General features: G+C 39.2%; 1 protein-coding gene and 1 pseudogene across 2 annotated transcripts; one reads left to right on the top strand and one right to left on the bottom strand.

The window, feature by feature from the left end:
• Positions 1 to 57456: 57456 nt before the first annotated feature.
• On the top strand, positions 57457 to 132512 carry YES1 (YES proto-oncogene 1, Src family tyrosine kinase). The gene is made up of 12 exons (XM_082852936.1): positions 57457 to 57671; positions 106331 to 106603; positions 110933 to 111032; positions 114677 to 114775; positions 116809 to 116912; positions 117000 to 117149; positions 118119 to 118274; positions 118443 to 118622; positions 124473 to 124549; positions 125935 to 126088; positions 129235 to 129366; positions 130207 to 132512. The coding sequence occupies exons 2-12, from the start codon at positions 106339 to 106341 to the stop codon at positions 130413 to 130415; spliced, it is 1626 nt and encodes a 541-aa protein (XP_082709062.1). The 5' UTR covers positions 57457 to 57671; positions 106331 to 106338; the 3' UTR covers positions 130416 to 132512.
• Positions 119806 to 120235, bottom strand: LOC309970504 (small ribosomal subunit protein eS26-like; annotated as a pseudogene). The gene has a single exon. The product of its transcript is annotated as a small ribosomal subunit protein eS26-like (transcript).
• Positions 132513 to 144179: the final 11667 nt, after the last annotated feature.

The following is a 144179-nucleotide window of genomic DNA, read 5'->3' as shown; positions in this document are numbered from 1 at the left end:
ACCCACACTTCCTCCCCCTTCTTCTTCTTCATGACCAACCCTGGTGCTTCCTCATGTGACCCCAGGTGGTATAGCATGCCCACTTCTCTCCGGAACTGTGAGCAATAAACTATCTTTTCAGTGACAGTCGTTTGCTGATCTGTTGACCTTACTACATCTCAAATTTTGTGTGAATATACTCTATTCTAGAACAGATCACAACAGGGTTCAGAACAGGAATCAACTTATAATTTATTAATAAATATCACTGTTCTTTACAAGGAACAATCCCCTTACAAGGAATTTTTTAGCAGTTCTATTTTCGTGGTACTCCTCCCCCCACTGAGGTCATTACTCCTCATAGTTTCTTCTATTCTCATCCTTGGGGTTCCCCATACGCCCGCCTCTTCAGATGGCAGAGGGATTTAGGAATGTTCCTGTTATTTTACTAAACAGAACAGCTTCCTTTTTCTTTTTTTTTTTTTTTGGCCTTGCCTCAGGGCTTGTGGGATCTTAGTTCCCCAAGCAGGGATTGAACCCATGCCCCCTGCAGTGGAAGTGCAGAGCCCTAACCACTGGAACGCGAGGGAAGTCACCTTCATTTTCCTTTCTTCACCCTCCGCCAATCTAAGACTTCCATGACCAAAAACTCACTAAGATTATTCCTAAAGAAAAAAGCTGTCTGTCTGCCTTTAAAATAAATGTTGCTATTCCTTATGAGATGGATGTTCAGCAACAATTTCATCTTTCAAAGCAAACTTTCTTCCTATTAAATATGTATCTAGTAAATCCAAAAAAAAAATCCATTCATAAAAGATTCCAGTGTGCTTCAATTTAAAATATTAGCTAACAGTTTAAAATTTATCATATACACATTATTCGAGTTTGCACTTGGTAACACAAATTAATGTGTATACAAGAATTAATAGCCTTCCTATGTCCCAACAATAAGCGGTAGAAAATAAAATGGAAACTATCGCACTAAAAGTAACTAATAACTAATAATAAAAATTATAAAATACCTAAGAATAGTCTTAGCAAGAAATGCAGAGGAGCTATACTAATAAGCTCAAAACTTTAGTGAGGGCATAATTATTTAAGCCTGAATAAAAGAGAGGTAAGCCACAATACGTGAATTGGAAATCTATGTATATGATAAAGATGAAATTTCAAGTCAGAGGAAATAATAAAATAGTCCATTAATGGTTCTTTAACAACCTACTAACTATTTTAGAATGAAAGATTATATTCCTAATACACACCATATTCCAAAATAGGTTCCAGTCATATAAAAATATTTTTAAATAAATTATTAGAACAAAATGTAGAATAACTAGGGAGTTCCCTGGTGGTCCAGTGGTTAGGATTCGGGGCTTTCACTGCCGTGGCCTGGGTTCAATCCCTGGTTGGGGAACTGAGATCCCACAAGCCATGCGATGCAGCAAAAAAAAAAAAAAAAAAAAAAAAAAATGTAAAATAACTATATAAACTGGGAAGTCTTTCCTCAATATGACAGCAGATGCAATAACCACAAAGGAAAAAGTAAATAAATTTGACTATCTCAAATGATTTTGTAACTCAAAAACATCATTGTCAAAATATAAATAATAAACTGGGAAAATGTCATTTCTATATAAAGAGACCTTACCAAAAACTAAACAGCTCAGGACAAAATTGGCCAAAGGATATACAACAGACAGTTCGCAAAACAAGAAAAGCAACTAGTCAATAATACATGGAAAAGTTTTCAATAGTTAAAAATGCTCACTGCCATTGCTTAGCGTTACTATGGCGGGGAATCATTGGAGAGACAGACATCTCATGCTTTGTTAGAGGGGGATTATAAATTGAGAGAAACTCATGAAAAATGAGAATTTGGCAGCATGTATCAAAAGCCCTTAATACAGCAATTCTATCAGAATTTAATACAGAAATCTATCAGAAAGAAATTTGTTGACAACAGCCCAAAGTTAAACATGCAAGAATGTTCATTGCAGCAATGTTTATGAGAATGGAGAAATTCCAAACTGTCCCTAACAACAGGAGATTAAATAAATAAATTATGGCACATTCTGACAATGGGATGCCGTGCAGCCATTGAAATTATTATGAAGAGCTTTATTAATTTGAACTTAAAATGTTCATGGTATATTGCTAAGAGGGAAAAGGGCCACAAAAATGTTTATAGGATGTGATTTCATTTTCATGAAATGAGTAAGCATATGCACATATTTGCAAGGAAATATATCTAGAACGATATCACCAAAAGAGAAAAAAATTGTGTTGCACAGACTTTATGATGACAGCAGTGAAAATAAAAATGACAACACTCATTCAGGATTCCACCATTTTGTCAAAACAAAGTCATTTCATTCTCCATATTCTCTTTGGTTTGTCTTATAAGCAAACAAAATTTGATGGAGTTATCGTACTCAATGACAAAAATTCCTTAGGATGCAATTGTGCCAGAAAGAGGGAAAAACCACTAAAAAAAAATGGGTAAAAGAATGGAAAGATGGAAAAATGAATGGATGGAAAGATGGATGGATGAATGGACAGATGGATAGACGGACATTCACCCATAGATAAGCAGGCCAACTTAACCTTTTAGAATCGTACTTCATAGTAAGGAGAAGTCACTGTCAATGTCACAATTTCCATGGAGTGTTACCAAGACTCAGAAGTGTGACTGGGAGAGAGCAAAGCAAGCTGTCACCCTCCTGAGCACAATTTCACAGAGCAAAGTCTTGTCTACCATGTTTTCAAGAAAAATACATTGACAGGGTTATTGTTCAAACTATGACAGAAAAATCAGTAGAGGAAGCCATGTGAAAGCAAGACCAGGAGACCCCAGAGAAATTAGTCAAAGAGCAGCACGTTGTCCCTCTGTTCTCCTCCCACCAACCCGTCCAGCCTCTCCCCCAAGCTGGCTCTCCAAGAGGCTGGCATCAGGCTGGGCAAGCCTCTGCAAGGACCACCTTCATGGGAAACTGCTGCTTTCACATCAGGATGTGGCACAAACGACCCGTCGTGTCCTTCACAGCCCTCGTCAGTGTAATCTTACATCTTTTTTGTGTGATTGTTTAATTAGTGTCTGTCTCTGCAGCCAAACCATAAACGACTAAAGACCAGAATCCACCTCTGTTTGCACACCTTTGTGTCCCCAGCCTGGCGCCTGGCACAGACCACCTCTCAATATTTTTTAAGTGGATGAGTGAGTGAGTGAAAAGCCAGCAAACTTGGATTTGGACTAGTATCCCTTACTTTTCTAGCCTTAACCTCTTTGTCTAAAAATAAGGATTCACTGGGAGTTCTCTGGTGGTCCAGGGGTAAGGATTCTGTGCTTTCACTGCTCTGGCCTGGGTTCAATCTCTGGTTGGGGAACTGAGATCCCACAAACTGAGTGGCACGGCCAAAAGAAAAAAGAAAAAAAAGGATTTGCCCGTGACGTAAGATTATGGTAAGGATTAAAGTTAAATAAGATGGGTCCACAGCCACCACAGTAGATTCTTCATACATACAAATTCTCACCTGGTTTCTCCTCTCTGAGTTCTAGTTGGAGCTCCACAACCTATCAAATATGTAACTAAACTCCTCAAGATTTAATTTTTCATCTGTAAGATAAGGGATTAGATAGACAATCTTTAAAACCATGTCCACCCCTAACATTTTCTGATTCAGGAGGATCACCCTGAAAATTTTCCCTGAGAGAAGGGCTCACAAAACATTCTGGTTGTAAGAACTGGATGTAGCACTTAGAAGGAGCCCAAGTTGTGGAAATAATACTGAAAATATTAATAAAGGACAATGTCAAACTTCAAACATTCTATTTTGGGGGTGGAAAGAGGAGTCAATTGCCAGAATATATGTATCTCAAGCAAAGGGTCATCACTGAAATCAGATTACTCATCAACAAGGAGTAGGGTATTATAAATGTAATATTCCAATTGCATCAAAACTGTCCTTGTAAAAAAACTTTTGTCCTCCTCCATTCAGCTACGAGCATTGTCTGTGTCATCTAATGCACCATGGCATTTGTTCATTGAACCGTTGTCCTTCTCAAGAGATGGTTTTTCACCCCAACAAAAATAACTATGAATCACTGGTTCTATGAATATTTTCTCCCTTGTTTTGTTCACAGTATGAATGAGCAATTTCAGTGTATTTCTTGCATTAGCAAAAGTTGCCATTAACCTGAAATGATCTGTATTGCAAATGCAAATGGTTGCCTTTTAATTTCAAATTTAGGGTAACTATGCAGTTCTAATTAGGAATTCATCATTCTCTTAGAGGAAGGATATGAATAATAACAAGAGGAAAAAAGAAGTTTCACAGAGAATAGAAAGCCTATTGATATTTAAAATTTCTTTTTTCAGATTCAACTGTCTATGTGACTTGAAAATTAAGAGAAAAATATTCCCTTAGTATTTCCCTTCGTATTTAATATTATTTAGTGTTTAGTATTAGCTTTTCTATGGCATCTATGATCAAAGTGGTCAAAGAATTTTACATGTTTCCAGGTTTCCATAAAGAAAAGCAGCATTTAACACAGACACACAATGTCTTTTTCTGTTTGCTCTGTTAAAGGATTATTTTTTTGAATAAATATCCCTATACAATCTAATCTAACATTCAGTTTTTATGTCTTTTTCTGTTTCCTCTGTTAAAGGATTATTTTTTTTCTATAAAAATCTCCATACAATCTAATCTAACAATCAGTTTTTCCTGTGAAGTGTCTACAGATAGTAATTTTCATATCTACTGCTATGTTCTCTCAGAGAATCTTCTATTTCTCCACTTAGCTCAGTTACCACACATTATTGGAATTGCTTGCCCAACTCACTGTCTGACCAGAAAAATGTAGTCTCCTTGAAGGCAGAGCCCATTACTGGTTCCCTCAATAAATAAACAAATTATTTAAAAGAAAATTAGTAAGTTAATTTAAACAGAATATATATGTGTAAAATATATCATGTCCCTAGAAGAAAAACTTGTATAATTCTGTAATGTCAGACTTATGATTCAAAAATTCTAATGTGATTTGGGGTATTTTTTCAGCTTTTTTGAGATACTATTGACATATATGTAAGTTTAAGGTGTACAGTGTGATGATCTGATACAAGTACATATTGTAAAATAATTACCACAATAAAGTTAATTAACATCTCCATCCCCTCACATAACTACCTGTGTGTGTGGTGATAAGTTTTAAGATCTACTCTCTTAACAACTTTCAAGTATATGATACAATATTGTAATTATAGTCACCATGCTGTACATCATATCCCCAGAACGTCTTCATCTTACAGCTGGAAGTTTGTACCCTTTGACCAACATCTTCCTGTTCCCCACACCCCGCCCCGACCCCCAACCCCTGGCAACCACCATTCCAACTCCCTATTTCTTTGAGTTCAGCTTTTTTAGATTCCACATATGGGTGAAAACATACAGTCCTTGTCTTTCTCTGTCTGACTTCCTAATGTAATTTTACATGTAGCAAATAGAAGGCCAGCAGTTTCCAAAACATTTAGAGCAAAGATAAAGCACTGAGCTAATATCATTATAGACAATTCCATTACCTCCTCAACCAAAACTTCAAAGTTTTCCTTCTATATCTTGGAATTCCAGGAATGCACATCCCTTCTGACATTCAACAAGAGTAGTATTCACATATATACCATATTATAAACATTCACATGCCTTTACAGTAAACTGGAATCAAATTAAATGGCTTTCAGGAGCTCATACTTTGCAACTGCTTAAAATCAGATAATCATAGACCGTTAGAATCTGAAGGGAGCTTTGTGGTCTCCAGTCCTGATTTCTTCTGTTGCAGCTGAGAACAGGCCGGACAAGTAGATGCCTCACCAGATACCTTCTCGCTCCTCCTTCAGAGCCCACAGTGCCACTCCCACCACCAGCTCTTTATTTTTCCAGTAAGCCATCAAAAGCCTTCAGCCTCAGGAAAATTTTAATCATCCAATGGAAAACATAAATTAATGTAAAATGTAGGGGTGGGGAGAGATAAATTAGGAGTTTAGGATTAACATATACACACTACTATATATAAAATAGGTAAACAACAAGGACCTACTGTATAGCACAGGGAACTATACTAAATATCTTATAATAACCTATAGTGGAAAAAAATATATATATATATGAGTCACTTTGCTGTACACTTGAAACTAACACAACATTGTAAATTAACTGTACTTCAATTTTTAAAATAAATAAAGAAAAAAGAAAAAATGTAAAATTGTACTTATAATCTTGACAGACTCTGAATTTTGCCCTTATATTTCCTTTCCAATTTTTCAAAACAAAACACCCCAGCCTTTAGACTGTGAAACAATGTTTTTTTAATAAAGTTTTTTTTTTTTTCAATGTGGACCGTCTTTAAAGTCTTTATTGACTCATTGTTACAGTATTGTTTCTGTTTTATGTTTGGGTTTTTTGGCCGGGAGCCATGCAGGATCTTAGCTCTCCGACCAGGGATCAAACCTGTACCCCCTGCATTGGAAGGCAAAGTCTCAATCACTGGACCACCAGGGAAGTCCCATGGTTTGTTGATATAACAAATCACAGCCTTAAAGAAAACTTAACAGAAAATTCCTTTTCCAGATATATATCCTGTAAGGACCACCTCTGCTTGAGTTAATCTGATCGCTCTGGGGCACAAACATCAGTGATCAAGGTTCTTTCTCTCCACAGAAATCCTAGCAGCCCTGAAGTGCAGCGGGCCTCGGCCTTCTAGCACTTACGACGCAGCACCGCCACCTAGTGCTTCTTCTGAGGAACTTGCTCTCTGCCAAAATCACTGCCCTTGGCCTTTCTGGGTCGGCGAACTATTTTTACGAACATAGCGACCAAGATAGGGTCCTGAAACGACTTCTACATCATTACAGGAAATCCTCTGGTTCACAGAGCACAATCCAGCAAGCAAATAGGAACCATCTATCATAAAGGCGACGGAGACCACAAGCAATTTAGAGCAGGATCCTCAAGTCTTCATTATCTTTCACTTTATTTATTTATTTTTTTAATATTTATTTGTTTATTTGGCTGCACCAGGTCTTAGTTGCAGCATGTGGGATCTTCGTTGCGGCATGGGGAATCTAGTTCCCTGACCAGGGATAGAACCCGCGACCCCTGCATTGGGAGCGTGGCATCTTAACCACTGGACCACCAGGGAAGTCCCTCTATCTTTCACTTTAAATAAATATCTCAGTTATTTAAATTGCACTTTTTTTTCCCCAACTGCTGAGTAAAAGAAGGCAAAACTGGAATTGACAGGAGCAATTTGAATTGCACTATTTCACAGAAACCCTCAATGAGACAGAAAGAGGAATGCAAAAATGAAACAGAAAAATATAACATGTATGTGTTTACCGAAGTTAGTGTCTTGAGCCAAGGGAGCACTTGATTATCTCTGACCATAGTTAGGAAACAGAGAAAATCAGATTTTTTCCCCCCCAGGTTTACTTAGCTGTTAATGGAATCCTAACTTTGAACCTGAACGCCTTTGTTCTTGTGCTTTGTGTTTACTTGGGCTCATGTTCTTTTGATGTAAGGCACAATAACATATTTTAAAAGTAAATACCCTCCCTCTTAAGGACTGATTGATTATTGAGGGATCAAGCCTGAGGGAGACTGGTCCCAAGTCCACAGCCAACCATTTTTGCTTTTACACGCCTTATCTTCTGGGTAGTATATGCATTCTATTCCACATAAAAGAAGTTTATGCTTCTCTAAGGGGTGATTTCCCCCGAGAAAGACTGTAAAGATAACTTACTTGATTAAGGTAAGAGCAAATTTGGTCATTTCAGACAGAAAGATAATAGAACTGCTTGAGTTAGTACCTTAAGGGGGACTCATTAATAAGAAGGATATCCAATGAGTCATGTCTGGGTTTAAATAACAAAAACCACAGGTGTAAGCAACACTGCTGCAATCAGAAGGTCTCCCGTTTTCCCTGTGTGTATGACTCTGCAAATAATTGCCAACAATTATTTAATTACACCCAGATGCCTTGTGTTGAAAGTCACCTTGGGTTTTCAGAAACTGGAAGATTATGAAACAGATCTGAATCCCACAAGAGGAGACAGTCTGAGAAACTCCTTTGCACAGCCTGGGCTAATTCATTATTTCTGCATTTCGTGAAGGAACACAGAGTTCCCTGTGGGCCTGGGTAGCCTTGTTCAGAGTGAGATTCCCCAAGCTGCTCGCCCTTATTCCACCTGGAAAGGAGTAGGGCAGAAACACAAAGCATTGCCTGAACTATAAATGTCACTTAATGGTCAGGCAGCCAAGAAAAGGTGAAAAAAATTCAATTTTGGGTGGGGGGCAGTGCAGAGGTTTCTCCTATAAGTGTGAACAGCTAATTCTAGGAAAATTTTCTGCAGTTAGGTGCCAACCCAGAGACCAAAAAGGGCTACCAAAACAGGAGTGCCAAGAAAGGAAGGGTTTTGTTTTTATCGCAATCTTCTTCTCCCACTTTTCTCATTCACAAAATTAGCAGGTAGCTCTGACCTGTAGGAAATTAACTAGTGTCAAAGCAGCCTCTAGGCAGGAAGACCCTGCTTCTTTTCACCGCCTCAAATCAGGACATTTGCTGCTGTTTCTTTCAGGAGAAAGGGGGAAGGACATTTAATGTCTCAAAGGAATTTCAAAGGTAATACCCTCTTTCTGAACATTTTCCCCTACTTAATTAGAACCACCGTAGAAGCAGGGAACTCTCTTTGATTAGAGAAATCACCAATTTCAGAATAAAAATTAGAAAACAGCCTCCATGTTATTACTTCTCAAATGCACCCAAATATCATCTTGGGGGCTCATCATTCCTTTTTCTCATTATTATTCTTTTTTTCAATAATGACAATATTGTCATTATTGAAAATGTTGACAAATATACATTTGCTTTCAGGTGGAACTCAACTATTTCCATTATGAAGTTTTTTAAATGCTTCATGAGCCTTTTTATTTTCCCTTTGATTTCCCTGGTGCCATAATGAAATGCCAGACTGCCTTTGTTGGGCAGCTTTGCTAGAAGAGGCTCTGATGAAAGACAAGAAGAGAGGGCTGAGAAGGGGAGGCCCTCAGGCACATGGGCACATGGCCTAAAGCACATCCTACTTTTTATTCAAATGCTGTGGCCCATGTGCTTTTGCTGTCAGGTCTCCAGTCTTGCCATCTGGGTGCTTATTATCATTGGGAAGGAAAAGCAAATCCAGTGGCAAGCAGTTGAATCTTTATAAGAACAGTCTGGGGTCTCTTTTGTATAACAAGCCAATGATCTTTGTTGCTAAGGATACCTTTTCACAACAAATATGTAAAGCAGAGAGACTGACAAAAGGTTAGAGACGCTGAATAGGATTTTACATCAGGCTGCCTGTTTCTCATTGTTTTTCTTACACCTGAGTGTGGTTGTTTTAAATGGTATAATGCTTTTTAACACAACATTGTAAATCAAGTATACTCTAATAAAATTTAAAAATAATAATAATAAATGGTATAATGCTTTTAGATGGCATAACAAGCCCAGGTGGCACAGAAATAATTCCAGCAATCTAAGAAATCAGTCTTAATAAAAATCATATTTTGTGGCCTAACCTGCAAAACTGTAATTACTACAACTAGTTCTAGAATATTTTGAATTTGTACACTGTTAAAGGTGAAGTAGAAACTGGAACTGAATCAACCAGAATGACTGCCTGAAAAGCTAAAATTCACTAAATATCTACTAACTTTAGCTTCATTTCTGCTACCTATTATGGCCCGAGACATAATGCCACACAAAATGAAAAGGAGGGGAGGAGAGAGAAAAGAATTATTATGCTAATTCTCTTTATAGATATGTTAGTTTCTTGAACTACACCTGAAGAAACTAATCCTTGAAAAGCCTAAAATGTCAAAACAAAAGAGTAATAAGCTACAGATGGTCCAGAGCATGCTCCTGCTCTGAGAACATCTATGTGAAAGATAATGGGCATGAGAAAAATAAATGAAAAAACAAGTAACTCATGAATTTCATGTATTAGGTAGAAGATTCATCAAGAAACATGCTGACTGAACAGCATGTCGCCGGTACAAAACAGAAAAAGCAATTCTTCAAGAGTTTTAGAGGAGGGTTCTTTAGAGAACATGGCATCTGATCCCCTCTCTTTTTTTTTTTCAGTTTTATTGAGATATATTTGACATACAGCACTGTATTAAGGGGTACAACATAATGATTTGACTTACATATATTGTGAAATGATTACCACAGTAAGTTTAATTAACTTTCATCATTTCATATAGATACAATAGAAAAAGAAAAAATTGTTTTTTATTTTTTTCTTGTGATGAGAACTCTTAGGATCTATTAACAACTTTCAAATATACCATAACTACAGTCATCATGTTGCACATTACATCCCTGGTACTTATTTATCTTATAACTGAAAGTTTGTACCTTTTGACCACCTTTATCCAATTCCCCCTCCCTCCACCCCTACCCCCATCTCTGGGAACCACACGTCTGCAGATCCCCTCTTGTATAAATGGAAGCTGGGGTTCAGAAGATGAAGAGGCTTCCCTAAGAGGCCAGGTAGTTGAGCACAGCAGCCCTGAATCCATTCTCTTTCTATTTCACATCAATATCAATGCCCCACACAGCTCTCTCTCCCCAGTGGGCAACACACAGGGTTTTTGTGGGGTTTTTGGAGGCAAAAGGTACTTTTTATAAAAATTGAGCCAACATTTAAAAATTAGAAGATCTCATGCAAAACAAAACACAGATTTCTACTTCTATTAAAAATGAGGAGATCTGAGAAGACATACAGATGGCCAACAGGCACATGAAAAGATGCTCAACATCACTAATCATCAGAGAAATGCAATCAAACCACAAAGAGATATCATCTCACACCTGTTAGAAGATGACAAGAGATAAGTGCTGGGGACAATGTGGGGAAAAGAAAACCCTTATATACTGTTGGTAGGAATGTAAATTAGAAAACAGTATGGAGATTCCTTAAAAAATTAAAAATAGACCTACCATATGATCCAGTAAATCCACTTCCGGTATTTATCCAAAGGAAACAAAATCACTATCTCAAAAAAATATCTGCACCCCCAAGTTCATCACAATGTTATTTATAATAGGCAAGAAATAGAAGAAATATGTATATTATTCAGCTATTTAAAACAAAAAAGAGGTAAATCCTGCCATTTGTGACAACATGGATGAAACTTAAGGGCATTATACTAAGTGAAATAAGTCAGACAGAGAGAGACAAGCACTATATGATCTCAGGTGTATGTAGAATCTTAAAAAAAAAAAAAAAGATACAGAGAACAGACATGGTGGTTGCCAGAGACAGGAGGTGGGCAGTGGGCAAAATGCGTGAAGGAGGTCAAAAGGTACATATTTCCAGTTATAAGACAAATAAGTTCTGGGTGTGTAATGTACAGCACGGTGACTATAATAAACAATATTGTACATTTGAAAGTTGCAGGTGGGAGGTTGAGTGAAATAAGAAGGTCAAGAGGTAGAAACTTTTAGTTATAAAATAAATAAGTCATAGGGATGTAATGCACAGAATAGAGAATATAGTCAATAATATTGTGATAACTTTGTGTGGTGACAGATGGTTACTGGACTTATCGTGATCAACTCATAATGTACATGAATATCAAATCACAATGTTACACAGCTGAAACGAATATAATGTGTGTCAACTATACTTCAATTAAAAAAAGACAATTGCTAAGGGTGTAAAAATTAAAAGTTCTCATCACAAGAAAAAGATTTGTAACTATGTGAGGTGATTTATGTTAACTAAATTATTGTGGCAATCATTTCTCAATAAACACATAAATCAAATCCTTTTTAAAAATGAGAAGATCTGGGGGATTCCCTGGTGGTGCAGTGGTTAAGAATCCACCTGCTAATGCAGCGGACACGGGTTCAAGCCCTGGTCCAGGAAGATCCCACGTGCCACGGAGCAACAACTACTGAGCCCGCATGCCACAACTACTGAAGCCCACACGCCTAGAGAAGCCACAGCAATGAGAAGCCCACACACCGCAAGGAAGAGTAGCCCCTGCTCGCTGCAACTAGAGAAAGCCTGTGCACAGCAACAAAGACCCAATGCAGCCAAAACTAAATAAATTTATTTTAAAAAATAATCTTTTAAAATAAAAAAAAAGAGAGAAGATCTGGTAGCAGTGAGCAGAAAGCTGACAGAGCTGTGACTACCAATAACTAGAACTAAACTAAACTAATCTAAACTAACTAGAACTAAACTATAACTTAGTTTTTAAATTTTTTCAGCAAAATCATTCCACCTGAAGGTATCCCACCTGATTGATGTGTTGAGGTGAAATCTATTCAAATTATGTTTAATCCCCCCAAAAATGAATCCTCTATGATTTGTTTTTAAGATGGAATGTTAGTAAATTGCATTTTCAACATGCGCATTGGGTAATATTATCATATCATAGGGCCCAAGGTTGAGTATGTTTTCTTTCTTCTAAAGCTTATTGACGAATTTTGTTTTTCATAAAAACCAGCGACTCATGGCTTCACTATGAGCTAGGCATGGTATCTGCAGTTGGTTCTATACTTACAGCTACTTAGAATAAAAGATAGAACAGAATTTTATTATTTATTATATACCATATGTATCACCCAAACTGGCTTTTAAGTTCTTGATGACACTGGTTCATATTCTTTCAAGTTGAGAAATAATCTTTACAACCATTTCTTTTCATTTCCACAGTTAGTTCATTTATAAATTCTTAAAGGCATGGAACCAGTTCAGTCCCTAAAAGTTTCCTGAGTTTTTTTTCTAAATTGCTACTTTCAGCCAAACACAAGATGTTTCCTCTTTAACAAACCATCCTGATAAGCTCTCTGGGCAAATACAGGAAGCTTGACATTTAGTTCAATCTCTCTATATGAGGGATAATGCTCTAAGTTATGCAAATGTTCTCACTTAACACAGGATGAATTGTTCTATCTGATCCTTACTACCACTGTACTACTCACAATATTAAATCTCACTTTGAAAAATTGTGTTCATTAAATTAATAAATGAGAAAGTGAATCACTAAAAAATGTTAATCTAATGCATAAGTTATGGTATAAATTGAACACTCCCTGGACCTCGGGTACATGAATCTCAAACACAAAAATCAGCAAATCTTTCTTCTTTTAACTCAGGTTCATAGTTGAAGTAATAATAATGGGGATTCTGTGACTAGCTTTTGCCCAAAAGTGCTCACCCGAAAGAATACAGAAATTACTTTTCCCATTAAAAGTTCTATAAATGATGATTTCTCTTCCTTCTTCCAGGCATCATTAAAAATAACGAACTTAAATTTTTATAAAATGACCCAGAAATCTAATTTGCCAAAGACTCTAAAGAGAATGAAGACATATTCAACTTTGAAGGGGGAAACCTAATGAAAAGTTATTCATCTGTGTAATTAATAGGGCAACCAACTGTCAGACACAAGATGTGTCATTGGCTTCAGCTGTCAGTCCCACCCGGAAAAGAAGGCGCAGGGCTCCTTGGCTTTGTCCCGATCCTCCATGACTTCTTGAGGGCAGCAGGGGGGTTCTTCCCAATTACTCTTACTATTACTTTCCATTCTGTTCAAGACAACCCTTTCCCAAAGGGCCCAGAGGGTAACAAATAGGAAAGTCCAATATGAAATTCCTCAAGTTCTAAATACAAATGTGTTTATGGAATAGACAGAAAACCTAAGGTGGGTTAACCAGTGAGAAGAAATGTTATGACGAGTAGAATTGTAAGATGGTCCCCAAGATTCCTGCTCCCCATCGTACACATCCCCCTTGGGTGTGGATGTGACTTGTGACTATGGTGGGGTAGTTACTCCCATGATTATATTACATCACATGGCAGAAGGGATTTTGCAGTTGTAATTAAGTTCCCTCGTCAGTTGATGTTGAGTTAATCAAAAGGGGGATCTTCCTGGGTGGGCCTGACCTAATCAGATGGGCACTTCCTTTGGGAAGAGATTCAGAGGATGAGAGAGATTCTTCTACTGATCTCACAGGAGCAAACTTCCATGCTGGGGAGAGGACCACGTGGCAGGGAAGGCAGGTTGCCTCTAGGATATGAGAAGGTTGCCCAGTTGGCCAACAGCAAGTAGCAAATTAATCAAACCCAGAGAGGGGGTCGTGAGAACCCTCGATGTACAGCCTTTAGGTCAGAAGCACAGGTGACAACCTGGACTTGCCACTGGCATCTAAAAGGTGGTGGGGGAGGGAATTCCCCAGTGGTCCAGTGGTTAGGACTTTGCACTTTCATTGCCAAGGACCTGGGTTCAATCCTTCATGGGGGAAACAAGATCCCCCAAGCCATGTGGTGTGGCCAAAAACAAAGGGGAAGGGGAGCAGTCTTGTAGGACTGAGCCCTTAACCTGTGGGGTCTGACTCTATCCCCAGGTAGATAGTGTCAGAATGAAGTTAAATTGTAGGATACCCAGCTAGTGTCACATGGAGTTGCTTGGTGGGAAGAAACCCACACATCGGGTGTCAGAACTGTTGTGAGTTTGCTAGTAAAGTGAGAGTAAAAGAGACACAGGAGGAAGAACTGAGTTTCCTAACTCAGCTCCTGACCCACAGAAAGTGTAAGATAATAAATTTGTGTTGTTTAAGCTGCTAAATTTGTGGTAATTTGTTATGCAGCAATAGAAAACTAATACACTCTAATCCTTATAATAATCCATGTACTATTAATATTCCCACTTTACATACAAGAAAAATGAGGCACAGAAAGATTAATAACCTGCCCAAGGTTACACAAGTGGTAGTGGGATTTAAATTTCAGCAGTCTGGAATGAGAGACTACCCACATCCACCCATATCACTCATCACCCTGATCAAAATCTCTGGGTCTTTATCTACCGAGACCCCCTCCAGTGGATGCCTCGAGGCTCAAATGCTACAAAACAAACTCCCAAAAAAAACAAACTCCCAAAAAGTTATAAATAAAATCAAAAGACACACCATAGAGTGGTAGGAGAAGGAAATACCTGTAATTCATATAACTTACCAATGATTAGTATCTAGAACATATTAAGAAATTCTACAAATCAAAAGCAAAAAAAAAAAACAAAAAAAAGAGAGAGAGACAAATAACCCAATAGAAAAATGAACAGAGGGAATTCCCTGGTGGTCCAGTGGTTAGGACTCAGCGCTTTCACTGCTGTGACCCAGGTTCAATCCCTGGTCAGGGAACTAAGATCCCACAAGCTGCGGGGCATGACCACAAAAAAAGAAAAAAAAAAAAAAAAAAGAAAGAAAAAGAAAAAAAAAACAAACAGGAGATATGAACAGGCAGTTGGCAGAAAGGGAAAGTCAAATAGACAATGAACATATGACATGGTGCTGGGCCTTGCTACTACTCACGCAAATTTCAACAATGATAAAGACCTAAGTATTGGTAAGAATGTGAAACAAGGGCTCTCATGTTCTACCTGAGGGAGTAAAATTCCTACAACCACTTTGGAGAGTGATTTAGGAACATCTCGTAAAACTGAATATAAGAGTGTCTTCTGGGCTTCCCTGGTGGCGCAGTGGTTGAGAGTCCGCCTGCCGATGCAGGGGACACGGATTCGTGCCCCGGTCCTGGAAGATCCCGCATGCCGCGGAGCGGCTGGGCCCGTGAGCCATGGCCGCTAAGCCTGCGCGTCTAGAGCCTGTGCTCCGCAACGGGAGAGGCCACAACAGTGAGAGGCCCGCGTATCGCAAAAAAAAAAAAAAAAAAAAATGTCTTCTGAACCAGAAATTCCACTTTAACGTATATAGAGAAACTCTAGCCTATGTGCCTAAGAAGAAATATGAAAGAACATTCACTTCAGTCTGATTTGTATTAAGAAAGAAAATTAAGTGTCCACCAACAGAATGGTCAGTAATTAAGCAGTAAAAACATAGTTTTTCCATCTCTAAATATGCTCTATCTCTCCATTTATTTAGGTCTTCTTCAGTTTTTTCAATAAAGTTTGCATTTGGTCCTGTAATCTAAGTTTAACTGATACCAGTCTTTTATGCCATGATATCTTTCTTTTAAATTGAAGTATAGCTGATTTACAATGTTGTGTTAATTTCTGCTGTACAGCAAAGTGACTCAGTTATACATATATATACATTCTTTTTTATATTCTTTTCCATTATGGTTTATCCCAGGACATTGAATACAGTTCCCTGTGCTATACAGTTGGACCTCGTCCACCCATTCTATATGTAATAGTTTGCATCTACTAACCCCAAACTCCAGTCCATCCCTCCCCTCCCCTTGGCAATCACAAGTCTGTTCTCTATATGCCAAGATATCTTTTTCCTTTTTCTTTTTTTTTTGGAGTAAAATTGCTTTACAATGTTGTGCTACTTTCCACTGTACAATGAAGTGAATCAGCTACATGTATAACTATATCCCCTCTCTCTTGGATCTTCCACCCCACCCCCTCATCCCACCCATCTAGGTCATCACAGAGCACTGAGCTGAGCTCCCTGTGCTATAACAGCAGGTTCCCACTAGCTATTTTACACATGGTAGTGTATTTTTGTCAAACCTAATCTCCCAATTCATCCCACCCTCCCCTCCCCACCCTGTGTCCACATGTCCGTTCTCTATGTCTACGTCTCTATTCTTGCCCTACAAATACGTTCAACTGTACCATCTTTCTAGATTCCACATATATGCATTAATGTATGATATTTGTTTTTCTCTTTCTGGCTTACTTCACTCTGTATGACAGACTCTAGGTCCATCCACATCTCTACAAATGACCCAGTTTCATTCCTTTTTATGGCTGAGTAATATTCCATTGTACATGGTATCTTAATTCTTAAATTTTAAATGTTGGTTTATCTCCTGATGAACTGAGTTATATGTCCAAGTAATTTCTTTCTAATACAAGTGTTTTACCAGGATTTTTGCATGTATAATAACATCTTCCTTTAATCTTCCCAAACAAACAGCAATCTGGCCAAGCATAAAATTCTCTAACTGCACACTTTTCTCTACAAGGAGTTTCAGCAATGATCTGTTTTCTTCTGGTACTCGTAGAGGTCTAAGCCTATGTTTTGCTCCCTTTAAACAACCTGTTTTTATCTGCCTGTGCATATTGCTTCTCGATCCATGTTGAAAGGGTAAAATTGCTCTGAAGCACTGGCCGTGAAGAGGTGCTGTGGCTCTGTTAGGAGATCACACAGGTCCTGGAACCAAAGAGCGGAAGTAGTTCCTGTCGCTGCAATGTTAGGCTCTCCTGGACCACAGGAACACTTCTCCTAGGAAACCAAGCAACAGTTCCACTGAACCTAAAGCTTTGACTGCATTTGGGGCTTTTCTGCTAGTGGATCAGAAAGCAGAGTGGAGTTACTCTGCTGGTGGGGGTAATTGACCTTAGAGAGCATGAGGAAATAAGATTGCTGCTACATAATCAAGGCAGGGAAGAATATGTCTGGAACTCAGGGATTCACCAGGCTCCCACTTGTTTCCATATACAACAACCATGCCTGACAAGAACACAGGAGCTAAGGGCTCAGACCTCTCCAGGTAAAGGTCTGGATTTCCCACTAGGCAAACAGCCTAGACCAGCAGAAAGATGAGCCACAGGTGAGGGGAATCTAGAATGGGTGGCAGGTGAGAAAGGTGGTGAATGTTTATTGCAGTTTGGAGACTAACTACAGCAGAGGGAGCTACAGTATGAGTTCCAACCATCCCGTATAAGTCTATCTTTTAGAAATTTTGACTGGCCTGCCTAGAGCAAGCTTGAACCCATGACTGACAGGAGATGGTGCACAGATATACTCCAGGCTCCTTGCCCTTCATTCTATACCATCTCCCAGTTCCCCAGGCTGGAGTAACCACATTTATCAACTTAATTTTCTTCTCTTTCACGGCCCCACCCACTACCAGTATTTCCTGGAATTATTTTCCACATCCACCACTTATCTGTCCCGGTTCTTCTTCTGGAGAAATTCACACAAAGATACTTGAGCAGATTTACTATGAAGCTCATGAAGCATCGGCATCAGAACTCCCTATGTTCATGGATGATGTTGGGGTTTTTCTGGAGTAATGAATACTCCAACTTCGTATAACTTCACAAAACCTGGATCCACTCCTGATTATTTGATACTCCACATATACTATTCGTTTGTTTGTTTATTATTATTTGTCTTCCTTCACTACAGTTTAAGCACCGATTAGGCAGGAATTTTAGCTCATTTGTTCACTGTTGAATCCCTAGTACCTTTATTAGTGCCGAGCACATAGTAGATGCTAATAATTTTTGTGGAATAGATAAGCGATAAGCCCCAAATGAACCAAACCCTTTCCTGTTTCTATCTCACTGCATCTGCTCTTTCCTCTAATTAGAATCCCTTCTGCTCCCCCAGCAGCTACTCACTCAAGACCCATCTCATATGTTCAAGAATTGTGTGGGTGGAAATGCAGACATGAATTTAGGGAAGGATTTGTATCTACCCCAAATGCCTAGTTCCCTCTCCAGGTATGATTTCCCCTATGTGTCTATTTTAACTTTTCATTTAAAATTTTTCAAACAGACAGAAAATAGAAACAGCACAATAACCATATATCCACCATTTAAATACAGCTGTTAATCTTTTGCCATATCACTTCACCGGTATATATTTTTATTTAAATGTATATATTTAAATATAGAATTAATGTAAAACAACTTACTACATCTCATGATCTGTGGATCCGCCGAGTGTTTCCTCCTGTGGTCTCACCTGAGCTCACTCCTGAAGAACTCACTCACCTAGAAGGTTGGCCAGGCTCCCAAAAGTTCAAGGTGGACTCGTTCCCAGGTGCAGTGGTTGGTGCTGGCTATTGGCTGAGCCCCTCAGTTCTCCTCCAGGACAGTCTCAGGGTTAGTATCAGTAGGAGAAAGGGGAAAGCTGCAAGGCTCACAGAACATCACATCTGCCATAGTCCTTTTTTTTTGCTGTACGCGGGCCTCTCACTGCTGTGGCCTCTCCCGTTGCGGAGCACAGGCTCCGGATGCGCAGGCTCAGTGGCCATGGCTCACGGACCTAGCCGCTCCGTGGCATGTGGGATCCTCCCGGACCGGGGCACGAACCCGTGTCCCCTGCATCGGCAGGCGGACTCTCAACCACTGCGCCACCAGGGAAGCCCTGCCATAGTCCTTTCTTAATCCGTTTATTGAGGTAGAATTTATGTACTGTAAAATCCACTCATTATAAGTGGACGTTTCAATGATTTTTAGTAAATGTACAGAGTTGCACAAACCATCACCACAATCCAGTTTTAGAACACTTTTTCCACCCCCAAAAGCTCCGTTATGACCGTATGCAGTAAGTCTTCATTTCCATCCTCGGCCCATGACAACAACTAATCTACCCAACGTCTCTCTAGATTTGCCTTTTCTGGACATTTCATATCAATAGAATCATACAATATGTGGTCTTATGCATCTAGACATTTTTCCTTAGCATAAGGTTTTTGATGCTCACCCATGTTATAACATGTATCAATAGTTTGTTTCTTTTATGGCTGAGTAATATTCCATTGTATGGATAGATCACATTTTGTTTATCCACTTATCAGTTGATGGACATTTAGATTGTTTCCAGTTTTTGGCTTTTGTTAATGCTTCTATGAACATTGACATACAAGTCCTTGTGTGGATATATATTTTCTCTCCGGTAGAAGACACCCAGGAGAGGAATTGCTGGATCACAGAGCAAATTTACATTTAACTTGTTAACTATTTCCAAAGTGGCTGCACTTTACATGCCTAAAAACAATCACCGTTGATCTAGTTTCGGTACCTTCTCCCATCTCTTTTAATTATTTATTTATTTATTTGGGCCACGCTGCGCAGCTTGCTGGATCTTAGTTCCCTGACCAGGAATTGAACCAAGGCCCTCAGCAGTGAAAGTGCGGAATCCTAACCACTGGACCTCCAGGGAATTCCCTCTCCCATCTCTTTTAATCTAGAACTGACTCTATCTCCCCAATTATTTTCATTGTACAATCTCCCACATTCTATTTTTAACTTCGTTTCTTCAAGATGTTTTTTAATTTCTCTATCCCTTCTATTTCTAGGACCTGGAAGTAAGACCTACAGACTTGCTTACATTCAAGTTAACATATTTGGCAAGTGGTAACATGTACATCATATTGCATCTCATCAGGAGGCACATAATGCCTGATTGTCCTACTATTACTGATTGTAAAATTGATCACTGGGTTGTGGTGGTGAAAGCCAGATCTCTCCATTTTAGGTATTTTTGCCCTTGGCAGTTAGCAAGTAATCCATAGGGTAATTCTATGCCTATTGCCAAAAAAATTAAGTGGGAGAGGGTGTTTTAGATAACTTACGAATATTAAGACACAAGCTGACAATTAAAATTTTTAATGTAATTTTTAAGGAACAATATGTATACTTAGCATCTGGAATTAATTAAGCAATATAGTCAAGTACTCATTTGGCAATGAGTTTTCTGGGAACCAAAACAATAAAGCAAAGATATTTAGTATGAAGTCTCACTTCCGAATAGAATAAGGCACATGAATTCTTCCATAAAGGTGAACTAGACTCCAGCAGGAATGTCTCAAAGGGATCCTTATATAAATACATTGAATAATATAATAGATAATTATTCATATACTGTAAAAGCCTGGACATTGGACCTTGACTGAAGAACCAGCCTTCTGTATCTGAAAAGGAAGTTTTCCTCCATTGGGACTTCCCCGGTGGTCCAGTGGTCAGGACTCCGTGCTTTCACTGCCAAGGGTACAGGTTCGATCCCTGGTTGGGGAATTAAGATCTCACAAGCCATGGGGAGAGGCCAAAAAAAAAAGTCTTACCCCCTCAAACATCCAATTTTGTGAAACAGACCCTAAACAGTGAGAAAAGAAAGGGACACCTGTCATTTCTGCAAGAGCAATTAAAGCAGCCCTAGAAATTAGTAAAATGACAGATTAGCCTAACAGCATTGTTTTGTTACTCCTATAAGGATATTTTTAAAGGAACTGTGATTACACACACACACTCACACAAACACACACACACACAGATTCAAGAACATTATCCTCTGATTACCTAAGATAATACAGTCCAATAACTTGGAGACCCTGGAAGAACAGATAATCACAATTCCCACAAATCTTTTTTCATATTCTTCCTTTCTCTTTCTCTCTCTTATCAGATGTCACAAGCAAACTCTGGCAAGGGCTGAATTGCAATCAATTCGTAGTGACAAATAACTAAAATGCCAGTCTTCTGTGTTGTTGAATGGAGGAAAATACATATGCTTTAGATCCCAGACGTGCAGATGGCACAGTTGAAAGTGTTGGGAAAATTTAGGAACCTGATCCACATTCTTGCCAGAGACAGAGCAGCCTACATTCCTAGGGAAGCTACCAGAAACCATGTATTTTTTTTCTCAAAATACAGCTTTGGATTGTAAAGAAAAAAATGTTGCTTGCCATTCCAGTTCTACAGGGATCAAGCCATTAGTCACTGTAGTCAGCCACCGACAGTGCATCCTGAGGGGAATTCAGGATGGAGAAAAACAGAAAGCATTCTGTGCTTTGAATATACCAGTCCCTAGATAAGATACTTATCTAAGGAAAAATTTCAATGACCCCAGATTCTTGCATCTTCCCATACTTAGAAAAACACTAAAATCATTAATTTGAGATGTCTGTTCTTTGGGATCAGCAGTAATCTTTTTGTGCTTGACTATATGTTTTTCCCAGCAAAAAAATTCATCTATAACCTGGCTCCTCCCTCACCTCTTCAGAGAAGTTCTTCAGAGCTTACTTGAGAGCCTGTGTCCCGAGCTACAGTCCTCAGTAAGGTCCCTGAATAAAACTTAATTCACAACTTTTGCATCATGTGTTCTTATTTCAGTCAACAGGATCTACTCATAAACTCAAAAATAAAGTGCTTTATTGATAAATCTGCATCATAAAACATGGAAGAGATTCCTTTGTCTTTTTATTTTTTTATTTCATTTCTTTATTATTTCTTTTATTTTTGGCTGCGTTGGGTGCTGCAAGCAGGCTTTTCTCTAGTTGCAAGCAGGCTTTTCTCTAGTTGCGGGAGAGCGGAGGTTACTCTTGGTTGTGGTGCATAGGCTTTTCATTGCCACGGCTTCTCTTGTTGTGGAGCATGGGCTCTAGATTGCAGGTTCAGTAGCTGTGGCAACCGGGCTCAGTAGTTGTGGCACACGGGTTTAGTTGATCCGGGGCATGTGGGATCTTCCTGGACCAGGGCTCAAACCCGTGTCCCCTGCATTGGCAGGCGGATTCTTAACCACTGCACCACCAGGGAAGCCGAGCTTTGTCTTTTAATTTCAAAATGTTTAATGTCTTTGGACTACAGAAAACTATTTGAATTCCAATTCTTGTATCTAATAATTAAGTAGCCTTGGACAAGTTACTAATGTCTCAAAGTTTCTCCTTCCACATCAGGAACAAGACCTATCAGAGTTGTTTTGAGGAAAGAAAATAATGTAAATAAAAGTGCTGAGAACAGCGTAGGCACTTCATGGACATGGCAGCTACTACTGCGACTGAACGTGTTCAAGGTTCAGCTGCCCCTCTGTGCAGCCCTCCTCCACCTCCCCCCAGCTCCTTTCCCAGGCTCACTGACGAGCATGCGCAGTGGGAAGGAACACAGAAGGAAAGACTGTGGCACTTTTTTAATAGCTAAGCAAACCGTTAACATAAATTCTCTTAAAAGCAGGTCTGGAGAAAGGCTTAGGCCTGAGGGTAGAGTGCAGCTTCCGACCGCTTTCCTCATACATAGCTGCCCGTTTCACCTCCAAATCCAAGGGTAGATGAAACTACTGTGGAGCCAGGAAAGGCCAGTTGGAAACGCCTGCATTCCAGGTGCCAGAGCAACCTGCAAAACAGCACGAGATCCATCACTTTCAGCTGCCCCTGGCCCGGCTCCTGACCTTCACCTTTTAGCCTGGGGCTCGGGCAGGAACTCCTACAGTAGGAAGTGAAGCAGGAAGGGTGAGCTCAAGCACGTAGCCCCACCCGCTAGGAAAACCTGCCTCAGAGGGATCCGAGGCTCACGCTCAAACTGGTCCCGCCTCTACCCAGGAATGGGTGGGACCTGGCTGTGCTTTATTCTCAAACACCAGCCAGGGTGGCGAGGAAGCGGAGGTTTCCTGTCTGAGAGAGGCGGTGGAAGTCTAGGTAGGTGGAGAAGAGATTTATCCAAGTGGTCCCTCTGACCATTAAATCATTTCTGATGGCCTCACAGCCCGCGGGTTCTCAGTATATCTGTGTCCTAGTGGGTTTATCACAATGATTTGGTAGCGGAACGTGTTAAGTCTTTGGGAACGGAAATAATTAGTACAGTTCTCTCCAAGGTTGAGTCTTGTTTTATAAACACAAAAACTGTGGTAAAGGTCTCCATTCCTCAAGGAGAGTACCAGTGGCATTTGGGGTGGGATGATATTTGGTTGTGCTGGAATCCATACTTGACAGAGCATTTAGCATCCCTCATCCCAAGACACTAAATGCCTGTTGTACCTCCCATGCATTGTGACAACCTTAAAGGGCCGCCGTATGGTTCCAAATGTCCCTTGGAGGGAACCCCACACCTGACTTGAGTCGCTGGCGGATGGTCAGATGGTCTTGCTGATAACAGTTAATCAACAGTTATCATTCCTTCTTTTAACCCATTAGTTTGTGATAAACAAGTCAAATGCTTCCATGATATTTGTCTACTTGTCAGAGAGAATAAATTCCATTTATATAATAGTTTTACATATTTAGATAAGGTAAGGCACTTAGTGTAGTGCTTAGTAAATTATGAGTACGCAACAAATAGCTCCAATTTTCAGCCTTTTTATTATTAAACATTAGTTAAAAGGAAAATCAAAAGAAGCAGTATTTTATACCATTTTGAACCTTAATTTCACCTGAGAGGAATTATATTACCTTTTCCGGTTCCTACATTAGCACTCTGTTCTCCCCAAGACTCAATTTCCTTACCTGTAAGTGAGGATGATAGTATTGACACTGTGGAGTTGTTATGAGGCTTAAATGAGACCATGTTTATGAAGTATTGGTGAGTGATAGCGACTAAACAGATTTTTTTGGGGGTTATTTTTACAGATTAAGGAGAATAAATGGGGCAGGGGGAGGCAGAGGAGGGACACCTCAAGTAGCTTCCGAAATCTCTATGTAATCTAATTCCAAACATTAACGGGCACACTAATCACCTGGGAATCTTGTTAAAATGCAGATTCTTTTTTTTTTTCACACTCCAATTTTTTTTTTTTTTTTCTCGGTACGCGGGCCTCTCACTGTTGTGGCCTCTCCCGATGCGGAGCACAGGCTCCGGACGCACAGGCTTAGCGGCCATGGCTCACGGGCCCAGCCGCTCCACGGCATGTGGGATCTTCCCGGACCGGGGCACGAACCCGTGTCCCCTGCATCGGCAGGCGGACTCTCAACCACTGCACCACCAGGGAAGCCCCCAATTTTTTTAATTACTAGATTCAAGACATAAAATTTCCTTAATAGAGTCAGAAAAATAACAGGAAAAAGAACTTCAATATTCTTTTAGCTCTTCTAGTTCCTTTGCCTTTCCATGTGAATTTTAGAATAAACTTATCTACCAAAGAAAAAGTCTTGCTGGAATTTTGATAGGAACTGTATTAATTTGGAAGAATTGACATCCTTGTTGAGTCTTTCAGCCCATGAGAATTGTACATCTCTTACTTATTTAGATCTTTGATTTCTTTCATCAGGATTTTCATCATATTAGTCCCATTTCTGTTTTATTAGATTTATATACATTTTTTGAGCAATTGTAAATTGTGTTGTTTTAATTTCAGCTTCTACATGATCATTGTTAGTATATTTGGGTTTTTATGTTAATCTTATATTCTGTGACCTTGCTGAATTCACTTATTAGTCTTAGGAATTATTTTTTGGATTTACGTAAGCTTTTCTGTGTAAAGAATCATGTCATGTAAATAAGGATAGTTTACTTCTTCCTTTTTTTTAATTTTTAAATTTTATTTTTTTTTATATAGCAGGTTTTTATTAGTCATCCATTTTATACACATCAGTGTATACATGTCAATCCCAATCTCCCAATTCATCCCACCACCACCCCCACCACTTTCCCCCCTTGGTGTCTATACATTTGTTCTCTACATCTGTCTCTTTATTTCTGCCCTGAAAACCGGTTCATCTGTACCATTTTTCTAGGTTCCACATATATGCGTTAATATACGATATTGTTTTTCTCTTTCTGACTCACCTCACTCTGTATGACAGTCTCTAGGTCCATCCACATCTCTACAAATGACCCAATTTCATTCCTTTTTATGGCTGAGTAATATTCCATTGTATATATGTACCACATCTTCTTTATCCATTTGTCTGTTGGTGGGCATTTAGGTTGCTTCCATGATCTGGCTATTGTAAATAGTGCTGCAGTGAACTCTGGGGTGCATGTGTCTTTTTGAATTATGGTTTTCTCTGGGTATATGCCCAGTAGTGGGATTGCTGGGTCATATGATAATTCTATTTTTAGTTTTTTAAGGAACCTCCATACTGTTCTCCATAGTGGCTGTATCAATTTACATTTCCACCAACAGTGCAAGAGGGTTCCCTTTTCTCCACACCCTCTCCAGCATTTGTTGTTTGTAGGTTTCCTGATGATGCCCATTCTAACTGGTATGAGGTGATACTCATTGTAGTTTTGATTTGCACTTCTCTAATAATTAGTGATGTTGAGCAGCTTTTCATGTGCTTCTTAGCCATTTGTATGTCCTCTTTGGAGAAATGTCTATTTAAGTCTTCTGCCCATTTTTTGATTGGGTTGTTTGTTTTTTTAATATTGAGCTGCATGAGCTGTTTATATATTTTGGAGATTAATCCTTTGTCCGTTGATTCGTTTGCAAATATTTTCTCCCATTCTGAGGGTTGTCTTTTCGTCTTGTTTGTAGTTTCCTTTGCTTTGCAAAAGCTTTTGAGTTTCATTAGGTCCCATTTGTTTATTTTTGTTTTTATTTCCATTACTCTAGGAGGTAGATCAAAAAGATCTAGCTGTGATTTATGTCAAAGAGTGTTCTTCCTATGTTTTCCTCTAAGAGTTTTATAGTGTCCAGTCTTACATTTAGGTCTGTAATCCATTTTGAGTTTATTTTTGTGTATGGTGTTAGGGAGTGTTCTAATTTCATTCTTTTACATGTAGCTGTCCAGTTTTCCCAGCACCACTTACTGAAGAGGCTGTCTTTTCTCCATTGTATATCCTTGCCTCCTTTGTCATAGTTGACCATAGGTGCATGGCTTTATCTCTGGGCTTCCTATCCTGTTCCATTTATCTATATTTCTGTTTTTGTGCCAGTACCATATTGTCTTGATTACTGTAGCTTTGTAGTATAGTCTGAAGTCAGGGAGTCTGATTCCTCCAGATCTGTTTTTTTCCCTCAAGACTGCTTTGGCTATTCAGGGTCTTTTTTGTCTCCATACAAATTTTAAGATTTTTTGTTCTAGTTCTGTAAAAAATGCCATTGGTAATTTGATGGGGATTGCATTGAATCTGTAGATCACTTTGGGGGGCATAGTCATTTTCACAATATTGATTCTTCCAGTCCAAGAACATGGTATATCTCTCCACCTGTTTGTTTTGTCTTTAATTTCTTTCATCAGTGTCAGTTTTCTGCATACAGGTCTTTTATCTTCCTAGGTAGGTTTATTCCTAGGTATTTTATTCTTTTTGTTGCAGTGGTAAATGGGAGTGTTTCCTTAATTTCTCTTTCATATTTTTCATCATTAGTGTATAGGAATGCAAGAGATTTTTGTGCATTAATTTTGTATCCTGCAACTTTACCAAATTCATAAAATGCAGATTCTGATTCAACAGGTGAGGGAGGGGGTGGGCCCCTGAGATTCTGCATCTAACAAGCTCCCAGGAGGCGATTTGTGAGCCAGGACCGATCTGGGTTTGCATGTGATTCAATCAATAATTGTGTGATAAATTATCTCTGAGATTCAGTTCCATATCTGTGAAATGGTCACAATAATACATACCTTACATAAGCATGATAATTGCACAATATAATATATCTGCAAAGCAACTGTCATTATTTCACAAGTTTAGGATTTATTTTAATGCCCTGGCCGCTCTGAGCCAAGAAAAAATAAACATAATTATATCGCTCTTGCACTTGGCAGGCAGAGTTTAGAGTCAGACAGACCTTGGTTCAGGTCCCACTTTCCTGCTTTTCACCCATCTTGCCTGACGCAATTTACTCTGTTCCTCCAAACTTCAGTTTCTTTATCTGTAAAATAAAACTGGTAACTACCCTGTATTCACAGTATACGGATTAAATGAGCTATAGCTCATGTAAAAGACTTAGCACATATATTTAGCAGAGCATGCATTCTATGCTTAATAACTGATCGTTATTATTACACCAGGTAATCTAGGCTGTTTCCAGGCTGTCTAAAATGTTGTTACTATATAAAATGGAATCCTCTGCCAGAAACACTTTGGGTAGAAAATTTACTCATGGGATTAGAAAGATGCCTACTTCTTCTTAGCATTTTTTTCATCATCTTACTATTTGTGTTGAGAATTGTCAGACACACTTTCGAAAAGCAGCAATACTGAGGGGCCAAATATACTTAAAAAGGAAAATGATCACTTTTAATTTGATCTACAATATCTACCTCAGGAATTCCCTGGCGGTCCAGCGGTTAGAGCTTGGTGATTTCACTGTCAAGGGCCCGGGTTCAATCCCTGGTCGGGGAACTGAGATCTCACAAGCCCCGCAGCACGGCCAAAAATATAAAATAAAATATCTACCGCAAACTGAAATAAGTAACAAATGGCTTAAGTGGATTAAAGTGCCAATTTTTTAAATTTTTTCAGAAACCTAGCCCTTTAAATCTACATGAAAATATACAGTGTTGTTAGCTCATGACAATAAATCCACTTGGCCAGATGGTTTCCATTTGGTTCAAGCAAGTATTCTGAGTAACGGGCCGTAGGAAAGCGGTCTCTCCACCCCACGCTTCCTGTGGTTGAGGCTTAGAGGGGGCCAGTGCCCAAATTTCCTAAAGTTAGTAGGCAAGCTAATGAGGGCCTCGGAGGTCATCACATTTGTTCCAGATCTGAAGTTCTAAATGCATAGCATTTAAGAGGCGTGTGTATGTTCAAGCAGGACTAACCGGAAATACGGACTAGGAGAAATCACATGTTCTTGATGTTAACTAAGGCCATCCTGGCCACGCCAAACACCACGGCTGCCACTTACTTTTCCAGATGAATGAACAAGGAAAAAATCGAAAACTTTGGCCCTGGGATTTTGTTTGGCTTGGTTTGGTGTTCTAAAATTGTTCCTTTGTAAACACATCTTATTAAAGCCTCACAGGGAGTTTAGAGGTTGAGATTTTTGCCTTGCTTTCCCTCCTATCACATTACAAAAGAGGAAGTTAGTCATCAGGCAATGAATTCCCAGTCACCTTCAGAATCAGAAAAAAACCTCATCTGCCCAGGGAGCTTGAAGGGAGGTGATTCCACAGTTGCTGAATTACTATTACCACTGGGATCAGAGTCTCCCCTGCACTGGTGGGCAACCCTTGTAAAAATGGATAAGGGCAAGAACACAGTAAAAAGTCAGACAGAAGCAGATGGTTATGTGACTGCTGGAATGGAATTAGATGAGGATGAATCTAGTAAAAGAGCTGGGTCATCCGCAAAGAGAAAGCTAAAGTGGACATCTAAGGAGGAATTACATACCGTGAGGGTCCAAGTGGTTCGAGATAGCTATCAAAGAAAGGGTCAAAGAAATTCCAGAATTGGTACAGAAGTCCCACGTAAGTGGCTATTCTAATAAAAATGGACAAGGAAGCATTCCCAGGGAAATTTGATTGGAATCACAAGACCTGAGTGAACTAATGTTACTACATAGTTTTTTGGTGAAGAGTCCCATCAAAAGCCATCCTATAATAGGGAGAAAATGCAAGTGTTCAAGGCATCTTCAACTGACTTCTTCAACTAAGATACAGAATATTGGGACTTCCTGGTAGTCCACTGGTTAAAACTCTGTGCTCTCACTGCAGGGGGCACAGGTTCCATCCCTGGTCAGGGAACTAAAAACCCACATGCCTCGCGGTGTGGCCAAAAATAAAAAAAGAAATAAAGAAAAAGAAATACAGACTATCCCTTCATGCAAGTTGAAATATAGCAGGAAACAGCATTCCTTGTGTTATGTGTGGGCTCTGGACTTACCATGAATTTGATTACCAAAAGATACCTGGAAGGTTGTCTTTTGTGAAGTAGGTTAGAACTACTGCAATTTTTCATCACAATCAGGAGAAGGGTGCTATGCAATGGGCCATGCAAAGAATTTTGATTTGGGGACTTCCCTGGCGATCCAGTGGTTAAGACTCCAAACTTCCACTGCAGGGGGCAAGTGTTCAATCCCTGGTCGGGCAGCTAATATCCCACATGCCTCGCGGCACAGCCAAAAAAAAAAAAAAAAAAGAATTTTGATTTTACTCTACGTATAATGAAACTCATTGGAAGACTTTTTATTTATTAAGGACTCCTTGGTTGTTTTCTGGTATAAACCAGTCCTGCAGCTACATTACTCCCTTCCACTCACTAAATATTTTATGAAAGTCCAATACACACCAGTCACTGTTCTAGGCTCTGGATATAAACTATTGAACAAGATAGGCAAAATCGCATCCACTGCCAGCCTGGATGATATCTTTGGACAATTTTTTTTTTAAGACAACCCTTCTGGTGGGTAAGTAAAGGCAGATTTTAGCCCATTCACTTACCTCAACTAGGCATCCTTATACAGTGCACAACCTGTGCAAATGTTCATGGTGACCCTGGACAAGTGACTTGACTTCAATGACCTTATTTCTTAGGGGGGCAGTCAGACAATAACCAAACCCAAAGTAATTATAGAGGATGGTGTGATGGAGAAAAACTAAAGAGAGAAAGACTTCTACAGATCAGATGATCAAGAAAGTTCCTCTGAAGAGATGGCAATTAGGCTGAGGCATGAAGTATGTGAAGGAGCCAAATGCGGTAAGAACATTGCAGTAAAAGAGAATAGCACGTGTGATGGCCTTCAGGTGTGTTAAAGTTGAAGTGGCGCTATAACATCAGAGGGTAAGAACTTAACCTCAAGACAGGTGACCCTGGGTTTGATTATGTTACTCAGAGTTATTTAACCTCTCTGAGTCTTGGCTTCCTCACATAAAATGGAGATTAAAAACACCTACCTTATAAGGTTGTTTGAGGATTAAATGAGATAATGTGTGCATTTAGTAGGGGATAAATCATAAGCATCGCGTGCACACACACACACACACACACACACACACACACACACACACACATACACACACACACACCCATAAGCCTAAAAGAGAAACTGAGAAGGAATTTCTAAAGAGGAAAAAGAAGAGTCTGGTGTCACTGAAGCCAGGAGGAGAGAGTTAAAAGATGAAGGTGGTCAGCGGTGTGAAATGGGTTTTTTTAAATAAGTGCTTTAACTTTTATTGTCCTTGTATCCTTATGAAAGATGACAGACATTTTGATATTAAGTGGGCACATGATGTACAGAATTTACTGTAAACCAGAGAGTGGAAACCAGTGCTGAATTCTATATTTTGACATCTAGCCCAGTAACCAACATGTGACCCTCTGACCTTCATGAATGAAATGTCATTAGAAATATCAGATCACCCCTTTGAGACATGTAATTAGTAGAGAAAATGATCTCAGGTTGTTCCGGAAAGGAAATCACAGTGTGAGGATCTGGTTGTTCGGCCATCATTACATGTGAGTATGTAAGAGGGCTCAGAAAAGCAACCACTGAATCTGGCCATGGTCATTTTAGCAGAGTAGCTTCACTATCATGGCTGAGTTGGAAGCCTTATGACTGTCTGAGGAATTATTCTCATATGTGGAAATGCAGAAAGATAACATACCTGCCCTGTTAAGAAGGTCGGCTCAGACCAGGAGCAGAGACCCAAGACAGTAACTGAAGTGGAGAATAGGATCAAGTTTGCATATTTGTTTAAAGATGCGAATCACTTACACATGATTATATGCTGAGGAGAAGCTGAAAATACAGAAGACGATGATAATTGATGTATAGGTAGGAGGTAAGAGGTCATAGGACCCAGAACACGAGTGGAGGGTGCACACCTTTTGTTGTGAAATGAGAAGGAAATATGAATGAGTATAAATATCCTAACCTTTTACAGATGGGAGTAGAGAGTTTAAATTTCTCAGGGTGTACTACATTTGCCTGGGAAGTTAGATCTGAGACTGAGGGACAAGGAATTAAAGGGTAGGTTGACAGGATTGATGTATGGAACTACAAAAGTGGGTGATGGATTTGATATCGTCCTGTAACAATTTTTGGATACTATCCGGTTTGGTGGGGGATGAGGGGTTTTGTTTGTTTGTTTTGGCCATACCGCACCACTTGCAGGATCTCAGTTCCACGACCAGGGATTGAACACAGGCCACAGCAGTGAAAGCTTAGAATCCTAACCACTTGGCCACCAGGGAACTCCCAGGATGCTATAGTTTTCAATCCACAAATTTCTTTATAGAGGGAATAAAATGATCCAAATATTGGGTTGGCCAAAATGTTCGTTTCCTCACGATGTTATGGAAAACCCCAAACGAACTTTTTGGCCAACCCAATATAAAGGAACAGGAGATATTCTGAGCAATTAAAAAATATATATTTATTTATTTATTTGGTTGCACTAGGTCTTAGTTGTGGCAGGCGGGCTCCTTAGTTGTGGATCCAGGGCTCCTTAGCTGCAGCACATGGGCTCATTAGTTGTGGCACGCAAGCTCCTTAGTTGCATCATGCATGTGGAATCTAGTTCCCTGTCCAGGGATAGAACCCAGGCCCCCTGCATTGGGAGCGCAGAGTCTTATCCACTGCGCCACCAGGGAAGTCCCCTGAGCAACTTTTGAAGCTAGCTCTTTGGATGGTAAAATATCAGTCTGAAGTTTTGCTGGGGGAAAAAAAAAGTGGGATTAAACCTAGGGAGCAGATATATGCAGTCCCAAGCCAGAGGCATGGCTCTTGTGCTTCCAGGATTCAAAAATTTGCAAAATGGGGCTTCCCTGGTGGCGCAGTGGTTGAGAGTCCGCCTGCCGGTGCAGGGGACACAGGTTCGTGCCCCGGTCTGGGAGGATCCCACATGCCACGGAGTGGCTGGGCCCGTGAGCCATGGCCGCTGAGCCTGTGTGTCCGGAGCCTGTGCTCCACAACAGGGAGAGGTCCCAACAGTGAGAGGCCCGCGTACCGCAAAAAAAAATAAAATAAATAAAATAAAATTTGCAAAATGACAGAGAACCTCCCTCCGGTCTATTATCGTTTTATTATATTTGTTTCCTGACAGCCTTTGTTGCAGATACTCTCTGCCCATGGCAGGGAATTCGTAAGCCAAGGCCATTCCCAGAAGCTTTTGTCTCAGTAACCTTTCTGAATCATACAACTGGTTCTCCAATATTACTAATCAGTCATTTAAAAATCCTTTAGAGACAGAAGAGGCTGCTGGGGCTCATGGCAGAGTGACCTTGACTTCTCTCAGCTCAACAAATGCCGGCGGGACAGAATGCTGGGACACACAGAGAGCAGATTTACAACTCTACTGGGAAACTCGTGAGATAGGCCTAACTATGGAGATGGGGTCATTTTCAAGGTCACTGTTTCAACAACGAAAAAATGCACTGAAGTAAACAGATTCCAAGTTTTAGCTAGTGTTATTGGCCCTCTTGCTCCAATGGGCTGAGCACGCTATAAATTATTCACGTGTGTTAAGTTATTCATCATGGCCATAATGAAATTCTGGCTACTGTGCCATGTCCAACTCATGCTCCATTTATGCTAATAAGAGAGCACTCTCACCCTGGATAGGGTCCCTTGTCCCTGGAGAGATTTTTCTGTACATAATAAAAACCCATCTAGAAAGCTGGGTCGCTGGGTCTTCAGCCTTGCGGAGCCTGTTGACAACACTATCCGTTTCTACCACAGGGTGGCACCCGCGAACCTCGAAAGGCGCTGCGCGGCTGTGCTGGGAATCCCACACTCCGCGAGCCTGAACCAGGGGTGCCAGGGAGCAGCCCACGCGTTTCACCAAGGAGAAAACTGCCACCCAAAGAAGGTAAGGGACCCGACCCAAACCACAGCGATATTGTGCCAAAGGCAGGATAAAAGTCCTTGTGTCAACACTGTCAATCCCAAATTCATTCCACCAAAGGGCAGTGGTTTTCAAACCAAAACAACCTCTCTCCTCTGGATGTTTCTTTTTCTAATCCCCTCCGAGGACACCCAGCCACCAGCCCCTGCCTCCACAGCACAGAACACACCTGAGTCCTCCAGGTGCTGTCTTAAGAGTATTACATGTACTAACTCATCATAACCTTCACAGCGGTCCTATAGGGCAGAAAAGAGTATTTAGAATCCCCATTTTAAAATAAACAAATTAAATTAAATCCCCATTTTACAGATGAGAAGCCTGAGGCACAGAGATCTCAGAGTGGGGAAATGGCAGAGCTGCAGTTTGAGCCTCAAGCCTGTGTTATCCCCGTGGCTTAACACACCCAGCAGTGGCCTCCAGTGAATGTGCCTGCAGCTTCTCTTAGAAAACACAAGCTACCAGGCATCCAGTCCCTCCATTTCCATCCCTTCTACCTCAACATTATCTGCATCTCCCCCCAGCCTTGAATCCTTCTCTTTCTACTGGTAATTCTGATCCCGGTGTCTCTCAGTGTCCCAGAGGACAATTATTCTCCCCTCATCCCTCTACGGAAACTGCCCCACTGAAGCTCCTGATAAGCCTGGTTTGTCAGGCCCAGTGGGTGCCCCGTTCCTCTCCCTTCTTTGTCACCGTTGTCCCCTCCCTGCAGCCTCACCTCCTTGAGCTTACAGGACACTGTCCTCCTCTGGTCTTCTTCCACAACAATGTTCTCACTTGGTTTTTTTGAAGCCTATCTCAGACCCTGTGACTCAGAATCTCTGGCTCTGGAGTAGTTTTGCAAAGCTCCTTGGGTGATTTGGCTGCGACCACTGCTCCCTGCTCCCGTGGTAAATATGCACGATTCCACTTATATGAAGTACCCAAGTAGTCACATTCATGGAGACGGAAAGTAGAACAGAGCCACCAGGGGCCATGCAGGCTCCAGACCATCACCCTTCCTGTCTGGCTAATTCCTGCTCATCAATCCAGCTCAGCTCCTGGCTGCTGCTGGGCTAAGTGGGCCCTCTGCATTCTCTCTCTCCCTTAGAAATCTCATTTGTTCCACAGCTGCAGCTCTTCCCTACATATTATTCGTTCCTAAATCCCCCTCCAGCCCCAGCAGTGCTCCTGAGTCCTGATACAAATTCACATCTCCCGCCTGCTCTCTTACACAATACACCGACTTTCCTCCAGCATCTCAAAGCCAACACGTCCAAAACTTGAGTTATCATTTTCCCTCTTTCCACCCTGCTTTTCCTCCTGTATTTTCTATTTCAGAAGCCAGTATCATCATGTCCTGTGTGTATCAGGTACTTAGAACAGTGCCTAGTAGCTATTATTATTCTATGAGGGTTAATAATATTATTAACAATAAAATTATAAAACTAGAATTATGACAAAAACTTTTAGAAATATGATGAAGCCAGAGATGAAGTATCTGTCACTCTACAGCATCTCCATATTTAAGATAACTTTAAAAACTTGTCTCTTAAATACTGAAGTGGAAAAAGGAAAAGCTTAATGATGGAACATGCTCATACTGGAAGCCAAACACTACGGTTGATTATCCCCAGAAGAAAACTTCCTTTGAAAAGTGGAGCCTTGCCAGAAGACCTAACAAAAGGTAGAAATAGCAAGATATTTCAGATATACAGTCTAAGAGGACACAGATGACCAAGGGTTGAACAGTTTTACGTCTCTCTAATCAAGATGTGTTAGAGATTATAGAAGACTCTCAAAAGATGTATTAATGATTTACTGACTAAACAAAATTAATGTGATATTGTCAAAGATGAGCCATTATGAATGGATAAACAAAATGTATAAACATACAATGAGATACTATTCAGCCTGAAAAAGGAATGAAGTACTAATACATGGTACAACATGGCTGAATCTTGAAAACATGATAAGTGAAATAAGCCAGACACAAAATGACAAATATTGTATGATTCCACTTATATGAGGTACCCAAAGTAGTCAGATTCATAGAAACAGAAAGTAGAATGCTGGTTGCCAGGGGCTGGGGGTTGGAGGGAATGGGGAGCTAGTTTTTGATGGGTACAGTGTGAGTTCAGAATGATGAAGAAGTTCCAGAGATAAATAGTGGTGATGATTGCACAACAAAGTGAATGTACTTAGTGCCTCTGAACTAGACACTTACAAATGGTTAAAGTGGTAAATTTTGGTTATATATATTTTACCACAATAAAAAAAATCAAAAGAAGAGCCATCAAGCTCAATACTTAGTAAATAACTATAAAGTTTCCTTAAATATATTTTTCCTAGTAATAGATAAAATTTGTAAAATTTCATAAATAAATGCAATATACGTCTCCAAGATGGGATGTCAGTAAGGACAACAGTTTGGGGAACAGCTTTCCAGTATATCCAATTAAAGTTGCAAAGAGGTAATTACAATAAAAATCATAACTTAAACATCCAAGGAAGAGATGCAGGAGAAGGAAGATAGTTCTCTCAAAGAATAAAGGAGCAAAGGACATTTTATTTTATACAAAAGTCAATCAGAACAGAAATTGTAATATAAAAGTCTGTCGCTACACTTCTGCCATTATACAAAAGGGGATATTTAATTTTGAGTGTCAAAAATGAAGAATTGTGAACATCAAAATTGCTCGTTATTCTCTTTTTGATAGAATAATTTCCTAATGGAAAACTTCAAATCAAAAAATTTTTTTTTTTTTTTTTTGGCTGTGCCACGTGGCATGTGAGATCTTAGTTCCCTGAGCAGGGATCAAATCTGCGCCCCCTGCCGTGGAAGTGCAGAGTCTTAACCACTGGACCTCCAGGGAAGTCCCCCAGCTGCTCTTGTAGAAGCTTTATCAGAGGCCATTGGTGCTCCCAGAACCTCCATTTGCCTCTCCCACCCTCCAGGCCACCTTGCCATTGGGCTGGGGACTAGTTCTGGCCAGTGGAAAGTAGCAGGGTGACATGTGTCCCTTCCAAGATGGAGCAGGTGAAAGCCAGTGGGCCCCCTCCATCTGTTTCCCTGTCCTGTTGAGTCTGGCAGTTGACACGGTGGCAGAGTTCACAAGATCAGGAAGCCTGGATTCTCAAGATGCTGCTTGTAGACAGGCCTGGCCAGCCTGCATTGGACCTTCCGTGAGGAAAAAAAATTGTGTTTTTAGCCACTGAAATTCGGGGGTTTATTTGTTACCATAACATAGCCACACTTCTACTGACTGATACAAATGATAAGGTGGAAATCCTTACTATTTTCCCTACTCATCAAGTCAGTTCTACCTCTGACCACTTTCTAAAACTCCAAAGTAGCCATCGTTAAATACTAAGAAACGCTAGAGGGCACAATTGCGTTGTGGAAAACTGGCCAATACTGTAAATGAAGCAAGGTATGGAATCTCGCAAAAATTAAACAGTGCGACAGAAAAATGGGTCATGAAAATCATTAGCTTTGGAAACAACTGTTTTCTTTGCAAATTTCTTAGCTACATTTTGCCATTTGAGATCATTGAATTAAGAGAAAATTTCAACACTTTAATTTTAATACAAAACTAATAAATTCCCAAAACACGTAAAGCATATACTTTTCCAAATATGAATACTTACCTTGGAAAACTAGTGGGAGTGTTCTCAGTGTAAGAGACACAATTGTCTTCCGTCTATATTTTTTTCTTTCTTCGGATGTGCCTGTCTGCCAGCACTGTTAACGGCCGTGGAATCCGTACATATTCTAACCTGGTTGCTTGAGAAGGCTCCAGTTTCTAAAGTTTCCTTGTTATAAGAGGTGACCAGATGTTGCAAACATCAAGCTGTGACAGGAAGCTCTCCTCCCACCACAATGTCATCCTGCGTGCTGAGCAGACTTCCTTTTCCCGTTTCCTTTTTCCCCTCTCTCTCATTTTTTTTCTTCAACGTCTATTCAAAAGCTGCTGCCAAAACTATCTTCCTCTGTTGTTGTTCTGATGACATCATCCCCTTCCCTGACTTGCCCCTATCTTTAGTTTCCGGGTCCCAGTTTGCCTTCATTTCCTTGGGCTTCATTTCTGTGCTGCCTCTACTGCATTTTCCCGTGCTGTCTGCTGCTTCTTTCCACTTCTGCACGGTACTGTCATTCTTGACGTCCCAGCGTTGAGGTATCTATTCATCTTTACTTCTAACAAAAGAAGTATTCCCAGGTCTCTTCCAAAAGAACTTCATTTATGTATTCATTGCTCAAGCACATATTAAGCACCTTCTGCATGCAGGGCATGATTCTGGGTACTGTAGGAGGGCATATAACGTGAAAGACATGGTCCTCGAGCTCAAAACTACCAGGTAGCTGTTTATGTTGGGGTTTTGGAAAAGCAATTTGGGGGATGAACTAGCAGGAGAAAATTATGCAATGATAACCAAATAACTACACCATCAGAGTGGCAGACTTGGGGTCATTCTAATTATTTTATCATCTTGTCAAAATTATAATTTCAACAAAAAAAAAGTTGACTCTTAAATTGGTGTTAAGGATATGACCCTTACACCAAATTACAAAAACTATTATTTCCAGTGCATACCACGCTCCTATTAAAAAAGAATTTATTTTAATTTTATTTTATTTTTATTTATTTATTTTTTTGGCTGCATTGGGTCTTCGTTGCTGTGCGCGGGCTTTCTCTAGTTGTAGCGAGCCGGGGCTACTCTTCGTTGTGGTGCGCAGGCTTCTCGTTGCGGTGGCTTCTCTTGTTGCGGAGCACGGCCTCTAGGTGTGTGGGCTTCAGTAGTTGCAGCACGTGGGCTCAGTAGTTGTGGCGTGGGCTCTAGGGCATGCGGGCTTCAGTAGTTGTGGCGCGCAGGCTCTAGAGCACAGGCTCAGTAATTGTGGTGCACGGGCTTAGTTGCTTCGTGGCATGTGGGATCTTCCCGGACCAGGGATCAAATCCATGTCCCCTGCAGTGGCAGGCGGATTCTTAACCACTGTGCCACCCAGGGAAGTCCGATTTTTTTTTTTTTTTTGAGTGAGTTTAAGACAACACAGTAAACAGTATCACATCAAAAGGGAAAATGTTATAGTAACATAGAAAAAGACAGTTGTGTCAAACCCAAGACTCTAATATGAGAAAAACTATCATCTAAATTATATGATGTTATTTAGTGACCCAAACTACCTTAAATAGTACTCAAGAGTATAAAATTCATCACTGTGATTATAGTTTTTTGGTATTGATGTGATATGTAGAAAAACTACTTTGCATTCTTATTAAAATAAAATTTTGAGATTTTAGCATGGGATAAACACTGCCTAATAATCACATGTATTGAAGAAAAATCCCTTCTTAACTGATGCTGATATTTTTTACTTAGGAGAGTGGAATTTAGTCTAATGAGGTTTGGTGTATTAGAAAGCATACTAAGTTAAAAGCTTCTAGCTTAGTCATTAATTTGCTGCTTGTTGTTAGGTATACTAATTTGAATCTCTCATTTCTAGTTTACTGACCCTGAAATGAGGATAATAACATCTACTTACCTACTCTTCGAGGTTGTTTTAAGAATCAAATGTGATAGTGTATTTGAATAATTTGAAAAGTATAAAGTATTATTCAATGTAAGGTATTATTTTCATTATATTTATGCCACTGTGATTTTAAAATGTGATAAAAATTATTTATTGATTCAGTCAATGAAAAGTTCATGTCATCTTTAGTTGTTTATGGAAACTGTTTATAGGCTCACGGGTTTATAGGGCAACATAATTAACAAATATTAAATAAATGAAAATACCTGCCTTCTACTATTATAACCTCTCCAAATGTTTCGTTTCAAATCAAATTAGCATTTGTGCATAAAAATTATTCTCAAATTTTCTCTATTTTTAGGGTGACAGAATTCAAACACCCTAAATTATATTTTTTGATACAATATTAAGTATTCTTAAAATTGTTATCATGTGCTTACTATGTATCAGGTGTTGCACTAGGAATTAAAGATAGAAATATAAATGAATGGTACCTGCCAAGAATTACTATTTCGCTTGAGTGTTTAAAATTAAAAACATAACTTGACATTTTAAAAGAATATTTATGGGATCAAATCAAACAAGTGGTAATGGTATGCCACATTCATTAAATTTGTATTAGTATTTCTCTTTTTTTTTTTTTTGACTGCACTGGGTCTAAGTTGCAGCACGTGGGATCTTCCCTGCAGCACGCGGGACCTTTAGTTGCAACATGCGGACTGTTAGTTGCAACATGCATGCAGGATCTAGTTCCCCAACCAGGGATCGAACCCAGGCCCTCTGCATTGGGAGCTCGGAGTCTTACCCACTGGACCACCAGGGAAGTCCCTGCATTAGTATTTTTTATTAAACAGTAGCCATCATTTATTGAGTGAATATTATGAGCCATGCACTGTACTCAGTATTTTATGCTCTTATTTTATTTAATTCTCATAACAACAACTCTAAGATGGAGGAACAATTATTACTCCCAATTAATGGATAAAGAAACTGACACTAAGAGAAGTAACTTGTCAAGGTCACACATCTGATAACTTGAATTTGAACCAGAGGTGCTCCTCACCATCATGTTGTACTATCTCAACAAAAGGAACTTGTATAAATACACATTGAGAACTAAATATGTAGCCCATGATGTTTTAGTGGAAAAGATTTGGGATATTCAACTGACTACATGACTTGTGAGTGGTAAAGATCTGTGATGGTTAATTTTATGTGTCAACTTGCCTGAGCCATGTGATGCCAAGATACTTGGTCAAACATTATTCTGGACCATGTCTGTGAGGGTATTTCTGGATGAGATTAACATTACATGGGGACTTCCCTGGTGGCACAGTGGTTAAGAATCCGCCTGCCAATGCAGGGGACGTGGTTTTGAGCCCTGGTCCAGGAAGATCCCACATGCCTCAGAGCAACTAAGCCTGTGCACCACAACTACTGAGCCTGCGCTCTAGAGCCCATGATCCACAACTACTGAAGGCTGCACCCCTAGAGCCCGTGCTCTGCAACAAAGAGAAGCCACCGCAATGAGAAGCTCACGCACTGCAAGGAAGAGTAGCCCCCACTCGCCGCAACTAGAGAAAGCCCACGCACAGCAACGAAGACCCAACGCAGCCAAAAATAAGTAAATAATTTTTTTTTAAATTAAAAACATTACATGAATTGCCCTCCCTAATGTGGGTGGGCCTCATCCAATCAGGTGAAAGCCTAAGTAGAACAAAAAAAACTGACCCTCCCCCAAGTAAGGGAGAATTCCTCCTGCTGGACTGACTTCAAACTGGGACACTGACTTTTTCCTGTCTTCAAACTAGAGCTGAAACATCAGCTCTTCCTGTTCTCAGGTCTTTGGACTAGAACTGGAACTACACCATTGGCTCTTCTGGGTCCCAGTTTGCTGAGTCACCCTGCAGACCTTGGGACTTGTCTGCCTCCATAGTTGCATGAGCCAATTCCTTATCATCAATCTCTCTCTCTCTCTCTCTCTCTCTCTCTCTCTCTCTCTCTCTCTCTCTCTCTCTCTGTGTGTGTGTGTCTCTCTCTCTCAATACACACATACACATACAACTACACACATATATCCCATTGGCTCTGTTTCTGTGCAGAACCTTAACTAATACAAGCTTCTTAAGGTCCATCCAAGAAAATTTCCAAAAAGACAAGGAGAATGGAAAAATAATGATTCTGTAACACTGTATAGTTCACATCTGAATAGAGTAAAAAGCAACAGTTTGTGCCAGCTGTAACTCACTTTCTAGTTGTTTGACCTTGAGTAATTCACTGAATCTATCTGAGACTCATTCATTCATTCATTCATCCATCCATCCATTCAACAAATACTTGCAGAATGTCTTTTCTGAGTCAGGCACTCAAAGTACTGTGTTAGCACTGAAAACATCAGGGTAGATAAGATAAATGCCCACCCTCGAAAAGTTCCATAGTGTGAGAGCTGGAGTCATTTGATAGGAAAATTCATGTTTGAAGTCAAAAGTTGTAAATGCTGGATCATCAGGAACCTTTATCTCCTATGCTATTCCTGCACAAACCCTCGACTTTTGGCCCTGGTAGCATTCTATCTGAACACACATCTGGGGCTCTGAAACTCTGCCTAAGCCATCACCTTCCCTTTGAGGAATGCCTTTATGGAATTGTCTTTCCCAATTATGTCCCACTACCTTTTCAGAGCTCTTTTTTTTTTGTGGTACGCGGGCCTCTCACTGTTGTGGCCTCTCCCGTTGCGGAGCACAGGCTCCGGACGCGCAGGCTCAGCGGCCATGGCTCATGGGCCCAGCCGCTCTGCGGCATGTGGGATCTTCCCGGACCGGGGCACGAACCTGTGTCACCTGCATCGGCAGGCAGACTCTCAACCACTGAGCCACCAGGGAAGCCCCAGAGCTCTTTTTAACTGCCTCACCGTACTCAGATCTTCCTCTAACTGAGAATTCCCAAAGATTTTCTTCTTTATGCTGTTCGTTAGCATGTATCAAATATGAGCTATTATTCATCTTTGTATATAATATTCTAGTTGTTAAGCTTCTACAAGCAGCATGTAATTTGATATTTCTTTCTTTCATTCTGTACACTAAGCATTTCTTGAGTAACAATGATTTGCTACTGTTGACTCAGTAAAAGAAACTGGAAAATCACTTCATTTCAATGTCCTGATTTTTCATAAGTTACACAATGAAGAAAACAATTAAAATGGAAATTTTGTGTACAATATTATTGATTTCCAAGTGGGAAAAAAAGACCAAATAAATTTAAAATATCATAATTTGTTTACAGTCATTATGGCAATAAGGAAATTAATCAACATCTATTACTGAAATTAAATATCTCCTGTTCATGACAAATATCCAAAAGTAGTCCCTTATATAAAGATTCTAATCTTACTTATTCTAATCTTATTTAATCAATAAGTAAATTCTAAGTTTTGAAAAAGGCCTAAGCCATATATAATTTGCAGTTAAATGTTATTGATATGAGGTTAAGGACCTGAGTTCTCTAAGGAAAAGGGCAGGACTGGGAGCACCTTTCTCATTTGTGGGGGAGAACAGTGATCATGACTCAGACTCAGAGTAAAATAGTGATGCAATTTGTTATAACTGCACACACTTGGACACATTAGCTTTCCTAAGGCTTAGTTTCTTTAAAATTCATCAATTAAAATTTTATTCTTGGGAATTCCGTGGCAGTCCAGTGGTTAAGACTCGGTGCTCTCACTGCCACGGTCCCGGGTTTGACACCTGGTTGGGGGGGAGTAAGATCCCATAGGCCACGGCCAAAAAAATGAACAAGAATTTTATTCTCTGTCTTCTTACTTGGTATAAAATGAAAAGGATATTCATCACAAAAGAATAGTTCTAACTCTCTGGAGATTTTAGCTTCATTTATACCTAAATTTATAGGATTGTTGTGAGGGGTTAAATGGGTTAAGATGATTTAAAGTACAGGAAATTTGCCTGGCACTTAGTAACTGTGAAATGAATGATATCTGCCTTAGAAAATAAATGGCCAGAAAGCTTGTATGTGGCTAGACCCATTACATTTCTCACACTGGTTCTGCGTTATTCCTACTTGGCTAAAATCTCTGTTAAATGTGTTCTTCCTGTGTCTTGAAGTTTATAATCTGATTTTTCCAAAATAGTTTTTATAATTTTTTAAAATTTATTTATTATTTATTTATTTTGGCTGCGGCGGGTCTTAGTTGCGGCACGCTGACTCTTACTTGCAGCATGTGGGCTTCTTAGTTGCGGCATGCGAACTCTTAGTTGCAGCAGTCACGTGGGTTCTAGTTCCCTGACCAGGGATTGAACCTGGGCCCCTTTGCGTTGGGAGTGTGGAGTCTTACCCACTGGACCACAAGGGAAATCTAGGTTTTATAAGTTTGAAGTTCATTTCTTATTTTATGCTTTATACAAATGCTTTTTCTTTACGTCACTTACCTTCTTTGTGGGGATCATTATCTCAAGCCTTGCTCCAAGAATAGGATTATAGTTGTTGGTTTGGTTTTTTTTTAACTCAACATGGGGTCTCCATTCCTCTTTAAGTTTCACGATTAATTTGCAAAATTCTGTCTAAATAGCTACATTGTTCCTGGCCCATTAGGCATTAGCTGCAGGATTTAAGTTTAACAATTCATAGCAAAGCATTAAAAAGGAAATGTGAAAAATGTGTATGTGACTGCAAATATAAAGGAAATAGTCAAGATTTGAGCTGAACCAAAGATAAAAGTCCCTGTGTTTAAACTAAATCTTCTAAATATTCTGTATTAGCAAAACATAAATCCTATAGCAGATGGAAGCTAAAAAATGGAAATGTCTGGGTAAACATGTTATGTTTATTTCAAATAATCACAACAACAGAAACCATACTAAATACATGTATGCTGTGTACAGAGGTGCATTGAGTGAGGGGCAACACTTCAGAGCCGGACAGTGGGAAAAACTACCAGGCTTGGCCCAAAGAATGTGGGATTCAACTCAAGCCAGATCATTTAATACCAAATTATCTTAACTGAGTTTCAGTTTTTAAAAAGTACAGGACTTCCCTGGTGGCACAGTGGTTAAGAATCCACCTGCCAATGCAGGGGACATGGATCCGAGCCCTGATCCAGGAAGATCCCACATGCTGCAGAGCAGCTAAGCCTGTGTGCCACAACTACTGACCCTGCTCTCTAGAACCCGTGAGCCACAACTCCTGAGCCCATGAGCCACAACTACTGAGCCCGTGTGCCACAACTACTGAAGCCCATATGCCTAGAGCCTGTGCACTGCAACGAGAGAAGCCACCGCAATGAGAAGCCCGTGCACTGCAACCAAGAGTAGCCCCTGCTCGCCACAACTTAGAGAAAGCACACATGCAGTAAGGAAGACCCAACGCAGCCAAAAATAAATAAATAAATATTTTAAAAAAAGGATCCACCTGCCACTGCAGGGAACACGGGTTCGCTCCCTTGTCCAGGAAGATCCCACATGCCACGGAGCAACTAAGCCCATGCACCACAACTACAGAGCCCACACACCATAACTACTGAGCCCATGCACTGCAACTACTGAAGCCCGCATGCCTAGAGCCCGTGCTCCGCTACAAGAGAAGCCACTGCAAAGAGAAAGAAACCCATGCACCACAATGAAGAATAGCCCCCTGGGCTTCCCTGGTGGCGCAGTGGTTGAGAGTCCGCCTGCCAATGCAGGGGACACGGGTTCGTGCCCTTGTCCAGGAAATCCCACATGCCATGGAGCGGCTAGGCCCATGAGCCATGGCCACTGAGAAAGCCCAACTCATTTATGATAAAAACTCTCCAGAAAGTAGGCATAGAGGGAACTTACCTCAACATAATAAAGGCCATATATGACAAACCCACAGCCAGCATCGTTCTCAATGGTGAAAAACTGAAACAATTTCCTCTAAGATCAGGAACAAGACAAGGCTGCCCACTCTCACCACTATTATTCAACATAGTTTTGGAAGTTTTAGCCACAGCAATCAGAGAAGAAAAAGAAATAAAAGGAATCCAAATCGGAAAAGAAGAAATAAAGCTGTCACTGTTTGCAGATGACATGACACTATACATAGAGAATCCTAAAAATGCTACCAGAAAACTACTAGAGCTAATCAGTGAATTTGGTAAAGTAGCGGGATACAAAATTAATGCACAGAAACCTCTTGCATTCCTATACACTAATGATGAAAAATATGAAAGAGAAATTAAGGAAACACTCCCATTTACCACTGCAACAAAAAGAATAAAATACCTAGGAATAAACCTACCTAAGGAGACAAAAGACCTGTATACAGAAAACTATAAGACACTGATGAAAGAATTTAAAGATGTTACAAACAGATGGAGAGATATACGACGTTCTTGGATTGGAAGACTCAACATTGTGAAAAGGACTATACTACCCAAAGCAATCTACAGATTCAATGCAATCCCTGTCAAACTACCAATGACATTTTTCACAGAACTAGAACAAAAAATTTCACAATTTGCATTGACACACAAAAGACCCCGAATAGCCAAAGCAATCTTGAGAAAGAAAAACAGAGCTGAAGGAATCAGGCTCCCTGACTTTAGACTATACTCCAAAGCTACAGTAATCAAGACAGTATGGTACTGGCATAAAAACAGAAATATAGATCAATGGAACAGGATAGAAAGCCCAGAGATAAACCCACACACATATGGTCAGAGATAAACCCACGCACATATGGTCACCTTATCTTTGATAAAGGAGGCAAGAATATACAAAGGAGAAAAGACAGCCTCTTCAGTAAGTGGTGCTGGGAAAACTGGACAGCTACATGTAAAAGAATGAAATTAGAACACTCCCTAACACCATACACAAAAATAAACTCAAAATAGATTAAAGACCTAAATGTAAGGACAGACACTATAAAACTCTTAGAGGAAAACATAGGCAGAACACTCTATCACAGCAAAATCCTTTTTGACCCACCTCCTAGAGAAATGGAAATAAAAACAAAAATAAACAAATGGGACCTAATGACACTTAAAAGCTTTGGCACAACAAAGGAAACCATAAACAAGACAAAAAGACAACCCTCAGAATGGGAGAAAATATTTGCAAACTAAGCAACTGCAAAGGATTAATCTCCAAAATATACAAGCAGCTCATGCAGCTCAATATCAAAAAAACAAACAACCCTATCCAAAAATGGGCAGAAGATCTAAATAGACATTTCTCCAAAGAAGATATACAGATTGCCAACAAACACATGAAAGGATGCTCAACATCATTAACCATTAGAGAAATACAAATCAAAACTACAATGAGGTATCACCTCACACCGGTCAGAATGGCCATCATCAAAAAATCCACAAACAATAAATGCTGGAGAGGGTGTGGAGAAAAAGGAACCCTCTTGCATTGTTGGTGGGAATGTAAATTGATACAGCCACTATGGAGAACAGTATGGAGGTTCCTTAAAAAACTAAAACTAGAACTACCATACGAGCCAGCAATCCCACTACTGGGCATATACCCTGAGAAAACCATAATTCAAAAAGAGTCATGTACCACAATGTTCATTGCAGCACTATTTACAATAGCCAGGACATGGAAGCAACCTAAGTGTCCATCGACAGATGAATGGATAAAGAAAATGTGGCACATATATACAATGGAATATTACACAGCCGTAAAAAGAGACAAAACTGAGTTATTTGCAGTGAGGTGGATAGACCTAGAGTCTCATACAGAGTGAAGTAAATCAGAAAGAGAAAAACAAATACTGTATGCTAACACATATATATGGAATCTTAAAATAAAAAAAAAAGGTTCTGAAGAACCTAGGGACAGGACAGGAATTAAGACACAGATGTAGAGAAGGGACTTGAGGACACGGGGAGGGGGGAAGGGTAAGCTGGGATGAAGTGAGAGAGTAGCAATGACATATATACACTGCCAAATGTAAAATAGATAGCTAGTGGGAAGCAGCTGCAGTGCATGGGGAGATCAGCTCGGTGCTTTGTGACCACCTAGAGGGGTGGGATAGGGAGGGTGGGAGGGAGATGCATGAGGGAGGGGGTATGGGAACATATGTATACATATAGCTGATTCACTTTGTTATACGGCAGAAACGAACACAACATTGTAAAGCAATTATACTTCAATAAAGATGTTTAAAAAAAAAAGAGAGAAAGCCCATGTGCAGCAACAAAGACCCAACGCAGCCAAAAATAAATAAATAAATAATTTAAAATAAAATAAGATAAAAAGTAGAGTAGGGACTTCCCTGGTGGTCCAGTGGTTAAGACTCTGGGCTCCCAATGCAGGGGTTGGGGCATCTGGGTTCGATCCCTGGTGAGGGAACTAGATCCTGCATGCAGCAATGAAGACACAGCGTGCTGAAACTAAGACACAGTGCAGCCAAATAAATGAATAAATACATTTTAAAAAAGAAAATAAAAAGTGGAGTAATCTCACAAACTGTGGTGAAGACCATTTAAATCAGTATATAAATCAGGGCAAAAGTCTAGTAAAAACAAGCACTTAACAAATGATGGTTTCCAATTTTTATTGCCAAGAGATTGGAGTCATCTTGAGAAGCTGGGACTGTGTCAAAATAACGTTGTGTTTGTTGCATTAGTAGAAGAGTGAGTATGTGTATGTGTCACAGGATACAGCTATCATCAAGAAGAAATAAGATAGGAAGACAGAACTTGACCTTTGCTGTTACTGTTTTCATTGCATTGACTTCAGTGCATCATCTAAATTCTGCTTCTTATTTCTCAGGCTTCTTATGATCTTTTTCCTTCCTGGGGAGCTAATTAGAACAATTATGATCTAAGGAAGAATACTAGATATTTTTGTGGCCAAATTCAACTGAGCTAAAGTTGAACAACTCGTTATTTCAATAGAATGTAGCAAAGGAATTATAGGAGCTTTATTCTTAGGGGAAGATTCTTTATTGCAGAAACACCTTTGTTTGTTTGTTTTGTTTTGTTTTTAATTAATTTATTTAGTTTTGGCTGTGTTGGGTCTTTGTTGCTGCATGCGGGCTTTCTCTAGTTGTGGTGAGTGGGGGCCGCTCTTCATTGTGGTGCACGTGCCTCCCATCGCAATGGCTTCTCTTGTTGTGGAGCATGGGCTCTAGGCGCACAGGCTCCAGTAGTTGTGGCGCACAGGCTCAGTAGTTGTGGCACATGGGCCCAGCTGCTCCACAGCACGTGGGATCCTCCCGGACCAGGGATCGAACCTGTGTCCCCTGCACCGGCAGGTGGATTCCCAACCACTGCGCCACCAGGGAAGTCCCTGTTTTGTTTGTTTTAAAGTGAAAAGTTTCTACTACTCAGCCAAAATCTTGGGATCTACAAAGGGCATTAAGAAGTGAGTTGATGGTCTGAACTGATGTGTTGATACTCCCTCCCCCACTCTTTTTAATGATTTCTCAGATGAGGTTAATTTAATATCAAGGAAACTCTTATTTTTTTTAAACCAATATTCACCAAAAATACAAAACCAATACTCACCAAAAATACAAAATTCTATAATATTAAGTGGAGAAGGGCTATGGGATTGTAGGTCAATTTAAAACTTTAAAAATTTATTGCCAGAATTCTAGATAGAATGATATAGTGGTTAAAAGTGGCAGCTTTAAAATTAAGCTACTTGGGTTCAATTACCAGCTCTATCACTTCTAGCTGTATGTTTTTGTCTTATTAACTTCTCTTTCCCGCATTTTCTTTGCCTATAAAATGGGCATGATCATAATGATTATACTGCTTCATTGTTTGCAGTAAGGATTGGAGATTTTGCTGCTACCAAATTGAACAGTGTAAATTGACAGAATTTTATAAGAGGGAGATTACAAATCAGCTAACTTTTTATTGTAACCAACAGTGAAAAAAAACATATTTTACATCATGACTCCTTATGTATTCGCATATAAGGGAAATAAGAGTTTGGCAAAATAATACTTCTTATATGCAATACACTCAGATATTTGTTTCTTTTTTTTTTTTTTAAGATGCTGGTTGCCCTCCACTAAATTGATTTTGCCACTCACTAAGGATTGCAAACCACGGTGTAAAAAGCATTGCTCTAATAAAACCCCTTCACTTTACAGTGGAAAAACTGAAGTCTTAAGAACCTGGGAAACTTACTTAAGATTATATAGCTAAGAAACGTGATACATCACATTAATAGAATGAAGGATAAAAATTATATAATCTTCTCAATAGATGCAGAAAAAACATTTGACAAAATTCAACACCCCTTCATGATCAAAGCTCTCAAGAAACTGAGTGTAGAAGGAACATAGCTCACATAATATAAACTATATCTAAGAAAATCATAGCTAACATCACACTCAATAGTGAAAAGCAAAAAGCTTTTCCTATAAAATCAGGAATGAGACAAAAGTGCCCATTCTCACAATTCCTATTCAACCTAGCCCTGGAACTCCTGGTCAGAACAATCAGGCAAGAAAAAGAGATAAATGTAATCCTAGTGGAAAGAAGAGAATAGTGGGACAACTGACTATCCATTTAGAAAAAAAAAGAAAAATAAGATTGCTACTTCATGTCCTACAACATCAAACATATTCAAACGGACTAAATTTTTTAATGCAAAAAAAATCACAAAAATACTAGGAAAAAATATATAAATAATTTTAGGTTGGAAAGGAAATTTTAAGACTGGGATTCAAAAGAAACCAAAAAGGAAGAGATTGATAAATGGAATAAAATATTTCTCAAGTTCTCTGTATTAAAAGAAAACCTACAAATAAAGTTAAATGGCACATGAAAACTTGGGGGAAATGTTGCCGTCGTTTATGAAAAATGAAGAATTCAAAATCTCAAAATAGGACACTTACAAATTCATAAAGACAATCACACCTAAATGCAAAGTTGGTAAAGGACAATTCACAAAATTAGAAATATGAATGGCCAATAAATTTACACAAAATCTTCAAGAGAAATTTTTCTTTCTCCAAATGGATAGTCAGTTGTCCCAGTATCCTACTCTTTCCATTGCAAATTACATAATGGCATTGATTTCCCTACATTTATGTACTTTATACTTATTTCTTTGATCTACGTAGCATAAATGGTGTTTGATGTGCTAACTAACCTTATTGTGGTAATCACTTCACAATATATACGGGTATCAAAATCATCACCTTGCAAGCCTTAAACTTACACAGTGTTATGTGTCAATTATACCTCAATAAAGCTGGGGAAAAAAGATTACATAGTTACAGAAGGGAATAAAATTCTGGAACCAGAATTTTCTTTTAATCAAGATACAATTTACATGACACAGAATTCACCCTTTAAAGTGTACAATTCAGTGGTTTTTAGTTTATTCACAAAGTTGTGCAACCATTACCACTATCCGATTCCAGGATACTTTCTTCACCCCTAAAGAAACCCCATGTCCAGGACTTCCCTGGTGGCACAGTGGTTAGGAATCCACCTGTCAATGCAGGGGACGCAGGTTCAATCCCTGGTCCAGGAAGATCCCACATGCCGTGGAGCAACTAAGCCCATGTACCACAACTGCTGAAGCCCGCGCACCTAGAGCCTGTGCTCCGCAACAAGAGAAGCCACCGAAATGAGAAGCCCGCCCACCGCAAAGAAGAATAGGCCCCACTCTCCACAACTAGAGAGAGCCCGCGTGCAGCAACGAAGACCCAACACAGTCATAAATAAATAAATAATTGATTTTTAAAAAGTGAAAAGACAATCTACAGAATGGGAGAACATTCCTGCAAATCATTATGTCTCATAAGGCACTTGTATCCAGAATGTACAAAGAATAATTACAGCTCAATAATAAAAATAAATGACAAACAAATTAAAAAAAAAAAAAAGAAACCCCATATCCACTAGCAGTTGGACCAGAATTAGTATTTATTCCCAGTCCAAACATCTTTCCACTGTCATAGCTTTCTATCTTAAGGAACGTAAAGCTTAATAAGTGTTTATATGTGTAAATGACCAAACTTATCAAATACTTCCTGGGACTTTACGTAATTCTGTGCTATTTACCATCTCAAGATTTTATATAAATTTCTGTATTCTTTGGGAGGTTTCTGGCTTTCTTGTTTTGTTTTTTGCTTTCTACCAGGTTCTTGAGGGTACATGACAAAACACTTAGGAACTAATCCTATGTACTCTAAACAGACTCAGGAAATGCTTTGTTCTTTGGATGTATAGCTCATCATCTCAAAGGAAATGAGACTGGTGATTTTTAAAGAGAATATGTGAGGCTTGGAGACTTTGACAAAAGGAGGAATTTTTTTTTTCTGTTTCAAGGTTTTCAAATAAAATCCACAACTAGACAATAGGTCCTTAAGAGGGCTAAGGAAAATCTAAATATTTTCCTGAGCAGAAGTTCAAATAAATTTTAAAAGGGCCTTACTATAATATAAACAATTTCCAGTCTGGTTTTCAAAACAAAACATCCATTCCTTGGTCTCCAGCTCTGCTTCTATTTTAACTTGTTGGAATTAATTTTACGTGAAATGAGCATGAGTGCCAATTTTCTATTTTATGCCAAAATTACCAGGTGTCCAAAAAAAAAAATCTCTACTTTGAAGTTAGTCACATTTGGGTTATTTAAATAGCATCCTCTTTAGTGTGAGTCATTGTACACTCTTTGATTCTTCAGTGCATGGCTGTTGATTCTTTAGTAAACATGCTTTCAAATATTCAGAAGGACATAGGCCCACAGGAATTAATGACCAGAACTCAGGGCTCAAAAATTTGAAATGGTTGTAGAGTAGTCCACTATAAAGAAATGAAAATGATGATAATAACAATAAAGCTAAAAGATAATTTAAAAAAGTGGCTAGCTCTTTTATGCAAAACAAAAAAATTTTTAAAATTAAATTAGGTATAAAGTGTAAAAACTGATTGTATTAGTCTCCAATGAATATCCTAAAGAAAACTATGTATTTTTTTTGAAAACTATGTATTTTAACATTAAATGTGGTAGGATATTAATTCCTTTTTCCCTGAAAAAAAAGTCCACATAAAATCTTTGAAAATCTATTAATATTTAATTTGTTGAATTTCAATACAAAGAAAGTATACTGCCATTAATTTTCCAATCCTTCAAGTTAATAAAGGGATAAGATCTTTTTTTTTTTTTTTTTTTTTTTTTTTTTGCGGTACGCAGGCCTCTCACTTTTGCGGCCTCTCCTGTTGCAGAGCACAGGCTCTGGATGCTCAGGCTCAGTGGCCATGGCTCACGGGCCCAGCCGTTCCGCGGCATGTGGGATCTTCCCGGACCGAGGCACGAACCCGTGTCCCCTGCATTGGCAGGCGGACTCTCAACAACTGTGCCACCAGGGAAGCCCTCTCATGCATCTTTTAAGTTTGTCCCCAACCCTTTCTTAGAGTTACAAGATTATACATTAAAGAATTTCCTATGAAATTTGTAGAATCCCACATTTCTTATTTATGTTTCCTAATTATAAAGGCAGTTTACCAATTTTAATTATTTTAGAATTTGGAGAAACAAATGCTGTTTTACATAGTCATTGAAATACATTTAAGAAATAATTTCTTTTCTGCAATGGGATCCAATCTGCAAATGGGAATAATACTACTAACCTCCAGAGTGATTATGAGGATTCAGTGAATGACTCAGGTAAAGCACCTGGCATATGGTAAGGGCTCAATAAGAGACAGCCATGGTTTTTACAACCCTGGTATCGGTGTTGCAGTCACATTAATTCATTCACATGACCTAAGACATTTCATCAAAGCATAGATCTTATGTTAGATATTTGTTATGTAAGATATTCCCCTAGAAAGAAGAGCAATTAAGTAGCTATTTCAAGTACTCAAAAGCCTTCTTCATATACAAGTAAAAGAAGTGTAAATACACTTTGCTAAAGAATTAAAAGTGCGTTATGGTGTACATCATATAATACGATCTTGTCAGATTTTAATTGCTCAGACACTATGCAAAAAATAATGATCTATACCACTGAAAGTACAAAAAGAAAGCATAGCTTTAAAACAATGTTAAAAGAGTTTTTCAAAGACATAGATTCATTCCAAACATATTTTTAAACCCCAACCAGTGTTAGCTTGCAAAATATCTAATAAAAAAGAGTTCCCTGATTCCAGTCCTTTATGTTTCATGATCTGATGTTAGTTAATTTAAGAGATAAGAGCATGACTGATGTATAGTTTCTTTTCTAAACCTTTGATGTAGGTAAACATTCTAACTTCTTGCCTTTAAGCAAAGTTATGTTCTACTTTTTATAACCCATTTGTAAAGATTTCCAGGAAGTAGCAATCTGGTAGCAATTTCGGTCGTGTTTATACTCACTGTCAGAGACACTGACCACACATCAGCTTAATGTATCAGGTCAAACACTTGGGAATGGCTACAGGACTTGCACATATAGATTTTGGGAGGAAATTATAAGCCTATAGGGCAGAGGTATCAAATGGGTTGCAATATCTAACATCAATTTCAGGTGTTTGCTGCCTGAATCGTTGTGTTGAGAAGGATTTTGAGGATGGAGGTAGTGCTCTGGGAGAAAGGGTAGATGCCTGCTGTGATGTAAAAGCAATGACTGGACTTCCCTGGTGGCATAGTGGTTAAGAATCCACCTGCCAATGCAGGGGACACAGGTTCGATCCCTGGTCTGGGAAGATCCCACATGCCTCGGAGCAACTAAGCCCATGCGCCACAACTACTGAGCCTGCGCTCTAGAGCCCGTGAGGCACAACTATTGAGCCCGCGTGCTGCAACTACTGAAGCCTGCACACCTAGAGCCCGTGCTCCGTAACAAGAGAAGCCACTGCAATGAGAAGCCCGCACACTGCAACGAAGACCCAACACAGCCAAAAATAAATAAAAAATTTTTTAAAAAAATGACTGCCCCTGGCAGCTGGAGGAGGGACTGATTTGCCAGCTATGTTCTACTCTTGGGGTCTTACATGTGGCTCAAGGCAACTAGAGTTGGCATTGGGGTCCTACAAGCTCTTATCCCCGGAAAAACTTCTCACTATGCATCTGCTTCATCCTCTCCCTGAAAACGAGCTCCCCCCAGCCCTCACCCACCCCCACTGTGTGCAGGGGGCAGGAGGTGCTGCCCTCACAGCACTTGAGTTTACTGTCAGCAGTATGAGTACATGGCAGAAACTAACAGTGGCTCTTATTTGCAAAGAACAGAAGGTCTCTACTTAATTTAAGCAGAAAGAGAATTTAATTTTGGAAGTTTAGAGAACGAACAGGAGGATTGGTGGAGCAGGCTCAGGCAAGAACCAGGGGAGGTGGGGCAGAGTCCAGGTCCTGCCATAGGGATGGTCTGCTTAGGATGCAGGCACCAGCAGCACTGGACACTTGCTGCTCCTGGGCCCTCCCTACCCCTGGACACTCACCTTATGCCACTGGACCCTGAACTCCACCACACCATCATGAATAACCTCTGAGTCACCTTTGTGTCACTCCCTCAAAATTCCAAGCTGGAGCCTGAAAGTAGGGGGTACTCAGATCAAAGGGCTACACTTTGGCTATTGGGAGGGGACTGGTTCTCAGAGTAGAGGACCTTGGGTTAAACAGACACCCTCAAAAGGTGTCCACTGCATGCTATATTCTGCAAGGTGGACAGCATGTGAGAAGACGCCAAGTGCCATCCAGCTTAGAAACTGGTGTCACAGAACAGAGTGATGAACCAAGTTGAGAGCAAGAAAGTCTGAAGTGATGGCAAAGGCTATCTAGGAACAGGCAGAGTGGTACCCGGGGAGCTAGAGCTGCTGACACTTGTAGGGACTTCGCTAGGTATAACAGGCCTGGGACAAAACTACAGGAGAACTAGGAAGAACTGAAGTCAGAAAAATAAACCTAGATGACGCCCAAGTAGATTCCAACAGCAAAGACTAGATTTCCAACAAATAGTCCCGGAGCTGGGGAGGCACACCAGGCACAGGGTGGAAATCTAAGATTGTAGACCAGGCAGGCAATAAGTTAGACACTGGAGAGAGCAACAAAACACGGCAAAACGATGGGCTGGATTTGCTGCAGCTCACATAAGATCGCCGTTTCTTGTATCTATTCATTGTAGGAGGTGTCCTTACATATCCAGTGGAGTGCTTCTCTTAGGCAGACCTTGCCCAGGTGAGCACCAGTCCTGGAGGTGATGAAAGCATCAGAAATTGTACGGCATCTCGCCACAGAGCTTGGCACAACAAGCCTAACATTCAAGGATGGATACTTGCCTTTTGCTCGATTTTCCCTATCTTTGCTTCGAGGGCTCCTCATATTTGCCCTAATTGGCCAGGTGGAGGAGGCAAGGCTGAGGTGGTGTAGATAACCCGAGGCACCGTGACTTAAGGAGATCCAAGCTTTGAATGGTTATGGTGGAAGGCATTTGGGGGGAGGGGTGGTAGTGAGGATAGTCATTAAAGAGCAGAGACCAGTGCCTGCACCCTGTGTAGGACTGCAGGCTCTCTAGTTACCAGGAAGAGAAAATCATCATCACAGCCTCAGTGATGCAAGCAGCAACAGCAGCAGATGACTGACACAGGCGGGAGAGGTTTATTCCACACACAACCACTTCCTGGCAAAATCACATCCAGGGTGAGAGGGAGTGGGCCCCAAGGAAACTCCAAATCCTTCACTTTCCACCAGTCAGATAATTGTAAGCATTAATAAACTTAAATAAACAATGTGTTTCACTCTTGTAGGGACTTAACCTATTTCATTAATTTATTTCAAGCTTTCCCCTAGCTTTTTCACCCAGCAGACTCGCCCAGGGATTCCATGATTTAGGTTCCTTATCACTCCTTAACCCGTACATACCAGACCTCCCTCCTGTGTGGGAGGGACACAGGGGTGTGCTTCTTCATTTGTCCTTTTCACAAATGAACAGATTTCACTTGAAAGCAATTTCTATTATACCAAACTCAGTGAGGCTTTAGAGATTCTCTTTGTCCCGTTTGTTTTAAATACGCCTGGAAATAAGTGAGACTCCAGATTGAAAAATCTCCAGAATATTTACAGACTGAAGCTTGATGTTGTTAGACAAATATTCCAAAAGAGAAAACAGGGAATGAAGTAATAAAAAGAATTAAAATGAGGGTTAAGGGAAGAAAAGTGAAGATAAGTGAGTATAACAAAACATGTAGGATTTTGACACCCTCTCCCATCTTGAAAACTCCATACAGAACATCTTCAAAGCCACTTCATCCCTTGAACTGGAGTAAACTAGTATTTTTGAGTTGATTTTTTTGAGGCTGAGAGTTTAGGACAAAAAATACTATCTCTATTTTACACAGAAGTTTAGAAAAGTAGCAGCTCAAGGAATTTATTTTCTAGTTTAAAAAAAAAAGCTAAATATAAATTTACATGAAAAATTTAATAACCAAGACAGTCAAGGGCAAATGAAGTTTTAGCAGCTAAATCATATAAAGCACGATGTTACCTTTTAGTTAATGTGAATGCCTATGCCTATCTTTGGCTCATTCAGTGAGCTGAAAAAAAATTTTTTTCAAACCCTTATATGCATTTCCTAAGTTTCTAGAATACCCGAATACTGGCACATATGATTGTACCATTTCGTATTTGTCGAAGATGATTCTGAATTTCGCTAAAAACCACAAAGGAAACCAACAGTCCCAACATTAATAGTTCTGATAACCCCACCAAAGAGGAAATACGAAGAGGAAGTTAATCTGAGAGTCTGTCAGGGCAGAAGTGATTTCAGCAGAAGACACTCAATATTCAGCCCTTCTGGACACTGGCTGATCCTCATTTTTTCCCAGGTCCTTCTGGACCTCCTGGACCCTCTTCCTTCTGCTTCAGCGGCTGGCTGCAAGGCCAGTAGGAAAGGTGCTTGGATTCAGATGAGCAGGATTCTAGCTGTGGCTGCTCCACGTTCATTGGGGTGGCAGCCTCAGTTTCCACAGCTGTCAAACGGGACAATAATACCTGCCCCAGTTCCTCCTCTGGGACGTTGCCAGCATCGCCTAAGAACACGCTGTCCCAAGACAAGCCAAGGCCACCATTACTGGGAGAGTCGCCAACAAAACTCGGCTTCGGTTCCCTCTCCCGGCAAGGCTGGTTCGACCTACAGTCAACAGGAAGCTCCTGGGGCTGGGACAGGATCCCTGGATCGGAAGGAGGCCAGACGCGAGCGTTTCTGGACGGTGATCAGGCTGGTGATGAGGATGTTAGTAACACCCCCCTGGCTGGGCTGAGATTTTACTATCCACGACAAAGGGTGCGGAAGCACAGTACTGAAGAGCAAACAGCCAACCCCCCAAAATCCTATACTCCCCCACGAAAACAAAGCCCTCGGCACTACAGAGAGCGGGGCGAGGGGAAAGGAGAAAGGCCGAGGCACCCCACCCTATCTTCCGCGGCAGCGGAGCCGCAGGTTCCGCGCGTGGGGAGGGGGCGCTGTGGGCCTGCTTTCCGTGTGGAGAAGCGCCTCCTCCTCACGCCCCCTCAGCCTGCGCCGCCTCGGGAATCCGCCCCAGACCCCGCCGCCATGTTGGGTCGGGATTAGTGACTCGATCTCGCCGCCGACCGGGACAGCTGGAGTGCGGCCCGTAACCCGAGGGGGCGCGCGCCGGCGTCGGAAGGCGAGGTCGCGGGAGCCCGGTCGGGCGCGGCGCGAGTTCCGGTGAGCGGGCGGCCGCGCGCGCAGGTAGCCCGCCCCCGCCCCTACACGGGGGGGCGGGGCCGGGAGTGAGGGCGGGCACCGCGCGGGGAGGAGGTGGAGCGTGAGGCCGCGGTGTTGGGGAGCCCGGGAATTCCCTCCTGAAGTAGCGAGTCCCCGGCTGGCTGTGCCGTCGTCGCTGCCCCTCGGCGCCCGGGACGAGGAGGTGGAGGACGGAGAGGGCCCCACGGGCCTCTCCTCCGCCCGCCGCCCCCTCCCCGCCACCCTTCCCCGCCGCTGCGGTGGCTCATGCGAGCGCCGCTGGAGCGCAGGTAAGGACGCTTCGGGGCCCCGCGGGCGGAGCAGGAGGCGGCCGACCCTGGCCCCGCAGCGCTAGGCCCGGCGCCTGCCTGCGCCCGGAGGCGCCGCCGCTCCCCGCCGGCTCCGAGTCGGGAAGTTGGGAGAAACTTCTCCCCTCCCCCGGCCCGGCTCGCCCGACGGGCGTGTGTCCTTCCCGGCGCTACCTGTTCGCCCTCTGCCTCGGTCTCCGCCCAGTCCATTCCTTCCCGGTCCCGCCCAAGTCCGACCCAAGGTCCTGGGAGCGCCGGGACACCCGCACCCGCGTCTCTAAGGTCGTGCTGGCCGCCCGGCGAGGGGTCGGCGAGGTTTCTTTTGGCCGAAGTAAGGGGCGGGAGCAGCGGCCCCTTCCCGTCCCCGGGGTCGGGGGTCTGCCTGTCGGCGGACACGGGGTGGCAACTGTGCCGGGAGAGCGGGCGGGGGAGGGGGGGCGAGCGGGTGAGCCTCTCGTTGCGCTAGGTTTGATTGAAAACCGCAACATGTTAAAGTTTTCCTTTGTTTTGGGTTGGGGGTTGGGAAATACGCTGTTCAGCGTGCACTTTTAGTGTTATGACGCTCCGCCTCCCATTTGGTTCGGTTCTCTGTCCACATGTGTTACAGAAAATTTTGTTTTAATGTGTGTTTTTCTTCTTGATAATTGCTTCCAGCTTTTGCTTTATTGGGCATGGGGCAACGTTGTTTTAAGAAGCTCTTAGAAAATCAAATCCGATGTAGGGTAGGGACTGCTTTAATTTTTGTTCTGTAGTGGGTGGGACCCAACATGGTTTGGATTTGGTAGAATTATTTTCTGCTTCATTAATTAAAACAGGCACGGCATAACACACGGTCTGACGCTTTATAAATTGTTAGAGAAATGAAAAGCTGAGTCTCCACTGGAATCAAACTTTATGTTCAAGCCATTTATTATGTGTATATATGTTCCCACCGGAATGTGTGTTCACATAGATGATCTCACATATACATGTGTATGATGGTGGTATACTCGTGCATTGCAACTGCAGGATTGCAGTGGCAAAGTTAACTTGATAATTCTAAGTGTGTTTAAACCATCCTGTTAAATTATCTGTGGTTAAATTACACACTAAGGAAAATATTACTAAATAGGTACATGTGACTATAGGCATTTAAGGCAAAGTGTGGTAAATTTAATGTATTAACTAGCACAATGGTTGGCACACAGTGGACAGGAAACATTTTGAATGGACAGGTAATGAAGGAGTGTCTTGTATTAGAAGCCAAGGACCTTGTATGTGTCACATACAAGATTTTCATCTGTAGTTCTGTAAGAAAGTTATATTTCATTATTTATGTTTTGTTCTGTCTTTACTAATATATTAGACCCCTGCCATAGTTGACGTTTTAAGAAAAGGAAGTGTAATTGTATTTTAACTTTTGGACATTAGCTAAACCTCAGTGGAGATTTTGAATGCTGCTTGACAATTCATTGGGTCCTAAATTTGAAAAAAAAGACTTTGATATGAATCTAAGTACAGGACAGTTCACATTCATGTTTCCAGGATAAAGTATAAAAGGGCTCTTAAAATATGTACTCTGCCGTAACCACCATAATGTTATAATAGCTTTAATTTTGCAGTACATTTTTGCTGACTTCATAAACCACAAAATTGACTCCATTCTGTTCAACCGAAAGTGAAATTACAGCTTTGACCTATCTTCTGGGATAGGTGGAATTTGTCTTATGGCTGAAGTATAATATTAACACATGGTTCAAGTTTTTTTTTTTTAAATCAGTGAATTCTCAAGCTGAAAAATCAACGTCTATGCAAATAAATCTCTTTCATGGTATGTAATGTTAAAAGAATAAATATTCTAAAAGATAGCAAGGACCCAGTGTAAATGAAATATTACTGACACATGCTTTAAGAGTTGTTTATGTAGAGTTCAAATTTGCATCCTTTTAGGCAGTAAATAATTTATTAATGTGATTTTTCTTTATAAATATGTTTAGCTCTTTAGTGAGTCTGTTTAGCGTAGACGTTATTTATTATTAGTTTCTACTAGCATATTAAAAAAAGCCTAATGTCAAAAATTTTTAAAGAGCAGTATTAAGGTCTGGTATCTAGGAATGCAAACTCGGGGGGTAAAACTATGTATTTTTTAAAAACCTGCAAGGAAGTGATTTCTGTAAAAGTAAAGATAAAAGAGGAGGGAGGAGGCTGTGATTGGGACCTGGCTCCTGAAGTGGTGGCAAAGTTCTTTAACCTGATGGTGGTATAGTTCAAGCGTATAGTTCATTACGCCATGATTGCTTTTCTGTGTCTGTGTTTTAGTTTATGTGAAACTTTTAAAATTTTCTTTTTAAAGAAGCCTGTGTGTAATGTACTTTACACTGTATAAGGTGTTTCGCTAAAGGACTTAATATTTGGTGACTGACTTTAGAATACTGCTGGGCTGCCCTTTGCAAACAGGATTAGACCTATTAAACCATAACTGGGAAATACCAGCTGGCGTATGTAACTACTTTCACAGGTGAATAACGTATGTTAATTATGTTAATATTTTGAGGAAAGACACCAGGCTTAACTAACTTTAAATCCTCTTCAGTTTTGTATGTTGTACATGACAAATAGTAGGTAATCAAAATATGTTTATTAAACTAGGGAACACTGTTCTATCATCAAATATAAAATATGCCCTATTTTTCAGAAGATTATGGTAGCATGACAGTTAAGACGCAAAATTTAACTATGGCATCAAGGTAATAAGTCTTTCATCCATTTTCAGTTTTCTGGAACAATAATTCTTTAGATTGGTAATTTCAGCCTGCGATTTGATATTCTTAAGGATGTCTTAAAATTCTCAGCATAAAATAAGTTGTCATTTACTCAGACTTTATGAAGATGTGCCGTATAGCACCTAAAGAAATGGTGTTTTGTTTCAAATGACATTATGGTGTTGGAGTTTCCAAAATGCTGTGAATCGCTGCCTTATGCTACTTTACTTGCTTTGTGTAATGGCTTGCTGTGTTAGTTGTTGGTGTGGTTGCTTTGCATTGTGGTAATGTAGAGCTGAAGAGGAGAGATCATGGCTGTACCAAGTTCTTATATCACAGGAACTTTCAGTTATGTTACAAAGGTGATGTTTGTGGTGCTGGCTTTGTTGTGTGAATATTTACAGGAAGTTTTAGTTAAGATCTTCCATTGTTCAGAACGCTACATGGCTTAGGTCACCTTCAGTTCACGTTTAAACAGGTCTGTAATACAAATACAAGTTCCTCTAGTGAGGTACAACTGCTTTTCTTTAAAGGAAATCATCTGTTCCTGTTAAAGTACCCTGGTATCTGATTGGTAGTGTGTGTGGCGGTTTGTGTGGCTATGGTAGGGTATGCAGTCTCTCTTTTCTTCCTCTCAGCTGCTCCGGCGCCACAATTAGGCTGCCTATTGCTCAGCTACAGCTGCTGGGTGATTATGAACCATCCAGCTCCTGTCTATACTCAGAGGCAGATTTAGCAAAAGGAGCTAGAGTAACAACAGAGGGTGAAAGAGAAGAGCCAGTGCCTCTGCCAGGATCATTTTAACGTGTCTGTGTGCCAAGGAATCGTTGGCTGCAGCAGCGCCACTGTTGTCTTGGAACTAGCAGACTTGATAGCAACACATCCTGGTCTGGGTTAGGTTTACCTGGTGTTATTCTTTAAGATCTTGAAGCTCACTCCAGGAAAGAAAGGGAATCCTGTAATTTCAGAGTACAGGATAATGTACAATGAGGTTACTGATGGGCTGAGCTATGCCTCTGTTCCCCCGCACCGCCCCCCAACCCAGGACAGCAGTGCCCTTCAGTTTCCCTAATTTGAATATATATGTGATTTCAGGTTCTCTGAAGCGTATACCATATACTCTGTGCTGTTTTAACCCGTGTCTCTTTGAAGTGCTGCTGCTGTTACTGTTGCTTGGCGGGTGGCAGAGCTGATATGTTCTTTGGACTCCCTGCTTTTTTTCCAGTAAGTGGAAGACCTTCAAAAGGGATTATTTCTAGAACTAGCTGCACATGGCATATCCCCTGTGACTGCTGGAGTTTTGCAAGTAGGAACCCTAGATTATTTTTCCTGTTGTTCTTTATTCCTGGGGTGTGAGAAGATGGACATCAACAAACGCAGATACAGCATCAGCTCTATATGGCAAGCCCCAGACTGGAAGAGGCCGCAGGCAAATTTTGCTGCTTCTGAAATGTTGCTCAGTGTGCCAAGCAAAGAGCAGCAGCATCTTGTCCTCTCGTTTACCACTACCGTTGGAAAATCTAGACAATTCCTTTTGATAGTTCTGGCTTTGGAATTTAGTGGTTCAGGATTGGCTGATTTGGGATGGGGAATAGAGAGTATTGGGAGAAGTAGCTCTCAAACTGGTGTAACCAGAAGGAAGGAAGGAAGAAGTACGGAAGACTGTGTACACTTGAACATTAACAAGTACACATTGTTATCGTGGCACATACTTAACAAGACATTGGTGTGTTGACCCCCTTCTTTGTGCTCCCACAGAACGCTGGTATCAAAGCACATTTCTCCTTGCATTCTAATTATTTCTTTCCATGACTGTGATATACTTGACCTAGTACTCGCTGTGGCAAGGAACTGTTTTATATGAATCTTTGAGAACAGTCCCTAATAGAATAAATCCTTTTGAGCTGTATTCAGGGATGTGGTTCTGTATATATTTATATGAGTTTATATATACAGACTTTCCCCACACACAACATGTTTTTAAGGTATACCTGTAGTAAAATTTTACAAAAGTAGCCTAGTACTTTTTCAGAAGCTGATGTTAAAACAAGTTCTTTAAATCTTTAACCCTCATAAGTTTTGGTCTAGAAAATGATTTTATAAAACTGTTTAAAAAGTTTAAACTTTAAATGTGAACTTAAAGTTCATTTTGATATTTCTAACATAAACTGGAAACTCTTTGTAGTTGAAGTTATACTAGTTTCTAGTAAGGTTTATTTTAAATAAGTGTTTTTTTTTACTATTTTAGTGAATGTTGAAAGCCCAAGATCCTAGATTGTAAAAAAAGTACATCTGGGGGACTTCCCTGGTGGTCTAATGGTTAAGACTCCATGCTTCCATTGCAGGGGGTGCAGGTTCGATCTCTAGTCGAAGAACGGGGATCCTGGTGCCACGCAGTGCAGCCAAAAATTTAAAAAAAAAATTTTTGGGGGGGGTATCTTATCATGGTATTAGTGACAGTATTATAATTGTGATAATATTCGTATATTCCAAGGACAAAAAGAAAAAGAAATCCTTGTTTTCTTGATGTAATCTGTGAAAGAATGCATAGGTCATAGGGTATGTCTGCTGAATTATTGGTGGGGGTGGAGGCAGGAAGTACTGGGAGGAAAAGACTGACCACTGAAACCTAAAGATCGTCTGGTTTCAGCCTCTGTTCCGAACAATATATGTAGACCTTAGGTTTTCTTAAACTGATTACAGAGGCTAGTCACTTCTCTAATTTTTTAATGTAACTTTTAGTTTCTTAGCGTTAAGTAGAAATTGGGGTGGGGTGGAGAAAATTGGTGGCTTTTGCTTCATAAGTTAATACTTAAAACTGTTTCATGGCAAGTTTATTGATTTGTTTTTTGTTTTTTTTGTCTGTATTGGGTCTTCATTGATGCGCGGGCTTTCTCCAGTTGTGGAGAGTGGGGGCTACTCTTCGTTGTGGTGCGCTGGCTTCTCTTGTTGCGGAGCATGGGCTCCAGGCACGTGGGCTTCAGTAGTTGCAGCGCGAGGGCACAGGAGTTGTGGCTCGTGGGCTCTAGAGCGCAGGCTCGGTAGTTACTGCGCACGGGCTTAGTTGCTCCGCGGTATGTGGGAACTTCCTGGACCAGGGCTCGAACCCGTGTCCCCTGCATTGGCAGGTGGATTCTCAACCACTGTGCCACCAGGGAAGTCCCAAGTTTATTGATTTCTTACATTTGTTCTGATGTAATTAGTATTTTCACATTATAGGTACTTTTTAATTAGCAGCAGTCAGGCATTTGAAAAGGAGCAGAGAAGGTAACATGATGTAATAAGGACAAGACTAAAAGGTAGAAGACCATCTGCATTTTAATTCCACTTGTGACAGTGAAGAGCTATGTGGCCTTGGTCAATTCACTGAACTTCATTAGGCCTCAGTTTCACCATTTGAAACGGGGGTACAGTTGGGCCAGATGTTTTCTAATATTCTTTCAGCCTTATTTAAATATGTGGCTCTACTGCAGTTGAAGTTTTTATATTGATAAAATTTTAAGGAAATGTTTTAGAGTCTAGAATTTGAAATACAATTAGATATCAGGTAAGTAAAAGTTAGGGTAAAAAACTGACCCACAGACTTGACCCTGGACTTTCTCAGGCAAATAAAGTGTATTCCATTCATTAAGTGGACATTTATTAAACCTGTGGTGCAACAAATACTATGCCAGTTTTGATGTTATAAAAATGATTGCAGCATGACTGCTACCTTCTAGGAATTCACAGTTGGGTGGAACTGGCTATAATTATGAGGCTGTTATAAATTTTTTGGATTGATCTTTTTAGTGTGATAATCCATTAGAATACTTCTCTGATTTTTGATGGTGTTAGGGTGTGATACATCTGAAGCTTTAATAAATCCCTTTGTACTACATAGATTTAGCCTCAAGTAAACCGATTCAGTTCTCTAGGTAGGAAGACTTGATGTTTTTCTAGATGTTAGTTCATTACAGATACGTGTGACTCACATACACAAGCTCCACAACACCTGTACAGAGGTTTTACTATAAGAAAACACATTTGAAAGCAAGGCTTTTAAAAAAACATTTCAGATTTATTTTGCAGTAAAGTTAGAAAAGGACTGAATGATTCATTGAAGCACATAGTTGTGATGTCAGTTAACAGGTAGTCATGACTGGATGACAGCTTTGCTGCATTGTATCGGGAAAAGAGCCTCTGACATTAATTAAAACATCTTTTTTAATTGAGAGAACCGGAGACTAATTATTTAGGATATTTTTCTTTAACACATGTAGTTAACATTTAGAACAAAATAAGCATGGGCATTTGAAGATGGTTAGCTTTTTAAGGTTTGCATAATAGATTTTGTAGAAAGAAAGAGAAGGAAGGAAAAGAAAAGAAACTAAAACTATAAGGTGGAAAATCAGTATATTTTTCCCAGAAAAAGTTCTTTTTGTAAGGTTAGCCTTTTTGGTTAGATTTCTGGGCAGCCCATTAGAGTTTACCTGTAAAAACCTAACATAAAGATATAACAGTGTTTCTGTGGTAAATATGTTCTGATTGATTTTAAGTTTTGTGTGTTTTTTTAAATTTGCTGAGCTCTTTGAGCAAATGAAATACTTGGCCTACTAAATGCTCTGATTATACAGTGGATAACCTGTAGCTTTGCCAGTCCTCACCTTCCCAGCTTTTCACTATTTAAAAATCACTGTTATGAGCTCCATATTAGGATGCTAGGACTCTGAGCTTAATTTAAGGACAGAAGCTTCCCTAGTTCCTCCCACCTGCTTGCTAGGCACTGTGAAACTTGCTTCCTACCCTGACCCGGTGTGAGAAATGGAAACAGGTCAAAAGATTGGGAATGAGAAACAAAAATGAGGGGAGTAGAAGAGGAGAAATGAGAAGTGGATGTAGTATGAAGTTTATAATTTTCTTTTTGGTGTCCTTTTTTCTTTTTCCCACTTCTTCTGTTAGGTATTGGGTAAAGATGGAAGAAAACCTGTTTTATTTTTTATTTTTAGATTTTATTTATTTTCTTTTAAACAATTTTTTGGCTGCATCGGGTCTTAGTTGCGGCATGCAGGATCTTTCATTGTGGCGCGGGCTCTTCGTTTTGGCACGTGGGCTTCGCTCTAGTTGTGGCGTGTGGGCTTTAGAGCACGTGGGCTCTGTGGTTTGCGGCACATGGGCTCTTTCGTTGAGGCGCGCGAGCTCAGTAGTTGTGGTGTGGGGACTTAGTTGCCCTGCAGCTTGTGGGATCTTAGTTCCCCGACCAGGGATCGAACCCCGTCCCCTGCATTGGAAGGCGGATTCTTTACCACTGGACCACCAGGGAAGTCCCAAGAAAGCCTGTTTTATGTCAGATGCTTTGCTATACGTTCATATACATTTTCACGTTTAACTTAAATCTTTGAAAAGGCATTCCCGAAACACAGAGGAATCATGCATAAGATAGGCTTTTACTACCCACAAAGAAGCTGAGGACCAGTAAGTATATGTAATTTGCTAAGGTCACATGACTCGTTGATGTGACTGAATAATTGACAGCAAGACTGTTTCCTATAAGACACCTTCCTTAGGGATAAGGAGCAATGATGGAAAGGGAGATTTTTTATCTTTTTCCTTCTTCCTTAAACTGTACATTTGTATCGGGCTGAGAATTTTCAACACTTACACTTTTCTTTTTAATGGAATTAGCTTTGTGGTGCATCTTTCATAATGGGTGTTGAGGTCAACTATTGTATGAGCTAAAAAATTGGGTTATTGCACTAACTAAACTGTAGCTACAGCCCACATTACAGAGACAGTGTTTGCATGTTTTTCCAATCAAGTTTTTTTCCTATCTAAATTTAATTCATCAGGGAATTCCCTGGCAGTCCAGTGGTTAGGAGTCTACGCTTTCACTGTGGAGGGCCTGGGTTCAATCCCTGGTCGGGGAACCAAGATCCCACAAGGCTCCCACAAGCTGTGTGGCGTGGCCAAAAAGAAAAAAATTCATCAAAGGAGCAAAGGAGCATGCAGAAGTGGGTTATTACTCTAACTCAACTGGAGTAAATGTGGTTCATTTGTAAGTTTGGGTTTGTAAAGTATATATATAGTCTGTATGTATATAGTCAGCCTCCCCCCATATATATTTATATATATATATATATAGTTTATGGTCAAATCAGTTTTCCTTCTACTGTGCAATATTGCCTTCTTTTCTACTAAGTATATGATTTATTCCTAGATGAGTTAGTAGAAATAGATGGAAGCTCTGTATTGTCTAAATTGTCCTCCATCATGTTTCAGGCACATGCTGCAGAAAGCACACTTTCTGATTTGTTCTGTCAGTAGGATGGTGGTTTCCTGCACCTTGGTACAGACTTACCAACATTCAAAGCTGCACTTCCTTCTTAAGGAAATCCAGTAGAATTCTTCCAAATTGGCTTGTTCTTTTATTTATTTAAAATTTTTATTATTTTATTTTTTTGGCTGCGTTGGGTCTTCGTTGCTGCGCGCGGGCTTTTCTCTGGTTGCGGCCAGCGGGGGACTCCTCTTCGTTGCGGTGCGCAGGCTTCTCATTGTGGTGGCTTCTCTTGTTGCAGAGCACGGGCTCTAGGCGTGTGGGCTTCAGTAGTTGTGGCGCGCAGGCTCAGTAGTTGTGGCGCACGGGCCTAGTTGCTCCGTGGCATGTGGGATCTTCCCGGACCAGGGCTCAAACCCTTGTTCCCTGCATTGGCAGGTGGATTCTTAACCACTGCACCACCAGGGAAGCCCTGGCTTGTTCCTTTAAATCTTATTGTTCCATGAATTCCTCACTGTCTGCATGAAGAGTCTCATCTAAAGCTCTAAATGGAAATTTTGTTTGCTACTCTTTTGCCACTGTGTCAAGTTCCATTGACAGTGATTTCCTTCACCACCTTAGAAGCCTTTTCTTCTTTGGCTTCCTTTTATTTCTTCTGTTGTATCTAAGAATGTACCCTTTGTCCTCTCTTATAAGCTGGAGCATTGTTTTCTTTGGGAATACAGCTTGATTTTGTTGCATTATTATCCCACATAGAATATCCGCAGTACAACTCCACACATCACTGCCAACAGTTCCATCACTGCCTGTGTTTATTGAGTCTACATAAGGATTAGCAGATAGGTTTAAACTGTTGTGCTAGGGACTCCCCAGTGGTCCAGTGGTGAAGAGTCCACGCTCCCACTGCAGGGAGCATGGGTTCCATCCCTGGTTGGGGGAACTAGAATCTCACATGCCACGCAGCGCAGCCAAAAAATAAATATATAAAATACCCTGTTGTGCCAACTCTATGAGCTTAGAATGGCTTCCACTAGGTAAGCTCCACGAGGGTAGGATCTTTATTTTGTTTACTGAAGTTATCCCAAGTATCTAGAACAACAGCACATAGTAGGCACGTATTAAATAGTTTTAAAATATAGGCAAGTACAGCAGTTCGCTGGCCATATTTGCTTGCCATGGGCATAGGAGAAAGGAGTGTCAGCAGCCAGCTTCTCACTGAAAACTCATGCAGTAAGTAACCTCAAGACTCCTTGGAGTGGCAGGCCCAGTGCTAAACAATGGCATTAATGCTCAGGATGAATTCAGATAAACACTCTACTTGAGTCTGATGAAGAAACTGAGATTTGATTTAGCAGTGACTTGTAAATGTTAAGGAGAAGTAAGAATAAGTGGGTTTCTTTTCTTTATATCATAGTCTCTAACTATATCTCTAGCAGCCATGCTTCTTAAAAACTCTAGCACACATCCGTTCCCCATACACTGATTGAGTCATATGCTTGTATCTGGTTGTAGGTAGAACTGAGACAAATAGTCCTTGGCAGGGCAGCTACCTTCCAGTGACAACTTTACACCATAGAAGGGGAGAAGGCATTTTTAGTGGAAACGTAGCTGTCTCTACCACAGAAGGGAACAGGAAGTAACCTAGTAGTTGAATGAGTTAGGTATATGGAAATACACTATCTAGTTGTATAAACATGATTAGAATATTTATTTGAAAGGTGTGGGCACAGATGGTATTTTCTTAATTCGGGCAACAATATTAGTACAGGAGCGAACTAACGGTGATGGTTTAAGATTGTAGTGGGCAATATACCACCTAAAGGAATGAATTTCCCAGGCTTTTTTATATGAAAAGTTTGAGAAGCACCCTGGTAGGGAAGGGGGTCAGAGTAGAATGGGGCTTTTATCTAAATACATTTAGGTAGCACTTTTAGGGATTGAGAAAAGACAGTAATTAGCCATATCAAAGAATTTGGTGAGGAATAGTGGCAGGTGGAAATTATGATGGAGCTAAACCTCCCTTTCCCCAGTCTCACCTCACACTTCCCCTTCCCCCCACCCCCTTAAGCCACTCCTACTGGGGCTTAGCTTTTGATTTTTTTTTTTAATGAATAGAACTTAAGTCATAATAAAGGTCAAGTAGAAGAGAGAGTCAAGAACCTCTTAGGTTGTCAGAGGATGAATAGGATTTTTAGGATGATTGATGCTTAGAAGAGGGAAAAACTAATGACAACGTAGACGATTCTTCGAGATAATCACAGCCAGCAGTAAGAAGCCACAGATCCACAACTTCAGAAAGTCGAAATGATAGATCATAAGAAACAACTAGCACGTCTTCTTTTTAATCTCCTAACTTTTGTAACAAGAGGATGCTCTTTAATGGAAAAGCTAGAAAAAAAGTATAAGAAACTAGATAGCAGACAGTAAGAGGGTATCTAGCTTTGACTGATTTCAGGCTTCTAGGTCCAGAAGAATTCCATCTGAAGGTTCTAAAAGACATTTCTGATATTCCCAGGACCCCACTGATAATAGAAAGAAATCATGGTGGACTTCCCTGGTGACACAGTGGTTAAGAATCTGCCTGCCAGTGCAGGGAACACAGGTTTGATCCCTGGTCTGGGAAGATCCCACATGCCACGGAGCAGCTAAGCCTGTGCGCCACAACTACTGAGCTGCGCTCTAGAGCCTGCGAGCCACAGCTATTGACCCCATGTACTGCAACTACTGAAGCCCGCACGCCTAGAGCCCGTGCTCTGCAACAAAGAGAAGCCACCGCAGTGAGAAGCACGTGCACCGCAACGAAGAGTAGTCCCTGCTTGCCGCAACCAGAGAAAGCCCGCGTGCAGCAACGAAGACCCAATGCAGCCAAAAATAAAAACAAAATTAAAAAAAAAAAAAAGAAAGAAATCATAGAGACAGACATCTCAAAAAGAAAGAAAAATGATTAAATGGGGGGCTTCCCTGGTGGCGCAGTGGTTGAGAGTCTGCCTGCCGATGCAGGGGACACGGGTTTGTGGCCTGGTCCGGGAAGACCCCACATGCCATGGAGCAGCTGGGCCCGTGAGCCATGGCCGCTGGGCCTGCGCGTCTGGAGCCTGTGCTCCGCAACGGGAGAGGCCACAACAGTGAGAGGCCCGCGTACCGCAAAAAAAAAAAAAAAAAAAGATTAAATGATGCCTTAAAAGGTGAATTTTAATAAATGCAGACACTGAAAGTTGCCTTTAAATCTGGACAAGATTCTGTAACAGTCTATTAAACAGTTACCACTTATAAACAATTGGAATGTTACAGAGAAGTAATTCTTAACAGTTAGTTGTCCAGCAGTGCTTTCTTGAATTGTTGAACCACCTCTTTGTAGTCTGAGTAAATACTGGCTCTAGATCATCTGTCAGTGGTACTTTCCTGTGTTGGTGAGTGGTCGGACCTGATAAAGCTTAGTTTCCTTCTAACAGCAAGGGTCAGTGATTCCTTTTCCAATTTATTTATTTTTTGGTCTGTTTTATTTTCCCCGTTCTGTAATTAAGTCTTCTAATGGCACTATAGACTTTGCTTTATCTTTTTGACATTCAGAGTCAGGAATATTAACAGGTTTAAAGCTCTTTTTATGTATTTCTGGATTTTTCTTTTTTAAGGAAAATTAAACTGGAGTATGGGATAAGCATGTGTGTTTATCCCGTAGTATCTGTGAACATCGTTTTATTTTTATTATATATATGAACAAAGATACCTCAGAGTTATTTTTATTTGCTTTTTCAGTTGAAGTCTCCTGTGCATTTTTCTGTGCTTGCTCATAACCATTGCCAATCTTGCTCTTGGGTTGTCTTTTTCTTATAGATTTTTACAGATTCTTCGTGTACAATGGATATTAATCCTTTATGTTGCAAACACGTCATATCTCTGCTTGTCTTTGTTTAATGTTTTTCTTTTATCTTAAAGTATTACAAGTAATTTTCCTTTTGTAACTTCTGAATTTTGTGTTCTAAGAATACTTTCCACAGTTGACAATAATTTAAAAAATTCTATTTATAGGTTTTTGTTTTGTTTTATGTTACAAATAATTTAGCTGTTTACTCTGAAACTTATATATGTTGTAAGATAAGGATCCAATTCCTTTTTTCTTTCCTCAGATGATAGAGCTCACCAATGCTGTTTATTAAATCTAAATCTCTCCTTTTACCACAGATTCAAAATGCCACATTTAGCATTTACAAATTCTTTTACTCTCAGGCTTGTTTTGGGGCACTCTTTGTTTTCCCGATATTTACTTGTTTATTCCTATGCCAGTACCACATAGCTTGATGATGAGGATGATCATGACCCTGATAACAACAGCAGAAGCAGCAGCTAATGCGTATTGAGTATTACCTGTGTACCAGTCACAGTGGTAAATACTTTAACATATTTTACCTGATTCATTTCTCACAAAACCCAGAGTTAGGTATTCTTTTTTCTTTTGAAAATCTGGCTTAAATGTTCTGACTGGTAGCCATCTTATTTAATGAAAGGATTTTCTTTCTTTAAATATGGAACACTTCACAAATGTGCCTGTCCTTGCACAGGGGCCATGCTAATCTCTGTATCGTTCAAATTTTAGTTTATGTGCTGCCAAAGCAAGCAATTGAGTTAAGTATTTTCAATATCTTTATTTTTACAGGTGAAGAAGTAGGTTTTGAGAAGTTATATTTATTTAGGTTACAAGCTAGGACTGTCACCAACTCTGACTCTAGAGCCTATACTCTTAACCATGAGGTTGTGATCACTAGTGGGACAAATTTCCTCATTTTTCTTTTTTAAAAAATTTCTCGGGCTTCCCTGGTGGCGCAGTGGTTGAGAGTCCGCCTGCCGATGGAGGGGACCCAGGTTCGTGTCCTGGTCCGGGAAGATCCGACATGCCGCCGGAGCGGCTAGGCCCGTGAGCCATGGCCACTGAGCCTGCGCGTCTGGAGCCTGTGCTCCGTAACGGGAGAGGCCACAACAGTGAGAGGCCCGCGTAATGCAAAAAAAAAAAAAAAAAAAAAATTTTTTTCAGCTATTCTTATGCATTTACTTTTCCATATGAACATTGTGCTTTTGATCTAGATAATGTTAATTATTTAGATTTATTTAGGGAAGAATGGACACCTTTATAATAATGGATCTTATTATCTAAAAATAAATGGTTTGTTTCATTTATTAAGGTTCTTTATATCCCACAGTTTTATTTTTTTAATATAGACGCTGAACATTTGTTGTTAAGCTTATTCATAGGTATTATTTCATGTGTGGTTTTAGAAAAACTTGTTATTTGGAAATAATTTCAAAGTTACAGAAGAGTTGCTAACATTTTGCCACATTTGATTTTGTCATTCCTTTCTTGTATATGTGTGTGGGTATCCTCCCCACATCCCCACCTTGAAAGTTAGTTGCAGACATCATTCTCATCACGCTTAATTACTTCGGTGTACATTTTCTAAATCAGGGACATTTTCTCATACACCGACAGTACAGTCAATCGAATTCAGGAATTTTAACATCACTATGACACAGTTATCTAATAGACAATTGTTGTAGGTTGAATTGTGTTTCCCCCAAAAGTTCTAATCCCCAGTATCTGTGAATGTGACCTTATTTGGAAATAGGGTCTTTGCAGATGTAATCAAGTTAAAATGAAGTCATACTGAATTAGGATGGGCCCTAATCCAGTATGACTGGTGTACTGATAAGAAGAGGAAAATGCCATGTGATGATAGAGGCAGAGATGGGAGCGACACAGCTGCAAGCCAAGGAGTCCAAGGATTGCCAGCCACAACCAGAAGTTAGCAGGAGGCAAGAAAGATTCTATCCAGAGTTTCAGAGGGAGCGTGGTCCCGCTGGCACCTTGATTTTGGACTTGTGGCCTCCATTACTGTGAGAGAATACATTTCTGTTGTTTTAAGCCTTTTTAAAAAAATTTATTTATTTATTTTTAATATATTTATTTATTTATTTTGGCTGTGTTGGGTCTTCGTTGCTGCGTGCGGGCTTTCTCTAGTTGCGGCGAGCGGGGGCTACTCTTCCTTGCGGTGCGCTGGCTTCTCTTGTTGCAGAGCACGGGCTCTAGGCGTGCGGGGTTCAGTAGTTGTGGCACGTGGGCTTAGTAGTTGTGGCTCGCGAGCTCTAGAGCGCAGGCTCAGTAGTTGTGGCGCACGGGCTTAGTTGCTCTGCGGCATGTGGGATCTTCCCGGGCCAGGGCTCGAACCCGTGTCCCCTGCATTGGCAGGCGGATTCTTAACCACTGTGCCACCAGGGAAGCCCATATTTACTTATTTTTAAACAGCAGCCCTAAGGAGTTAATGTCGCAGTCCATAATCAAAATTTTTCTAGTTGTCCTAATAGTGTCCTTTATAACAAAAATCCAGAATGTAACCCACTGCATCTAGTTATGGCTCTTTAGTATCCTTTAATTTGAATAGTTCTTTAGCCTTTATCTTTCATGATGTTGATATTTTTGAAAAGTCAGAATGCTTGTTTTGTACAGGGTACCTTATTGAGGATTTGTCTGTGCTTTCTCGTGATTAGATTTAGATTATGAATTAGGACAGGAATACTACTGATATATCAGGGGTATTGTGTCGTTCCTGGTATAGCCCATCAGGAGGCACACCTTGTTAGTCCCATTATTAGCAGTATTAATTCTGCTTAGGTAAGGTGATATCTGTCAGGTTTCTCCACTGTAAAGTTAGCATTTTTCTCTTTTTCATTAATAAGTGATTTGTAGGAAAATAGTTTTAGATTCCATGAATGAGTCTTGCCTGAATTGATTATTGAAATGATGGCTGCAAAGTAATACTTTTCTAACTGTGTAATTCCTTCTATGTTTATTAGTTGGGATTCTGAAAGAAAATCTTCCCTTCTCACTCATTTATATCAGAGTGATTTTTGGATTTTCTTTTTAGTCAACAGGTTATAATCTATTAGTGTCATTCATTTTGATGCTCAAATTCATCCTGTATTTAGCCAGCAAGAGCCTCTTCAAGATGGTTCCTGTACACTTTCGATATATCCACATCATGTTTTGAGTAGTACTTAATTTTCTTGGTGTAAGATGTCCCAGGCTCTGAAACTGAGCAGAGGGCTTGTGTGTCTGCAGTGCAGAAAGCCAAACTCTGACAGCAGGAGTTTGTAGCAAAGTAAGGATTTGTTACAGGGTGCCATGCAGGGGAGTGGGAGACAAGCCTCAGGCCCACTCCAACTTGGTCTTTGAGTTAGGGATATTCTTAAAGGGGAAGAACAAAGAGGCTGGGATTAACAAAAGAGGCATGGTCTTGTGACATTTTTCAGTCATAGTTTTGGGAGTCAGGATGTTTCTGGTTTATGATTCTCCCAGCCAGGTGGTCCATGGCTCCGGGGTCTGTTAGCTCATCTTGCCCTGGAGAAATGACCTGAGTTTGTATATTACTGATGACATCTACATCAGCAGCTTTAGGCATCTGACTCTGGTTGATTAGTGTTCAGTTAGCGCAGCACTGAGGTCAGAGGGGACAAGAAAGGGGATAAAGTTTTGGATAGACATATTAACCATAAACTTTGTAATGGAACTTGGTTTCAGTCCCCACTCCTGTTTTAACTTTCCCCAAATCTTTCAGGGAATGGGGCGACAGCTGCTCTGGCTACTTCTTGTTGAAACAGGGTGTATTCTTGCCTCAATTTGGGGAATGGAAATGTTGCATACCAGCTTTCAAAACACTTGGTCAAATAGATCATAGGTCACCATGAAACAATACTTATTCACTTAACAAAGTGACAATAAAAGATTTCAAAAGCAAATATATAGAGTTAGAACAAATTACTTAAAAGGTAAAGAAAGTTAGCCGCTCAGTATTCCCCACAAAAAAAATTTGTTTTCTTAACAAAGAAAGCATATTCAAGTTTTGTACCATATTGCCTTTAATCTTAAAATTCATTGACTCAATTAAATTCATCCTGATCTTAATCCTGACCACACATAGAATTCCTTTTTTTTTTTGATTTTAATTTTTGTCTGCGTTGGGTCTTCGTTGCTGTATGCAGGCTTTCTCTTGTTGTGGCGAGTGGGAGCTACTCTTCGTTGTGGTGTGCGGGCTTCTCATTGTGGTGGCTTCTCTTGTGGCACGTGGGCTTCAGTAGTTGCAGCACACAGGCTCAGTAGTTGCAGCACATGGGCCCTAGAGCATGTGGGCTTCAGTAGTTGCAGCGCGTGGGCTCAGTAGTTGTGGCACACGGCTTAGTTGCTCCACGGCATGTGGGATCTTCCCGGACCAGGGATCAAACCCATGTCCCCTGCATTGGCAGGTGGGTTCTTAACCACTTTGCCACCAGGGAAGTCTCATAGAATTCCTTTCTGTGGATTCTTTATTTTCTCTTGCAAATCTTTTGCAACTTTCTGTATCCATATTAATTTGTCCCCTACTTTCTTTCCCTTAACAAAATGCATTTCCATTCCTTATACCTTCTTTTTCCTTGCATACAAAGATGTTTTCCATATTAATTTTTAGTTTTAATTACATTAATTAAAATTCTCAACTCTTAAAAACCTTAATTTCTGATGAAAACTAAGAAGTAAGTAATTGTGGACTGTTTGTCATACCACCATTTCCCCATTGGCAAATTTTATGAACATATTCTATAACCTCTAGAAACATACATTTCCTCAGAGCATAATTTTTTAAATTGAAGTATAGTTGATTTACAATATTATGTTAGTTTCTCATAACATAGTTTCTTTCCTCAACGTGGTACAGGATGTGTCTAATAAACCCAAACGTCTTTAGTTTTTCTCTCGTAAGAAGACAAAAGTAGATAGACTTGTTTAGCAGTTAATGTTTCAGTATTTTATCTTATTTGAAATGACCTGGATATTCAATGAATTCCCATCATTTAACTTAATTTAGCAAAACTTTAAAGTTTCAAGTTACCAAAAGTCTGGAGAAACTATTTTTACTTGAAATTTTAATTTATTTTTTTCATTTTTGGCCACGCCACGTGGCATGTGGGATCTTAGTTCCCTGACCAGGGATGGAACCCGGGCCCCCTGCGTTGGAAGCGTGGAGTCTTAACCACGGGGCCACCAGGGAAGTCCTTGGAGAATCTAGTTTTAAATAGACATACCTAAAACATAATTATGCCTTAGGAGTTCACCTAAAATTTCCTATCTCATTTATCTCTATTTCATTACTTATGAAAATACCAAGGTTGCAAATAGTGAGTCTACACATTACCCACAACTTCTGTCCAACTGCTGTAAATTGGGATTTCCCATGACACCTCCTTGGGTTTGATAATTTGCTGTAATGGCTAATAACTCAGGAAAAGTTTATTTACTTGGTTACTGGTTTATTATAAAAGGATACAACTCGGAAACAGGCAATGGAAGAGATGCACAGGGTAATGTATGTGGGAAGGGGTGTGGGGCTTCCAGGTAAGCCACCCTCCCAGAACCTCCAGGTCTCTTCAGCACCTGGAAGGTCTCTGAACCCCTTCAGTTAAGATTTTTATGGAGGCCTCTTTACAGAGGCTTCACTGATTAAACCATTGACTGTTGGTGTTTAGTTCAAGCTCCAGCTCCTCTTCCCTCCCCTGAGGTGGGAATGTGTGGTGGGGCTGAAAGTTCCAGCCACTCAATCCACAGGTGGGTTCACCCTAGGGGCTTTCTACTAGTTACCACTAACACAAACTCAGGGACTTGCGAATAACAAAAGGTGTTCCTTCACCTTTATTGCTCTTATCTGTCAGGAAATTCCAAGGGTTTTAGGAGCTCTGGGCTAGGGATAGGGAGGAAAACCAAATACATATTTCTTATTGTTAATCACAATGTGTCAAGTAGCTCCTGGCCACATGGGACAGTTGAGCAGTTGAAATGTGCTGTAAGTGTGAAATACATCCAGATTTTGAAGACTTAATATGATAAAAAGAATGTAAAATAATACAACTTTTTTGGTTGATACATGTTGAAATTTATAATATTTTGGATATATTAGGTTAAGTAAGATATTATTAAAGTTAATCTCACCTGTTTATTTTTCACCTTTTTTTTTTTTCCTGCTACGCAGCTTGTGGGATCCTTGTTCCCCCACCAGGGATCGAACCCTGGTCCTCTGCAGTGAAAGCGTGGAGTCCCAACCGCTGGACCTCCAGGAAATTCCCCTATTTTTAATGCGGCTACTAGAAAATTTAAAGTTACATATGTGACTCACATCATATTTTTGTTGGATAGCATTGCTCTAGATCCAGGCTGCCTGGGAGTTATCTTTGATTTGGAGCAAGTTACATAATCTCTATGCCTCAGTTTTCTCACCTTTAAAGGAAAAGTAAAAAGAAAAAGCCTTTAACTCACAGGGTTGTTTTAAAGATTGAGTAGGTTAATGTGTGCAAGAGTACTTAGAACAGTGCTTGGCACATAGTAAGTGCCTAATGTTGTCTGTTACTATTCCCAATATGAGTGCAAACTGCATGAGGGCTGGGACTTTGTTTTGTTCACTACTATATCTCCACTTCTTAGGTTCTCAGTAATTTTTGAATGAATAAATGAATATGGAGAGTTTTTGAGTAACGTAGGTAGTGATTGGGAAGGTTTCTCGATTATCCAGAATGTCTGTTGAAAAAATATTACAACCAAGAAAATTGCATCCCTAAAAGACAGGTGGCGTGGACTTCTCTCTTAGGAAAAATCTATATCAAAAGGTTAGAAAAATCAAAAGACAAATTAGATATATTTTGAGATTAAAAAGTAGAAAATATATATTATTTGCACTGCATTTTCCAGGCTGTCCGAGACTCTCAATAAAAATTCTCTAAGCCTGCAAAAAAAACCCTAAAAAACTAAAAAACAATACTAAGTCAGTGATCAAATATCTGGTGGTGGGCTAGAAGAGCATGCTGCTGCTGGTCCTTGGTGTCTGTGGTATTTTAAGGGCTTTTCAGTGCTGTTGTTTCCTCAGAAAAAATCTTAATTTGCTAGGGACTGATATTTGCTAGCAGTCCAAGAGAGTGCGAAGATTCCCCTGACTTAGGAACTCTTCACTAGATCTTTCCCTTGTTTCCCCACTTCTTGGCTCTGTAGAGACCCCAAACCAACTGTCAGGATTCGGCTGTCAGTAAAAAAATAAGGAAACTTTTTTCTGTATGTTTTGGAAGAGATGAAAGAGCATAGAACTAGTTTATTCTTGACAGGTGTCAGATAATTTACCCATAAAATATTTAACAATTTTTGATGGAATTTTTGACAAGGTTTAAACCCTTTTCATGCTTATTGATTTATTTAGGTCTCCTATCTTTTAACTGAGTTAATTTTATTAACTTCCATTTGCTTAGATAGTCATCCTTTTCATCTGATTGTTAAAACTTTTAAAGTTCCCGTTTATAGTTTTTTCAAATCTTCTGTTGCTCTAGCATTCTTTTCACACCTGAAACTATGTACTCGCCCTTTTCATTTCTTGATTAAGATTAAATCTAGTGATTTATCTATTTCATTGATTTTTATTTGTAAATCACATTGGAAGTTTTTCCATTATAATAATGAAATAAAAGAAAATTAAAAGAAGAATTAATTAGAAACAACAGGAAAAGAAATCTCAGTATGATTTACAAGTAAAAATCCTCTTTTTGAGTTTTTGTTTTTTTTCCCTAAATTTTATTTGTATTAATTTCTTTTTAGTAATAGGTGTGTAAGACTATGAATTTTGCTCTGAATACAACCTTTGCTATAGCTCATTGATGTGGTAGGAAGTTGTTATTCTTTTTATTTTATAATTTCAGTTTGCATTTCCTCCTTGACACAAGAGTATTGGATCATGAAAAATCTTATGTATTCATGTTATTTAGGAAAACTTGAAAAAACACTCGTGTGCCATTTCTTTAGGTTTTATAGCATATAGTATTCTGTTGTCAATACTCAAAAATGATAAATAGGAGAAAATTGTTTCCAGTCAGAAATAGTTTATGCATGTATAGGTAACTTGTCTCATGGAATTTTAAATACCCATTCCTCAAATAAATAATACTATAAAATGTGGGCCTAATAATACAACCCACCTTTTTTATATACTTGCTGTAAGCAAGCAAATACTGCTAATACTACTGTAATATTCTGGTAAGAGCACAAAATACTATCAGTATTGCAAAAAATCTTAACCAATTCTAATACAGTTTTTGTGGCTCTTGTTGGAAACTTGTACTCCTTTATATGATAAACCGTAAAAATCAAATGCAGTCTTTTAACTTTTTAATAAGATGTTTTAAATGTTGACATATTCACATAGTTATTACATACATGTTTTTAAAAAATGACTTCAGGATTGAAATTGTATAGCACAGAAGTAAGGAACAGTTCAGAAATATTGTACCAAGGTTCTGGCTTTGATTCTTAGGTCATGCTAAGGAACTAAAGACTGTGATCGTTTATAGCCTAGGGTAAAAGGCTTCTCATGTAATATGAAAGTAGAAAGAAAGAAAACATCAACTCTTCTTTGATTAAAAATTTCATGTCTCCCCTTTTTTTTTTTTAAATGAAAGAAGGTTTAATCAGGGAGATACACACTCCATAGACAGTGTGTGGGCCATCTCGGAAGGTGAGAGGCCAAAAACTTCATGTCTCCTTTTAATGTGACAGCTCCATTGGACTATGATAAAACCATTCACACTACTTCCACATTAATTTTTTACTCCCAAGAGCCAAAGCAGGCAAATTGATATTCTTTGGAAATTCAAATGTAAATGGAATGAAGTCCTTCAGAAAATATGTCATGTAGATCTGTTTGATTTTATGATATAGATATGGTCCTTGGAGCTTGACTATATAAAAATTTGATAAGTACCAAATCTTATTTTCCTATAAGTTTTCATTTACTCGTGTCTATAACATTCCTACCTATTTCTAAGTGGAGTAATAGCAGTTGCTAAATAATAATGCAGAAAACTGATATTATCAATTGTTGTTGCCACCTTCAATTGATAAGATGATGTCAGAAATGTCTGGAAATGGTCAACATGCATTTTACCTTTCTCATATAGCTGCTGTTTTCTTGTCACCTACCTTATACTGACATTTTGAGGCTAGAGCAGTTGTTGAGGTCATAAGCATTATCAGTCTTCACAGATTAAAGGAGATGTAGATAACTAGTAAATTAATCTTGTTAATTATTATGGATTAAGTTTATTTTTATTTATTCTTGGCTGCGGTGGGTCTTTGTTGCTGAGCACGGGCTTTCTCTAGTTGTGGTGAGCGGGGGCTACTCCTCGTTGTAGTGCCTGGGCTTCTCATTGCGGTGGCTTCTCTTGTTGCAGAGCACAGGCTCTAGGCGTGCGGGCTTCAGTAGTTGTGGCTCGTGGGCTCTAGAGTACAGGCTTAGTAGTTGTAGCGCATGGACTTAGTTGCTTCACGACATGTGGGATCTTCCCAGACCAGGGCTCGAACCCGTGTCCCCTGCATTGGCAGGTGGATTCTTAACCACTGCGCCACCAGGGAAGCCCTAAATTTATTTTTACTTAGGGTGATTTTTTTTTTTTGTACTACAGTCTTTTTATCTCCATTCCCTTTGGTTAAAGAAGCCAGATTCAAACATTAATTTGTTGACTAATATTTATCTTTTGGGTCAAGTCCTAAACATTGCTGGGGAAAAGAATCTGTAATTCAATTCAACAAACTTAAAAAAAATTTACATCTACTCCAGGCGAGGCACCATATTAATAAGGCTTTTTAGGAGGTAAAAAGGAAACTCTCCTTTCTGTTTATCAATTAAGTATTCCACTTCTTTAGATAACCTGAGAGAAATATTGTATTGGAGTCTTAAAGTTCAATGGCAGATCAAGAGAAAGGCCCATTCAGGAGACACCAGGTGAAGGTAAGATTTGAGAAGGTTTTGAAGGATAAGTAAAATGGACATTCCATAGGAAGCTGGTAATAGGAACAAAGACACAGAGAAGATGGACAAAGCAAGGTGCTTTCTGGTTATAGTAAATAGGTATGCTTGGAGCATAGGAATAAGGGGTCAATCATATACTTAAAAATGGTGGCTCTCATCATTACTTAAAAATGAGTGCCTGCTCATCACCTGGGATGTCTGTTAATGTGTAGCCTCCTGAGTTCTACTTCCAGAAATTCGAATTCAGTAAACCTGGACGGAGAGCCAGGAATCTTCATTTGTAATAAGTACCTCAGACCCTTATCACGCAGGTGGTATGGAAAAATTGAAAATAGAGACCCATTTATACAACTTGAAGCTTTAAAGATGTTCAGTTTGACAGTGGTAGACCACTGGAGGTCTGGAGTCTTACTGTCTCACTTGCCGTGTGACCTTGGACAAGTTACTTAATCCTCTGTGTATCAGGTTCTGCATCTGTAAATGAGGAAAGTAACAGTAATTGTTTTTCAGAGTGTTTTGAGAATTAAATGAGATAATTCACTTTAAGTGGTAAGCACAGTGGCTATAACACACTAACTGTTCAGTAAGTGTTAGCTCTTTTTGAAATCATTGTCATCTAATTAAGAGAAATATATTTATTACTAGGTTATGATTAAATTCATTAGTTATTTTACCCTACATGCTTAATCAGACTACTTTTTGGTATATTACCTTGTGTATATTACTTTTGCTCATTCATTCATTCAGAAAAACATTTTGAAATGTAGTGGGTGTGCACAATATTAGATATACCAAAAAAAGAATGTCTTAACTACTTGTTTTTGATTTGCTAAATTATTGATTTTTGTTTTAGTAATTGATGACTAAATACATGCCTAGCAAATTCAATACTTTTCTGTTTGGAGCAAAACAATATAATGTAACAAGTCATTTGAATGAATTTTAATTCACTTAAAAATGCAAAAGTGGCAAAGAAATTGTTGGAGGGCTTTAGTACATTTAAAGATATAATTTTAAAGCAGAACAAAAAGCTATACATTTTAAAAGTACAGCATTTTAGATTTTTCCTTTAAAAAATTTATTAGAGGGAAATTTAGCAGTATGTAATCAGTTTTCAAAAAGCACAACTTTTGACTCGCTTATGGAAGTCTTTTCTATCAAAGTATTTATATACAGTCAGTTTACATTATTTGCAGTAGTTATGTTCTAGAAAGTCACCTTGAACACTGATTTAGTGAATACTGAACCATTGCTCCTAGAGGAAATACAAGGTTAGGTCCCTGTGAGCCTCTGATTACAACGTTTTGTCAGCTGATAAATGGATTATCTGTTTTATGTGTGCTTCTATTTAAAAACACACCTTATTTTTTCTTTTGGAGGAGGCAAATAGTTTATCTAGCGGAACAGTGAAATACAATTAGATTTCACCAAGTTTACAGTTATCTAGCCTTCTTTTTGAGCTCTCCTGAAAGAACTAAGATTCCTTCCAGTAATACATCTTAAGTCTTCCCTAGAAGGCTCAACAAGTAGGGAGAAGACTACTAAAAACACACCTTATTTAATGTGTATTGTTGATTCAATAACACTGAACTAACAAATAGCACTATAACTCATGTCTGAATGAAGCTTATCCAGCACACGTTTTCTCTGTAAGGTGCACCACAGCCTTCTTGTGTTTAGAGAGAGGACAGCGCTTCAGCAGCAACACCTGGGATACTATTTTAAACAGTAACATCACCAACAAAAACACAAAAAGAAAAAAGAAAAGAAAGTGGCACTAGATAGACCGTGGAAAGGACACTAGTTTACAGTATGAGAGCCTTGCTTGCCCTGAGCTGGGTACGTGTGGATCTCGCAACTCATTTTTCATGGCTCTGCTCATGTCTGCAAGTGTCTGCTAAAACACCATAAATTATCATTGGTTTGGGAGTTACAAATAAATCTTAACAAGCAGGCTATTTTGCAAATATGGAATCCATGATAATGAGGATTTATTAATGATGACATTTTTATTGTAGTGTATGTTGCAGAATATCTTCTGGGCTAACCACGAGAGACAAAGGTCCTATTTCAGATTTCCTTAGCTCTCCTGCATGTGTCACCCAAATTCAGTACTCCTATATTAAGCACCCCTCCCTCTCACTCCATAGAGGGGAAAAAAGGAAAACGCCTCTGTGTTTGGTGTTGTGCTGTCAAGGAAGTCACCCACCCACTTAGTCTCCCGTCTTTGAGTCCTTGTGATTTGGGTAATTGCTATGCTGAGACCAGCTTCCTAACGAATTCCCATGCAGGGGACACTGAAAGAACAGTTGGGTCCAGAGTGTCATCCAGACAGGCTGCTCGTAATGCCAACCACAGCCCTGTTACCAGGACTCGGACCTTTTACAGTGCTTCTCTCTCCTCCAGCCACTTAGAGCCAGGCCAGCTCTGCCCGTTCTTATTTCTTCCTCCAAGGCTAGTACTTACTTCCCTTTGTAAGGGAAGAGGAAGGTGGTACTCTTACTGGCTTATTTCCCTTTAAAACCTAGTTAAATGAATGAGTTGTTCATTTGATTGATTCAACTACTTTGTTCTACTTGGTTAAATTAAACCATTCTCCTAATTTAGCAAAGTTATGTTGCTTAGTACAGAATTAGCTTTAAATCATAATAAACTCTGAACCCTAACAGACCAGTGTGATTTTTTTTTTTTTTTTGGCTGTGTTGGGTCTTCGTTGCTGTGCGTGGGCTTTCTCTGGTTACGGCGAGTGGGGGCTACTCTTCGTTGCAGTGCGCAGGCTTCTCATTGCAGTGGCTTCTCTTGTTGCAGAGCACGGGCTCTAGCTGTGCAGGCTTCAGTAGTTGTGGCACACGGGCTCAGTAGTTGTGGCACGGTCTCTAGAGCGCAGGCACAGTAGTTTTAGCGCACGGGCTTAGTTGCTCCGCGGCACATGAGATCTTCCCAGACCAGGGCTCGAACCCTTTTCCCCTGCATTGTCAGGTGGATTCTTTTTTTTTTTAATAATATTGATGTATTTATTAGTCAAGTACTAATAGTGATTATACAGTTTTTACTCTTCTTTGTACGCGGGCCTCTCACTGTTGTGGCCTCTCCCGTTGCGGAGCACAGGCTCCGGACGTGCAGGCTCAGCGGCCATGGCTCACGGGCCCAGCCGCTCCGTGGCATGTGGGATCTTCCCAGACCGGGGCACGAACCCGTGTCCCCTGTATCGGCAGGCGGACTCTCAACCACTGCGCCACCAGGGAAGCCCTATAATCCTTTTTATATATGCTGTTATCAAGTTTTCCATTCATATAAAATTTAAAATCAAAGAAGTATAACTTAAAACATGACTAATTACTAATATATTCTTATTGTAGCTAATTCACTCGAGTAAAATAATTCTCTCTAAATGTTAATAGCTTTCACTTGGTGGAACAGTAAATGCCAAGTGTTTTGATTGCTCAGACTCCCTTATTTTCTAGGACCTTCTCCACCATCTCATGGTTAAAGTGGGATCTGCCATTTCCGGTGGTGATCCCACCTCTTGGCTTAGAGAGACAGACCCAGAAGCAGGTAGCTGACCCAATATGGGCCAGAGTCCTTTAGGAATTTGGAATTGATACTTAGAATCCTCTGTCTGGCTCTAAAATGAAGATCATAACTCTGGAACTGTTGATAGCCATAACTCTGGAACTGTTCTACCATGTGAAGTCAAGAGCCAAAAAGCCATTCTCCCACAGGAGAAAAGAATAAGACAGATGAACAGAGTAGCAGAGGTGAAAGATGGAGAGGGACTGAGACAAATATAGAAAGGGAATGGAGAAGAGAGGGGGATTAAATAGGCAGGGAGATGAGGAGGAAAGAAGAGGGGGTTGGGGAGGGAGTGAGCAGAGAGAGGAGGACTCAGGAGGAAGAGAGAAAAATGAACAAACTAACTTTTTATGGCTTGGGCTCCTGATTCTGGTTTTTTCTTATGACCTTGGATTGGATTCCATGAGACACTGCTGTAACCTTTATTTAAAATGCTCTTTTTGCTTAATCTACCTCTAGTTAGTTCTGTCCTTGTAGCCAGAATAGTCTTAACTAAAGCAAACACTTGTTTTTGTTACGGCACTGCTAGCTGCTCTACATACAATATTAGTTAATTCTCACAACCTTTCATGATAGATATCATTCCTCCAGAAAAATGAGGGAACCTGGGTTTAGGAGAGGTTAACTAATTTGATCAAGAATCCCAGTAGCTATTAAGAAACAAAACCAGAATTGAAATGTGGTCTAATTTCAAGTCAGTTCTTATTCATTCACTCTAAAGACATTTATTGACCATCTTCTGTGGGCTAGCACCGGGCCAAGGTACAACAGAGACCAACAGGCAGTGACAATTTAGTAAATGCTGTGGGGAAGGAATAAAATGGGCTATAAGAGCACGTGAGAGGTCAGGGAAGATGCCTTGAACATTTAAGCTAAGAGCTGAAGGTTGAGTAGTCATAAGCCAAGCATAAGGAAAGAGGTAGGTTGTGGTGAGCATTTATGAAAAGAAAATGGTGCAATTGAGAATCTAAAAAAAATTCATATGCGGGGAGCAAGGAGATGGATGGAAAGAGGTGAGCCAGGAGAGGTAAATAAAGCAAATCATGCAGGGACTCCTATTTCATATTAAGGAATTTAGACCTTATATTGGGAGCAGTATATAGACAGGGCCATTGAAGCCTCCTAATCAGATTTTCTCTTTAGAAAACACAAACATCCTTCACACTACACCCAGAAAAGACTGGAGAAATTCTTGACACTAGAGACAGTGAAGGTCAGCGAAGGAAGCTTTTGCAGTAATCCAGACAGTAAATGGTTAGTACCGAGGGAAGTAGTAATTAGTTGAGGGAAAAGTGGAAGAATGTTGGAGATTACAGGGTAGTATTGTCAGTTCCTGTTGATGGACTGGATGTGTGGGAGCGTGGGAGGAGTATGAGTTAAGAATGACTCTCAGGTTTCTGACTAAGGCAGCGGGGTGGACTGGAACAGTGTACTCACCATTCACTGACATCTGGGTGACAGAGAAGGAAGAGTGGATTTTGGTGGGAAAGATGGCAGATTCTATTTCGGACGTGATGAATTTGAGTTCTTGGAAGATAGCTGTCCCAGCTAACAAAGCCTCCTGCAGAGAGTGGATATGTTGACAAAATGAGAACTAGTCTTTCATCTTCACCCTTCATGTTTCTGGAGGGCAGTGCCTATAGGTATCTAATGAATTTTGATATTTTAGAGGATCTGAAAGACTTTTTCCATTAATTTTAAAAAAGTAAAATCACGGTCTCTTCCAGCAAATCACTAGAATGTCTTTGCCATTCTACTGTGTAATTACCATTATTCTGTAGACTTTTATGTTTAGAAGAAAAAAAAAACCTATTTAAAGGCAAAATTGGTACTCCACGTATCCTTTTACCTAGTAGATATCCAGAGAATTATATTAGCTTTTATTTCCTTCAAAATCAGTGCCAGGAAAGAGAAAAATAAACATTTATTGAGTACATATTGTATGACAAAACCACAGTTTTAAAAAAAAATTATTGCTGACAGGACAGAACTTTCTTCGTGGAAGTTAAAAATTAAAATATCTTTTAACATACTTGGTAATTCAAATTTTGAAGCAAGCATTTTAAAACACTGTATTAACCTCTGACAAAACCAAAGTAAACTGTTTACTTCATGTAGTAATGTAATATCTTGTTTGATAAGTTGGCAAAGTAAGCTAAAAATGACAGTGTTTTAAAAAGAAGGTTATAATTCTTCCATACATCTAAAATTATTTCACAATAGTTTTTAAATAAATGATGGTTTTAAACCTATATAATATGCACAAGTTACAATTAAATTCCTGGATACCAATCAAAATGTATTATTGATTGATTGGCTGCGTTGGGTCTTGGTTGCAGTGCACGGGCTTTCTCTAGTTGCGGCAGGCGGGGGCTACTCATCACGGTGGCTTCTCTTGTCGCGAAGCACGGGTTGTAGGCACGTGGGCTTAGTTCCCCCACAGCATGTGGGATCTTCCCGGACCAGGGATTGAACCTGTGTCCCGTGCATTAACAGGTGGCGTCTAAAGCACTGCGCCACCAGGGAACTCCCCAAAATGTGTTTTTAAAAACTTCTTTCGTACTAGTAGAAATACTAGCCTGAGTTCGAGAGGCGAGGATACAGTTTCTGCTTATTCCGGATAAAAGGCTAGTGATTTTACAGAATATAAGACCTGCACCAAATGGTATCAAAGGTCCGAAAGGTTCCTGGTCTCTGAGAGTGGTAACAGATTAAACTGATTCGCTTCTTGCCTTGCTTCCCTAAACTCATCTCCAGCCGTGCCCCTCGTCATGTGATTTATTTTGATTTTTGAAATACATCTGACTATTCCTTGCTGTTGCTTCTGTTGCTAAACTCCCTTTCCTCAGATCTGCATTAATTTCATGTTTACAGTTGTATATTTTATTTACCAAATAGATGTCTCAGTTTTAAATCTATTGACTAAAACATGCATTGAAACTCAAAATATTGTTACAGCAAAAGCACAGTGGAAAAAAAATATTACAGGAATTTGGAGAAAGCTAAAGAGTTCTGGGTCAGTTTTATAAAATGATGTTTCTAAAATCGTGTGTGTATCTAATTTCTTCTCTTTAGTCTTAAAAAGATAAACAGAAGGGATATATACATTATTATAGAAATAGTTGAATGATATATATATATTTTTTTGCAGTACGCGGGCCTCTCACTGTTGTGGCCTCTCCCGTTGCGGAGCACAGGCTCCGGACGTGCAGGCTCAGCGGCCATGGCTCACGGGCCTAGCCGCTCCGCGGCATGTGGGATCTTCCCAGACCGGGGCACGAACCCATGTCCCCTGCATCGGCAGGCGGACTCTCAACCATTGCGCCACCAGGGAAGCCCTGAACGATATATTTTTAAGGCTTAAAACTACGACTGAAGAAGAATCCATACAGTTTCTGAGGAGCATTTAATTTCCATAAGGACTTGAAAGTATTAACTAATTGTTTACTATAATTTCTAGGTCAAAAATCTTGACAAAGAACGATAAAAAAATCTTAAGTATAAAATCAGCTTATTTTTTCAAGAGTTGACTGAATTTGTAGAGAGAATGATGCTTATAAATACTTACAAGTAATAAATATCTTGGGGCTTTACATTAATTTGTAATTTGTTACTATATTTCCTAACACAATAAATTTTAAGTGTTCTTCACAGTTCTTTACATCAGGTCCTTATGGCTGATCCTGTGCCAGACTTCGTTAAAGAAACCATGCGGAACAACCCAGAATTTAGAATGAGTTGGCTTTTTCTTTAAGTTCACTTGTTTGCACATCTAAAGTGCAAAAAAAGAAAAAATTGGTGGTAGAAAATTGCTGTCAGTGAGACTGCAAGCTCAGTTTTCCATTGCTCACATTTTCTATTCTCCTTTGACTCTTGGGAAATTAAGTTCTTTGTTTGCTTTTACTAGACAAAGTGCACGCCCTTTAGTCGTGTGATGTTTCCTCCTCTCCGTCTGTTTTCTATTCTTTCATGGTCCTGCTTATCTTTTGTGCTTTATGCTAAAGGGAAGGGATTTAAAAATGAAAGTAAGAGAAAAAATCGTTGACTATGTTTATGATCCATAGAGCACTGTGTCAAACTAGGGCTTTTTACCCCCTTACTGGATACAGCATATAATGTCACAGCTGGTTAGCTTGCTAGAGTTAGTTTATAGAAATAATGTACATTTAAATATTTTTAAGAGTTCAAAAATGTGTTAAGTCATCTGAGAATTTTTAATCACTATTACTAATAATAAAACAACATGGTTATGGTGGAGAGGGGCGGGATGCTGTTTTCAGAGTTAGTAGATTTGTGTTGTGGGTAGAGCAGTGAGGCTGACTGCCAATAGTATTATCATGTTTGTAACATTTTCTAAAGGGCTGATGTTCAGTAACTTTTCAAAGAACAGAAAATGTTATATACAAGCTTCCCCAGAGGCTGTATGGGTAGTGGAAAGAGGGCAGCCTAGAACTCAGACCCAGTTCCCCAGTTGTGCTTACTTTTAGCTTCATCTCCTTGAGCAAATGACTTCACCCACCCAGATGTCAGGTTCTTCAAATAAAAGATGTAGAGGTTATACCTACTTTTTTTTCCACTGGTAATATTAGGATTATTATGGGGTCAAATTAAATAATAAAAAAATACTTTGGAGACATAAAACACTGTTAAAGTGTAAAATATTATTAAGACAGAATACCTTAACATAGAGTACAATGTGAAGTGTTACTTGCTAATGATTGAGCCAGGTGCATTTTAAAAATTATTTCAAATCTGTTCCAGCTCTACTAAACATACTGTTACAAAGCAGGTTCTGTTATAGTATAGGCAGTTCTGATATATGACTGCCTGATGGAAATTTGAAAAACTTTTATCTGACTTATGGAATTGATAAGTTAAGGAAATAGTTGAAGAACCTACAAGTATTTCTAGAATGCTTGCTATGCTTGGCCTTTTGGGGAGAAACAAATGTTAGGCAGGTTGTTGGAAAGAATAAGTCAGAATCAAGTTACAATTCAGTGATTTATTCTTTCTTTTTCTAACTATTTATTTATTTGTTTGGCTGCGCCAGGGCTTAGTTGCAGCATGTGGGATCTTTAGTTGCAACATGCAGCCTTTTTTAGTTGCGGTATGTAGGATCTAGTTCCCTGACCAGGGATCAAACCCAGGCCCCCTGCATTGGGAGCACAGAGTCTTAACCACTGGACCACCAGGGAAGTCCCTGATTTATTCTTTCAACAAAAATTAAATGAATACCCATGCATCTAAAGCAATTTGTATTAAGCAGAAGAAGATCCTTGTAGTATAGGCTCTGTTCCCTGTTGCTGTCTCTTCTGGCCTCATCGTTCCCCTTATTACTCTTCCACATTGTACTTCAGCACCAAACTACTTACGGTTTCAAAATCCCACTTTGTTCTGTCTTGGCTGTGGGCTTTTGTACATCCTGCTAGCTCTGCCTCTAAAAGACAGTCTCTGCTCCCTGATTTACATACTTAAAGTCTAATTGGCTTTTTTGTCTCCCCCAACCCCAGGTCTGTGTTTGGGAAGATTAGCAGGTGGTAGGGAAAGCAGGTTGGGAAGGTAAATTGGGGAAGTTAACGTGGAATACCAGGTTAAGGAGTTGGGTTCTTCTTATGTAGGTACTAGGAAGCCATTGAAAGATTTAATCCTGGATGGTGTTCTAGACAAGGTCTCCTTTATAAAAATTATTAAGCAGTTCACAAGTTAGAACCTCCTTGGATTGGATTAGAGGTTGAGAATCACTATAAATTATCCAATTATGTAGCATAGTTGCAGAAACAGAGATGATTAGGATCTGAAGAAAAACAGAGCAGGCATTCGTTCATTTTAAAAATATTATTGATGCTTATTATGTTCCAGGCTCTGTTCTAGGTTCTGGGAATACTACAGAGAATGCCTTATAGATCAATAAGAAAAAGAGACAACCCTATAAGAAACTGAGTAAGTGTTTTGAATAGACATTTCACAAAAGAGAATGGCCAATAAACATGAAAAGGTGCTCACTTCATCAGTAATTATGAACACAAAATTTAAAGCACAGTGAGAGACCACTACATACCCACCAGAACAGATAAATTTTAAAAGATTGAAAATGCCAAGTATTGATGAACATGTGAAGCAATGGCAACTCTCATAATCTGCTGATGGGATTATATACTGGTGCAGCCACCCTGGAAAACTGTTCGGCACTGTGTACTCTGTGACCCAGCAATCTCCTGCAAGGTATATTTCCAGTAGGATGGTTGCTGGCAGTTAAGTATGTTTCTTAATCTGGGTGGTGAGTACATTGGTGTTTGGTTTGTGCTAATTCGTCTAGCTGTACATTTGTTATATTTACTTTTCTGAATATATGTTATACTTCAATAAAATTTAAAAACAAAATTTGCCATTAGATTCTGGAGAGGAGAGCCATCATTGTCCTCAAAGTCATTACCATTATAGCAAACATTAGTGGTTATTATATGCTAGGCACTGTTGTAGGCGCATTACATGTATTAACTCATTTAATCCTCACAATAACTCTTGAGTCTTAACTTTTATTATTCCCATTTTACAGATGAGGAAACAGGCACAGAAAGGTTGAGTAACTTGCCAAAGCTCACGAAGCTGCTGAGCGGTGGACTCAGACTTTTTTTATTTTTTTATTTTTTGCGGTACGCGGGCCTCTCACTGTTGTGGCCTCTCCCGTTGCGGAGCACAGGCTCCGGATGCACAGGCCCAGCGGCCATGGCTCACGGGCCCAGCCCCTCCGCGGCATGTGGGATCTTCCCAGACCGGGGCATGAACCCGTGTCCCCTGCATCGGCAGGCGGACTCTCAACCTCTGCGCCACCAGGGAAGCCCTGGACTCAGACTTTGAACCCAGACATTCTGTTTCTAAAATCTGTTCTTAAGCACCGTGCTGTACATCCAATAAGCAAATAACAGAACAGTCTGTGCTGTCAACGCTTATGTTTTATATAGTGGTAAGTGCTATCAAGAAAAATAAAGCAGGTTAAAGGGGAATAGGCAGTACTCTAGGGAATGTTGTACTGCTGCTTTATATAGGGTGGTCAGAGAAGTTCTTATTGAGAAGGTGGTAATAGTGCAAAGACCCAAAGAAGCTGAGGGTATGAGCCATGCCAGTATGTAGCAGAAGAGCTTTCCAGGCAGAGAAAAGAAGGGGCAGTGGCCTGAGATGGGAGTTACTTGGCCTGTCTGAAGGACAGCAAGAAGGCCATGGGGCAAATAAGGACACAGTAGTAGGAGATGAGGTAAGAGAAGTAATGGGGGCTCCGTAGTAGGATCTCGAAGGCGATTGTAAGAACTTTGGCTTTTACTCTGAGTGCAGTGAAAGTCTTGGACGGATTGTGGCACAGAGTGATGTGAAATGACTCGTGATTTATTTATTTATTTAATAAATTTATTTATTTATTTATGGCTGCGTTGGGTCTTTGTGGCTGCGCATGGGCTTTTCTCTAGTTGTGGCGAGCGGGTGCTACTCTTTGTTGCGGTGCGTGGACTTCTCATTGCAGTGGCTTCTCTTGTTGCAGAGCACAGGCTCTAGGTGCACGGGCTTCAATAGTTGTGGCATGTGGCCTCAGTAGTTGTGGCACTCGGGCTGTAGAGCGCAGGCTTAGTAGTTGTGGCACAAGGGCTTAGTTGCTCCGTGGCATGTGGGTTCTTTCCAGACCAGGAATCGAACCCATGTCCCCTGCTTTGGCAGGCGGATTCTTAACCACTGCGCCACCAGGGAAGTCCCTGATTCATGTTTTAAAAGGATACCTCTGTTACTTTGAGAAAAGCCCGTGACGGGGTGCAAAAGCAGGAACAGGGAGACCATCTAGGCTGTTGGGAGTAATTCCATGTTGTTGAATTAGTGAGAGATGGTGTGACTTGGACCAGATTAGCAGTGGAGGTGGAGAAAAGTTTTCAGATTCTGGATATATTTGTAAAATAAAGCCTAGGAATTTGCTGTAGAGTTGGATATAGGATGTGAAATAAAGAGATTAAAGGATACTTCAGAGTTTTTGTCCTGAACAACTGGAGGAACAGCATTAACATTTACTGATATGGGGAAGATTTCAGGAGCTGGTTTGGGGAAAAAGATTAGGAGTCTTGGAAATGTTAAATTTGAGGTGCTTTTAGACATGCAAGTTGGGGATATTGAGTAGATATTTAGAAAACTAATCTGGAGTTCAAGTGAGGAGACTTTGGTAACCGTTGATGTATACTGTTGTACAGGTATTTAAAGATATGAGACTGGGTGTACCAGCAAAGGAGTGAGTGTAGATGGAGAAGGCCTGTGTTTAGATGTCAGGAGGTGAGGAGGGTGTGTCCTAGAAACTAGGTGGAAAAGGGAGGGATCCCTTGTATGGACTGTGGCTGACTGGTTAGGTGAGATGAGGACTGAATTGATTTAGCAATGTGCAGTTAATTGGGGACCTTAGTGAGCAGTTTTAATGTAGTGGAAGCAGCAAGCATGGGCAGAAATCAAGAAAATTCAGATTATATTTTAAGTGAGTATGAGAAACATAAGAAAGTTAGAAAAAAATTTTGCCAAAATAAGTGGGATGTGTAGAGAGAAGAGGGAAAGTTGAAATGGACAGGATTATGAAGGCCAGAGGTTTGAAAAGAGAATGCCTGACCATCTTAAATATCTGGTAGCATTTCTTCTTGTTGTCACTACCTTATCAATGCTTTATTTCCTATAGCATTTTGAAACAAAAGGTTTTCGAGTACTATAATTTATGTTCTTTTGGGGGATGACAAGACAGCCATATGAGAAATAGAAAGGGGCCATTTTACTTCTCTGCTTTTGAGAATTTGCCCCATCAGCAAAGCTCTGTTGATGTTTTTAGTTCCACTCTACCTTCTCTTGCCCTTTATCCAGGGAAGATGAAAAAGTACAATAGTTTAAGCGTGATGAGGGATCAAAGTAAAACTTTGCATTTGTTAACCTGCCTGACTCTACCCTCTGGTAATGGCTGGTGACTTAGTGGGGCTAGATCAGCATTACACATTAATCTTCCATATCTCTGACTTCCTTTCCACTAAAGAAAAAAAATCTAACACAGAAATTTGTTTCAGTTGGAAAAGTTTTTACTTTTAGTACATTTCGCTAAAATATATGTATTTTTAATAGGTACTAAAGCAAGAGCTTATGCTGAACAGACTAATCATCATGGTAACTTCTAGGCCCACAATCTCGTAAGGAGACCATGGGGTGAGCACCTGACGGACAAATCTGGTCAGCAGGTTAGGGCAATGAGATAGCAACTTACATTCTTTTGCTTTTACTCTTCTTCATGCTAGTGCAAACTCAGAAATAAGTGAATTAGGCAGTGGCTGGGGGAGTTTGAGGAAACCTGGAATAGACCATAAATGAATCAAAATTATGAGTAAATAGGGGTTAGAAGTAGGGAACTGTTATCCCAGTAGAGAGTGAAATAGTTGGTTGAAGCATCGGGGGTATGGAAATAGAGATGCTGAATCCACGTTATAGAAGGGAAGCAATAAGCTCCTAACAATAAAGCAATGATTACCCAGTATCAAGACCTGCATTCAAACTTGAACACTATCAGCTTTTGGGGATTAATCTATATGATTAGATTGTTCTGTAGTTCATGGTTTTTATGAGACTCTTGCCTCTTCCCTATTACCGTTTTTATGTTTAGAATAAAAACTTTCTGGAGTCCAAAAGAGCCTAACTCATTAAGCTGAGTATAAATTTTAGACTTAGCAAGTGGGTACATAAATGCTACCTTAAAAATTATTTCTTGAAATTAAAAATACTACAGAGCACTTCAATTATAGTAAAAGACTTAAAATGTTAATTTGTTTGAAAGTGATGATGATGATGATGATGATTTTTTTGGCCATGTGGAGTGACATGCGGGATCTTAGTTTCCCTACCAGGGATCGAACCCACACCCCCTGCAGTGGAAGCGCAGAGTCTCAACCACTGGACCGCCAGGGAAGTCCTTGAAAGTGGTTATTGTTAAGGAATAAGTCCATTATCTGTTATATAAACTGACTTAATTTTATTTAGAAATAATACTCTCTGCATGTTAATGATATTAAAACCAAGGAATGAAATGTTTTTTTAGGGATTAAATTTAAGAACTTTTTTTTTTTTTTTGGCCGTGCCTTGCAGCATGTGGGACCCTAGTTTCCCAACCAGGGATCGAACCCATGCTCCCTGCATTGGAAGCGTGGAGTCTTAACCACTGGACTGCCAGGGAAGTCCCCTTTAAGAACATTTAAAGTGGCCATGATGGATTTACCACTCCGCCCAAAACCAAAAACCGAAAATCTGGACAAAGTATATGAAACAATTGTTTTCAGACATTGAACAACAGCAATACAGGACTGTGATCCCTGAAAGACAGGAAACAAATGAGGTAAGCTGGACAGTCACCTAATCACCCCAGCTTTCTCTAGAGGCATGGTCTGAATTGCAGAGCAGGGATAGGGATCTTGGGCAAAGGAGGGTGGTTCTTTTTTTTTTCTTTTCTTTTTTAAAAAATTAACTTTATTTATTTATTTTTGGCTGCATTGGGTCTTCATTGCTGTGCGTGGGCTTTCTCTAGTTGTGGCGAGCGGGGCGGGGGCTGCTCTTTGTTGCGGTGTGCAGGCTTCTCATTGCAGTGGCTTGTCTTGTTTCGGAGCACGGGCTCTAGGCGTGTGGGCTTCAGTAGTTGTGGCACGTGGGCTCAGTAGTTGTGGCTCACAGGCTCTAGAGCGCAGGCTCAGTAGCTGTGGCGCACAGGCTTAGTTGCTCCACAGCACGTGGGATCTTCCCGGACCAGGGCTTGAACCCGTGTCCCCTGCATTGGCAGGCGGATACTTAACTACTGCGCCACCAGGGAAGCCTGAGAGTGGTCTTAATCAGTCGAGGAGATCAGAATTCATGGAGGCCAAGGCAGCTGGAAATTGCAGGGGAGAATTCCAGCAGAAAGACCACTATTTAGAAAAATAACGCTAACAGTCTGCAAAGGAGTCTCTCTGATTTTTTGCTGAATTCTGGAAGGTACCTGCAGAGTGTGAAACTGTAAAGCCAGGCAAAGAGCAGTTTGTTGTGAGCTGGTGGCCCTTTGAGATCACGGAGGGTTGGGAGGCATTTGAGGTTTTACCAACTGGAGGGGAAAAAGTCCTTGTTGATTACTCTGGACTTCTAATAGAAACCTTGAAAGGGCTGTGGTGCTAGACTAGATTAACAAAGGAATATTATGAACAACTTTATGCTAATATAAATTTAATAACTTGGGTGAATTGGACAAATCTTGAAAAAGTTACCAAAGTAACACAAGAAAAATCAAATATGAGTAGCCCTGTATGTTAAATTTGTAATTGAAAACTCAAGGCCCAGATGGCTTCACTGGTGAATTCTTTTGAACATTTTAGAAGTAATACTAATTTTAACTCTTTAAAATAATAGAGGAGGAAGGGAACATTTCTCAACTTATTTCACGAGGCCAAAATTATCCTGATACCAAACACAGACAAATTACAAGACAACAAAAGAGCAATATCTCTTTGATTATAGACATAAAAATATTGAACAAAATATTAGCCCTTAGGAATATATTAAAAGGGTAATATATCATAACCAAATGGGTTTTATTCCGAGAATGCAGAGGTGCCAAGGTGGGGTTAACACTCAAAAATCAATTAGTTTAATCCACCATATCAGTTGAGTAAAGGAGAAAACCCATGTGATCATCTGAGTAGATATATAAAAATATCTGACAAAATTTAACACCCATTCATGACAAAAACTCTAGACAAACACAGAATTAGAAGAGAATGTCCCTTAGCCTAATGAAGGTCAGCTACAGTCTTACAGCTAATATACTTAATGGTGATAGACTAAATGCTTTTCCCTTAAGATCAGGAGCGAGGCAAAGATGTTCTCTGTCCTCACTTCTATTCAGCATTGTACTAGAGGTGCTAAAGGAGAGTAAAAGTGTTTATTTGTACACATGACCTTTAATATAGAAAATCCTATGGAACTAAAAAAAAGCTATTAGAATTAAGATGTGAACTTATTATTAGGGTCACAGGATATGAGGTCAATATATAAGTATCAAGTATATATATTATTAATATATTAATATATGTTTATATAAGTGATGAACAATTAGAAATAGAAATAAAGTAATACCATTTATAGTAATAACCAAAAACCATGAAATGCTTAGAGATAAGTTTAACAAAAATTGAACAAGACCTATCTATCTATACACTGAAAATTGCAAAACATTGCTGAGAGAAATTTTTAAAGTTCTAAATAAATGGAGTACTGTATTCTTGGATCAGGAGATCAATATTTTCAAGATGCCGGTTCTCCCCAAATTGATCTGTAGGTTCAATATCATCCCAGTCAACATTCCAGCAGGCATTTTTCTAGAGATTGACAAGGTGACTCTACAGTTTGTATGGAAATGAAAGACCCTAGTGCACAGGCAAACTGCAACTTCCAGGCCAAATCTGACCCGGTGCTTGTTTTTGGAAATAGTTTTACTACAACATTGCCACACTTAGCACTTATGTATTGTCTATGCACTAACATGCTTTTGCACTAACATGGTGGAGTCAGGTAGTTGTGACAGACCATTTGGTTTGCAAAGTTTAAAATGTCTATTCTTTGACCCCTTCCAGAAAAAGTTTGTTGACCCCCTTCTATAGAGTATCCAAAATAATTTTGGAGAAGATAAAAAAAACCCTGGAGGACTTATTTTATCTAATTTCAAGACTTACTGTAAAGCTATAGTGATGAAGACAGTGTGATAATTGACACTAGCATAGACATATAATATAAAACAATGGAACTAATAGTATAGAAACAGGCCCTTGCATTTATGATTAATTGTTGTTTTTTTTTTGTGGTATGCGGGCCTCTCACTGCCGCGGCCTCTCCCACTGCGGAGCACAGGCTCCGGATGTGCAGGCCCAGCGGCCATGGCCCACGGGCCCAGCTGCTTCGCGGCATGCGGGATCCTCCTGGACCGGGGCACGAACCTGTGTCCCCTGCATCGGCAGGCGGACTCTCAACCACTGTGCCACCAGGGAAGCCGTATATGATTAATTGATTTTTGACAAAGGTATCAAGATAATTCAATGGGAAATGGATAGTCTTTTCAACAAATGGCAGTTGAAGAACTGTATATCCAATTTAAAAATATGGGATCGCCGACTTCACAACATATACAAAAATCCACTTAAAATGGCTCAGTAGGCCTGATATAAAGAGCTAAAACTTCTGGTGAAAACAGGAGAAATTCTTCTGGTGAAGAATCCTCAATTAGGACACAGCACAAACCATAAAATTAAAACTTCTTAATTGAGCATCAAAATTAAAAATCATGTTCAAGGATACTGCTATAAAAATGCAAAGGCAACCTATAGGCTGGGAAAAAATATTTGACAAAGAACTTGATTCTGGAATATTAAATAATATAATAAATAGTATTATATTAGTAAATATTCTTGTTTCCAGAATATACTAGAAAGAAGACAACCCAATTAAAAAATTGAGTTGAACAGATACTTCACCAAAGTAGATATGAGTAGCAAATAAGCACGTGAAAAGATGCTTAATATCAGGTGCTTAGTCATTAGGAAAATATAAATTAAAACCTTAACAATAGCACTACACACCTAAAAAAATCAACTGACCAATAACAAGTGTTGATGAGGATGTAGAGCAACTGGAATTCTCATTTTGATCGGGAGAATGCAGAATGTTAAAGCTGCTTTGGAAAAGTGTTTGCAGTTTTTTATAAAGTTATACTTCCAATACAGCCCAGCAGTTTCCCTCCTAAGTATTTACTCAAATGAAATGAAAACTTGTGTTCACAGAAAAACCTATGTGTATATGGTCATAGTGGCTCTATTTGTGATTTTCAAAAACTGGAAACAACCCAGATCAACTGGGGAATGAATAAACAAACTGTGGTATATGCATACCACTCAGCGATAAAAAGGAATGAACTAAAAAAAGGGGGGTGGGGGAGGGGAATGAACTGATACCTGCAAAAACATGGGTGGATCTCAGATGGATTATGCTAACTGAAAAAAGCCAGACTCAAAAAGCTACATGCTGTATGGTATCTGGAAAAAAAAAAAGGTGAAACTGTAAGAACAGAAAACAGATTAATGGTTGCCTGGGGTTGGAGGGGGAGGTTGACTACAAAAAGTGCATGGAGGTGTCATGGGATGGGGGTGGTGATGGAACTGTTCTTTATTTTCATTGAGGTGGCAGTTGCACGACTGTATGCATGTGTCAAAACTTGCAGACCTGTATACTAATATGAGTGGATTTTACACATTTATGCCTTAATTTTTAAAGATAGGGTTTTAAAAGTGAGAAACTGACCTATTGATGTAGTAAGGTATGAAGGAATCATCATTGCATCTTAGTAACCATGCAGTCTTAGATTGCCATTGGATCTAATCTGAGTGTAGAAATAATACTGGATTTTAGAGGGCAGGCTTGAGATTGAAATGCTCTTGATAGCATTGGCAAATTAAATGGTGGTAAAGGTGTTTGGCAGTTACCTAAGTCCTGACCATTGTTTATATCAGTGAACTAAAATCAGTGGTTAATCAACAGTTCTAATGATTTTGGTAATGCTCATGTTGTAAATGTGTGTAACATCAATTCAGCCATATGCATTTTATATTGTCAGCTACCTTTGGTATCAGTAGATTTCAATTGTCAAAGCTTTTTAGATAGAATAAGAAGTCAAAGAGCTGTGTAGACTATTTGGATCATATCCAAACCCAAGTAAACATGTGCTGGGTTTCTGAGAGGGGAAAGAAAGACTTAGAAGTGTTGTTGAGAATGTGGAGAATGGATTCACATTCACTGCTGGTGGGGATGCAAAATGGTACAGTCACTATGGAAACCAGTTTAGCAGCTTATTACAGTAACTTAACTTTATATGACCAAGCAGTTCCATTCCTTAGGTATTTATGGGGAGAGGGGGGAGAGGCACATATCTACCCACCCGAATACTTGTATGGGGATGTTTGTGGCTGTTTTATTTATAATAGCCCCAAACTGGAACAACCCAAATACCCATCAACAAGTGAATGGGTAAATAATTATGGTATATGATGGGGTTCTACTTAGCAATACAAATTAATGAACTACCTATATATGCAGCAATATGGAAGTATCTCAGGTACACAATGGCTAATTTAAAAAAATGGCAGACACGAAAAAGACTATAGTATTATTCTATTTATATGAAACTCTAGAAAAGATAAATGTATAGTTAGAGAAAACAAATCAGTGATTGCTTAGGGCTGGGGTTGGGGATTTTCCCTATTGGGAAAAGGGTACAACAGAATCTTCTGGGGGTGATTGGAATCTTCTATATTGTAATTATAGTATTGGTTGCACAGTTACAGACATTTGCCGAAACTCATTGAACTGTACACTTTAAATGGGTGCATTTTATTGTATGTAAATTACACCTCAAAGTTGTGTTTTTGTTTTTTTTTTTTTTGCGGTACATGAGCCTCTCACTGTTGTGGCCTCTCCCGTTGTGGAGCACAGGCTCCGGACGCGCAGGCCCAGCGGCCATGGCTCTCGGGCCCAGCCGCTCTGCGGCATGTGGGATCCTCCCGGACCAGGGCACGAACCCATGTCCCCTGCATCGGCAGGTGGACTCTCAACCACTGCGCCACCAGGGAAGCCCAAAGTTGATTTTTCTTTTTCTTTTTTTGGCTGCGTTGGGTCTTCGTTGCTGCATGCAGGCTTTCTCTAGATACAACACACGTGCTTCTCATTGCGGTGGCTTCTCTTGTTGCCGAGCCTGGGCTCCAGGTGTGCGGGCTTCAGTAGTCGTGGCTCGTGGGCTCTAGAGCGCAGGCTCGGTAGTTGTGGCGCACGAGCTTAGTTGCCTCACGGCATGCAGGATCTTCCTGGGCCAGGGATCGAACCTGTGTCCTCTGCATTGGCAGGCGGATTCTTAACCACTGCGCCACCAGGGAAGTCCCGAAGCTAATTTTTTTAAAAAAGAACATTTTAGGAAAGAATATCTGATAGTGTCTAAGGGAAGAAGTTTCTGTAATCTAAATTTTAAATTCATATTTCTCAGAAAATCTTAAAGTAACAGTAATATTCAAATTGAGGTAAAGCCTGTTTTTCAGCAAATATTCATGTACCTTATACTCAAGCAAATATCTATATGAAATCATTTGCTTAAAAATTGAATTTTACTTTTATATACTATAAATTTTATAGTCTTAAGGATAGCTCAGATTTATGTAAATACTTTGAGAGAAGATCTATTTTTGTTAAGCTATTGATTCTTGATATGTTGAAAGAGATTTAATATATTAACCATTGTCATGTGATTTGAGTAGTTTATTATTTAAGATCCTTTCAGCTGCAAGTAACTGAAAACCAAACAAGAAAATTGACTTCTACAGTAGATATTTATCTCACATAGTAAGATTTCTGGAGCTAAATTGTGTTCTCAGGTTATTATAGGGTTATATAGTTCAGTAACTGAGCAGCAGCATCAGGGAACCAAGTTCCTTTCATCTTTCTGCCCTCCCCTTTTCAGTATGTTTGTGTCCTCCTTTCACATGGGTGCTTTGTGGTCTCAGATTTAGGCATCAACAACAATAACATCTAGGGAGTGAAATGGAATATTTCTGTCTTGTATTCCTTTTTACAAGTGAGGAGAAACTTCCTAGAAGCCCATGCTCATGACTTACACCGTTAATGGCAAAGGGATAGGACCAAGAGTGGCTTAAATCAGTCATTATTTATTACCTGGGGCTGGACAAATGAAGGAAGGTGAACAAAATCAGGGTTCTTTTATCAAAGCAGGATGGCTGTTGAGTAACCCAAGTGTCTGCCGAATTAGATTACGCCAAGACTGCGAAGGAAAGGATCTGTGAAGTAGACAAAGAAATCATATAAAACGTTTTGATACAAAGTGTATGTTCCCAGCTTATGAAGATGTTGCATTCCAGATTTCACCGTATTTTCATGGCCTAGTCATTAATTTATTATTCAACTTAACTGTGCTCTAACTTTTACCTTCATGATGCTAAGAAATGCTCTTGTGAAAGTCATCAGTGAGCTCCTAATTACTAATCAGCTGGCCTTTTAAAATCAGTTTAAATGCCACTTGATTTCATGTTGGTCTTTACCATTATTAGTCATTTTCTTCTTGAAAGTCTATTTCTCTATTCCCACTGTATTATTCTGCTTGTTAAAAATGTATTAAATACTCCAAACTAACAAAAAGAATTATATCTATTACCTACGTTTAACACATTAACATTTTTCTCTATTTGCTTCATTTATCTTTTAAGAAAAAAAAAAAAGTGCCACAGATACAGTTGAAACTCTTCCCCAACCCTTTCCACTACCTTGAAGTTAATGATTATCCTTTCCAATTGTGTTTTTGTATTTATGAAAGCACTCCCAACTCTTAATTGCTGCTTCCTAATTTCCTTGCCCGTCTGTCCCTTATCTGTAGGTGTCTTGCAACACTGTATTAATTTTTCACACCTCTCCAAGTCTGTGCCTTGGGTGAGTTTTATTATCTCCAAAAGGTGTGGTAACACTGAAAAAAAATTTAACTTTTCTCTGGTTTCTACCTCTTTCTGAGTTTTACACTTACTGTCATTCCCTACTAGACTTCTTAACATCATGCCCCACAGACCCCTAAAACTAACATCTGAAACTGAACTGGTTGGTCCAGAAAAACCTGTTTCTCTTTTCTCTACCTCATGGTGTTACTTTCCACTCAGTTCAAACTAGAAACTCTTGTGTCATCCAGCCCCTAGCATGCACATAGTAACTACTTTTAAAGTTTGGTAAATTGTAGGGACTGAGTAAATGACTCCTTTTTCATGTCTCCTCCACCCATACTCAGCCGATCACCTAGAGTTGATTATTTTACTTATTTTCATTTCCCCTCATCTTTGGCCCCAGTAATCCTGCTTTTGTCCTGCCTCACATGGGTCATGGCAGTAGTTTTGTAACTTGATTAACTGCCGCCATTCTTTCTTTCCACTCTATAATTTGTCCTTTTACCACAGTTATTCTAAAACATATTTTCTGCGATTCACCTTTTTTTTTTTTTTTGCGGTACGCGGGCCTCTCACTCTTGTGGCCTCCCCCGTTGTGGAGCATAGGCTCCGGACACTCAGGCTCAGCGGCCATGGCTCATGGGCCCAGCCGCTCCGTGGCATGTGGGATCTTCCCAGACCAGGGCACCAACCCGTGTCCCCTGCATCGGCAGGCGGACTCTCAGCCACTGCACCACCAGGGAAGCCCTATTCATCTTTTTAAGAATCTTAACTTTCCAGTGCTCCCTAGATAAATCTAAAAGTTATTGCTTAGCAAATAATCCTCTTTGTGTGTAAATTCTCCTCGAACACTAGCCATCTGTCCCACCATTCTCAAAAACACCCCCTTATACTCCTGCCACAGGGTTTTCTGTTCCCCAAATACACCATGCTGTTCCAAACATCTGAACCATTCTTCCCACTTCATTCTTCCTGGAATATCCTAGTTCTTCTTCCCTAAATCTCCAACTCTTCAAGACCTAGCTCAGATGCCATTGTCTGCAAAATTTTCTTTCCCAAGCACTCAAGGCAGAGCTCATAACTTCTGTTGTATTCCCATGATGTTCTGTATGTACCTCTGCTCTAGTGTTTTTTTTTTCACTCTGGCATTTTTCAAATTTTACAATACTGTGTTTTTTTCCTTCACTTATGTGTGACCTTTTTAAAGAAAAAGAACCATTCTTGCCATCCTTAGCTCCCTTTATAGTGTCTCATAAATATATGTTGTTAATAAATATGTATCTGTAAGTTAGTAGCTTGGAACTTGAAAGAGGCTTTTCCCATGTAAATATTTTAAATAATGTTATGTTTCTAAGACAGTCCATTAAAATCTGTATAACTCATTGCACCTGAAGTTTACTTAAAAATGTAAATCACATCCTACATTTATAATAATGTTTCTAGGGAATTCCCTGGCAGTCCAGTGGTTAGGACTCAGCACTCTCACTGCCAGGGGCCCAGGTTCAATCCCTGGTCGGGGAACTAAGATCCTACAAGCAACGCAGTGTGGCCAATATATATATATTATATATATATATACACGCACACACTTATATACATACATACATACATATATATATAAAAATGTTTCTAAAGGAGATGGGCAGCCGTGATGGCTCCTGTGTATTGATACTGGGTGCTATTGGAACTGTCCTGGAGCTATTGAAAAGAATAAGTGGGTAGATGTGAGGAGCTGGACCAAAGACTCTATTTAAGAAAAAGAGACTGGAGGACAGTAGTAATGAAAAACTGGTAGAGTGAGGGAAAAAAGATGATACGACTTTTGAAGGAAGAGGAGTTAAGTTAGGAGTGATGTCTTACGGGGTGAAAAGACCTTAGCAAAGATCCTGAGTGAAGAAAAAGGTGAAAATGAGGAATTAAGGAAGCTGGAAATAGAAATGAGGGTGGGTAAATAGTTATAGTAACCTTGGTTATGAATTGATGTATTTCAGTTGGTCTGTTATCAAATTTAAAATGTTAGCACCGTTACTGGCTTTCATAATTTTTTCTCTGTCATACAACTACTGTTCTTTCAAAGTCTATGTAATTGTTAAAATATTTTTTTAATATTTAGACTTTGGATATAGGTAATAGTGAAAGTCTTGTATAGATTTTAAAATATTTTTGCAATTTAACATACTTTGTGGGTATATATTGATTGTTGATTAAAATTCACCCTTCAGCCTTGAGTATTGAGCCAAAATTTGCCAATCTCATAAGCAAAAAGGATACCTTTAAAAATTTGCATTTATTGATTGATTGTCGTGCCGTGCGGCTTTTGGGATTTTACTTCTCCGACCAGGGATCAAACCGAAGCCCTCAGCAGTGAGAGTGTGGAGTCCTAACCACTGGACCCCCAGGGAATTCCCTAAAAATTTGCATTTATTAGAAGACTGGGATGGTTGGACATATCTTCATATGCTAATCGGCCTTTCATATTTCCTTCGTGAATTGCCTGTTGATAGGCTTTCCTAGTTTTCTAAGGGGCTTATATATATGTTTTTTAACGTGTAAGAGTTGTCTGTATTAAGAACGTCAACCAGTTTTCATATGAGTACATGTATGTGTTGAGAGAGCAAGTAAGAGCATGAGCAAGTGCAAAGATATTCTCTCTACTTCTCATGGCTTTAGTTTCACTTAAGAGTTTCTGTGTCCACACCTGCCCCCCCAACTTAATCATATATCTCTTAGTCTTTTCCTTTAAGGTTTCTACTTTTACGCTTTAAAGGCTTTTCCAACTCCTAGATTATGAAACAGCTTACCTTTAGTTTTTTCTAACACATTTAGAAGACTGCCTTTTATATATTTAGCTTATTATTCTCTCATAGTGTTTTCAGTAGATATTGTAAGTTTCCAGTCCCAGTCATGTTCCAATCCTGTGCTTTATTGTCACGTCTTCAGAATATACCTGTTTTAAGATAGATGTGAAAACCTTCCAACTTTGAGTTTCTGAGACTGTTTCTCTTTTAATATTTATAGCTACATTTTAAATCAGTATTATGTAGTTGAGTTTGTAAAAATGTTCAGTCTTTCAGAATTGATGAAGCAGTCATCTTATCACTCACCTACTTCCTTTTGAATGCTGTAAAAGAAGGGAAATACTGTAAAAAGTAAGTGAATTAGGGGAATTCCCTGGCAGTTCAGTGGTTAGAACTCTGCACTTCCACTGAAGGGGGTGCGGGTTTAGTCCCTGGTTGGGAAACTAAGATCCCGCATGCCACGCGTCACAGCCAGGAAAAAAACAAAGTGAATTAATGAAATCACCATTAGTTCTTCTGCAGGAAGTGAATGGAATAATGCAGATTTTGTCATATCAGTAAACATACTATATGCAAGTCATGTTGGTAGGCTGTAGAGTATATAAGAGGTGAGAAACTCTTGCTTTTTAAGAAGTGTGTTGCCAGTGACTTGAGGGTAGGCTGGGAATTAGCAGAAAACAAGATGCAAGTGACAGTCTCGTACAAAAATCTCTCCAAAAGTACATTAGAAGTTTTAAGGAAGAAGGTATTTTACCAGTTATGGAGACAGCCTGAATGGTAAAGTAACATTTGTAATGACCCTCAGTGAATGGATAAATTTTAGCAGGTAGAGATGTGAGGAGAGTATTAACCGACAGAGGCACTTTTAGGAGGGAAAACACAAAAATGGGAAAGCACAGGGCATATGTATTGGAGAAACAGGAATTTATTTTTTCTCCATGTGTGCATAAGGTAAGTGAGGAAATGATAAAGTGGGAAAGATAAATTGAAGTCCAATTTGGCAAGCATTGGGGGTGCGTCCATTGGTAGGGAAGGGAAAAGATATAGAGCTGCATTGTCCTGTGTAGTAGCTACTAGCCATGTACAGCTGTTGAGCACTTAAAATGTGCTTGGTCCAAATTGAGATGTACTGTAAGTTTAAAATGCACACCAGATTTCTAAGATTTAGTACAAGAGAATATAAAACATCTCATTAAATTTTTTCATATTGATGACATGTTGAAATAATTATATTTTAGATTTATTGAGTCAAATCAAATATATTATTAAAATTAATTTTACCTGTTTTTATTTTTTAAATGTATTTACTAGAAAATTTAGAATTATATGCATGGCTCAGATTATATTTCTGTTACACAGTGCTGGTATAGGTAGAAGGAAAACAACCAGAATTTGCTAGTACCCACTGTGTAGAACCAGAGATTGTCTAGAAGTTGTAAGAAATTTAATCCTTATAGAAAACCTTATGAAGTAGGTGATATTATTGTTCTCCTTTTTCAAATAACTGAAGTGCAGAGAAGTTAAGCAACATACCTGCAGTCACTGCACTAGGAAGTGAGAAGCTAGGATTCAAACTCTCGCCTCTGGCATCAGAGCCCATGGTTTTCCCAATACACTGTGGCATGTTGGCATTGAACCATTAAAGGAGATTGAGCTGGAGAATGACATGATTGGAATGATACATTAGCAGAATTGTAATAAAGATAAATGATGTGGAGAGACTTTATTTGCAGCTGTCTAGGTTCTTTTTGGTTTGTTTTGTTATTGTTAACTTATTTGCAGGGGAAAAATGCCTCGTTTAAAGTCAACTATTGAATTGCACCTTTTGAAGTATGTTTTATGTTAACTGCTTCTCAAAATTTGTCTTATCACCTTTCTAGATTTGATAATGGGCTGCATTAAAAGTAAAGAGAACAAAAGTCCAGCCGTTAAATACAGACCAGAAAACACTCCAGAACCGGTCAGTACAAGTGTCAGCCATTATGGAGCAGAGCACACTGCAGTGGCACCAACATCCTCCACGAAGAGCACATCTGTTAATTTCAGCAACCTTTCCATGACACCATTTGGAGGATCCTCAGGGGTGACACCTTTTGGAGGAGCATCTTCCTCATTTTCAGTGGTGCCAAGTTCATATCCTGCTGGTTTAACAGGTGAGATTTAAATGGACAATCCTGTTGTTGGTTTGAGAATGTGACCTTGGGCAATACATAAAGTTTGCCTGCTATAACAGAAATAACTTACTGGGGGACTATTAAAATAAGTTTATGTAAAAATTAAAGTCTCCAACATAAATTCAAGTCTTATTGTGTACATCTGGGAAATTTGGTAGTAATCTGATGGTGATTATATATATATATATATATATATATATATATGTACTGGGTTATATAATTAATTATTTCACTAATTCATTTTTCAAATAATTATTGAGTGCTGACTGGCAGGCACTGGAAATATAAAGATTAAAAACGTATACCCCAAAGAGAACCCTCCTGCACTGTTGGTGGGAATGTAAATTGATACAGCCACTATGGAGAACAGTATGGAGGGTCCTTAAAAAACTAAAAATAGAACTACCATATGACCCAGCAATCCCACTGCTGGGCATATACCCTGAGAAAACCATAATTCAAAAAGAGTCATGTACCACAGTGTTCATTGCAGCTCTATTTACAATAGCCAGGACATGGAAGCAACCTAAGTGTCCATCGACAGATGACTGGATAAAGAAGATGTGGCATATATATACAATGGAATATTACTCAGCCATAAAAAGAAATGAAATTGAGTTATTTGTAGTGAGGGGGATGGACCTAGATTCTGTCATATGCAGTGAAGTAAGTCAGAAAGAGAAAAATACTGTATGCTAACATATATATGGAATCTTAAAGAGAAAAAAATGGTACTGATGAACCTACTTGCAGGGCAGGAATAAAGACATAGACATAGAGAATGGACTTGGGGACCGGTGGGGGAGGGGGAAGCTGGGTCGAGGTGAGAGTAGCATGGACATATATACACTACCAAATGTAAAATAGATAGCTAGTGGGAAGCAGCCTCATAGCACAGGGAGATCAGCTTGGTGCTTTGCGATGACCTAGAGGGGTGGGATAGGGAGGGTGGGAGGGAGGCTCAAGAGGGAGGGGATATGGGGATATATGTATATGTATAGCTGATTCACTTTGTTGTACAACAGAAACGAAGACAGTATTGTGAAGCAGTTACACTCCAATAAAGATCTATTTTTAAAAAAAGTATACCCCTCCCTCTTGTGGACTTCCCTGGCAGTCCAGTGGGCGCAGGTTCGATCCCTGGTTGGGGAACTTAGGATCCCACATGCCGTGCAGCACGGCCAAAAAACAACCACCCTGAAAAATGTATACCCCTCCCTCTAGAATATTACAACTTCTGAGGATTGTAAAGTGCTAGCCATTATTAAAGTATTATAGTAGTTACTTGATAAATGTTAGGTAAGTGGCAGTTTCGTGATGATAATACAGTTTTTTCGATTAGGCACTACTGACTGAAAAAAGAAATATCCTGAGGCTCAGTGTTTAAATGATTTGTTTTTCAGAGTCACAGATAATAAGCAGGAGGGCACAGATTTAATGCCCTATTCTAGAACTTCATTTTTTACCCTACAATATCCTTTCAGAGAACAGCAAGAAGTGATGGCCAACAACCTTTCATGGAGTCAGAAATGCTCTAAAAACGTAGTCAGAAATTTCAAAAAGAGAGATGGTTCTTTTGTGAAGGGTCCCCTATCGGGATGCTTTTCCCTTGAGTAACAAAGCACAACTGGCTTTAAAAGGTAGGGTGAGCTCCAGGATTCCTTGATCCAGCAGTTCCTTGATGTCATCAAGGACTCGAGTTTCTTTGGTGTCTCTCTTGGAGCCCTTGGAGTGTCCACTTTATCCCTAGGCTTGGCAAAACAGCTGCCAGCACCAAATTGAGCAACATGAGGGGACAAAAGAAGAATCTCTTCTACAAGCATGGACTATAAATGTGTCCCTTCACTCTGCTCACCTCCAGACCAAAAATAGTGACTAGAGAATGTCATACACAAATTCTGTTAGACTGTTCATTTGAGAAGTTATGGACATCAAAGCGTCAATAATAGTCTTAATTCCAGTCCCCTAACTCTAAATACTTCAGTAATAGTTGGTCATGATGGTATTTCTCAGTCACCAGTAAAAGTTTATTTTCAGGATTATATGTTCTGGAAAGATATTAATCCAAAATGATTAAATGTTGAGAAGACATACTTGAGTTACCTAAAGCAGTTTATTTACGGGAAATAGTCCATTCATGGGTATTAATTTATTGATGAGTGTCTGTGTGCCAGGTACAGAGAGTTGTAAGCAAGAGAAACAAGATTTCTGCCCCAGTGGAGTTTACATTATAATGAGGGTTGGATAATAATTATAGAAACAACTAAACAGGATGATTAATGGTTCATAAATACTATGAAGGAACTAACTAGAATGATTGGCGAAGGCCCTTTTTAAATGATCAAGGAAAGCCATCTTGAGATGAAATCGTTTGAGCTGAGGTTTGATGAGAATGACCTAAATATGTGCATAAATGGGAAAAGAGCTTTCTGGGAAGAGAGAATAACAAATGCACTTTAGGAGGTACAGATGGGCTTGGCAGGTTTGAGGACTAGTATGGGCAGAGGGTAGAGTTACATGATAAGCGGTTGAAGAGTCAGGATTTCTCAGGACCTCATAGACTATAGTAAGAAGTATGGGTTTTATTCAAAGCTAGAAGGAAGTTATTGAAGAGATTTCAGTAAAGAATTTGCACGATTGAATTCCCTTTCTAAAAACTTCCCTCTGGCAGCTGCGTGAAGGGTGGATGTAGGGAGTTAGGCTATTACTTTCCCAGTAAGAGATAACAGGGACTTGGATTAGGGTGGAAGAGCTGGAAATGAAAAGGAAGTAGATAAGGTACTTTAGAGGTAGAACTGACAGTGCTGGTAATGGACTTGGCTTGAATACCTGACTGGTAATGTTCGCTGAGGTAGGGAAGACTTCAGTAATACTTCAGGTTAGAGGAGAAAAGTCAACACCTTTGTGGGTTTTTTTTGTTTTTTGTTTTTTTGAGGTACGCGGGCCTCTCACTGCTGTGGCCTCTCCCGTTGTGGAGCACAGGCTCAGCGGCCATGGCTCACCGGCCCAGCCGCTCCGGGGCATGTGGGATCTTCCCGGACGGGGGCACAAACCCATGTCCCCTGCATCGGCAGGCGGACTCTCAACCACTGCAGCACCAGGGAAGCCCAACACCTTTGTTTTGAACCTAATAAATTTTAAGTGCTTGATAGACATTTGAGATGTCAAATAGGTAGTTAATATATGACCGGGCCTCAGGGGAGAAGCCAGATAAATGAGATTCTGTTCTTTCACTTGCAGATAATAGTTTGGCTATTTAAGTTGCTTATGTCTTAAGCAACTACATACAGTGCTTTATATGACAAAATTACTTTTGGAATTTATAATCCATATCAGCCATACCATTTAGTTTCTAAGAAAAGCATGCTGTTTTTATCTTTGTGTTAAATATAATAAATAATCTTAATAAAACCCTAGTTATTACTGTTAGTCTTTTTTTAAATTAATTTTTATTGGAGTATAGTTGATTTATAGTGTTGTGTTCTGCTGTACAGCAAAGTGAATCAGTTATACATATATCCACTCTTTTTTTAAATTCTGTTCCCATATGGGTCATTACAGAGTATTGAGTAGAGTTCCCTGTGCTATACAGTGAATGATTAGTCTTAAGGATGGGAATGTTCACTTACTGTTCTTAAGAAATTGAGATGATCAATGCTAGTAGTTTATAATACTCGTTAATGCTTTTTCTGCCAAAGAATTGATTTGAACTTTGTCTTTTCAAGCTAGAGATGTTGCAGCTGTGAATCAAGATTAAAAATGTCTCTCTGGGTCTATAGAATTTTAGAATTTGTAGAGTACAGTAGTCTCGTGGAAGGCCTTAAGATAGCATCTTAATAACTTGGAAACTTCAGCAACCCAAATCTCCAACTTTTTTTTTTTAAATTTTATTTATTTATTTATGGCTGTGTTGGGTCTTCATTTCTGTGCGAGGGCTTTCTCTAGTTACGGCAAGTGGGGGCCACTCTTCATCGCAGTGCACGGGCCTCTCACTATCGTGGCCTCTCTTGTTGCGGAGCACAGGCTTCAGACGCGCGGCCTCAGTAGTTGTGGCGCATGGGCTTAGTTGCTCCGTGGCATGTGGGATATTCCCAGACCAGGGCTCAAACCCGTGACCCCTGCATCGGCAGGCAGACTCTCAACCACAGCGCCACCAGGGAAGCCCCTCCAACTTTTAAAAATAGATTCTGGAGACCAGGAAAAGAGCTATGCTTAATAAGCTTTTTTTGTTGTTGTTGGCAATGTTTTTAAATTTCTCTGTTGTTAATTTGTCTATATAATTTACATTGGTCTTTTTTCCCCCAATAGGTGGTGTTACTGTATTTGTGGCCTTATATGATTATGAAGCTAGAACTACAGAAGACCTTTCATTTAAGAAGGGTGAAAGATTTCAAATAATTAACAATACGTAAGTGTTATGAACATTTTACGGGGGAGAGATACCAACGGCAGCCTACTTTACACTGAAACCACTGAGCTGGATGATGATTCAGAGACGAGAGTAGTGGGGCGTGGGTCTCTGCCCACTGGATTGGATGATACATTTGGTTTCTTTAGACATACGGCATAATACTACTGCCGGAGCCAGAAGTTATGATTTCTGCAAATGGTGTTGCTGTGGTTCTGCCATAAACAGTAGAGATTTAAGAGTGAGGATTGAGGGAGTATATGTAAGTAAGTACCTTACTTAAAAAAAACCTTTATAAAGATATTTCTATGATCCCATTTATCTAAGTACTAGATGATTTAAAGATCTTAATCTCTTTCTCTTAAAAAAACAAACTAAAAAGGCTAAGGAACTCCTGCAGTCCCAAACTGACCATGTTACGTTGCTGTTTCCTTATGTGACTCTCAGACTTGTTCTCATTTAGTGGGCCACCATAGAAAATTCAGTGCTTGTTACAGAAAATAGATCCCATAATTTCATTAGCAGGCACAGTGACCACTTTGTAACTTCTCAGAATAGACATTTATGGTCTCTTTGCATCCAGTCATGTTTCCTTCCATCTTTGTTCCCACTTGCTACCAGTTATTTTTTGAGAACATGAAATGTGATTCTGTCTCTGGGCTTTAAAATCCTTCAATAGCTACTGGCTGCTGTCAAGATAAAACAGCAATAAGAGCAGGTGTCATTCATTGAGCTTTTTCCCCTTCCTCACTCCACTGCCCAGCCAGAGTGAATTACTTATTTATGATTCTGAGTACACTGGGGGTTCTCCCCTTCTCTGTGCTTTCACACATGCGATTCCTTTTTTCTGGAATGTAACTTCTTGTCCCTCCACTTTTCTTCCTTCATCTGGCCAACCCTGTGCATCCGTCAAAGTGTATATTCCTGTGTCCTTTCTCAAGGAAGCCTTTCTTGATATTCTTTCTACCTTTCCTGCCTGGCCCAGTCCCCACCTCCTGCTGGATTTAGTGGTGTCTCTCTTACATGTTTACATAGCAACCTGTGCAAACCTCAATTATAGCAGTCATCACAGTTTTGAATTAAAATTTATCACTTGCCTATCATCCTTTTAGACCAGTGGTTCTCAGCATGGGGGCAGGATCAGCCAGGGGACATTTGACCATGTCTGGAGACATTTTTGGTTGTTACATCCATGGTGCTACAGCTGGCATCTGGTGGATGGAGGCCAGGGATGCTGCTCAGCATCCCGCGGTGCACAGGACAGCCCCCCCACCACAAAGCATTGTCCAGCCCAAAGTGTCAGTCGTGCCGAGGTTGAGAAATCCTGCTCTAGATGGAGTTACTTGAGGATAAGGACTTTTTACCTGTTTCTAGCACACTCTATTGTAAGGTCTGTTACTTAAAAGGTATTCAGTGAATGTTTGAATGAATCAGTGAATGATTATCAGGATCAAAGTTTTCAGTTTGTATATCTGAACGTACTTAATATATACTAGGAAGCTACAAGCCAAGTATATGAGTTTGTAAACATTTGAATTACAAAAGGATTTTCCATTTCATTTTTTAAAGATCAGATTCACCTCAAGAATTTATGAAATTTCAATGTAGACAAAATATTTTCAATACTTATTTCTGGTAAAGCAAAACATGCATTTAATCTGTAGTAGCAGAACCCATATGTCTTCCTCATTGCAGATTGATAATATACTCTCCTTTCACATTAATTTTGGAAAAGTCAAGGCTTATCTATTACAAACTACATGTAGTTCTCATGTTCTGAATTGACTTTAGTCTTATTTGGATGTTCATGGATAACATTCTTGTAAATATACTTTATTCCAGGAATTAAATCTTTTTATTATTGCTCATTGCTAATATTTTGGTTATAGTAGTTCTAGGGCATCTGAATTTTTTCTCCTAATATGATAGAAAGAAACATTGTAATTTTATGCATTGTTAAAAAGAAAATCATTGGGACTTCCTTGGTGGCACAGTGGTTAAGAATCCGCCTGCCAGTGCAGGGGACACGGGATCGATCCCTGGTCTGGGAAGATCCCACATGCCGCGGAGCAGCTAAGCCCGTGAGTCACTACTGAGTCAACTACTGAGTCAACTACTGAGCCTGTGTTCTAGAGCCTGCAAGTCACAACTCCTGAGCTCACGAGCCACAACTACTGAAGCCCGTGCACCGCAACAAGAGAAGCCACCGCAACAAGAAGCACGCACACCACAACGAAGAGTAGCCCCTGCTCGCCGCAGCTACCGCTTACCACAACTAGAGAACGTCCTCGCGCAGCAACGAAGACCCAATGCAGCCAAAAAAATAAATAAATAAAGAATAAAAAAATTTTTTTAAAAAAAATCATTTAGCAATAAAAAAAGAATGAGCAACTGATAAATGCTGAAAAAATTATGCTGAGTGAAGGAAGCCAGTCAAAAAGACCGCGTGTTGTATTGTTCTATTTATATGAAATGCCCCACAATGGGCATATCCATAGAAATAGAAAGCAGATTAGTGGTTGGAAATGGTGGGGGAGGGGTGGGATGGGAAGTAACTCTTTTTTTTTTTTTTTGGTGGTACGAGGGCCTCTCACTGTTGTGGCCTCTCCCGTTGCGGAGCACAGGCTCCGGACGCGCAGGCACAGCGGCCATGGCTCACGGGCCCAGCTGCTCCATGGCATGTGGGGTCTTCCCGGACCAGGCCACAAACCCGTGTCCCCTGCATCGGCAGGCGGACTCTCAACCACTGCGCCACCAGGGAAACCCAGGAAGTAACTCTTAATGGGTACAGGGTTTCTTTTGGGGGTGATGAAAATGTTCTAAAATTGATAGTGGTAATGGCTGCAAAACTCTTAAAAAATCTTAAATGGGGGAATTTTATGGTATACAAATTATATCTCAGTAAAGCTTTTAAATGAGAAAACATTTCATCGAAACTGAGTAATCTGAAAGATTTACTTCCCAAATTGTTTTATTCAGCATAGTTTATTGTCTTAGGTTGAAAGGTTAGGTTACGTAAAAAAGAGATTTTATAACTAAAATTAAAGTGGTTTTTTTTTTTGTTTGTTTTTTAGGGTTTTTGTTTTGTTTTTTGGTTTGAAGCAGAAACAATGCAATTGTGATTTTGCTTGGCCTTATTCCCTTAATTCACGTAACCTGTTGGATCTTTGTTGCTGCGCGCGGGTTTTCTCTAGTTGCGGCGAGCAGGGGCTACCCTTCGTGGTGGTGTGTGGGCTTCTCATTGTGGTGGCTTCTCTTGTTGCCGGGCACAGGCTCTAGGCGCTCAGGCTTCAGTAATTGCAGCACACGGGCTCAGGAGTTGTGGCTCACGGTTCTAGAGCGCAGGCTCAGTAGTCGTGGCGCAGGGGCTTAGTTGCTCCATGACATGTGGGACCTTCCTGGACCAAGGATTAAACCCATGTACCCTGGGTTGGCAGGCAGATTCTTAACCACTGCGCCACCAGTGATGTCCTCTAACCTATTTTTTAAATATTATTCTTGGAGTTTAATTCTTGATCAAATGAATGCATAAATAAAAATGGAAGTAATACTTCTTGTCTGTTTCAGATACAAGATGGCACTGCAATAGACCGTGTCCTGAGCTGTGGTCTACCTTGTGGTAATTGTTGTTTTATGTGTTGCAGGGAAGGAGACTGGTGGGAAGCAAGATCAATTGCTACAGGAAAGAATGGCTATATCCCTAGCAATTATGTAGCCCCTGCAGATTCCATTCAGGCAGAAGAGTATGGCACTGCTTCATATTTTATTAATTATTTTGATTTTTAAAATGTCTTAATGCACATTCTACTTAGCCACAACTTTACACACGTGCAATTACATACCAGTCTTAATATAGCTAATGTATCGTATTAATAGGAGATGTTACTTGAAAATTAATAATTAATGCCATAGTATTTGCTTACAGTAGGATCATAAATGAATCTGCATTTATAATACTGTATTATGCCTGGTCCCTAGCCTTTCTTTTTTCACTTTAAAATAATTGCATTAACCCTTTTTATATTCTGCAGACTCTTTCACGCCAAAAATTTATCCTCCATTGATGTTATTGTATCAGTGTTAACTTCTTGACTTAGGTGCTTGCTCCATGGCTATGGAGAGAGAGTATCTTTGTCTTTTAGGATGTACACACTGAAGCATTTAGAGGTAACGATTCAGCATGTTTGCAACTATCATTCAGTTCAGAAGGAAATACACACACCCACACAAACACACATACACAGGGAAAAAGAGAATATGACAAAGCAAAATATTAACAGGAAACCTGGGTGGAGTGTGTATGGGAGTTCTAAGTACCATTCTTACAACTTTCAAAAAGTTAAAGTTCACCTTCAGTGACATATTACAGGCATACTCGGAGATATTGTGGATTTGGTTCTAGACAGCCATAATAAAGCAAATATTGCAGTAAAGTGAGTTGGTTTCCCAGTGCATAAAAGTTATGGTTACACTACACTGTGGTATATTAAGTGTGCAACAGTCTATGTCTAAAAAAACTATGTACATACCTTAATTAAAAATACTTTATTGCTAAAAAATGCTAACCATTGTCTGAGCTTTCAGCAAGCCATAGTTGTTTTGCTGTAGAGGGTCCTGCCTCCATGTTGGTGGCTGCTGATCGGAGCGGTGGCTGCTGATGGCTGGAGTGGCCATGGCAGTTTCTTAAAATAAATCAAAAACAGTTTGCCATGTTGATCGACTCTTCCTTTCACTCAGAGAAAGGAACACTTAGACCATTGTAGGGTTATTACTTGGCCTAATTTCAACATTGTGTATCTCAGGGAGTTGGGAGGCATGAGGAGAGGGAGTTGGGGAAACAGCCAGTTGGTGGAGCAGTCAGATCACACACAACATTTAGCAGTTAAGTTTGCTGTCTTATGTGGAAGAAAATGTTTGAAATACTGCAAGACTTAGCAAAATGTGACACAGAGACGCGAAGTTAGCAAATGCTATTGGAAAAATGACTCTGATAGATTTGCTTGACCAGGGTTTCCACAAACCTACAATTTTTTAAAAGACGCAATAAAGCAAAACACAATAAAATGAGGTATGCCTGTACTTTTATGACAAAGCAGGTTTATCTGGGATCCATAAATAATACATCATCTTCATATCATAGCACTTAACCCAGCATCTTGCACATAGTAGGTGCTCTATCAATATTTGTTTGCCTTTTTATTAGTGATGTGTAATTTGTCTCCATAACTCTCTGTTCTGCTTTGGGACTTGTTACTTTCCATTTTGTCCTTTGGTCTTTCTTCTCCACTATTCTGTGGCTCCTCCTCAGCAAAAATTGCATTTTTATTCACAAAACTGTATTGAACCCACAGTAATTTAGAGTCTCCAATAATTTGGACATGGTTTACTTGCATCTTACTGAATACAAATGATCACACTGTTGCCAGAGAACCACTTTTACTCTTCCTACTATAATCTTAATATTTTCATCTGTCATTGACTAAAAGACTGTCATTGTTGCCTTTCCTTCTATATTTACGGTTCCTGTGACTGCCAGGTGGAGTTTAAGAGACTTGTTGAGTAGTTAATACATGAAAATACTATGACAATATATTCTGATAGTAATACTTGTAATATTTAAGAAGGATCTTTCATTCTGTTTTACTGTATTTTAAAGCTGTGTTCTGTTTTTTGTCATCCTCCCTATCCCACTCCATTCTTACTAATATCTATGTATAATTTTTCTGATGCTTATTACACACTTCTAACTCAGAACACTACTCATTTTTTTTTCCAGATGGTATTTTGGCAAAATGGGGAGAAAAGATGCTGAAAGATTACTTCTGAATCCTGGGAATCAGCGAGGTATTTTCTTAGTAAGAGAGAGTGAAACTACTAAAGGTATGAATATTGTTAATATAAGTATAAAAATTTTCTTGGGCAGTATTTTAAGAAAGGTATAGTAGAAGTGTTCATTTTCCCTTCTAGGTGCTTATTCCCTCTCTATTCGTGATTGGGATGAGGTAAGGGGTGACAATGTGAAACACTACAAAATTAGGAAACTTGACAATGGTGGATACTATATCACAACCAGAGCACAATTTGATACTCTGCAGAAATTGGTAAAACACTATACAGGTACGTGAATATTTCAAGGGTGAAAATTATTTCCTCATGTTAAATTTTATGAGGACAGCATCCATGTCTTCATGTCTCTTAAGGTCTAACATGCTACTTTATACACAGTATGTGCCCAGTGTATTTTAGTTTTAAAATGAGGAACAGATAATACTTACTATTGAGTTGGGTTCATTTTTTTTTTGGCTGCATTGGGTCTTCATTGCTGCACGTGGGCTTTCTCTAGTTGCGGAGAGCAGGGGCTACTCTTCATTGCAGCGCACAGGCTCCTCATTGCAGGGGCTTCTCTTGTTGTGGACCAAGGGCTCTAGGCGTGCAGGCTTCAGTAGTTGTGGCATGCAGTCTCAGTAGTTGTGGCGCGTGGGCTCTAGAGCACAGGCTCAGTAGTTGTGGCGCACAGGCTTAGTTGCTCCGTGGCATGTGGGATCTTCCCAGACCAGGGATCGAACCTGTGTCCCCTGCATTGGCAGGCAGATTCTTTAACCACTGCACCACCAGGGAAGTTCCTCACTTGTGGTTTTTAGAAATAACAATTAATGGTAACATTCTCTTTGGGAAGAAATGAAGCACAGTGGTCAAAAGCAGAACTTTGGAGGCAGTCAGATCTAGGGTTTGAAACCCATCTCTATCATGTATTTACTGGATCACCTTGTGAAAGTTGCTTAAGTTTTCTAAGTCTCTTTTATTTATATGAGATATTTGTAAAGGGCTGAATTAGCACAATAGCTGGGACATAATGGGACATAATAAATCATAACTTTTAAAATGTATTTAATAAAATGTTTGACTTCTTGTATGTTTTGCTTCTTTTATGCAACTCCCTTTTTGTGTTTGTGCTTTTGTAATAAAACTGATAGAACATTGTTTTTATTTCCTGTAACTTAAACTTTTAAAAACACTGGTACAATTATATGTACCTTAATTTTTGTAAGTTATTCATTTTACAGTGTAGTTTATTCATTTATCTAGAACATGCTGATGGTTTATGCCATAAGTTAACAACTGTGTGTCCAACTGTGAAACCCCAGACTCAAGGTCTAGCAAAAGATGCTTGGGAAATCCCTCGAGAATCTTTGCGACTGGAGGTTAAACTAGGACAAGGATGTTTTGGTGAAGTATGGATGGGTAAGGAGCCTGAACTTTTGTTTTTTGTCATTGTTTAGCCATAGATGAAAATGCCCCAGTTTATGATAAGATATGTTGAAATATTTGAGGTTACTGCTGCTCATTGAAGTTTGTTGTAAATTTCTTAAAATATAGGTTAAAATAATGAAATATGGGTTGTTTCTCTAGGAACATGGAATGGAACCACAAAAGTTGCAATCAAAACACTAAAACCAGGTACAATGATGCCAGAAGCTTTTCTTCAAGAGGCTCAGATAATGAAAAAGTTAAGACATGATAAACTTGTTCCACTATATGCTGTTGTTTCTGAAGAGCCAATTTACATTGTCACTGAATTTATGTCAAAAGGTATGTGTATGTTAGTATTTCATGGGGTATTCATGTTATTAATAAATTTTAAGTCTTCATCTGTTTTTATGCATCCAGATTTTTACTGTATTTTCTAACTTAAGATTTTTTATGTAGACATGTGAAAAGAGAAAACCTGACATTTTGTTTAATGGAAATTAGCTCCAGTTATTCCAAATGATAGTACGGAGTTTAAAAAGGAAATAAGGCACTGAATTTATTTTGAAAGTAAATAGTCCTTCATTCCATTTGACTAAAGTCAGTGGAATAGCTGGGAAGGTGAAAAAGAAAAGAAGTATTCACACTAGTTGATTTAAAATAATGCAATCAGAAAGCTATTTATATCTTTAGTACTAAAGCAAAGAAATCAGGTAAAGTTAAGAAAATTAACTTTATCTAGTTTTAATATAATCTCACTCAGAAATCCTAGAAACTACTTTTTGCCACTACTGTCAACTGAAATTTCTCCGTTTCTCCAAACCCCAGACCCCAAGGTGTGGGATCTTCAGTAACAGGGTTGGTTAGGGCCAGGGAAAGAAGGGAAGGCTGTCGCTCTTCTCTCTTTTTCCCTTTGCTGCTGATGCATTAGAAGAGGAACTAGTAAGTCACCAAATATGCTTGCTGACAGGCCTGCTTTTTATCCTCTTGAATTTTATCTCCTTTTCTTAGTCTTAATGAGTCACTAGTCAGAGCCACTGATGGAGTCATCCCTCACCATTTGTCCATCTTGATCAGTGATGTAGTTCCATCTAGTGGTGACAGGACCAACTACAAGCTACACATTGACCATAAGAAAATATTTCCCCCCAAAAGAAACAGAAAAACCAAAAGTTAAGAATTGACACAGCCTACTAATTGAGAGCCAAAACATTACCTAAAGCTCCCAAAGCACATGGCACTTTTGGCAAAGAATCTCTACTTCAAACAACTGCCAAATATCCCATGTCAGAGTACATTAGATGAACTAGAAGGGAGAAAAGGGGCAAGGAGAAAGTTTAAATCAGGATATTGATAGCATAAGAATATAGTGGAGATAAAGCTAATGGTCCGTTTAGCTTTGTATATTGATTTCAAGAAGTATTTAATTGGGGAATATGGTAGAAGTCTCTGTTGTCAGATTGCTGGGTTAGGATTATTTCTAGATGGGAGGTTTAGTATACAAGATCACAAATACCCCTTCTAGTTTATTTTTTTTTAAATATAATTTCCATTTTATTGTCTTTCCAGGGGACACTATTTCTTTAGTCTTTAAGGACTTAGCGTCTTACATGGGCTTTGGCGGAGGTCATGGGGCAGCACCCGCAGGTCTAAATCGGGGTGGAGGTGTTCTGTCTTTCTGGGCTTCCCGAGAACGATTCCTGACTACCTTGCTGTGAATGGCACAACTCACCCAGTTATGCAGTTTCACATACAGCTTGGGAAGCACACAGGCGTTGAAAACACTCGCTTTGGAAATGTCCCTGACGGCTGCAGCCTCTACGATGTTCCGAATGATGAGCTTCTTAAATGGCCTTGTCCTTGGGCACACATCCGGCACAGCTGGTGCAGCGAATAGGCTGCACGTGGCCACGGCCCTTTTTGGGGTGACCATTATTCCTTCTTTTCTTGGTCATCTTGGAAGCAGGGAGGCGAGAGAGGCCCTTCTAGTTTTAAACTCTGTAATTCCCCATCTTGCTATTCAGGCACTTAGAACTTGGCCCTCCATAATCTATCCAGACTTATTGCTTCGTGTGTTCTCTTTATAATCAGAATGCTCTAGAAATGGTTAACAATTAAAATGTATTGAATGCTTCTAATATATAAACAGTGTGCCAGTATTATAAGGTATCAAAGAAATAAAGCCATCTAACCAACTTACATTGAATTAAGAGAGAAAAGACTAACCCAATAAGTTAATTTTCAGTATAAAAGTAAATAACAGGTCGCCATCAACAAACAAGTTCAAAGCATAATGGATTTCTAGGTGTTTTGACACATTCAGTAAGTAACATAGAAATTGAGGAAGAGATAACATAGGTTGGAATAAAATGAGAAATATCAGTAGAAAAGACAAGTCTTGAAATACCCTTTAAGATTATGAAGGACATGAATAAGTAAAGTGAAGGGTACCAGTATTTTTCTGCAGAGCTATGAGGAAATGGGGAACAAAACCATGGGTAGTGGAAAGTGTAGAAGGTAACTGGTTGGAAATGAGGCCAGAGAGGTATATGAGACCGACTTAAGGACTGCTCTGAATTGGTTTCATAATTACTTATCAAATACATGCTCTCTCTGCCATGAATGAGCTTCAGAGGGTCAGTGAACTTCCTCTGAAGTTCTCTGTCAATCTTTGCACAGTTATGTATGTTTTTCTAGAAAGAGAGTCCATAGACTCTCATTCATCAGATTCTCAAAATAACCCATGACCAAAAAAAGGTTAAGGACCCACTGATATGATCCAAAATGTTCTGATAAATGGATATAAGAAACTTTTAAGGGAGGGGGGATTTGTTGTAATTAAAGATCAGAAAAAAAGAATTGTCAAAATAACACACATTCCAGTCCTGGATTTCTGTGCTTTGCAGCCTTTGCACTGTTTTAGTAATGATCATACACTGAATGATGTTCTACATAGTGGATTGATCATGGCTCCTTATCTAGATTCTAAATCCCGAAACAAAGAACTGTAGCTTTTGCTTCTTTCTGTATATTCAACATTGTCATGCAGCGTATTTATATAACATCAGTCTGTCTTGCAGGCTAAGAAAAAGAAGTATTCCTTCCTCTGTTTAAGGACAGTTAAATCCTTCCTTTTGTTTAAAAAGAAAATCCTCTCTTGGTCCCAACATCTGCTTTTCACCGACTTCTCTTTACCTTTTGCTTCCCTTCACAGCCAAGATTCTTTTTCTTTTTTTTAATTTATTTATTTATTTTGGGCTGCATTGGGTCTTCATTGCTGTGCATGGGCTTTCTCTAGTTGCAGCAAGTGAGGGCTACTCTTTGTTGCAGTGTGTGGGCTTCTCATTGCAGTGGCTTCTCTTGTTGCGGAGCACAGGCTCTAGGCACATGGGCTCCAGTAGTTATGGCTCGCAGGCTCTAGAACGCCGGCTCAGTAGTTGTGGCGCATGGGCTTAGTTGCTCTGTGGCATGTGGGATCTTCCGGGATCAGGGCTTGAACCCTTGTCCCCCTGCGTTGGCAGGTGGATTCTTAACCACTGCACCACCAGGGAAGCCCCAGGATTCTTTAAAGAAGACAGTATTACATCTTTACTTCCTAACTAGCCATTTTACTCTTTTTAAATTACAGAATATTTCAAACATACAAAGAATACCATAACACCCATGTCCCTACCATCCAAATTTAACTAATGTTTACATTTTGCCATATTTGCTTCAGATCTTTCTACTAAGGAAACAACACATTAAAGATCTAACTTAATCCTTGTTTTTACCCCTCCTTGAGCCCATTCCCTTCAGAGGTAACCTCAGTTTTGAAGTTGTTGCTTTTCCCATCTCTGTTTTTCCTGTTGATATACTTTTACTAATATATAGTTACCTATTAACAGTATTTGTATATTTTTAAATTACATAAATTTAACCAGCTTTATTTTCGTTCAACATAACGTGCTTGAGAGTTATTCATGTGGATAAGGGAAGATCTCATTTGTGTACTTTTAACTATTGAATGAAATTCTGTATGAGTGTTCCATTGTTTATTCATTCCTTTCCCAATGAACATGTAGGTTGCTTTTAGTTTGCACCACCACAGACAGTGCTGCAGTGAATATTCTTGTACTTGCCATTTTTGGAAAGGGGAAAGAGACTCTGGAACATTGGGTGCGGCAGCAGTAGCATCACCTGGACACTTGTTAGAAACACAGACTTTGGCAATGAGGCCCCGCAGTCTTCACTTTCCCACCCCCTTATGTAATAATAGTCCATTGTGGGCTGTTAATTCCATTTATTAAGTGCCTCTGGAAATGTTCCTCTTCTCACTCTTTCCTAGACTATTGCAGGAACTTTTAAACTTATTCCTTTTATGCAGTTTTAGTACAATATCATTCATCAAAGTGGACTGATTGCTTTTTCAACATAAATCTGATCATATTGCTTCTCTATAAAACTTCATATAAAAAAGATAAAGTCCATTTATGCATTGCCTTCTGTGTTCTGACTCCTGCAGCCTCTTTCTCATCAGTTCCCATCTTTGTGCCCATGTTCTTGCATAGGAAGGACCGTTTTCAGTTCCTTGAACTTACTGTGCCATTTCATGAATTACTGCCTTTGTACTTGTTATTGTCTTCCTGGAATTCTCTATCTGACCCCATTCTTCTTCAAGATGCATCTCCTCTGTGAAGCCTTTCCTGATTTTTCCATAGAATTAACCAGATCCATCGTGTCTCCACTGTAGTTTTTACAGTAACTTTTATAACGCCTACTGGACAATATTTATTTGTGTGCATATAGTTTCTAGATCTATATACTATACTTTCATATAGTATTTTAAGATCTTATTTATCTTTGTATCTTCTATGCCTTTTACAGTGCCTCACATGTAGTAGACCCTCAGTAAATATTTGAAAGGGCAGATAAATGGAGAAACACAGTAACATGTCCTCCCTGCCATAGACGGACCAGAGGAAGAGAGATATTCCCTGACTTTGAATCTCTATAAATGAAGATACTAAGTCATGACTATGTCTTGCTTCATAGTCCTGTCAACACGGAAAGGGCTTTCTTTGCCTTGCCTTGTTTTTTGTTTTATTTTACTTTTATTTTGAAGTACTTTTAAACTTACAGAAAAGTTGCAAAAATAATACAAAGAATTCCCATGTATGTTTCAGCCAGATTCGCCCAGTGCTATATATATGTATGAATAAATGTGAAGGTTTTTTCCCGAACCATTTGAGAGTACGTTGCAGACGTTATGCTTGCTTTACCTCTAAATACTTTGAGTTTGTCTTCTGAAGACAAGAACATTGTCTTACATAACCACAGTACAATGATCAAATTCAAGAAATGTAACATGGTTACAATTTTGTTGCCTAAAATACAGTTAATATTCAGATTTCACCGATTGTCCCAGTGACGATTATAGCAATCCCCCCCACCCCGCCCGCCGATCTGGTATCCAGTCCGTGGTCATGCATTGCTTTTAGTCATCCATCTCTTTAGTCTCCTTTAATCTGGAGCAGTCCTCAGCTTTTCTTGTCTTTCATAACGTTATTTTTTTAAGAGAACAAAGTTGCTTTATAAAATGTGCCTTAATTTGGGTTTGTCTGATATTTTCTCTTGATTAAATTCAGGTACATGGTAAGTTTTTAACCTGTAATAGAATAGCAATTAGACGTTTTCTTTCCAACCTTTATCTCTGCTGTAATGCATAGTAGTTTGCTGTTGCATGGTATCTTCTGCTAAAATTGAGAGAAGTTGGTTGTACTAACACTTCATATCAACTCATTTATTTAGCCACCTAGCTTTAGTTTCAATTACCCCAAGATGTCCTCAAGTTGTCTGAGCTCTTGTTACAGATTGACTTAAAAATATAAGTATCTAATACTACTTTTTGACTAAAAATTGGGCTGATTTTGATCAAAGCAAACAAGGAAAGAATGTCTGTAATCTGGTGAGATGATTGCATTTTCCCTTTTTTTTTCATGTTATCAGAAGTTTTAAAAAATTCAGTTTAGGGCCCTCTTCTAGAATCTTAAAGATAATTATTCAGAAATTCCAAAGCTGCAAAAAATATTGAAGAATAAAAAGCTGAAGTTTTGTATTGTGATATGATTTGTTTGGAGGTGGGGGAATGTTTGTTGCAATTCTGATTTAAGATTTGCTTATTTTTTATGAATGTCTTGCTGTCTGTTACAGGGAGCTTATTAGATTTCCTGAAGGAGGGAGATGGAAAGTACTTGAAGCTCCCACAACTGGTTGACATGGCTGCTCAGGTACTTGTGTGTTTATACATGTGTCCATTTGAATTGCAAGTGTACATTAAAAATGTAAACTAATCTTAGTAGATACTATTGTTGAAATAGTGAAATCATGGAATTTTATAGCTGGGAGGAACATTACAGATAATCCAGTCTGAACTCGTATGTTACAGATACTGTAGTATCTTGAGGACCCAGGTATCTAAAAGTCATATAACTTATTAGTATTAGAATCAGGTAAGTAACTCCCAGTACAGTGCTTTCCTGTATCATATGGCCTTTCAGAAACATATGCATCCACAAGTATAAAATCTATATGTATTTATATTTCAGTAGATAAATTTTAAGTCAATGAATGATCGCTATTCCAAAGAAAATATTAGAAATCTAAAGTGTGTGCTGCAAAAGGCCCTGAACAAAGCTGGGAGTGGGATGCCGTAGATAGGCAGATATTAAGCAACATAGAATCATACTGATCCTACCAGGATAGAAGGTTGGAAAGTAATATACCTAAAATAATTAATAATATTGGTCTTTAAATAAATAAATAAAGATAAAGTATATGCTGAATTTCTTATTTAATATAGTCCAAAACAAGAATTAAGATGGCAGTATACAGTTAAAGATGGGATAGTTTTACTATTCTGGATCTGAAAACTATTAAAAGTTATATTCAGGTGTGTGGTAGGTATTCAAGGGGCCTTTTATTGGCTTTGGTTGACACATTGGGTCTAAGACTCCTCTCTCAGTGAGTGTCCAGATGTCCATGGGCTCTAGCAATTTAGAGAAACTTTATACCAAGAAACTGTACCTGTGAGACTTTAGCATATGTCAAGCCTCGTCCACACACCTGAGCTCAAGGCTCTGAGCCCCTCTATACTAGGGGCCAGCAAACTGTTTCTGGAAAGGGCCAGGTAAATGCTTCAGGCTTTGTGGGCCTTTCTCCTACTCCCCTATCCCCTCTCCTTCTCTCCTTCCCTCTCTCTCCCTCCGTATCCTCCTCTCCCTCCCCCCACTCCATTAAAAGGTTTTCTGTTCTTATTATCTGCTAGACTATGCCCCGTTACCATCATCTCTTTTGTTTGTTTTTGTTTTTTTTTGTGGTACGCGGGCCTTTCACCGTTGTGGCCTCTCCCGTTGCGGAGCACAGGCTCCGGACGCGCAGGCCCAGCGGCCATGGCCCACGGGCCCAGCCGCTCCGCGGCACGTGGGATCCTCCCGGACCGGGGCACGAACCTGTGTCCCCTGCATCAGCAGGCGGACTCTCAACCACTGCGCCACCAGGGAAGCCCCATCATCTCTTTTGAAGATATATGATTCTTCAGCGATCTGGCTTAACATTAACCAGAATTGTCCTCTCCCTCCTTCCCTTTGTATCATATGTTTTTTTTCTTCCCAAGATTGCTGATGGTATGGCATATATTGAAAGAATGAACTATATTCATCGAGATCTTCGGGCTGCTAACATTCTTGTAGGAGAAAACCTTGTGTGCAAAATAGCAGATTTTGGCTTAGCAAGGTTAATTGAAGACAATGAGTATACAGCTAGACAAGGTAAAATGGCTTTTTAATAAATGCTTGTAACCTCATTTTCGATGGATTTTTCTTACCATTCTTTTGAATATACAGGGTTTTACAGAATAAGAAGAACAGCTCTCGGTCTGCTCAGAAGAGTCATAGAAACATTAGCAACTGTACTCCAATAAAAAAGAAAGGAAAAGAAAAAAAAAGTCATAAAAACATTGATTTTTATTCATAAAATTATACACGGTGCATAGTACTGTGGCTTTCTGATAGTTATTTCCCCCAAGGAAGAATCTAACTGTGGGTGTTCTTTGCATTATAAATATAGCAAGCAGTATTCTCTTCACACTTCCTTTGGCATGCCAACAAATAAGAAACATTTTAAAATAACTTTTGTAACGAACTTCAGAACCATCCAGTTTTTACTACACTAAGGACTAGGAGTTAATGTATTAAGAAATAGCATACAATTTTATAAAGTCTTTGGAAACCAGTTCCGTGCCAGATTTACAATAATTCTTTATTATATATAAAATTGTAGTAAATAAAAACACTTATAAGATTGACACTGTAAACAGTGAAGGAGGGGAGCTTACAGAAATTACAACAGGTCACTTCTTTTATTTGGTGTCTATCTCTCTGAGCTCTCATTCAGTATACATTTAAAGGACAAAATATATGCATACAGAAAGAGTATGGTTTTTGTTCTTTTTTAAAGTCAAGGTTGTGTCTTCCCTCCCTCCGTATTTTTTTTATTTAAAAAATTTTTTTTAACATCTTTATTGGAGTATAATTGCTTTACAATGGTGTGTTAGTTTCTGCTTTACAACAAAATGAATCAGTTATATATATACATATGTTCAAGAGTATGGGTTTTTGAGTTCCAGTTCCATCTCCTGTTAGCCCAGAGATTTCACCCAAGTTACCTAACCTTTTTGACTGGGCCTCAGTCTCCTCACTTATAAATATTAGATGGTAATACTTACTTTTCAAGATTGTTGTGAAACTTAATGCATTAATAGATGTAGAGTGCCTGACATTACCTAACATAGTGGACGCTCAGTCCACTATGAAAAGAAAGAGTGTAACTTTGACAGGCAGAGAGTAAGTAAGGTCGAGTGCAGATCAGCACATAGGTTGTTCATCCTGATGAAACCTTCAGGCCTCCACACCTATAAAAAAGATACCTTGGCATTCATCATCTCCTACTGTCTAGTTCCAGCTTGTCTTTAACAAACATTTGAGTCCTTCCACGTGCTGGACGTCAGGGCACAGCTGTAAGAGGCATGATTTCTGCTGTCAGGGAGCTCACTGACTAATGTCTGTCTGCAACTGAATTATAAACAGACTATTTCAATACAAACTAGTAAGACCAACGTAAAGGTTAGCAAAGATTTATTTAGTAGATATACCAAAAAAACCTTTTCTCAGCTATCCACTATTACCATCATTTCATAAAAGAAAGAGCATTTTAACACTACACAAGCAGGAAGAATGTAATCTCAGAATAAAGAATATACCTATAAATTAGTGATTTTAGCTTTATGAATTGATATGTGATCTTTTTTCTCTTTTTTTCATTGGACTGTATCTTTTTGTCACTGACCATATTGGTACGCAGACCACTGGGAACTGTTCCCTAAATCACAGTTCTCAACCAGGGGTGGTGGTACTGCTCGCCGAGGGACATTTGGCAACCTCTTGAGACATTTTTATTTTTATTTTATTATTTTTTTGGCTGCACCACGCACCATGAGGGGTCTTAGTTCTCCGATCAGGGATCGAACCTGTGCCCCCTGCAGTGGAAGTGCAGAGTCTTAACCACTAGACCGCCAGAGAAGTCCCTTTAAACATTTTTAGTTGTTACAACTGGGAGGCTGCTACTGGCATCTACTGGGGGCGGCCCAGCATACCACTAAACATCCTGCAAAGTACAAGCTAGCCCCGACCAAGCAGAGAATTATCCAGCCCCAAATGCCAGTAGTCCCCAGGTTGAGAAACCCTGTCTTCAACACAGTGCTTTCTTTTCAATCTCCATACGTTTGTGCTGTTCCCTCCAGCTGAAATATCTTCCTATTGTTCTTTAATCTTTACCTGCAAAAATTCTAAGCATTCTTTAAGGCTAAACTTAGCCTCCACTTTTTAAATGAAACCTTTTGTGATTGTGCTAATGAAAATTGATCTTCTGTTTGAACATCTAAAGAACTATTTTACAACATTATATACATATATAAGGAACTTCAAGTATTTAAGACACCTATAATCTCATTTTCACTGTAAGTGTATAAACGTCACAAAGGCTATGTTTTTGTGTCTCCTATAACAATTAGCATAATGTCTTGTGCATAAAAAGTAAGTATACACTAAATGTTTGACTAAATATTTTTTAGTCTTTTAGGCTTTTAAAAATGATAGTACAATAAAATTTTCCAGAGAGATATAAAATATTTAGAAAGGAGATTGTGGTTGAAAACCAGTAGACGTTAGAACCGATAGAATAGGTTCTTGGCAACCAACAGAACTACTAGGAGCTAGACTGACTTAAAAGTTATAGATCCTATAACTCATGTATTTGGTTGCTTCTTACTAGAGTTTTTACCTCTCTTTTCTTTTTTTAAAATATTTATTTATTTATTTTTGGCTGCGTTGGATCTTCGTTGCTGTGCGTGGGCTACTCTTCGTTGAGGTGCACGGGCTTCTCATTGCAGTGGCTTCTCTTGTCGTGGAGCACGGGCTCTAGGCGCATGGGCTTCAGTAGTTGTGGCCTGCGGGCTCTAGAGCACAGGCTCAGTAGTTGTGGTGCACGGGCTTAGTTGCTCCATGGCATGTGGGATCTTCCTGGACCAGGGCTTGAACTCGTGTCCCCTGCATTGGCAGGCGGATTCTTAACCACTGCGCCACCAGGGACGCCCCCACCTCTATTTTCTTGAATAATTTTCTATCCCCATCAGCCATTCTGTCATTGAATATCTTATCAGGAAGAAATGTGATTTTTATTAATGCAAATTTTAAATAGTATTAAAGAAAATTTTCCCATGTATCTTGTACTTTTGAAGAATTTGACACTGATGACATGTACAGTAGGGATAGTGACAAAAAATTAACCTTGCTTATGTCATATTTACACAAATAGAGAAAAGCAAGTTACTGAAGCAAGCTTGTCAATACTGTTTTAGGTGCAAAATTTCCAATCAAATGGACAGCTCCTGAGGCTGCACTATATGGTCGATTTACAATAAAGTCTGATGTATGGTCATTTGGAATTCTGCAGACGGAACTGGTAACAAAGGGCAGAGTGCCATATCCAGGTAAGTTTGCATTTCATGTAACTGGAGTTTATTATGAGCAAAAGTGTAAGGGGTTGGGGGAGACGTTTATTTTTCTCTCTCTGTCTCTTTTTTTTTTTTTGTTATTGAATGGGGAGCAGTCTATGAGAGCCACAGTCCTTGAGATAGGGTAAGGTGTGCTCAGTTTTCTCCCTTTAGGGCATTTTCTAAAAGGGCCTTTTCGCTCTGCTGTTCTCTTAGGAGATGAGCATAAATATATCCTAGTCCTCTCCTTCCCCAGGTAATTGAGGGTATGCTTACCCTGTGATAACACAGGGTGCACTGCTGATGGGGTTGGTGGGGATTACAGAGGAATACAAGAAAGGAACTGTGTAATAACTTGAGGTAAGTCAAACAGGTGACAGTTGATAAGGAAACTGTTTCAAGGAAGTGACTTGATATAAAATAACATAATTAGTATATTTGGCAAAACCAGGACTAGCACTCTTTCTTCTGAATTCCTGTTTGAAAGTTCTTGGCCACTGTTCCTCATTAGCCTAAGTTTGGTCATTATTAACTGTTAGTATCAGAAAGTATCAGTACCTCAGAGTAGCACTCTGAATTCTCATTGAAGGCATTCGTATTAAAAGCCAGATTTTAGGTGGAATGAAGAAAGATATGTTGAAACAGATTAGCATTTTCTAAGCTCTTGTTGATGTACTTTGACATTTAAAATTCACTTTATTTCTTTGTTGAAAGAATCGCTTCACTAAATAAACTCACTCGAATATACCTCCAATTAGTTAGTGGTTAGGGGATTTGTTCTTTTTGCTAGTGGAGTTTGGCGTCACTGTTTTTTGGTGTTTGAATCTTGCGTGATAGGTATGGTAAACCGCGAGGTGCTGGAACAGGTGGAACGAGGGTACAGGATGCCGTGCCCGCAGGGCTGTCCAGAGTCCCTACATGAATTGATGAATCTTTGTTGGAAGAAGGACCCTGATGAAAGACCAACGTTTGAATATATCCAGTCCTTCTTGGAAGACTACTTCACTGCTACAGAGCCACAGTACCAGCCAGGAGAAAATTTATAATCCGAGAAGCCAATTTTATATGCACAAATCTGCCAAAATGTAAAGAACTTGTGTAGACTTCCTCACGTACAGGAATCAAAAGAAGAAAATCTTCACCCTGCATGTTTTTGATGGTAAACTGGAATTACAGATGTGGTTGCACAAAACCACTTTTTTTTTTTCCTAAGTGTTAAACTCTAAAGTACCAATGATGAATTTTTCAGCTTATTTCAGGGTCCAAAGAAAGTATAGTTAAGATATTGATGACTGTGTGAGTGATAGCATGACAATGAAGAGCAACAAGGCTACTGTTTATGAATCACTACCTTTCTTTTATTCCCCAAATTCATAATTAAGAGAAATTTATCAATCAGTATAGACAAAACTTGGGAGATTAAAAAGTTATACCATAATAAAATCTAGAATTACAGAACTTCACGGGACCAAACAATTCCATTCCAATTTTTTAAAATTTCTTGCATTTATTATTCTTAAAAGTTTTTTCTAAGTTGAACAGTTAATGTGCAACCTTAATATATGCCTTTGTTTGCATGGAAGTGGGCCAGGTCTTTAGAAGCAAAAAGGAATATAAACAGCATCTAAAACTTGATTAAATGTTAGACAACAGCAGTGGAATTTGAAAGTATAATGCACTATGTTAATACTCAGTATACTCATGGAACTGGAAAGTAGAAGAAATTTTTCACTTTAATCATTTCTGAATAGCTCAGTTTAAAATAATGAAGGTAACTAGAATATGGGTTAATCTTTTATAAGGTTGCACTGATTTTTTTTTAAAGGCAATATATAATTGAAATCATACTATCCAACCCAAGGGGAAATCTTTTAATCTTTAGATAGCATGAAAAAAAATAAACCCAGCATTTAAATAGTCCTTTTTGAGAAACAGACTGGTACTGTGAGATTGCTAATATGTACTTATGATGATGGGTGCCACAAATATAAAATATCACTAGATCAGGGACTTGAATGCACTTTTGCTCTTACTGAATATAGACTAACAGAGAGGAAAATGTATTTAAAGAAATATGAGAAAAGAAAATGTGAAAGTTTTACAGATAGAGAGATGGAATGTAATGTTTAATGTTGACGTTACAGAGTGACAAAATGGCTTTGCTGGCACTCAAAGCTCCTCACTTATTTTCTGAGATTTTAAGAGTTATAAGGTATGACTATAAAACTAATCTTTCTTAACATAAATACTAAATGAGTGCTATAAGCCTCAAAATAGCTAAGTTAAGGCTTCCCACTAATTCCAGTGATACAGCTTTTATGCAAAACATTTTTAGAACTCCAGGTTTCAAATCCATGTTTGAATCTACATTCACTTTTTAAATATGCTTAATGATGATCATTTTTTCCCTTCTAGAATTTAGTTGATTTGAGGAGGAAAACATATTCGGAATAATAGCAGTGGTGAAAAGAGGGGGACAGATTTTGCCTATTTAAAGTACAGAAGTGAAACGTACAGAATAATACTGATTTTCATGACTAACTCAAAAAGAAAATTCCAAAATACGAATTTGAATAGCAGCATCACTGGTTTAAGTGTCTAGCAAAGGGACTGAATCTGACAAATGAAAGTCTGGTATTTACGTTTTAAAATACTCTCTTTTATATAAATAAAGCAACACATCAGGTCCCAGTATTTTAGGAATATTATTACTGACCACCATCACATACCTGATTTGATCGTTAAATTTAAAATTCTGTGCTGTGGTCTCTCTGTTGAGATTCAAACCATTTTAAAATGTGACAGATGAACTTCATGCAGGTTGGCAACAGTTCTGGTACTAAAAATTGTGGTGGCTTCTTATGTTTACGTAACCTGCTTAGTATTGAATCCCTCTTCCAAGAGGGTTTTCCCAAGAATTCTGCTGTCATCACTTACCTTTAACGTCTACAACCTGTGACATCAGAGTTTTAAAGGGCTTTGTGTGAACTATGATATTACAATTTTTCTAAGCATTTTAAAAAGGATAAAATTATATGTTTATGTACTAATTCTCTTCAGAAAAATAGGCCAGAAAAAGTTGATGGTATTCATTAGGTTTTAACTGAATGGAGCAGTTCTTTATAATATCGATTGTATAGTTAGGAAATAAAACACTAACTTAATGTGTATTCAGTTTAAATGGTTATGTATTTTTAAATTGCTGAGAAAAATAAACAACTTTGTACATTTGAAGATTTTTTCCAACAGCTTTTCTTCTTCAACCTCTTAATGTGTTTTCCTTACCAAAAGAGGAAGTTGGCAAAAACAGCCTTCTAGCACACTTTTTTAAATGAATAATGGTAGCCTAAAACTTAATATTTTTATAAAGTGTTATTATATTGTTTTGTGGATAATTGAAATAAAAATTTTCATTGAATGCACCGATTTATCTTTTTAGCCACTACTAATACTTTCTCATCAGTTTTTTAAGAATTGGTATTTAAAGCAAAGTATATTCTTTTTCTTCTTCCATTGGGGAAAAAAGTGTTGAGTTATGACTCTCGAGCAGAGTTAAATCAATTCTTTATGAAATTCAGAACATTATTGAACTCATTCTGTGTGGTTAATTTTCCATGTCAGGTGAGTGAGTGACATTATTTTTACAGGTTTTTTTTTTTTAATTATATCAGCAACTACAGTTTTAATGTATTATACAGAGAAACCTAAGTGATTTAAGTGAAGCTATTCACAGAAGAATCTGTGTGAAGGGTATAAAATAGAATAACTACTTTTGATCATAAAGGATTCAGTTTTCTAAAAATGAAAAATATGTGAGCCTTATTTCTGTGTGTGTTTTATACTTCTATTATAGGTTTAATGAAAATAAGATACTAAATTATGAATGGCCAATCAAAAGCATTTGTTATTTTCAATAAGGTAATAATATTAATTGCCATTTACTGTTATATTATCAAAATTATTAACTTTGTTTTTCCCTAATGATTTCAGAAAATTAACATTTAATCAACAAACATCATTTAGTAAGCATTTATTAAATATTTTTATACAGTACGGTAATAGTTTCTCAACTTAAGAATGTTTTCCTAGTTTGCTGTTTGCCTTTTAAGTTTGCATGTAACTTTTTTGACATTTAAGTTGTACATTTGTATGTTATCAAATATTTTTTATGCCTAAACAGTTCTTTGCATCCCAAGATTAAATATTCATCTCATCTGTTACATTTTATGCTTTTGTGTTTTACATCACTCTTTAATTCGTTTGGAAGTTATTTGGGTATAAAATGTGACTTATGAGTCTAGCATGATTGTTTCCCATACAGTTAATTTTCCCAGCACCAATTATTGGTTAATCCATGCCCACTGTATTGGTTTTGTCCAGTTAACTGGCCATTCTGACATCACTACTTTCAATGACTAATCACTTGATAATGCATTTTAATAGTTAAGCAAGTTGCCTTTGCGATTCCTTTTTTTTTCCTTCATCTTGGTATTCTGGCAAGTTCTTGATGAAGTTTAGACTTTATTTTTCATACTCCAAAAAAGTTCAGGTGAGATTTTGGTTAGGATTACATTATGTTTATAAGTTAACTTATAAGAAATAACATCTTTCCAATCAGTCTTCCCATCCTGTCTATTCAAATGTTTATTCATCCCTTGATTTATTCTTTTAATCAAGATTTAAATCTCCTAGTAAAGTTCTCTGAGACTTTTCTCCATGGAGTTGGAAGATGAATAATCCTTTGTCTGATTATACTGCTCTAAAGATCTACCCCAATGCTCAATGCTCTTGGAGTCCAGGTCCCCACTTGGATACAAAACAAACAAGCATATGCAGAGATGAGGAGGAGAGTGTGTGCCTGAACAGCATTTATTTCCCTAAAATCAGCTCCTCCCCTGCCTTTCTTCCATTTTCTTTCTTTCTTTACTTTTTTTTTTTAAGACATCAAGTTGAGTTTCCTTCAACAGCAGAGTCCCGATTAATTAACAAATTGTCGATACAGAAAGGAATATTTCTGATTAAAATAAGCAATGTGTGCCCGGTGTCTTCCATTTGTCCTTCCACAGCCATACTCTGCTGGAAGGCTGGCCTGTACTCACCAGTGGGTTCCCTTGCTCTGGATTCCTCTTGGGCTGAGCCAACGAGGAGCTCTAGCAGAAGACCGGAGAACCTGAAAGAGAGGTCAAGGTATTTATTCCCCTGGTTCACTCCCTGTGAGGTTGGGCTGGCTATGTCCTCCAACTGAAGGGACCTCCCCTCCTTTGGGGGACCTCCCATCCCCTATCTTTTCTGCCTTAGGGATGCTTTTGTTAATGTTGGTTGCTGCATTAATTCTTGTGGTTCCCTTATCCTGCCCCCCCCCGTTTGTAAATATCCTTGATTTATCTTAATTCGAGTGTGCCATTTGTTTCCAGCTGGGACCCTGACTGATGCTCATCATGCCACCACTAGATGTATCAGTAGAAAACTGGAAACTCTTATGTTATATGTCAAAGTGAGAGTTAATGCAAAACAGTAACATTTTTGGAACAGTAGCAATATACAATATTCTGTTAAATGTTAAGTTACCATAAGACCTTATTAAATGGAGAGAACACACCAAACGTTGAGCATATTCAAAACTCTTAATTTCTAAATTGGAACCTTTTAAGAATTTTTCAATTAAATTTCTATTTTTCAAAAATTGGTAGCCATATATGTTAAAACGCCATTGAACAGGCTAGTTAGATGTAACACTCCAAGAATGAATGAATCATTCAATTCATGAGTAGAATGAAAAATGAATAGGAATGAGGGGGTGGGAGTGCTGACCTAAGAAAAAGAGGAAATGGAAGAAAAAGGAGGTACCCAGAAAATTAGTAAAACAATAAAAGCCAATTTAAATGGTGTGAGAACCCCACAGTAGCAGGAAAGGCCGACAGACCTTCAAGAAACAAGATGTCTAAGATGCTTGATCAGCTCTCCTCTGTTACCACAAACTTTCCTTCAGCTCTGCTACACACCCTGGGTGGGTGGCATTTGGGGAAGTAAAGGGATTAGGGGAATGTCCAGAGGGTTGACAAGGTACAAAAAAGGGGAGGGGTGGATTTCACATGTAAGAGTTTAAATGTTGTGACAAAATAAAAGTCCACCAAGCGCTTCAGAGACCCTGGGAGGGACAGACACTAGGTTTCCCACATACACAGGGGAGCAGTTCAGTACACCTTCAGTCACATCTTAAAGGTCAAGTTAGCATGAGGAAGCTGGAGGACTCCGAGAATCCGAAGTAAAAAATTGCCCCCAGCCCAAGTGGTAATAGGGACAAGAGAAATAAAAAGAAACAACTTGGCAGTTGGCCAGAAGGAGTGACAGTGATCCTAATAGAAAAACTGAATTAGTTAAAGTGGTGTGTCCCTTAAATGTTATGAGAGTCCTTTTATTCACTTACAATTGCTATTTATAATCCCTGTTTTCAAGGACAGCCTCAGCCTTGGTCTCCTAAAACATTGAGAGAATATACTGTGGAATTAGCAAACTACATGTATGCTTTTATGTCTCCCGATCCCAAACTCTTTCTTTCTTTTTTTTATAAAGTTGTTTGTTTTTCCCCCCCCATAAATTTATTTATTTATTTATTTTTGACTGTGTTGGGTCTTTGTTTCTGCACGCAGGCTTTCTTTAGCTGCACGCAGGCTTTCTTTAGCTGCACGCAGGCTTTCTTTAGCTGCATCGAGCGGGGGCTACTCTTCATTGTGGTGCGTGGGCTTCTCATTGCAGTGGCTTCTCTTGTTGCGTAGCAAGGGCTCTAGGCACGCAGGCTTCAGTAGTTGTGGCACGCGGGCTCAGTAGCTGTGGCTTTCGGGCTCTAGAGCTCAGGCTCAGTAGTTGTGGCGCACTGGCTTAGTTGCTCTGCGACATGTGGGATCTTCCCGGACCAGGGCTCGAACCCGTGTTCCCTGCATTGGCAGGCGGATTCTTAACCACTGTGCCACCAGGGAAGCCCCCCAAACTCTTTCAAAGGATCAAAGATCTTGGGTTGTTGGTTTGTCTGTTTTCGTAATCCTTACCACTGCTAGAAAATTAGAAAGATGACATCAATCCAGAAATTTTGAGAAACTCCTGGAACCACAAGAAACCCAGTCCAAAATAAATACAAGAGAAAATTCTTGGAGAGTTTTAAGTGCAATTTCAGAGAATTCAAACTCAAAATTAACAAATAAAAAGAGGAGGAGGGAGCCCCAGCGCAACATTTTTTTGTTTGTTTTATTGAGGTATAATTGCATAAAATAAAATTCACCATTTTAAGTGTACAATTAGATGAGTCTTGACAAACGTATACAGTCATGAAACCGCTGCCAGAATCATGATGTAGAACTTTTTCATCTTTCCAAAAAGTTCCCTCATGCCCCTTTACAGTCAGTCCTCTCCATTCACTCCTGACCTGTGGCAACCACTGAGGGCCTTCTGCCACTCCAGTTCTACATTTCTAGGTTTTCACATAAATGGAATCACACAGTATGTAGTCACTTGTGTCTGGCATCTTTCGCTTAGCATATGCTTTTGAGATTCATCTTTTTATGGCTTAGAAATTTCCCCTTGTATGAATATACTGCAATTTGATTTTGTCCATTTACCAAGTGATGGATGTTTGGGGCTATCATGAATAAGGCTGCTATATTAAAAAAGAGTCTTTTCATAAACTTATTTCAAATTCATATATCTTCTCTGGTGGAGGGTCTGTTTTGCCCATCTTTTGATACCAAGTTGTTTGTCTTATTACTGAGTTGTAATTCTTTCAATATTCTGGATACAAGGACTTTACCAGATACATGTTTTACAAATATTTTCTCCCATTCTGCACCTTGCATTTTCATGTCCTTAATGGTGTCTGTTGAAGAGAAAACATTTTCAATCTTGATGAAGTGCAATTTATCATTTTTTTTCCTTTTATGATTTACGCTCTTTGTATCTTAAGAAAATTTGCCTTACCCAAGTTCACAAAGATTTTCTCCATTGTATTCTACAGAAGTTTTATAATTTTAGCTCTTATGTTTATGTCTGCATTCCAAGATGACTTTGTATATGATATAAGGTAAAGGCCAAGGGTAGCGTTTTGTTTGTTTTTCCATACAAATATCCATTTGTTCTAGCACTATTTGTTGCAAAGACTTCTACCCATTGAATTTCCTTGGCATCTTTTTCAAATCAGTTTACTGTGTATGTGTGGGTCTATTTCAGGACTCTTGTTTCATTGATCTACATGTATCATGTCAATATCACATTGTCTTAATTAATGTGGCTTTTATAATAGTTAAGTCTTAAAATCAAGTAGTTTAAATTGTTTGGCTTTGTTCTTCTTTCAAGATTATTTTGGCTATTCTGGTTCTTTAAATTTCCATAGGGATTTTAGAATCAAGTCCTTAATAGCTACAAAAAATCCTGCTGGGATTCTGATTAGATTGCATCAAATCAGTAGTTCAGTTTGGGAAGAACTGATATCTCAACAATATTGAATTTTCCAATCCAAGATTATGAACTTTCTGTACATTTAGGTCTTAAGTTTTCAGTGTATAGATCTTGCTTTTTTGTTGTTGTTGTCGTTGTTAAATTTGTGTCTAAGTATTCCAGACTTTTAATACAAAGAGGCATTGTTTTCTAATTTTAATTTCCCATTTTTAGTTATATTAAATGTAATTGATTTTATATTTTTAATATTTAATTAATTAATCAATTAATTTGGCTTCACTGGGTCTTAGTTGCAGCACACGGGATCTTTGTTGTGACATGCAGGCTATTTTAGTTGCGGCATGCAGGCTCTTAGTTGTGGCATATGGGAGTTAGTTCACCGACCAGGGATTGAACCAGGGCCCCCTGCATTGGGAGCATGGAGTTTTAACCGCTGGACCACCAGGGAAATCCCTAATTGATTTTAAATTGACTTTGAATCCTAAAACTTGCTAAACTCGTTAATTCTAGAAGCTTTTTTTGGTAAATTCTATAAAGTTGATTTTCTTTTTTAAAGTTTTATTGGTGTATAGTTGATTTACAATGTTGTGTTAGTTTCTGGTATACAGCAAAGTGATTCAGTTATACACACATATATATATATATATATATTCTTTTTCATATTCTTTTTCGTTATAGGTTATTACAAGATATTGAATAGAGTTCCCTGTACTCTACAGTAGGACTTTATTGCTTATCTGTTTTATATATAGTAGTTTGTATCTGCTAATCCCAAACCCCTAATTTATCCCTCCCCCCCACCCCCACTTTCCCCTTTGGTAACCGTAAGTTTGTTCTCTATGTGAGTCAAAGTTGATTTTCTACAAAAAGCATCAATCATGTCATCCAAGAATAAAGAGGCTTACTTTATTCTTTCCAATATGCATTTTGTTTCTTTTTCTTGCCATATTACACTAACTAGGACTTTCAGAACTATATTGAATAGAAGTGGTGAAAGCAGATATCCTTGCCTTGTTTCTTTTTTTTTTTTTGCGGTACGTGGGCCTCTCACTGCTGTGGCCTCTCCCGCCGCGGAGCACAGGCTCCGGACGCGCAGGCCCAGCGGCCATGGCTCACGGACCCAGCTGCTCCGCGGCATATGGGATCCTCCCAGACTGGAGCACGAACCCGTGTCCCCCGCATCGGCAGGCGGACTCCCAACCACTGCGCTTGTTTCTAATCTTATGGGGAAAGCATTAATTTTTTACTATAAAGTCAGATGGTGGCAATAGTTTTTTCCAAATGTCCTTTATCAGGTTGAAGAAGTTTCTTCTTTTGCTACTTTGATAAGAGATTTTTTTTTAATCATGAATCATTGTTGAATTTTGTCAAATACTTCTTCAGTCTGTATGAAGATCATATAGTTTCTCTTTTTTAGTCTATTATTAAGAAGAATAATTACATTAATGATTTCTTTTTTTTTTGCGGTACACGGGCCTCTCACTGTTGTGGCCTCTTGCGTTGCTGAGCACAGGCTCCGGACGCGCAGGCTCAGCGGCCATGGCTCACGGGCCCAGCCGCTCCGCGGCACGTGGGATCCTCCTGGACCGGGGCACGAACCCGCGTCCCCTGCATCGGCAAGTGGACTCTCAACCACTGCGCCACCAGGGAAGCCCCATTAATGATTTTTGAATGCTAAACTAACCTTGCATTACTGGGATAAATCTCACCCAGTCGTGATGTTTTGTCTTTTTTATATAGTGCTAATGTCAGATTTGCTATTTTTTAAAAAGATTTTTGTGAATATGTTCATGAGTGCTATTGTTCTGCAGTTTTGTTTTCTTATAATATCTTTGTTTTAGTATCAGGATAATACTAACCTCTTTATTTAAAAGCTGGGAAACGTTCTCTCATATTTTTTTGAGGAGTTTACATAGAATTGCTATTGTTTCACAAATGTTTGGTAAACAGTGAAGCTGAGATGGCCTGGAATTTACTTTGAGGGAAAACTTTTCACTTTGAATTAAATTATTAAACTTTGTAATAGTTATAGGATTATTTATCTATTTTTTTAACATATTTATTGGAGTATAATTGCTTTACAATGGTGTGTTAGTTTCTGCTTTATAACAAAGTGAATCAGTTATACATACACGTATGTTCCCATATCTCTTCCCTCTTGCGTCTCCCTCCCTCCTACCCTCTATCTCTTCTTGAATGAACTTTGGTGGTTTGTACATAATCTTCCCTTATTATTGTTTAGTGTTTGTAGGATCTGTAGTGCTGCCTCCACTTTTATTTGTAATCTTGGTAATTTGTGTCTTCTCTCCGTTGTTTCTCCTCATTAGTCTGGCTAGTGGTTTATCTATTTTAGTGATTTGTCTCAAAGAACTAGCTTTTGGTTTCATTGATTTGCTCTATATGCGTGTATTTATGTGTGTGTATGTGTGCATGTGTGCACGATCACCCATGTGCATGTGTGTTCTGTTTCACTGATTTCCTATCTTCACTTATTTCATCCTTTTGGGTTTTATTTGCTCTGTCATTTTGGAGTTTACGCTTCTTTTTCTAGCTTTTTTTAAGGTGGAAGTTCAGATCATTGATTTGAGACTTTCCTTCTTTTCTAATACATTTAATGTTATAAATTTCCGTTTAAATACTACTTTAACTGCATTCCACATATTTTGATATGTTCTTACCATATCAAAATATTTTCTAATTTCCCTTCTGAGTTCTTTTTTGACTCCTGGCTTATTTATATGTTTGCTATTTAATTGTTAATTATTTGGGGATTTTCCAGAAATCTCTCTCTTATTCTAGTTTATTTCTGTTTTGGCCAGAGAACATATTTTGTATAATTTCAATCCTCTCAAATGTATACCTGTATTAAAACTCTGTATTATGGCCCAGAATATGTTCTACCTTGATGTATGTTCTGTTTGTACTTGAAAATAATATGCATCCTGCTTTTGTCAGCTAGAGTGTTCTAGAAATGTCAGTTTGGTCAAATTAATTGATAGTATTGCTCAGTCTTCTATATTTTTGTTGCTTTTCTGTTGGCTTTTCCTATCAATTACTGAAAGAGGAATGTTGAAATCCTCAACTATAATTGTAGATTTTTCTGTTTCTCCTTTTAATTCTATCTTTTTTGTTTCATGTGTAACTCTTATTAGGTGCATATACATTTATGATTATTGTGTCACAGGACAAATTGACTCCTTTATCATTATTAAATATTTCCCTTTATCCTTGGTAATATTCCTTTGCATAGATCCAGATTTCTTCTGATATCATTTTCCTTCTCCATGAAGTGCTTCCTTTAATATTCCTTCTTGCACAGGTCTGATAGTACTGCATTTTAAAAGTTTTTATTTGACTTCCTTTTTGAAATGTTTTAGTTCAGTTAAGAATTCTAGGTTGACAGGGTTTTTTTTTTTCCCTTTAGTACTTTATAGATGTCTCTTCACTGTCTTCTAACTTGGATTATTCCTGACAAAAAGTCTTCTGTTGTCCTCAATTTTATTTCTTTAAATGTAGAGTATCTTTTTTTTTTTTCAGAATGTTTTAAAAATAGTCTTTTATTCCTGGTTTTCAGCAATTTATTTATGATGTACCTTCACATGACTTTCTTAAAGGTTATTCTACTTAGAGTTTAAGATGCTTGATTCAGTGGATTATAGTTTTCATCAAAGTTGGGAATTTGGAGCCATTATTTTTCAATTTGTTTTCTGTATTCACTTCTGGAACTCTGCGTGTCTATTGGGCCATTTACTATTGTCTCACAGGTCAGTGATGCTCTCTTCTATTCTTTTTCTGTTTAATCCTTCTTTTTGCTTCATCACGGATACTTTCTTTTACTCTGTCTTCATATTCACTAATCTTTTCTTTTGAAATGTCTTTTCTGCTTATAATCCCATACAGTGTATTTTTTTAATCTTAGAAATTGTAGCTTTCATTTTTTTCTTTTTTGTATCTTTCATACCTCTCCTCTTTATGCTTGTAGTTTCCATCTTGAAGGTCCTTGTCTGAATTTTAGGACTGTTGGGTCTGTTTCTATTAATTGACCTTTATCTTGTTCATGGGCTATATATTCCCGCTTTTATATATGCCTAGTAAATTTGATTGGATGCTGGACACTATAAATTGTAATTTTTGGTTGCTAGAATTTGGAGGGGGGCATTCCTTTAAATAATGTTGAATTTTGATTCATGTACACTTTCTACCCTGGCTCATGGGGACAGGAACTATTTTAAGCCCTGTGGAAACTCCGGGTATTATTTTGTCTAGTCTTAACTTGGAATCAGTTGAATCCTTCCAAGTTTTGCATTCAAGTTCTGTTAGATCCAAAACAATCTTTAGTCTTAGGAGACTTCTTCTGCCAGTAAGGCAATACCCCGTTGAGGATTCTACCTGATGCCCCGTGTATTACTAAATCTTCTCACTCTGGCTGGCAGGAATAGGTACCATTCCCTACCTTGTGCAACCTCCAATAATTTTTTTGCCTATTCCTTTCTGGTGACTTTCCTCAAATTTGAATAGTTTCCTCTAATTCATGTGCATATCCACACTCAGCCAAAGATTAGAAGAGATCATTCTGTTTTCTGCCTCTCAAATTACAGCCACATTGGCCTCCTCAAACACTAATATTAGTCTTCTCAAGTCAGTAACGCTGGTGGGCTCAGTTTGGGACCCCGCTTTCCAGTAGCCTCCAGCCTCCAGACAGTAAGCTGGTGCAACTGTAGGGTGCTTTGTTTTTCTCCTCTCCAAGATCACAGTTCTGCTCTCCTGTGGTCCAGTGTCTGAAGCCCTTTCTTCCAAATATTTTAACTGGTTTTCTAGCTGTGTAAGATGGGAGTATAAATCCTGTCCCTTTTACTTTATTTTTCCTAGAAGTAATGGGGCTATTAATTATAGGGATTTGGATGGGGGCTGTGGTCAGCATTTGGAATAGCTGGGTAGCCAGGCCTCTCCCTGTATGATAAACTGATCCAGTCAGTAAGCTGGAATATTAAACCAAAGGATATGCCCAGAACTCAACAAAGAGTCAAAAAAATTGTGGATTTTTTGTTTTTGTTTAAGTTAAAGCATGGGTGACAGATTCAGATTTGAACTTAACAAACCAACATAAGTTCCAGATGAAGAGGAAGAACCAATGAAAGGAACAGTAGAGAAAACTTTCCAGAGCAATACATTGCTTCTGGCTTGAAAGAATCCATCAGTTGTAGAGTAAGATTAATACTTAAGTTCATCCTAAACATATATTAGTAATATTTTTAAACCATAAAGAGAAAATCCAAACATTTTCCAGAGAGTGGAAAAAAAAACCAAAACTCAGCGTATTCTTTAAAGAATGAGACTTAACATTACTTTAAAAAGTATTCATTTGAACTAAGAATTCTATACAATAAAATCCTTCAAATCTGAAAGAAAAAGACATCTTCAGAACACAAAGTACTCGGAATATATCACCCAGGCCGGAGACCCATTCTGAAAAAAATAAATTGAGCACATATTCCAGCCACATACCCCCAACCCCCAAAATCAAGAAAGCAAAAAATAGGGGTGAACAAATAGATAACACAATTAAGTGTTAATAAATGTTGATCCATATGTAAAATTATCTCTATCTAAATGGCAGAGTGGGTAGGACAGGGAGAAGAAGGGCTATTTCCTATTAACATCCGAATTTCAGACTTCCCTTGGAAAATGTGAAGATGCAGCAATCCGGGCTCTAATTCCCACAGGGCCACAATCAGCTGGAGCTAACTGGCTGCCCCTTAGATGCAGTGACTGCCTCTTGCCTCACGCCCCGCCCCCCCCCCACACCTTTGCTTCTTGGTGTCCACGCAGCCTCTGTAGGCGTTTGAGTTAACCATCTCAGTCTTTAGCCAAAGGAATTCATTCAACGGGGTTTGCATCCTTGAGCAGCAGAGGTGACCTGCGAGGCAAGGGGTCAGTGACCCCCGCCCCCCCAAAATGGTATAAAAACTTACATGTGCACGTTGGAGGGGGCGGTGTCCATAGCCTTCACCATGCTGTCAGAGGGATCCTATAGCTCTGAACCCCAGAGTCCCTGCAACCCAGAGGACAGAGCCCTGGGTTTGCAGCTAGAACTCTCAGCCACTTAACTAGCTTTGTGGCCTTGGGCAAGTCTCTTAAATCAATCTCTCCAGATCCCCATTCCTTCACCAATAAAATGGACATGACCTGCCTACTTGGTAGAGTTGGGCGGATAAGAGGTCATGTATTTAAAGCACTCTGCATCAGCAAGGGTGTAATAAATCGTGACCCGCCTCTTAATTTATCAGGTGGTAAACAGGCTGAGGTCACTTAAAAGACCCTTAGGATCTTCTAGCCCAAGGCTATCCTGGCTGACCTTCCGACTG

Source organism: Leucopleurus acutus (genome assembly GCF_964270905.1).
Source record: "Leucopleurus acutus genome assembly, chromosome: 13".
Lineage (NCBI taxonomy): Eukaryota > Metazoa > Chordata > Mammalia > Artiodactyla > Delphinidae > Leucopleurus > Leucopleurus acutus.
The sequence above is the reverse complement of the archived record's forward strand: the minus strand, read 5'-3'. Positions and strand labels throughout refer to the sequence as shown.

What these genes read in the sequence shown, in the direction of transcription:
- YES1 (XM_082852936.1), top strand. Translation starts at nt 106,339, where the DNA reads ATGGGCTGCATTAAAAGTAAAGAGAACAAAAGTCCAGCCGTTAAATAC. An exon ending in TTTCAAATAATTAACAATAC is followed by an intron (nt 111,033 to 114,676) that starts GTAAGTGTTATG and finishes TATGTGTTGCAG; the next exon opens with GGAAGGAGACTGGTGGGAAG. An exon ending in TTTTGGTGAAGTATGGATGG is followed by an intron (nt 118,275 to 118,442) that starts GTAAGGAGCCTG and finishes TTGTTTCTCTAG; the next exon opens with GAACATGGAATGGAACCACA.